General features: G+C 40.2%; 4 protein-coding genes across 9 annotated transcripts; 1 reads left to right on the forward strand and 3 right to left on the reverse strand.

The window, feature by feature from the left end:
- Positions 1 to 18,912: 18,912 nt before the first annotated feature.
- LOC119730626 (P2X purinoceptor 4-like) lies at positions 18,913 to 40,613 on the reverse strand. Of its 2 annotated transcripts, none has more exons than XM_038203614.1 (12): positions 40,345 to 40,613; positions 37,309 to 37,499; positions 35,568 to 35,745; positions 33,674 to 33,745; positions 32,427 to 32,508; positions 31,277 to 31,382; positions 30,063 to 30,149; positions 28,632 to 28,773; positions 26,764 to 26,894; positions 25,031 to 25,190; positions 23,410 to 23,523; positions 18,913 to 19,938 (listed from the first exon to the last, which is right to left on the reverse strand). In XM_038203614.1, the coding sequence occupies exons 2-12, from the start codon at positions 37,461 to 37,463 to the stop codon at positions 19,927 to 19,929; spliced, it is 1,239 nt and encodes a 412-aa protein (XP_038059542.1). In that variant the 5' UTR covers positions 37,464 to 37,499; positions 40,345 to 40,613; the 3' UTR covers positions 18,913 to 19,926. The 2 variants fall into 2 exon arrangements, with proteins under 2 accessions (XP_038059542.1, XP_038059541.1); XM_038203613.1 differs by having other exon boundaries at positions 37,309 to 37,502.
- A 1,728-nt stretch (positions 40,614 to 42,341) lies between these two features.
- LOC119730882 (endoplasmic reticulum resident protein 29-like) lies at positions 42,342 to 46,204 on the reverse strand. The gene is made up of 3 exons (XM_038203946.1): positions 46,023 to 46,204; positions 43,851 to 43,989; positions 42,342 to 43,346 (listed from the first exon to the last, which is right to left on the reverse strand). The coding sequence occupies exons 1-3, from the start codon at positions 46,140 to 46,142 to the stop codon at positions 42,847 to 42,849; spliced, it is 759 nt and encodes a 252-aa protein (XP_038059874.1). The 5' UTR covers positions 46,143 to 46,204; the 3' UTR covers positions 42,342 to 42,846.
- A 360-nt stretch (positions 46,205 to 46,564) lies between these two features.
- Positions 46,565 to 121,649, forward strand: LOC119730484 (GATOR complex protein DEPDC5-like). Of its 3 annotated transcripts, XM_038203422.1 has the most exons (29): positions 46,565 to 46,628; positions 48,312 to 48,486; positions 51,116 to 51,203; positions 71,608 to 71,660; positions 72,991 to 73,163; positions 79,577 to 79,775; positions 92,214 to 92,345; positions 94,178 to 94,250; positions 95,304 to 95,410; positions 97,125 to 97,202; positions 98,282 to 98,416; positions 99,358 to 99,419; positions 99,909 to 100,067; positions 101,099 to 101,354; positions 102,563 to 102,712; positions 102,885 to 102,962; positions 103,339 to 103,443; positions 104,808 to 105,013; positions 106,886 to 106,978; positions 109,536 to 109,627; positions 110,230 to 110,410; positions 111,393 to 111,599; positions 113,120 to 113,427; positions 114,827 to 114,962; positions 115,447 to 115,561; positions 116,833 to 117,057; positions 117,785 to 117,978; positions 118,808 to 119,028; positions 119,860 to 121,649. In XM_038203422.1, exons 2-29 carry the CDS (start codon positions 48,453 to 48,455, stop codon positions 120,359 to 120,361), a joined length of 4,362 nt encoding a protein of 1,453 aa, XP_038059350.1. In that variant the 5' UTR covers positions 46,565 to 46,628; positions 48,312 to 48,452; the 3' UTR covers positions 120,362 to 121,649. The 3 variants fall into 3 exon arrangements, with proteins under 3 accessions (XP_038059350.1, XP_038059351.1, XP_038059352.1); XM_038203423.1 differs by lacking the exon at positions 102,885 to 102,962; XM_038203424.1 differs by lacking the exons at positions 46,565 to 46,628; positions 48,312 to 48,486; positions 51,116 to 51,203; positions 71,608 to 71,660; positions 72,991 to 73,163 and adding an exon at positions 73,273 to 73,283.
- On the reverse strand, positions 53,601 to 67,601 carry LOC119730488. Of its 3 annotated transcripts, XM_038203436.1 has the most exons (8): positions 67,496 to 67,601; positions 66,136 to 66,222; positions 61,878 to 61,977; positions 58,667 to 59,003; positions 58,033 to 58,209; positions 57,331 to 57,518; positions 55,760 to 56,018; positions 53,601 to 53,945 (listed from the first exon to the last, which is right to left on the reverse strand). In XM_038203436.1, exons 3-8 carry the CDS (start codon positions 61,935 to 61,937, stop codon positions 53,821 to 53,823), a joined length of 1,146 nt encoding a protein of 381 aa, XP_038059364.1. In that variant the 5' UTR covers positions 61,938 to 61,977; positions 66,136 to 66,222; positions 67,496 to 67,601; the 3' UTR covers positions 53,601 to 53,820. The 3 variants fall into 3 exon arrangements, with proteins under 3 accessions (XP_038059364.1, XP_038059365.1, XP_038059366.1); XM_038203437.1 differs by lacking the exon at positions 66,136 to 66,222 and having other exon boundaries at positions 67,496 to 67,555; XM_038203438.1 differs by lacking the exons at positions 66,136 to 66,222; positions 67,496 to 67,601 and adding an exon at positions 63,776 to 63,957.
- Positions 121,650 to 121,896: the final 247 nt, after the last annotated feature.

The raw sequence follows: 121,896 nt of genomic DNA on the forward strand, positions 1-121,896 counted from the left end.
GGGAGGCTTGTTTTACTACACCACTCGAAGCATTCAATATTTGTATACCATTCCCCATGGACGGATAGTACTTTTTGAGCCGCGGCGTGAGTGGGACCCATAGAGTTATATTAAAAAAACTAGAGAGCGCACTCATCACGTGACCCCGTGCTGGCAAGGACATTTTGCAAGTGGGCAAAGCACATGCGCACAACACATAACGTTAGGCAAAACAGCACGGTAAAACAAGGCATCGTCGGGGGGGGGGTTATAAGTGGAAAACCAACAGTAAAACAACAAGATACGCAGTGCAGTCAATCCTGAAGTGTGCACATCAGAGTATTTTTTGCCCACTTACAAAATGGCGGCGAGGTCTACAGGGTGGCACGTCTGCATTGTGCGTGCGGTATAGTGAATGCGCGCTCTAGATTTTATAATATAACTCTATGGTGGGACCAATAACGAATGTCACGTGATGTGAGTTCCACCAATCAAATGACAAGGATCGGTATGTCAGTTATATAAAGGTCTCAACCTCGTCCCCAGGGTGTCGAGCAGTACGCACCCACCACTACCTGCTCTCTCACCCTGGTATTGGATCATTTGCATGTGCAATATTTTTGAACACGTATGCAAATGAGGAATAGTATGGTGCCTGCCTGTGCGTTACATTAGTGTTGGTTTTTGTATGCGGGGTCTTGGGTAAAACAGAGTCTATCCGTCGCAGCGCGAGCATGGCGTGAGTTACAAAAACACGATTTATTTAATTAAACTGTTACGATCTTATCGAGACAACATGCAGTATCACATTTCATATTAATATGAACAAATTGGAAAGGAAATTAGTATTTTCGAGAAGGCGAAGACGAATGATCGTGAAAACACGTACTGCACGTTGTGAATAACAACACGATAAAAATCCATTACTAATCAATTGCGGTATCGAATCAGGATGCAGGTAGAAAGTTTTTTTATCCAGGGCTTACTATTGGAAACAAGGTTGGAAATAAAGTAAGCACTGAGGACAAGGTTGATAAAGGTCTATGATTCAGACTCAGATCCGTGACTTTAATCAAAACAATAATTTTGGGTAATTATGCAAAACCTATACATAATTCGAGTTTGAATTAGAATATAGCTTCACTGGAACTAAGAAATAAAATGCTGCTGGAAAATATTCACCTAACAAAAATTGTAAAATTAGAGGGCTGGACGTTTAGATCCTATTGTTTTGCAGGGATGATCTTTGGAGTTTTTTCAAGATTTAAACACATTTTTTCTCCTGTGTAGTTGTTCTTCTCACTCACCCAATGATGTAGCCTATGATGACGAACTGGATCAGCCTGTTTAGTGTCCCGAGCCACTTGTTTTTGAAGGTGAAAAACTTCTGAGTGTTGTATTCACAGAGGAAGTAACATTCAGACAGGCACCATTCTTCGTTTTGAATGGTCGACATTGTTGGCGTGGAGTCTTCTTAGTGTGGTCAATCTGTCTTCTTCTTGAGCAAACCAGGGCACTGTCGGAACATCATTTTTGGGGGTATAAACAGATTAAAGGTTATTAGACTTTTTTTTACAAATTACTACAGCCCTCACCAAATACAATCCAAGGTAATGTTGGAGAATTGGTAGGCATAGAGGCATAGTCATGGTTGAGTGTTTGGGATGGTACAGACATGGAAATAGATAAGGGGCACCCCAATTACTTGCGAAGCCATTGTCAAGGAGGATGCGTGGATGGCATGGATCGTACGACACGTCGCTAGTCACTGTGCTGCAGTGGTGTATTCAAAGCGCTTCGTGAAATCTGGTAGGGCTATATGAGGCCTACTACATGTACTCAGTATAATGTAGGCAGTTCCAAGCGTTAGGGAGTGGCAAATACAATCCCTTTTAATTCATGTTTCAAAAAATATTTAATAAACACTTGATTCTCAACAAACAAATCATACATTATGACATATGCAGTATTATATAACTTACACACAGATCCTAGTCATTTGATTGGTGGAACTCACACCACGTGACATTCGTTTTTGCTCCCATTCACGCCGCGGCTCAAAAGTACTATCCGCCCATGGGGAATGGGAAATACTACTCAACAGTTACGATCATGACGCGGTATTTGTTTGCAAATGCATGCTGGTGTGCGCGTTCAGCGTTGCGCGTAGCGTGTATTGTTCCAAAGAGCCAGGGTTACAGCGTTCGGTTCAAACATTTTCGTGAAAGGGTGGTTTGGAAGAGACAAATACATTTTCCTCCAGTTTTGTATTGAAAAAAAAATGTAAATATATCAAATGACAAGGATCTTTATGTCAGTTATATAAAACAAATATTGAGTGGCTTTAAATTGCGAAATGGGAGGAATATTATCGCTCGGTAAAATTTTGACTTTTCCAGTTCACTCGGCTTCGCCTCGTGAAATGGAAAAGTCCAGATTTTACCTTGCGATAATATTCCTCCCATTCCACGCTGATCCACTCAATATTTGTATACTAACTTCCTTTATACAACACCTGAATAAATCCCCGTCATCTGATTGGTGAATTGTAGATCACGTGACATATTATTATTCGGTATAATGCACGGTGCGACCATGCGGTATACCCATGCGTTATACCGTTTCACTTTGCGCTTGTTCCATGACGCGGTATTTGCGTGCAAAATGCATGCTGGTGTGCGCGTTCAGCGTAGCGCGTATAGTTCCAAAGAGCCAGCGCTACAAGGTTGGGTTCAAACATTTTCGTGAAGGGGTAGTTCAGCATCTTTAAAATCAAAATAAATTGTAGTTTATAATTTAGCAATCACATGACGAGAATTTATTCAGGTTTTGTATAAAACAAATAACGAATGTTTTACGTTCGTGCGATGGAAAGAATAATTTCATTCGGTGACAGATTGAATGTTCTATTCCACTCGGCTTCGCCTCGTGGAATAGAACATTCAATCTGTCACCTCATGAAATTATTCTTACCATCGCACTCACAAACATTCGTTATTTGTATACTAACACTAAGATTTCTATCTTTTGATTCATCATTTTTATGAAATGTGAATTTTCATAATTGCCGCTACTGAGTACGAGTGACGCGAATGGACATGAATTTTGGTCCATTACAGTAAGTTAGTACGGGCTCGGTGACAACTCTTTTGATCTATGATATCTAAAGAAGGCCTTGCTAAAGCTGAAATATCAGACCACTTTAATGTTTTGATCTATGATGTCATCACTCATTTACACGTAGGCAATTATGGCGCGCATTGGGAAGTAATGAATAATCATTTCGCGATCACGCGGTGACCTGATTTGCCCGCATGCGTGCATGCAAAATGTACTCATGACGACCGTTTTAGCCGATTTTTGGCTAACTTTGGCCGTTTTCTGTTAGAAAAAAACGAGTTTGACAGGACATTTGACGGGATGGATTTTTTGAGCAGATTTCTGGCAGAATTCTGCAAAAATGGTTGTTTGACAGAAAAACAAAGCAATTAAAAAAAAAAAAAAAAACGTTTAAAAGAGGTTGCCTGGTCTAGGTGCTGAGGTTCACACAATTATACTGAGGTTGCACAAAGGTTTACACAACTTCATAACATCTTTATGTGACGATAGCAATACTGCAACATCTGCATGTGATTTCAAGTGTTTATTGTGTATTTCGAGTAATTGTGGGGAATTTGGCATTTAGCAGAATTTGGCTATGACTTTATAAACGGAGAGCTGGATAGTGTTTAATCAAAATTTCGGGAAAAAAATCCCCTGATTGTCTTAAAGCATAGTATCATCGACCCTGATCATAGAATGACCATTCTTAAGTTTCGCTAGATAGATCAGACTAAGGCCCATTGGCGCCATGCCAAATCGGGCCAATTTTACATTTAATAAAAGTTTTAAGAACAAGAACGAAACCAGTATCATTTGATAGCTTGGAATTTGTAGATTATGGAAATATAACTTAAGAATGATTTTAGATCAAACTATTTAACTTAAAGGGAATGTACATCATTGGGTTTTGCTGTTATTTTCAGAAATGAATTATTTGAGGGGTTAGTATAATAGATCAAATATTGTTACACTGACATGTTTGTAGTTTTGTGTTCGAAAGTGCTGGAAAAATCAAGAAAAACAAAAATGTTCAAGTAGTCTGGTTCCCTGACTCCACTAAAGATGAAATGTATCAATTTATAGATGCCGGAAAATTGTAAGGTGAGGGAACCAGTCTAGTTGGCCTGCACCCGTTCATGAACATGTAACCAATAGCAAACAAAATTTTGTCTGAAAAAATGGTAAATTTGGCTCAGTAGTTAAAAAATAGTTAGGTTTTTCCAACAGTGGTCGGCCGACCACCGTTGGAAATGTATACAAAAATACCACTTTTCTTGAAAATGACTTCACACCAGGTGCCATAATTTTACAGGATGCTTTACACTGTCATTTACTAACATCCTAGTAAGGTATTTCGTAAAAACTGGGTAGTTATATTTTTCGATGTTTGCAAATGTTGTATATTCCCTTTAAGAACGGCCCGAAAAGCGCGGAGGGTGGGCGTGGCCGTAACCCCCTTCTTTTCCTTTTTGCTGCAACGCAACGGTAAAGGCGAGTAAGACCAGTGTGTATTGATGCCTTATCACCCATGGAATATAAAAATATAACTTAAAAGTGGTTGTAGGTCAGAGTAATTGCCTTAGAGGCAAAGGCAAATATAAAATCCTGCCAAGTTTCTATGATAGTTGTTCTGATGTCTTGCAGTTATTTTAAAACCAAGTTTATGAAAATAGGGCATATATTCGTTACATTAATGTCCATTTTCCAACACAGGTGGGCCTAATCGTTAACTTTCACCATTGAAAAGTACATGCACATGAAAGCATTGATGACGTCATCAAAAATGCAATTTTTGAAAACACATATAAGAGAAAGTCCGCTTGTCATAAAACTTGGTGGATAGCTAGATAATGGTACTAGTATGCAGAATCCAAAAATGACGTTACCATGACGTCATCGCAGATTTTTTTTATGATCTTTTTAATATTTACAATTTCATTCCGCTTCCAAAATTTGAAACTTCCCTTCATTAGATTGACTTCAATACAAAAATGTACATTGAAAAGTGTTATTGTCAGAAAGTAGTAGCTGTATTGTTGTGCTGACTAGCGCCATCTTGTGGTTTGAATATTCATTTGGCTTACTGCTGGATAGCATGTACGGCGCCCTCAATAATATCCTTATTTTCCAATCACATTTATGTCCGTAATTTCCGTTACAGCGTTTGATCCAAACTTGACCTGTTTTCCCATTTATAACAAACCAGGTTGCCTAAAATCCCATTCCTAGTTATCCCATAATCATCCAAGATAATTCCTGTGCGTGATTTTGAATAGTAAGTACATTTTTGATGCCTTTATGGGGGACCTTTCTGGGGTGATTTGTAACTGTTTTGATAATCATTTTAAGTACATGTGTATAGTGATAATACATGTACATGTTTACAGTGTTATAGGGTCAGTTTTACCCACTTAGTAATGTTAAAGTGCTATTAGTCTTAATTAAGGCTATAATTAGTTCCATAGCAATTAAGTGTTGAAGCTATTTACACCCTATACCCATTTGTTTAATATTATCCATGTGATTATTGTAACTCTAAAGACATGTAGGCCCATGTTCATGTACATGTAGATCACATGACCCCCTTTATTCATTATTACATGTAATTAGGACACAGGACGCACATGTATGGATGCACTGGGGATTTCCATTTATTTCCTTCCTTATTTTGTTCTTTATTTAGAACCACGGGAAAATCTCACAGGGATAACTTTAAACCTCACGTTTTTTTCAGTTATCAAGATGACGTCATCGTAAGGCGTGTGACGTCATCATAAACGTGCATTTCTAAAGTTTCATATTGAGAAAACTATCAGCCTGAATGGGTTAAAATTGCATATGAAGGTAGTCATATACGTCTGATTTAACATGGATTTATTTCTCTTTGACGATAATATATCTCACGGACGCTACATATCATTTTAGAAAATTCTTGTACTTTAAACTTTGAAACATTGTACTTGCATCCTCTGGGAAGTGTTCTTGATAAAAAAAAAAGGCACAATGCGGAAAAGCCCTATGTTCTGTTGCAAACAGACATGGATCTCTCGTTTCTTTTTTCAGTAATTTTTGCCCGTAGCATTTGTACACGTATTGTTTTTACTGGTACTTTGGCCTATAGAATTAATCGAATTGCCTTTATACTCGGCGCACACTTAGACCAGCATCTGAAGATGTGCCCCGAACGTTGACATTATCATGACATCATCATGTGACCCTTGACGTCACCTTATATGTGATTTTTCTGTTGTGACCATTTTCTAGCAGAATTCGGCTAGATCTGACAGTTTGGGCTATATCTCCAGAACTACAGTCCGATTGGGATGAAAGTTAATATGTACCTAGATTGGGATGTGCTACAGATGAAAATTGAAGTGACGTTATGATGACGTCATCACGTGACCTGTGACGTCACAAGAAAAACTGCATCTTTTATAGGCCTATATCTCCAGAACTACAGGTCTGATTGGGTTGAATGTTGGTATGTGACTAGATCGGGATGTGTTAAAGATGAGAATTAAAGTGACGTCATGATGACGTCATCACACAACATATGACGTCATCGTAAAATGCATATTTTATAGGCCTGTATTACAAGAAGTACAGGTCCGATTGGGTTCAAAGTTGGAATATACCTAGACTGGGATATCTTATAAATAAAAAAAAAAATGATGTCATGATGACGTCATCACGTGACATATGAAGTAATAATCAAGAAACATATTTTGATGGCATATATCTCCTGAAAAACGACTGATTGGGCTAAAAAGTCGGTATGTACCTAGACGGGGATGCGTTATAGATGAACATTATAATGACGTTATCACGTGACATATGACGTCATAGTAAAGTTGCATATTTTAGAGGCTAAATACCTATGATTGGAAAAATAGTTTCGCAAAATTGTGCACAATTTCTGTTGATATGACTTCATGCAACAAGTTCCATTCGGTTGACAAATATAGTTTCTACCTAAACCTCAATATGATATCGATCACAATATCAGTTGTGTTATGATGACGTCATCAGATAGAAATAGACGTTCAATCAAATCTGCATTTTACGCATATGTCTTGTACCATTTGTCTTCATGATTTTGCAGTTTTCGACTTCACATCTATTATCTCCCGTTAGTCTATAACATGACATAAAAAACTCAATAGCGAAACAGCCATATGTTTGTCAACAAACATACATCTAGTGCTTCTTTCCCCCCCCCCTTTTTTTTTGGTGTGCTTTTCCAGAGGGGGGGGGGCGCCCCCTTGCCCCTCCTCGCGACGCCCATGTGAGAGGTCAGTGGTCATTTGTACCTCCATTTTCCACTATTACTTCAAAATAATACAGGATCTCATGAATTCAGACCCAAAGACGAGTTTGTTATTAAGGGCATCTGATCCCCAGCGACGCAGGCGCAACAGAACATACATGTATAAATTATAAGAGGCAAGCCGGACAAACATTACAACAATGCACCAGTGAGCTTGGTAAAAGGGTTTATACAAAATGTGGCTGGTTATCGCGAACTACAAATAATGTGTCATGGTTGGGTAAAGCGCTTTGGCTATGTTGATTCCGAGCAATGCACCTTTTTGTTCCATTTAATCTTATTTTCAATTTTTGTTTTGCCATGTTAAAGGGTATTTTGGTGCTTTTTTTTGGTTGTTTATGTTAATGCAATTTCCATATTCATGAGCTTAACTGATGTCATTCCTAGCAGAAACTTTAATGTTACACCTATTTCAGCACAAAAAGTACTAGAATATTGGATATTTCACTGTCGCAAATTTTCTTGGGTATTCGTTGTTGTGTAAGTACATGGGAGTAAGCCAATGAGCAAATTTTGCAAACACAATTGGAACAGAAATCCCCTTAACTTGAACTTCCTATAATGACGTCACAGCAACAGCGCCCTTAGTTGTCCTGAAAAACATGGATTTGTTTAATGTTTAAAGAAGTGCACTTTTCAATAAAATTAACCAAAAGCGATGTCAGATAGTTTCCATGGATATAAGAGGAGTAAAATGTTGAAGCATTTGATGGAAAGGATCATGCAAACAATCGAAGCCTTGAGAGGAAAGATTTGCCGAGCGGAAACATTTTAGCTTTTTCAAAATGTCTGTGAAGTTATGCAAAAAAAAACTACCTCGGAAGCGGTCGCAAGCAGCCAACATTATAGCTTGTCTCACTCCAATATCTCACCTTATTACACGTTTTTCCTTCATTTTTCAGATGTCAATAATTGCGTGAACTGTACTCAAATTTCCTAAAGAATCGAATACAGTTGGCTCTCGTTAATACCGTACTCGAATATTATGAGTTCATGGCAGACATTTTTAGGCTTGGTCCAACTGAGCCTGTTATTAATGCAGCCTGCCTGTATACACAACTGTTGATAACAGCCTCGATGCCTTCCTCAGAAAAGTTAAAATTATCTGATATTGAATATATATTGAGGACTTTCAGGCTGACATAAAACTGTGGGAAAAGGGAACTTAGGCGAGCATTTGAGCAATATTTGAATTAATCCCAGACTCTAGTCCTGTTTGGAACATTAATACGAGCTTTTGAAACCAAATTTAAAAGCAGGAAATATACGGATGGCAATCATGCCATGCTGATGTAAACATGGATTTGCGTGTTAATATTTGCTATGTGGTGTTTTTGGGATGCAGTTCAAGAACTTTAGACCATGTTTCTTGGCACTTGTCAAGTTGTAATGGCGGTGTTTTCACGTTATAACATGCCTCACAACCATTTTTGACAGTCTCTATCAATAACAAAAGGTGTTCCGTGTTTGACCAAGGTAAGTTCTAAAAATACTGAAGTATGGACCTTGGACCTTGGACCTGCAAATAGACCTTGGCCACATGAAGTATGCAGACTTGTTCAATACTGTGCTCTCCTATTACTCGCATGTTGTTGGGTGAGAAGAAGGGGGTATCGTGCACCCTCGGAAATCAACTTCTTATCAACTTCTCTAGATCAGAAAAAAATGTGTATAAAACGATTTGCTATGTTGAAAAATTCAAAAAAAATTTCCCACGTATTGTTTTTTTGCAAATTAGTGCCGCCATTACCGAAAAATCTCTCACTATATCTTAACCAATATTGCAGATAACTGAACGAATTAGGGTCAAGGTCAGAGATCACAATAAAACTATTCTGGAAGTGACCACCTGTGTCTGTGGCATAGGAATATGCAAATTAGTGTTGCTAATACCGGAAAATCATGTTTTTGGCAAATTCTAAAGTGCTGATATATCAGAACTTTGATATTTAGCCAATATCTCAGCCAATATTGCAGCTAATGTTGACAGATGGGTTTTTGATAAGCAGTAATGATCAAAGTTGATTTTTAAGCCATCATATTCAGAATATTATATAATCCGATATAATATTATATATTATATCAATCCATAAGCGTTACGGATCGAGTGACTGTTCGTAGTTCGATTCCAATGGCAGTTTTGTCAACCATTGTGAATAATGGCATGGATGTAGTTATATTACACATCAATGGCATAACCAGAAGGGGGAAAGGGGGAAGCTACCCCCCCCCCCCTCAGGTGAACCATCTCGGCCTCCCCTCCGCCAACCCCGGCATCCATGACCCTTTTGGATTCTGCTGGTCGCAATATTTGTTAGCCTTTTAAACATTTTTTTTATAAATTATATTTTTTATGATCTTTCCCATTTGATGGTGATTTGATGAAAATGGGCAAGAGTATGAAAAATGAATTTGTAAAAAAAAAGGTTGAAATCATCATTGTTCATAAAATGATTCAGATGTATAATACAAATGTAATAAGGGATACATGTACAATGCCGATATGAAGATGTGAATATTAAACATATATGTAAAAAGTGGCGTAGCCACCGGGGAGGCGTGGGGGGCAACCACCCCCCCCCCCATGAAACCTTGTCGCCCCCCAGTCGCCCCCCCCCCTCCCCCCACTGAGATTTTGAGTTTCTAAAAAAAATATATCATTGATCTACACGACGCCATGGGCCCAATTATGTACTACAATGTATCTTTTGCGTAGAAAATATTGGTTAAAGTGGTCAGAAATTGCCTCAGATAGCACCACAGAGCATTTAGAATCCAAAATTTTTCGGGGCCCTTAAGCGGGCCCCGAACCCCCCGCCTATAGCTCAGAATTCTGGTAGCTCATTCAATGACTCCAACCTCGAAAACAATGTTCACAAAATTTCCTTATGCCTTTAGCTGAGAAAACCTCGAAAATTATGTTTAAATTATTATCTTTTGTGCTAAGATAATTATTGGTTAAAGTGGTAAGAAATTGCCTCAGATCACACCACAGAGCATCGAAAATCCATTTTTTTGGGGGGGGGGCCCTTAAGCGGGCCCCGAACCCCACGCCAATAGCTCAGAATACCGATAACTGATTCAATGTCTCCAACCTCGAAAAAGATGTTCAAATAATTATCTTTTGCCAAGAAAATATTAGTAAAAGCATGGAGGAAAGTCGTAAGAAATTGCTTTAAATCACACCACAGAACATCTAGAATCCAATTTTTTTCGGGGCCCTTAAGCGGGCCCCGAACCCCACGCCGTAAAGGCTTCGCGCTTCGCGCTTGCATCAGTTATGATCAAGGTATGTCCCCCCCCCCCCACTTTTGAGAAGCGATTGACGCCCCTTCTTGACGCCCCCCATGAAATGATCCAGCCCCCCCCCCCCCCCCCCAGCGCCCCCCACTGAAAAATCCCTCCATGTTTAAATCAACTTTATCAAGAAATTGCACAGGGTTCATGGCATCTGAGTTTACTATAGTGACAGATTTTATGTTTGATGTATTCACAAATCGTAATTTTAAAAAAAATACTTAAGTGCATAATTCATGTGCGGTAAACCATAACAATTTGAAAACATACGCAATTTTAATTGGACCTAAAAACAGCAGTTCAAATAAACACACAGTAATTTGTATGCCTGGATTAAGTGGTGTTTTTTTCCAACTTAGCTACTTCATTACGGACACACTCTCGCAAAATTTTGTCCGGCAGCTTTCTATACACAAACCTCGTTGGCTCGGGGTTTTGTACGTAAACCTTATCAGTTACCAGCCGATCACGCTCAATTGACTTCGGCCAAACCGCAGTCCCATCATAAGAAATAAGTAAACAATGTTAACCGGACCATTTTTTACAAGAGTGTGTCTCTAATGGCTGATGGGCTTTAAAAAGAACTTTTGCAAATGGGAAAGACACTTTGGCAACATCCAATCAGTTTGAATATGCTTCATGAATTTCTGAATAAACGAGGACATTTTTAAGAGTATTTAACTACTATTATTTTTCGGTGTGGTGGTGGGGGGGGGGCTAGACAGAAGATATATCAGAATGGCGCAATAAGACCGACAGCGGGCACAATAATTTTGATTAGGGTTTAAAAATTTCTACGCGAGTCGTTAATTTGCATAAAAAGTGCCCCCACATTTTTTTGTAAAAAACGAGACCGTCTAGTTTAAAAATCGGTGGAATCGTGCAAATATAGCCGAGGATCATCTCCCTAGATTTTGGGCTATTATCTAAGAGCAGATTTGATAAAATTAAGGTCCAAAAATGGGTCCTATTTGCACGAGAAAATGTAGGGATGCCACTGGTAACTTCGGCAGTATGCAGGCTCAGCATTACCGGCAGGCTTCAAGGATTACGGACACACTCTCGTTAAATGTGGTCCGGCAGCTTTCTATACAAAAACCTCGTTGGCTCGGGGTTTTGTACGTAAACCTTATCAGTCAGCCGATCACGCTCAATTGACTTCGGCAAAACCGCAGTCCCATCATAAGAAATAAGTTAACAATGTTAACCGGACCATGTTTTTTCCAAGAGTGTGTCTCTAATGTTAAAGACTTTTTGGTATGAAATTAATAAACTGATTTGAAACACACTTGCCTAAACATTTTCCACAATACGCAAGTATGTACTGGATGTGAAAACATGTCCATGAATGTATCAATAAGCAGCGCTGATATTCCACAGTCTTGTAATTCCACAAATTGTGGGTTATCCCTTGTCAGATTGAAAAAACAATACTCATTCTGAGACACTACCCTACATACAGGGCGAGTCAAAAAAAAGCGGAACCCAAAACCCAAAATTATATTTCGTACTTAAAAAAAAATATGTAGCACCAAAAATAATAATGACTGTAAAGCCAAATTCATAAGCTACGTTTAGATGAAAAAATACTAAAATTGGTCAATCCGTTCAAACATTATCACCATTTAAACACAATGACCCTAAAACCTGTCTCGTCCAAAAAAAATGCGATTTCAATGATCGTCGTCACAATTATCTTCAAACATCACCAGCGATGAAATCTTAGTTTAAACGTTAACAGTATGCAACAAGTCCTTTTGAAGGCCCGTCTTTTAAAAAAGTAGATTTTATAAACCATATTGCTTGCCTAACCATGGTTGTTAATCAAAATATTGTGTACTACAGTTGGTGACAGTTGTTGAAATAAGTATTCTGTTGCATTTCCTTTGTTGTTCCAAACAAACACACAATAAATTGTTGGGTTTTTTTGGACGAGACAGGTTTTAGGGTCATTGCGTTTAGATGGTGATAATCTTTGAACGGATTGAGCAATTTCAGTACTTTTTCATCTAAAACTAGCTTTTGAAATTGGCTTTCCAGTCATTATTACTTTTAGTATTACATTGTTTTTAAATATAAAATATATTTTTGGGGGTTTGGGTTCCGCTTTTTTTGACTCACCCTGTATTTAAGAACACTGAGCTGAGAGCACTGAAATATGTGTGTAATTCAATGGGATGTCCTTCTGTAATATCACTCAATAATAATAATAATAATAATAATAATCGGCATTTAAGAACGCTCTTATTAGTAAACTAAATCACAGTGATACAGTATTATTATTATTACCCCTGATCATTGGGCCAATTAAACATTCCAAATACCATCTCAACATGGAGTGTCATAATTTAATTAATCACAGTTCATTGATGAGCTTGATTTTCAAAAGAACGTTTTAGTGGATATAGACTCGCTCTTTAATAAATAATTATAAAATATGCATTTTTTCCGCTATGGAGGGATGAGGTAAGAGGGAAAATGCTTGAGGTCACTGATGCATAACGAAGTAGGCCCTACGCTATACGAAACTTTGTAAGTTTCTTGTGCTCTTCTAATGTATTTTTCTTTTCCTTGAACTTTAATAATTAATGCTATGAGGGATTAAAAGCGTACTAATTGAATACGCACATTTTGAGAATCAATTGATGCAGACTGATATCTGAATGTTCATGCAAATCATGACAATTCAGACTTTTAGCTTTGATTTGACACCAAATTTGTTAGGATTAGATGAATTAATTATAAATTTGGAGGGTTATTTCCTAATTTGCTTTGGATGGGACTGTCCCCCGCTAGCCCCATTTTATGGCCACGCACTGGAGTAATCGAGGCCATAGAGCCTACATACCGTCACCGTTTTTACGAAGAGCCACATAATTATGTCAAAAAGTACCATTTTTCGATTTCGATTTTTTTTCACTATTTTCCTTTAAAACATTGTACTTAACTATTTTGACAAGTTTCTGTAAGCAAACTATCGTTGATTTCCAAATTACATTAATGATGCATGGGGCAGAAACCTAGATAATTGCATTTGGCGTTTTCACGAAGAGCCACATACATCGTGCCCCTTGAACGCGTACAAAACCTATTGTAGGTCAACTTACGCTCGTCCCCCCGTCCTGCAAACAGGACGCTGTAATACTCTGATGAGCTTCACAGAATCTTGTGAAGGAAGTGGCCTATGACCTTTGTATAAAGCATCTAGCTGCAGCTGTTCAAGACCGCAGTTAGACAATGTGCGTAAATGCTATCCGAAAACTTCCCATAGAATTGCGCACTTTCCATACCGGATGTGATTTCTGTGTCATTGCGGACCATGTGGACAAAATTTTGAGCGTCGCACATTGAAATCCGACCGTTCGTGATTCGAAAGAGAGCCTGAGCGAGTGATCACGAGACGGGAATTGTAAATTTACAACACAGATAAGTTTTACAGAACTTATAATGCTTTTCAACGAAAAAAAAACACATCTCTGTAAAACTGGAATAAAAGAGTAATGAATCAGTCTTAACGGCCGTTTCAAACCTTGCAGAGTCATGACCTTAATGACGCGCAGGTCACTGGTCACGCAAAATCCAACCAATCAGAGCGTGAATTCATCAGAGTATCCCAGCGTCCTGTTTGCAGGGCGGGGGGTACGAACAAAAGGTCAACTGAGATTTTCGTTTTCACGAAGAGGCCACATTATCTTTGTTACATTCTCAGCTGCGCGCGCGTACACACGCGCGCACGTTGAATAGAAAGGGCCAAAATGTTGGAAACTTTATTTTTCGTTTTCACTTAGAGACACATATCTTTACTAATTAATTTTCATTAATTAACTACCATATTAATTCTAATTACTGGGTTCACGTAAAAATTCAGCTTTCATAGAATCATGTGAAGGTTCCCTTACTGCACAAAATTGTTGCAAAGTAGTATTTTTTGCAGTTAAAACGGTGACGTTTTACATGAGCTCGGAAAGATGGGAAAATAATGGTATTTTCTTTTGATGATCATTAGTCTTGATACTCGACATGCGGGTTTCACTTACCCAAGCATCCCATTTTGTTCTACCAAAATTAGGACTTTCTCCTGGTCTCTTATGGTGAAATTTGTCTCGTTTATTCGCCACCCGAATGTAGGTCAATGCATAAATTAAAAGACATATTTCACAAGAAGGAACCACGGGGAAGTCCTTATTTTGGTGAAAACGTGGGATGCTTGGGTAAGTGAACCTGCATGCCGAGTTTCAGGCCGAATGATTCCCAGAAAATAAAAGCCATCATTTTCACAATTTTTTGATCTCATTTCGATATGGCCTAGTTTACTCCAGTGCGTGGTCATGCATATATTGGCGCTACCCTCCGCCCCAACCCCTGCAAGCATTTTTGTGCTTTTTAATCTTTTCAGTCAGTCTACTAGTAGTACTACTTCACTACAACTACTTTACAAGACAGTTCAATCTCCTTTTCTTTCACTTCAGGCCTACCAGGCTCCGCCCCCAACCTCACCTTATTCATTACCCCACAGTATTTCCGCAAGCACTGACTGAGCTGCGCCGGCGGCCACACTCGGTCATGAGCTGCAACTGCGACTGTACAATTGTCCAGGCGTTGGAACTTATTTTAACCACGTCCCCATCAATCATGCAGAGTACTAAATCCAATAATATACATACCTGTTTAAGGCTTAACAATGAAAATTGTTTGCAAAATTTAGCTGTCTGCCGTCTTGTTCCGGTTCTTTGCAGACTTGTATTCGAGTCACCAAACAACGGGTACGAGTCACGAGTCACACAAGTCTGCTTCTTTGATGAAACGAAAATCATTATCACGAGTTCATGCACCAATATTATTTCCTTTCAAAAATGTCATAGCCGGCGTGGCGTTTGAGCGCCCTCAATATATTTCTAAGGATCGACTTTCCAAATTTGAACTTCCTTAGATTGGATTCCCAGAAATGTTCTTATCTAAGTTTTTTGGATTTTCCCGGTTAAGTAATTGAAACTTACAAGTCACCTGGTAATAACAAAAAAAATTATATCTAACAGATTTAGTTTCTAACAAATTTAGTTTCTGCATAACGCAGAGGAGAGCGCCCTCTTTTGATATTGTCTTATCTAGTTGTCCGAGTTGCAGCTTCGACCCCTCAGTATGGTCCGTAGAGGCCCCAACAATGCTTACTGTGTTCGTCCCAGTGTGTGCAATATTTTTGTGACTTTTTCCGTTTCGCCTCATTTTCCAGTTTTCACTAATTTGGACAATGACAGTGCCAAGTATAAATTTTCCACTTTGACTGTAAAACTATTCACAAATGACTTAGCCTAAAACGGGACAACAGAATGTTCTGCTCGAGTTCAGAAATCTTCGGCAGGGGCGGCGGAACGCTTTTTAAACCCGGTGGGGGGGGGGGGGGGGGCAACACCAAAAAGGGGCACCTTCCGTCGGTGTGAAAGTGGAGGAAAAGAATATGGTCCCGTTCATTTCGGTATAAAGCTACATGACAGGGAACAAATTACGACTGTGTCCATCCTTTTATAGCTCCATGCTCAGGCCATGCTCGCGTGGCGACGATTGACTCAGTGTTTTTACCCCATACACCGCATACAAAAACAAGCGCCAATGTAACGCACATGCAGGCACCAGACTATTCCTCATTTGCATACGTGTTCAAAAATCTTGCACATGCAAATGATCCAATACCAGGGTGAGAGAGCAAGTAGTGATGGGCGCGTACTGCTCGACACCCTGGGGACGAGGTTGTGCATGCTGGGAATCCAACATGACTGTCACATGTACAAGAAAATAAAGCCGCATTTAATTTTCACAAATGCCCTTTTTTGGCCACTGATAGGGATTAATACTAATAGACAATTTGTACAGGATTTGTATCACTGAAGTGTTTCAACTTGTATTTCTGAGTAATTTGGTATGAAATTGAACACAAACGTCGCTCTGGTTTTTTTTTTCAAAATGGAGATGGGTTTTTATCGGGACTACTTTTACTATAGGGATGCAGGCCAGCAAATAAGCCCGAAATTGCCTTCGCCGGCCGCGCCAAATAACGATTTGCATGCACTTAATATTGTTTTTGCTATTATTTAGAGCATATGGGTCGGTTTGTAAAAAGAAGGGTGGAAGCCGTAGACAGCACTGCAAACTCGTATTTCTGTGAAATTCGGATGGAATTAGGCCCTAAATTTGCTCTGTTTTGCAACTTAGCGTAGGCGTCATTTTTTCAAAGGGGCGAAGGGCATCAGGACCACTTTTTTTTTTTCCTAGGAGAGTTGCGAGTACTTTTCCTGAATTTCGGAAGTGGGAGATTTACCACTGGGGTCTATGGTGGTTTATTTACTGGTCTGCAACCCTAGGTGATTATCTTCGGAAGGAAAAATCGTCTTAAATCATAGTTAACCCAGCCTCGTTCCCAGGATCTACTTTGAACCTTGGGAATTGACACACTCGTACCCTACATTCTCGTCTCGTAAAAATCACAAGATCTCTTTAACATCGCATTGGCAATTGGGAATAAAATGATCACGGGAGAAATTCATTTGTTCGAAAATCAAACCGATCTCCAATTAAAACCCCGAGAATGCGTCGACTCCTTTATTTAAAAATATCTTGGAGTTTTATTCCTCCTTCAATTAATGTGATGAAAATCTGCAAACCAAAGTTTCACCTAAATCATTAACTCTGTTTAAATTAAGAAAGCAGCATAGTTTTACTGTGCAGGTAGAACTCCTGGGTCAGATTGACCCAGAATCTGAATCTACATTTGCTCAATTCTTTTCTGGGTCAAAAATGTCACTTTTTTAGGTCAAAATGACCAATATAAATTTCATTTTTGACCCGGAAAAGTGTCGTGTTTGACCCGGACAAAGAAGAGCAAATATAGATTCAGATTCTCGGTCAAACAGACCCGGGATCTTTTAGAGTGTACAATTAACTGAGGAATTTACCGTCGTTTGAGTTGGTAGACACTTTACAGAATTTATAAATCTTTTTTTTTTTTATAAAGTTCAGCACGGTTCATTATATGATGTTCTGTTTTACATTAAACAGTATAAATCTAAACAACTGCTGGCACGAGAACACAATCATTTCTACATGATTTCTGAAAGCCCTCCCTTTTTGCGTACTACACAAGTAGACGGACTAATTGAAGGAATTTAACTGTTAAATTAGTCGGGCGAGTCAGAAAAAAAACAAATTTGAAGGACAACTTTCGCTTTTGAGAGGCCAGCCAATTACAGCCAAAATACAGAATTCATCAATCACTTTTTCTTGATCAATCAGCTTTTCTTGATCAATCAGCTTTTCTTAGCTCGGCACCACGGTTACTTTGCAAATATTACAGCATGCATCTGCATTTCATTATGGTATTTAAAATCTTAACAAATACTGGAACCCAAAGGTTTTCCCCCTTGAATTTATGGAACTACTAGAACTATTCATAAGCACCCACTGAAATGATTCCGTCTGGCTTGATGTCATTTACATGTACAAGAAATGTAGGTGATTTTAAACGATTAGTCAATTGACTGATTTTTGGAAACAAAGAGTGCTATTGTCAAAACAGTTTTGTGTGATCTAAAGGTTGTGCATGGTTTTTCAATGTTTTCTCGAAAAGTGTAATCTCCACTGAGCTGAAACTGCTGTGGGTTAGGTTTTGAACATTCTTCATTGGGTTTGGAGTGTTTGTATTAAAGGGAGGATACAACATTTGCAACCATCACAAAACGAAATGATCAAATTATCACGAAATATCTCACTGGGTTGTTAGGGAATGACAGCCTAAAGCATCCTTTAAAGTTACGGCTCCTGGTGTGCTGACATTTTCAAGAAAAAGTGTATTTTTCCAACGCTGGTCGGCCGACCAGCGATAGAAAACACTGGCTTTTTTCAAAAAGTGCTCATAATTTTTCATATTTAGTTTGTCTGCGTTTTTCTTTGCAATTGATTACACACCTGTGAAGACTACAAGCCTGCTAGACTGATCCTCATGATCCTACAATTCCCCAAAGTCTATAAATTGCTCCGGTTCATCTTAAGTGGCGTCAGGGAACCAGACTACAAGAATAAGATTGGTTTTCTTGGTTTTTCTACTTTCCAGCATCTACGAACCCAAAACGTGAAACAAGCCAGTTTTAACAATATTTGCTATAACATACTGATCCTCCATATCAATGTATTTCTGAAAATTGCAGCAAAAGCAAATGTTGTACATTCCCTTTAATGGAGACGAACAAAATGCATAAAAGCAAATGATTCTATATGCCTTTAAGTACCTATGCCTTATCTCTACAGCTACACGATAAAAAAAGCAAAAGCTTAACAGGTGCATTTTTTTGTTGGATGGGATGCAAGGAGCATTGTTATAATTACAAAAATGCACCATTTTAACACAACCCTTCAAGGCACATCGTAAGTAACTCATCCCCACAAAGTGCCGTTGGGAAAGAAGTCATACAAAAGGTAATGCAGCAATACACAGATCTGCATCACGATAATCGAAAATATAACATCTAGTAGGATTTGTAAAATATACATTATCAATTTCACAAAATGGGTTGCCATAAAAATGTGTTTTTTATACTCACTGAATTCGCAACAAACTGCAATATCAGTGACACTACTCAAAATTATGGATTATAGATCTATACGCTGGCATTCAAAAATATATTCCTCCATCATAATAATGAACCAATCATCAAAAATACAAACAAACAAAAACAGAAAGTACCAGAAGAAAATAGTACTTTTCATTTCTTATTGCTCTTTACATAATACATGCAAAAGTCCATGATATTAAGATAACAAAGACAATCTGAACATTAAATTTTACCATTTGACATACAAAAAAAAATCAAATTCATAGAGAAATATACAGTGAAAAGTTGTCAAGAGTTTATTTTGGTGTTTATAAAAGCTGCATAAAAAGGCTCACATCAAAATCTAACCTGCAACTTCATACAATACAAAGAAATGATTGAAAAATTATTGTTGCATAAACCAATTTGGAATGGAAACTTCTACATAGTTACAAAATATTTCAGACAAAATCATCCTGATTACTGCAACATTTACTTAATTTCAGAGCATCATCTCACAATTTCAAGTATCATGATTGTGTTTTTTCAATTCTGTGATAAAAAAATGGTCTGTCTATATAAAGGCACTTCCTTTTCATCTGATGGGTCTCCTAAGATGCTTGTGATACTTTGCACACCGACTCACGAAAAATTCTGAAAAGACAAAAATTTAAAACTTGAAATTTGAGGGGGTCCAGATGAGAAATGGCAACTTCTGTAAGCCATGTTCCATGAAAATCCATGATCCAATGGGTCACTATACATGTATCTCTTGACGTATAGCTGAAAAAAGTGTCTCCAGAATCCAGATAAAGCAAAGTTGCAAACTATGGTATCAGCAGAGTTGTGGTGAATCACAAGTCAAATCACAAGTCAAATCACCCATCAATTCACACGTCAAATCACAAATAAGTCAAATCACCAGTCAAATCACAATTAAGTCAATCACCAGTCAAATCACAATTAAGTCAATCACCAATCAAATCACAATTAAGTCAATCACCAGTCAAATCACACGTCAATTCACAAGTCAAATCACAAGTCAAATCACAAGTTAAATCACAGGTCAAATCACCAGTCAAATCAAAAGTCAAATCAAAAGTCATCTCACAAGTCAAATTACAAGTCAAATCACAAGTCATTCACAAGTCGAATCACCAGTCAAATCACCAGTCAAATCACAAGTCAAATCACAAGTCAAATCACCAGTCAAATCACAAGTTAAATCACAAGTCAAATCACCAGTCAATCACAAGTTAAATCACAAGTCAAACCACAAGTCAAATCACAAGCCAAATCATTAGTCAAATAACAAGTCAATCACCACTAAAATCACCAGTCAATTCACAAGTCAAATCACTAGTCAATCCCCAGTCAAGTCACAAGTGATGGGGACAAATAATGACAATGGACTGTCGTTGTCACAGTTCACTTGAAAAGCTTGTGACTTGACTCTGCATAAGTTGTGATGGTTTTGTGGAAACTTAGCGATTCAGTGAACAATGTTGATCTGCATGGTTTTTTTTTTTTTCTACATGTATTTGAAAATAGCCGGATGACACATGTACAACAAAAGAAACAAAAGATTACAAAAACTGTTACTAAAAAAATAAAACTTCTGACATAGAGAAGTGTATACTCTACAAGGAAGCTCATGTAAAATGGACAAGCAAGCTTAAGTTTCATGTGCACAATTTATGAACACTATGGCAGACGCGAAAGAGGTGGGGGTGGGAGGGGGACTGCAACCTCCACCCACCCCCGACTCCCAGCTGTAACTCAACTAGCGCCTCCTAAGCACCCCCCCCCCTCCTCCATTGGCCCCCGCCAAAATCCCAATGAGTAAAATTTGATTTTTTTTCTGCCTTCAACTCCATTCTCATCACAGTTGAGGCTTGAGTTACGAATGGGAAAAGCAAACAAATCATTTCACGAAAGGAATAATGCAAAAGAGAATGTGCTGAAGAGTTAGTTCCACATACATGATACCCTACATGACACCTTTGCTAAAAATGATCAAGATATGCATGGCATTTTTTTAGGACACTCAGAAAGACGCGTTTAGAAATATAGAGACCAGTTGCAAATAAGAATTCTTTCGATGCGACCAATGGTTTTCAGCAGCAGTGGTGGTTTGTAGTTTAAAATTACAACAGACGAAAGAGTTTAGAAATATATATCCAGTAGAATGGAAAATGTATATGTTTCTAAAAAGCATGGCAGTTCCATTTGATGAGGCATATATCAATTTGGGATGCTTACAATTTGGGCCTCTTAATCATGTAATAGTTTCTAAGTTGCTCCATGTATTTCTGTCAACAAGCCCTGTGTTTCACCCTACAAAAACAGGAAACAATTACAAAAACCATGATTCTTTGAGCCCTCGTTTCCAGTATCCTGTAAAACTGAGCGGACCTGTTGAAGAATTTGACAGTTGAAAAGGGGGAAGGGGGTAATTAGGTGCCTGAAGCCACCTTCTATGGGCTCCGTGCGTGACCAAGAGAGGGGGTGCAATTTGCCTAGCAATGGTGCCTTCTTTGTAGGGACATGCACTTTGCTGGTTCACGCACGCACTGCACGCAGTGTGTGAATAGCGATACCAGTACGGTCGCAAAGCAAGATGGCGCCCTCTCTTTTCAACCAGTGAGGGGGTACTTCTACACGAGGCGGATATACAAGTTTGTGTGTTACTGTCTTTAATTTCCAATACCTTGAATCATATGAGTGGACAGCAGTCTATAGACTAATTTGGCGACAGCCATTTGCTGCGGTGGCACCAGGCTGACAAGAGTCGTACTCAGGTAGTATGCACGCACTTCGGGCTCCTTCAACCAATACGGTTAGCAAAATGCGCACATGCCCCATCTTTAGGAAAGCGTGCAGAATGCACGTGAGTGTGAGACTTGTCCCCCCCCCCCCTTTTTAAAGTGAGGGATATCATATTGTTTGTTGCCCCCACTTCTAATCCCTGAATAAAAATTGTAGCCTTAATTTGATTCTATAGCTCAGAATTGCTGATTCCATGAGAACAAACTCAAAAATGATATTTAAATATTTACCTTTTGCTCATAGAAAATTTGTTAAAGTGGTCAGACGTTGCCTCAGATTGCACAACAGAGCATCTAGAATCCAGAATTTTTCTAGTATCCAAAATATTTCCTGACCCCATGTCGTTAGGGGTTCTCGCTTGCATTTAATAGTTCTGATAAAGGTCCCCCCCAACTCTTTTGAGAAGCGATTGCCGCCCTTGACTGGAACTCTCATGGATAGTTCTGAAGTGCCATTTAATGCACAGGGATCATAGGCATAGCAAGGTGATTATTTGAGGGGGGTTACAAAAGTTTGTGGAAAGGGCACTTGCAAATCCGTGCTGAAATGTAGACAGTTTTTCTCCGGACACTTGGCCTCCGTAAAATCCAAAAGTAGGGGGTCGGGGGAGGCAGGTAGCGTAATTTTTATTCCTAGGAGGGTTAGGGGCAATGTCATGAATAATTCATGTGTATCCATGAGAACGGACAATGACATCAACAGCATTGTTGTTAGTTACTCAACTATAGTTACAATACATTAAAGCATTTTAAAGAACGGTTGTCGTCGAGCTACCACACAGTAGCCTAGTGGATAGCGAGATGAGCTATGAATACAAAGATCCCTGGTTCGAATCCACGTCGTCGCTGCTCATTTTCATCAGCTATTTTTCTTCTCCAAATTTATCACTGAGATAATTTTAAATTAAGGGGAAAATAGAACGAGAACCTAAGTCTTGCAATGATTCAAAGGAAAAACTGAATTATTCATGACATTGCCCCTAACCCTCCTAGGAAAAGAAATTACGCAGGCAGGTACCATTTTTCAATGGGCGCTGTTCAAATTGGACGTTCATGGAGACTTTCGGACAATGGGTGGCGTTTTTCAGGCTGACACAATTGTCCACGGTCACTCAAAGTATTAAAGAGGGGCAATCGTTCAAGGTCGCTGGTAAAAAAAAAAGGGCGCTTGTTTAAAAAGGGCAGTCTTTACAAAATATTGGGGGTAAAAACCCTTCCTCCTCCCCCCCCCATTCAAAAATTTGGAGAGAACTACAAGGTGAATAAAAAAAATTACAAATTAAAACAAAGCACTTACCTCGTAATCAGGGTCGTTATCAGCTCCAGATTGCACATTGAGATATTTCTTCTTTTTGTAGTAAGCATGCCCCTTCATGACGTAACACACAATGATGTCGCAGGCAGATGTGGCCTGTGCAGAGAAAGAAAGGAGGTCCAAATTTGGTTCATATTAAGTTGCACTAGATGTTATTTTACTTACTGCGAGAAGCACTAAACGTTCTTACATTTGAAACGATTCCTACAAGCATTTCATTTTATATATTGATTTACATGTATTCCTCTTTGTGTTTCACATAAGTCTTGGCACTTGATGGAACCAAAATAAATGAGAAAAAAATTAAGGAGAAAAAAACAGTATCTCTACACTAACTGCTTCTGGTTTGATATACTTTTGAATGTTAGGCAGTTTCTATTTGAAAGCATTTCCTTCAGGAACTTGTGAAATTTAATACATTTAGTGTTAGCGTATTCACTGATTATTTACCAGTATGCAGACGAATATATTTCATGAAGGGTAAATGAAGCAAAGAAGGTGGTTACTTCAAACCACAGCTTCCACTTCCAAATCCCCTACATGACCATTATTTATGTATATTCCTCGCTTGCCTATGCCCAGTCCCTAACTCCCAACACAACTTTCCCTTACTAAGCTATCCATCCAACCTGTACCATACCTTAACCCTCTCCTACTCCAACCCCATCCTTTTTCCTTTCCTTACCATTCCCTACCTTTTACCTACTTTTCCTTACTCCTAAGCTATCCATCCAACCTCTACCACACCTTCACCCTCTCCTAGCTACTCCAGCCCCATCCTGTTCCCTTTCCTTACCATGCCCTACCCTTTACCTACCTTCCCCTACTCCTAAGCTATCCATCCAACCTCTACCATACCTTACCCTCTCCTACTCCATCCCAGTCCTTTTTCCTTTCCTTACCATTCCCTACCTTTTACCTACTTTTCCTTACTCCTAAGCTATCCATCCAACCTGTACCATACCTTCACCCTCTCCTACTCCATCCCCATCCTTTTCTCTTGCCTTACCATGCCCTACCCTTTACCTACCTTCCCTTACTCCCAAGCTATCCATCCAACCTCTACCACACCTTAACCCTCTCCTACTCCGTCCCAATCCTGTTCCCTTTCCATTCCCTACCCTTTACGTACCGTCCCTTACTCCTAAGCTACCCACTTCACCTCTACCATACCTTAACCCTCTCCTACTCCATCCCCATCATTTTCCCTTTCCTCACCAATCCCTATATACCCTTTTCCACCATTCCCTTAACCCCTTCCCATCCCATCCCTACCGTTCAAACTATTCCGTAACCCTTTCCCAATCCCGCCCCACTCTTTCCGTACCTTTTTCACCCTTGCCCTACTCTACCCCACCCCATCTCCTCTTTACCTTGCTCATCCTTTGCCCAAGACTTACCCTAAGCTACCCTTTCCCACCCCATCCTCCTATACCCAATCCTACCCTTACTCCATCACTACCCCTTCTCTATGCCATCCCGACCTATCCCCCCCCCCCCTCCTCATCACCCCTACCCAACTCCAGCCTATCCCTACCCCTACCCTTCACTAAGCACCCCAGCCCATCCCCTACCCTACCCCGCCACTCCCCTAGTAACTTACTATGGTCAGGAGAGCCAAGCCCGATCCAATATTCAGCATCAGCGGCACGAAGTCAAACTTGCCAGCCGTTCCGGTCACTATCACCTTGAACATGATCCCGTAGGCTTTGAACAGTGTCCGCGTGTCTGTGCCATTTGCATCTTGGTAAAAGTTGGAGAACCTGCAGAGGAAACATGTCAGGAAATCGGAACTAAGTTCTGCTGAATATTAATATGTGACCTACTGCGGCAAAATGAGGAATGTCCCCCAAAACCATGTTTTGAGTACAAAACCATGTTTTGAGTAATCAACGCCCAAAGTTGAATACTCTAAAAAAATTGTGTCAAAATGAATATCGTTTTTTTTTCTTCTTATTTTGGAGTAACCAAACATTTTAACATAATGCACTTAACTTGAAGGGTCAACAGTGGGGGTTATTCCTCATTATGATATGGCAGGTCACATATACATGTACATACATACATGTATATATCAACTTCTCATTTCGTGCACAATGCAAACTGGCCACGAACCTTGTGCAAAAAAACAACAACTTATGCCGAAAACTGATTTGAATAACACTGCCATCGATATTGATGACAGTGATGTGCCTGCTGTCCTTCTGCATATTATGCAGCGTATTCTCAGGCAGGGCCTCTCAAAAGGATTGTTTAATATCAAAACTGTGGACCAGTTTAAGCCCAGTCCATCACAAGTCCTTCAGAAGTAAATCACAAGTCCATTCACAAGTCCAGTCTCCAGTAACACACTCAGACTGAAATTTGTATCCTTGTGGAGACATTTCTATGTTCTCGTGTAGTAAAGTTTTCGAGTTTGAAAGTGTAGTTTCAAAATGCTCTTATTTTAACAAGGATTAATTTCCTTGGCTGAAATTCGGACTTAATATCCCTTTTCTAAAAGTAAAACTCTTTCATTTGTGACAGATCAACCCACCATGGACATTCCTTGTTTTTTAGTAAACTCCATATTCGTGAAAACCTTGTGGAGACATATTAATCTATAGAAATTGCCCTGTGGAGACGTATACAATCTTTTGTTCCCTATTGTGTGCATGTCTCCAGAGGGCACGGTGTATCAGATCACGATAAACAGTGACAAGGGAATGTACTGCTTACTGTTTATAACAGCTTGTGAATTGACTTGACACTGGATGAGGGATTGGATATCTCCAAACCTGCGGGTAGCCGGGTAACCACCGGTTCCCAACGGTTTATTCCCCTGATCTAAAATGAGCTCTTTATCTACGGGTCACCACACACCTCAGCCTACATCAGATGTTTATTTAGTTGGCTCTGCCTGACAGTAAAACATGGCAAACGGAACTTCAAAGGCTTTTGGGTAATGTAATTCATTATATGGTGGCCTGCAGCAGAGGGTGGTTCCTATGCTGGCACTCTGGAGCTGACTGGATTGTTAATGAGCCATGGAATGTTAATGAACCGGTTACCCGCTGGTTACCCACCAGTTACCCACCGGTTACCCACCGGTTACCCGCCGGTTACCTGCCGGTTACCCGCCAGTTACCCGCCAGTTACCCGACAGTTGGATATATATCTGATCCCTAACTTGGGATTGACTTGTGAGAACTTGTGTTGGATTCAACTGCAACACCGCAGTAGACTATGATTTAACTGTTCCTTTTATCTCTACTTTGCTGGCCTTTAAAAAAATCCTGTCATTCTACACTCTCTACTATGCTACTGCACTCCTTATAAAATCTTTGGTACCCCTACCTGAAGTTGTACCCCTTTGCCAACTTTGCGTTTTTGTTGTCCAGCCTTGCGAAAGTGTAAACGGGCGTGCAGTCATCCCAGTTGTAGTCCAGATTACAATCCCAGTTGATAGAGATGGCAATGACACCACCCTGATGCCGCAACACAGAACGACAGAATTGGATCCAAAGAAAAGCCGTGAGAATAAGGATTTAGTGATAAGCAAAATTCAACATTAAAGAGGTTGTGGAATGCTCGAAGACATTTCCGTCATTTTTCGGGTATATGTAGCCTAAGGTGTGATGAAATAAAAATGACTATTGTGTCTGTCATGAAATGAGTACAAAAGGTACTTTTGAGAGCTGTTTTTCAGGTCCTGTTTCGACCCGAATGTGCAATTTGTGTAAAATTCGTCGTTGGGGGCAGCAAACAAAACAAAGTAAATCGTGACGTGATAAACAGGACTCGTTTATACTACGCTGCATCAGGAGTCCTGTTTATAACGTCACGATTTACTATGTTTTATTTGCTGCGCCCAACGACAACATTTACGGAAAAATGACGGAAATGTCTTCGAGCATTCCACAACCTCTTTAATGGTACACAGGATCATTGGTTTCTTCAGGAATTTTTTTTTTTTTTTTTAAGGCAAATTGCTCAAAATCTTATATAGGGTTCGTAACAACAACCCTATTGACGTTTCAGCTTATTAGTGAATGCTACATACATTTGAAACAGATAAAACCTAGCACAATTTTTGGTCTTGAATGTGGATTCTGTTGCTCAGGCCCCAATTCAAAAGTTGCAGTGTCTTATTTCGAAATACAGCCCCCTGTGAAAAATCCCTAAAACAGGGACAAGAGTCTCAAGTAAGATTTGAGGCTTTGCATGGTGGAGATACTAAATAATGAAAGGTTTGCGGAAACACCATGTGCGAATAATTTCTCAACTAAGAGAATGGTTCTGAAAAGAACCAGAGGTACCAATGGTTCTGAACCTCTGGTTCTTTTCAGAACCATTCTCTTAGTTGAGAAATTATTCGCATATGGTGTTTCCGCAAACCTTTCATTATTAAGAGTCTCATTTTTAGTTGGTTAGTGTATGTGACGTCTAGGTCCCAGTGCCCGGGACTATTAAATACAGTGAAATCTTGATAAGTCACAACCTGTTCACTCAAAAACCCTTCTAACTCAAAGTAAAAACTTATTCCCGTCAATTTTTGTTGAATATAAAATCCATTGGATAACTTGAAACTCTGCTTAACTCAAAATGTGAGCCAATTCCCCTGAGGTTTGACTTATTGAAATTCCACTGTACTGTCAATTTTTAATTTTTTTTTTAGTATTGGCCCGGCACACTTTAATATATTTTTTTCAAAACAATACCATTTCAGGTGGGATTAACTCACTGGTAGCATTGCCAGAAAAGAATGGGTCGGTAGGTAGGGTATTATTTTGTTCACATATGTACAAAGTGCATAGATGTAAATGAACATATTAGAGAAAGTATTCTGAAGTTGAAGATTTTTATTTCACTTTCAAAAAATATTTATGTATATGAATAAAATCTAAAATTAGGAACTTTAAAATAAAATAGAAAATGAAGTCTGGAATAAGATTGTCATTCTCATTTCAAAATATGTTGGATGTTTTTTTTTTTGTGGGGGGGGGGGGTCCATTCTTTCAATTCCTTCAACAAAGTTAGCTTACATGCATGACATGTACACTGTAGTTTTCCAACATCGCATAATGGCACCCTAATGTACATGTACAATGTACAATGGCACCCTAATGTACATGTAACTCACAAACTACACACAGAAAATATGTTGTCAATTCAGTTTCATAATCAATTTTCTAGAATGCGATAAAAGGGACGGCTGAACTCACGCTGTAAGCTAAGGCATTGTAGTCTTCGCCGGTCGCATCGATGATGTCGCCGAGTTTGAAGATCGGACAGAATCGATCCAAATGGTTGTTGTACATGCAGCCTTTAAGGTAACTGGTGTTGGAACTCTCCAATATATTACGCCTGAAAAGAAAACACAAATACAAACGAAAATTACCAGTAAAGTTGGAATCACAGATATTTTTACAGTGTGAACTTTATGTATAGGGCTGTTCATCAGAACCGGGTACCCGAGTACCCAACTGTTGATGTCAGGAACTGGTTCCAGATTATGGGATCAGGTACCTGGAACCAACTATACAAATTACTTAGTAACTTCTCAGACAATGAAAAAGCAATGTTTGAATGTCATTTGTGAGGAGTTTTCAAAATGAAAGCCAAGCTACATGGGAACACAAAACAAATTTCACATTTGTGACGCTCGCGAAAGTTGCAATTTACACACCGTCAAGCTATCAAGCTCACTGTACACGCTTGCATCTTGCTGTATTGACGCATCGATATGGTAGTGTTATCGTGCGGACCTTTATGAACAATCTCAATGGCAACTTTTGAGATTTGAATTTTGGGATTGGGTTTCTTTAAAGGGTATCCGGATACCCTTTTTTTCAATCGGGTACCCAGTTCCCATACTTCTCGTAAATGCACACTCCTACTTTGTGTATTTTTTTCGCACCAATTCGGGCGATTCACAATGCAGTGCGCCCCCAAGAGTTTGCCACGGAGAGTTCATTTTTCCCAGTGCATTGTGGGAGATGGTCGACAAATTCGCAGCGCGGGACATTTGAAATTGTTCGTTTTTCCCGTCAACTGTTTCGTAAGCGTATGAATTGAGTATTCTGTTTACCCCTTTCTTTTCTTTTTATCCATATGGTGATTTTTGTAAGGCGGCAGAATGCCATGCCCCAATGTATGACAAATTAGCTCAAGTTGTCTACTGATACTCATTCAAATGGGCCATGTCTTGTCGACCGTAAACTTAAAAAATGGACTCTCCGTGGCAAACTCTTGGTGGCGCACTGCATTGTGAATCGCCCCAATGGCGAAAAAACAAAAGTCTCCTAAAACCTTCAGCCTTTAGAACACAATCCAGTAATCTTCTTTAATACTGAGCTCCTGGACTCTACGTTGACCGTCTCCCAATTTGTCAATTTCTCAGGTCTTGTTCACTTTTTTGGTGTGATTGTTTGTCACATTTATTGCTAACATTGCATCTGCACCATTACTTTCTAAAGCAGAAAATTAACTGAAATGCTCAATTTTTCCAAAATGTTAAACTTCATTCGTATTATTTTTGCAAACAACATAATAATGGAATATATAAAATGAAATGCAAAACAGGTGTTTGTCGTAAAACTGTCCAAGCTCATATTTCTAAAAATCTGCTGCGATAACTGAGAATTTTCACCTACTTGGAGAAGTGAAACTTGGAGTAGGTAGCAGTGTTCTTGATCAGCACGGTGAACCGCTCAGATTCATTCAAGACTGCTGTAACATTCCTGTTAAGTCGTGTTTAGAGGGATGGAAACAAATGCCAAAGTGGAGGTGAAAATTGGATGGGTGGGTGAGGCTTGGTCCAATTTAGATAATTTCATCATTCGTTAAGCGATTCCGACCCTGGGGGCCCCTCCCAGGGGGTTCTTTCTCTTACGAGTGTATGTACGTACAGCGTGTGTCCCTGTATACATTCACATTCAGCCAGTTGTGTTTTACTATACTCTCGAGGACAATGCTTTGTGTTTCCCTTTGTCCCTGTAATATAACACTCTCCCATAAACTAAGCACATAACTGTATGATAGAGAACCGTTTTCAACAAAAGACTCAATGCCCGAGGACTGAAAGGATCTGTTGTTCTCCCTTTGTGTGTCGGTCCTCGGGGGTTATGTAGAACACGTACATGTACGCGTACACATACACACGCTGCGATTGCATCTGAAACGGGAACTCCCAAGCTACACGCCAATATGACTATAGAGGTCGCTGTTCATATGGGTAGACCTGTGAGTGCGTTTGATTACTTCCCCTACGCTTACTCGTGCAAGCGCGACAGCGTTCGATAAACTTCGATTTACCTCTCACGTGACTTCTCGCGCTTACTCGAGCCTGGCCCAAGTAACCGACTCGCCGAGCCGGTTACTTGGGTAAGTATCCCATAAGGCCATGCAATAAACATGGCTGCCAACGTGACGTCCGGCGGGCGCCTCAGGCCGTGTCCGAAACGGGATTCCAGAGCTACGGCTATGGGTCTATTGTGAGCGCGTCCCCGCATATTTTCAATGGGCGTGGACCTAGACCTAGACAGTTGATTCAGATGCAGGTGTGTTATGTCAAAGTTCAACTTTCGATCCAGCTCTTCTTGCACGAAACTTTACCCGAAACCGTTCGTTTAGTTAGCTCCACTGCGCATGTCTGTCATCACGTGAGGAGCCAGGCGCGAGTAAGCTGGGGTATATACAGCATGACAAAAACAGCACCGATTTTGGGCGCAAAAGGTTTACAGAAGGGGAACAACTTCTCATGATAATCAATCGCTACATCCAGGGGGTAACTGCCTAGTACAAATCAATGTTGTAATATGACTCGAAATCATAATGGTTAAAATTAAAACAGGAAAACAGGACTTACGTTGGGTTCATGTCATACTCCACTGGGCACCAAGCATCAATTTCACATGTGTCAGTTGTAGTTCCATTAGGAAAATGGTAAGGCACGCATTTACCAGTCCGAACACCTACAAGAAAATAAATGGTGGCAACTGTCTTGAAAATATGCTCAAGTTTAGAAAACAAAACGCAGTTCAAATGAACAAAGGCAATAAAATTAAACACCTCCATCAGATTTCTGCCATTAGAGATGAAATACTTACAGTTGCCCTCAAAATGTACTAATCTTATTAAAGTCAAATCTATCAATAAATGTTCAACTTGTATGTTATATTTCGACCAAAACAAAAATCTTTTTCCCCTTTTTATTTGAATGTCTGCGACACTTTAAAAAAAAAGGTTTTGTTTTTGGCACAAACAGGTCCACTGGCTTCTGTTCCGTAAATTATTTTGATTATTTTTTTTTTTTGGGGGGGGGGAATATTTTGATGTTGGTGGCACCACTTACACCCCTATTATACTACTCAAAAAATAGGCCACATACATGTACATATCACCAAGGTCAAATTGTGGGACAAAAAAATACCAAAAAACAAAGAGACCTGAATTATCGTCTGGCAGCCAATAATTAGAAACTAAACCTGGGCCAATTTTTTTTTTTTTTGGGGGGGGGTCGATGTCTCATTCAATCATGAATAACTTTTGTTTGGCTAGTCAAATAGCAATTCACAAACGGAATCTATTTCGGGATGGGATTTGAACGAAGTGTCCAACTTTCTGCAGCATGCCACAATGACAAAGATTTTTTTTTTGATATTGATGTCAATTTGATCAGTCTGATACACCTGATCAGTATTTTCAAACGGACACTTTTTAACTTCTACACTGATTAATAAAATCATGACCTCAGAAAAAAGGTGAGTTTTTTGTACAGGTTGAGTCAAAAAAGCGGAACCCAAAACCCCCAAAATTATATTTCATATTTTAAAAAATATGTAGCACCAAACATAATAATGACTGGAAAGCTGATTTCATCAGCTACTTTTTTTTTAAAATATGAAATATAATTTCTGGGGTTTGGGTTCCGCTTTTTTGACTCATCCTGTATCACTTTGATCAAAATAGAAATTTCCTTTAAATGCTGTCCCCCAAAATGCTAGGATGTACGTTACCATTTCCATTGATGACTCGTTCGCCCTTTTTACAATCTGACGGCACTTTTGGATCACAGGCAACATTGGCAATTTTGGGATCCTAAAAGTGTAAAGAGAAAAACCATGAAAGGCTTTAATTATTCTTAGACTTCAAACTCCTTGGTGTCGGTTATAAACCCGCTAAAAAAGCAATGCTTTAACCCTTTTACTGTTTGAACAGTCGCAGACAGCCAAAAATTCCATCCACTTCCTCTGCCATGCCTTTTACACAGGCTAGTTTACAAATATTGAATGCTTCGAGTGGTGTAGTAAAACTAGCCTCCCTCGGTGATCCATGGACCATTCTATTTTCCCTCGGCGAAACTAGCCTCCCGAGGTGATCCATGGACCATTCTATTTTCCCGAGGCGAAGCCGAGGGAAAATAGAATGGTCCATGGATCACCGAGGGAGGCTAGTTTTACTTCACCACGAGATAAAGCATTCAATATTTGTTTTATAACACTTCACCAGCAGATTCTGCTTGATTTTAATATTTTACATTATTTAAATCTGAACACAGTTGAAATAAACTTCAATTTCAATACAAAATTGGTGGAAAATGTATTTCTCTCTTAAAAACTAACCCTTCACGAAATGTTTGAACCCAAGTCTGCGGCGCGCTCTCTTTGGAATAATAAGCGCTACGCACAACGCGCAAACCAGCATGCATTTGCACACAAATACCGCGCTGTGGAAATAGTACTTTGGTTGCTAATGGTATAGTACTTTGGTTGCAATGCGCATAGTACTTTTGGCCGTGCACAGAAAGATAGCAAAATTAGAAAGTAACATGTGACTCGCTCTCGGCCGATCAAGACACAGAATCTGTGGGTGAGGTGTTATAATCACCAACAGTCAGATTACATTTAAGGCAAGCACTACGACCAGTCAAATTCAGTCAACAGACAAAAGCAGGCAACTGGTAGGCACAGCTGTCTTATCAATCATGTACAGTCAAAGCATAGCTGTATCAAGTTACATAATACAGTCACAGCCAGTCAATCCTGCTTTATGTGGGCTGGGAGCACTTAACTGTTGAAAATTAGTCACCTGATTGATTTTGACTGAAAGGACAATTTGGCACAGTATGTTTGCATAGGAAGGTCAAAGCAACATTTTTTACATTTTTCAGCATGTGTGTTTGTTTGAACTATGAAGGGGTGTTGAACCCCGTCCCCCAAAACCTACAGAAGGTTGAATTATATCCAGACTGCATTCCTCTTACCTCAGGACACTGCCCTCTCTGTTGGTCGGGGGTAATGATCATGTTGGTCATGACAAAAAAGGCGTCGGATTCCTGCATGGAAAATCAAGAGTATATATCAGATTTGAACCAGCCAGCCGACCCTGGCTAGCTCAGTGGTCGAGTGGTAAGACATCTGCACTAGTAAGCAGGCGGTTGTGGGTTCGAGTCCCACCCGAGTAGAACATGATTTTTTTTCTCACAATCACTTGACACAATACCGAGTATATACAACATTTATAAAATACGTCGGTGAAGGGCAAAACCCCATATTGAATTCATCATATCCCAATGCAAATTCCATCTTATGAATAAGTTTGGTTGCGGTACCCCCTGCTAAGGTATAGGCCCTATCAGATATGAACCAGCCAGCCGACAAAAAAAAGTTCTGCTTCCGCTTTCCCTACCTACCCAAAAAAAAAATTATTGGAAAAATAAAAAAAAAAAACCACCCAAAACCATCAATTTGACCTTTTACCCTTGATTACACGCAGACGCCTCCATGGCCATATGATTAACAAATTTTGCACCAAAAAAGTTTCCCTACCTACCTACCCTGTTTTCAAATGCCATGTAATCGGAAGCAGAACTAATTTTTTTTGGCCTAAGATGTCTGCACTAGTAAACAGGAAATAGTGGGTTTAATTCCCAATTCGCTCGTACCCCCGCCCTGCAAACAGGACGCTGGTAAGGGCTGACGTTATTGGAGCTCTCATTGGATAGATTTGCGTGACCTGTGACGTAGAATGCGTCACACAAACTAGCTTCCGGTGCCCAACATGCGTAGCACGCGCTAGCTGCATGCGAAGGTCAATCTGTACTTCCTTCACAAGATTCTGTGAAGCTCATGAGCCCTTACCAGCGCCCAGTTTGCAGGGCGGGGGGTACGAGCGAAGATTCCCAACTGAGTAGTTTCCAAATATTTTCTCACAATCACTAGGGACAACACTGAGTATGTACTGTCTTCATAAAATACATGTACATCGGTGACGGGCAAAACCCTGTACTGAATAGCACGGGGTGAGTTTAAAAAAGGAAAACCCAAGTGGTGCTACCTATTTTGTAAAGAGGTTCGACATGTTGCGCATTCAAGATCTAGGATGTGAAAGCCCAAATAATAAACTTTATTTTAGCACAAGAATCATTCATATCGCCCATCAGTATCGATAGTGATCGGACCGGCAACCAGTCTGCTCACAAGGCCAATCATTTTGTAAGCAACATAAAAGGTTTTTTTCAGACGGTTGCAGTTGGGTTGGAGTAAAAAAAAAAGTTGAAAATTTATTAAGAGAAAAATCGATCACGTGTGATGCATCTTTAGTTGTGGTGGGAGAAATCAGAAATTTCAAAATCGGATTATTCTACTTATTTTCAAACCGAATAACGGTTATCTGATTTCACTGGAAGTTCCCATCCAGCTCACAGTCATGCCAACAAAAAGTGACGAGTGAGCAGTGAGGTGCCGCATAAATTGCCCTCCCAATGACTTGGTATAGTTTGCAGGATTCAACGACCACTGGGCCTTCACAAAAACACTCCACAGCTTTAATGTTGAAACAAATGGATGGGAGCTCTCTGATAAGTCGAATGGGCAGGCTATTCATATCCCAAGATAACCACTAGCAAGTGAATGCAGTTACAATCAGAGACCATGGAGCAAATTGGGGAATGTTCCAGTTATTTTCTTTAGCCTGTGTTGCACACAAAAAAGGAAGGCTTATTTTTTTTTTTACAGTTTGTTTTGAATATCCAGCTTCAAAATTGAAATAGAAGGAACTCAGAAGGAACAGTGGAACTCAAACAAATGTTTAAAAATGTGGATTTAAATACATTGTAGCTATATCATTTCTTTCTTTTTTAAATCTGGCCCCAATACCTGTGGAGGAATGACATAGTCAGAGACATCCCAGATCCTGTTGTATGGCGTTGTGTCCGTGATTAGGAGATCTGGCCAGTCAGTAATGTTTGTGTAGATCACGCCTTTCACTTTGGTAGTCACGGAGCTGATGACATCATCTGTAGACTGGTAACCTTTCTTGTATATAATAGCATATCTAAGAGAGATATTGGACAAAAAGTTCTTCATGTCATAAATTTGTTTTAAGGAAATCAAACCTTACAGGACGATTCAAGAAAAAAAGAAACCCAAATGGCGCCCCCTATTTTTAAAAAAAAAAAGTTCTTCATGTAGCACTTTTCAGATCTAGAATGTGAAAGCCTATTAATATAAGCTTAAATGTTTTAGTAAAAGAATCCTTCATATCGCTCATTTTCTTTTCCAGTTATGGACTTTCAAACACAAATACAAATTTAAAATTTTGTCCACAGATCACAGTAACAGTAAGTGATAGGCCTATTTCAGCAAAACGAAAACAATTCACATAAAAAAAAACATCGGAACACTCTCATAACCATGATAACTGGCACTTATCAAAACCTTTAGCTAAACACCTTCTGCTTCCAATGTTAAAGCAACATGCTTTATAATGTCAAGAGTTTATAGTCTTGCCCTGCCTTCTACTTGGCTATCCCAGAGACTTATGTGATTATTCTGAGATCGTTTTTCATGATGCCACATGGTTTCACTTTCATACTGAAATACCACCTACCTTAAATGTGATGCCGCGGACAAAATAGTAAAACTGTGTTTGTGTTAAAAATAACTTGAAAAGTACATGATTGATTTGAATGATTCTTTTATTAAAAGAAAGCTTATTAGGTGAAGTAAAAAAACAACATGTTTCTCGTCCCCGCCCGCTTCCTTTTTGGAGGCCGCCTGGATATTTTGAGTATGTCATTTTTGAAAAATGCAGTTAAACACCGAAAAAGTCCACCAGTTCATCGGAAAATAAATACTTGCGAAATATGTGACCAATACAACTCTAAATGACACTGTAAATATGTTCAGTTTTCTTGTCCAACTCGTCTTTCATTTTAAAAGTGTCTTTGAACAGTGGAAACACCAACGGTTGCGGGAAATTTTAAAATGGCAACCATCTTGAAAAAAATAAAAAATAAAAAATAAAAGCCCCTCTTCCTCATTTCTTATCAAACATGTTTTTTTTTTTATTCGGCCTAAATTGGGCTTTTACATCCTAGATCTGAGAAGTGCTGCATGAAGAAGTTCGTTTTTGGGGGGTTACCTTTGGTTTTCCTTCCATTTGAGGTTTTGACTTTCGAACCAAAAACTTTTGATTTTTTGACCGATAATAAGGTATTTATAAATGCTGATAATTACCCTCGCCCTCGGCTTGGGTAATTATCAGCATCCAGACTCAAACTGGTCTTAAACATAGTGTTTAACACCTCCCAAGCACACATTTATTCACTTATTAACTCTCGCCATTTTGGTCACTCAAATTACATTGTTACCATTGGCATACTACATGGAAATACACTAGTGCGCCCCACGTATGTGTCGGGGATTGTCACTTAAATTTTGCCTGATGAGGGGTGAGGATTTTGTCACTTCAAAAGTGACAATTCCCACGTCTTTGGTGGGGCAGCTGGGGGGGGGGGGGGGGGGAACAATTGATAGGCGCATTATCTTCAATTCGTTATAGGAGCGATTTTCAAGATTAAGATCAAGTTTTTTCTTTCCAGTTCTTTTCACTCACCCGATGATGTAGCCGATGATGGCCAACTGAATCAGCCTGTTCAGTAGCCCGATGGTCTTATTCTTGATGTGGACAATCTTCTGCGTGTCGTATTCCAGGGCCCAGTTGATGAGCAGCGTACCTACGCCGGGCCCGCTTTCTTCTTGGCTTGACATTGTCAGCACGGAGTTCTGGCAGATTCAATAAGTCTTCTCCTTGTAAGGCAATTTGAGAATAAACTTAGGAACTTTAGCATTCCATTTGTAATTCTTGGCTCCATTTTACTAACTAGTACAAAAGCAGTCGGTGTAGTTTCTAAAATGTGAACTTGCAAATTATTTATTTCAATTTTTTTTTTCGTTATGCAAGTAGCAGACAAGATCTTGAATTTGAATTTTTTTGGGGGGGGGACGGGACAGAACTACGCCGGCTTCTATTCATCCTATGGTCTAAAAGTGATACACATCGTTGTTTTTGTTTGTGACAATGTGTTAGATTCAGGAACACCTTTTTTTATACAAACAAACCCCAAAAATACACCTTTTTCATGAGAATCACCATTTTTTTTTAGTGCTAGGCCCACTGTTCAAAGTGTAGCCCTACAGTTGACCAAGATTTTCAAACCAATATGAAATGACAAATGTTGAACCTAACCATAGTCTAAAGAAAGTCATTCTTAGTGCTCTGACAAGTGGCCAAAATTGGCCTAGAACGGCCAAAATGCATAATGGTGCGTTACCTACATGACCTAGGCAACAGACCAGGGGCCAATTTCATAGAGCTGCTTAAGCACAAAATTTGCTTAAGCACAAAAACGTCTTGCTTAATAAAATCAGGTTACCAGCCAAAACTCCATGCGATTGTTATGCTAAGTAAACAACCGCTAAATACCAGTCACAAGCAATGTACATCGCATGGAGTTTTGGCCGGTAACCCAATTTTACTAAGCAATGTTTTTTCGTGCTTAAGCAAATTTTGTGCTTAAGCAGCTCTATGAAATTGAGCCCTGCTATGGATTTCACAAGAGCTCTCCCAAAGTCCTTTTATCCTACAAAGTTCAATAAAAAAAACAATTTTTGAACCGTGGATGTGTGGCACGTTTGACATGTTTGATGGATGTTCGCCATCGGTCAAACGCGTCGATCATTGGTCTTTTCTTTCTAATTTACAACTCTGAAGGAAATTTTTTTTAAAAAAGGTAAGTAAGGCCAAAAAAAAAAGTCTCCGGTTTCTGGTATGGAGCTTGCCCAAAAAGTGGTGCGGCGACGCGGCTTTTTTTTTTTTTTTTTACCTGTTTTTTTGTTTTGTTTTGGCTTCAAATGTCGGCTGATGACTGCAAATGGCGCCCGACTAAACTTAGTGCAAATATATGGGAGTCCAGAGAGGCCACATAAATCTTATTCTCGATCATAACCCCATCTAAAAACACGTTAAAATTGTGCAGCAGCAGAATTCCAGTCAAACCAGTGAGTTTGGCAGTTTTGAAACATCATCTTGTATTGAAAAAAAAACTTTTTCATTTTGCCGACGCGCATGGCTACAGCGACGCGCGCGCATACCAGAAACCGGAGACTTTTTGGGGGGGCCTAAACGAGATATCCTACAGAATTGACCCATTGCGCAACAGGATCGACCGATCGCGAAGTTCGACCAATTGCGCCCAACATGCACGGATACTTATTGTGAAGTATTTACACGAAATGACTCCTAACTTCGCGACACTTAATGACTCTTACAGCGACAATGTAGTGTCCTAATAGTACACCATACAATGTATGCACACAAGGTAAGCACTTTCGTGGCTTCTCTGTAAGTTCCAAGTACCTTAGGCCAAAAAAAAAAAGTCTCCAGTTTCTGGTATGCGTGCGCGTCGCCGTAGCCATGCGCATCAGCAAAATGAAAAAGTTTTTTTTCAATGAAAGATGATGTCTCAAAACCGCCAAACTCACTGGTTTGACTGGAATCCTGCTGCTGCACAATTTTAACGTGTTTTTAGATTGGGTTATGATCGAGAATAAGCTTTATGTGGCCTCTCTGGACTCCAATATATTTGCACTAAGTTTAGTCGGGCACCATTTGCAGTCATCAGCCGACATTTGAAGCAAAAAAAATCAGGTTAAAAAAAAAAAAAGCCACGTCGCTGCACCACTTTTTGGGCAAGCTCCATACCAGAAATCGGAGACTTTTTTTGTGTGGCCTTAACCACTCTTACTTAGTTAAAGTGGAAATTTGAAATATAGGGGCCTACACTAGCTGGAGTTACCCAGCCCTGAGTTTTATCATTGGGTTGTCATTTAGGGCTGGAGCTAGTTTTTCACGTAACCGAGCAGCGTAGGCAGGTCCCAAAAAAAATTGCGAAACAGGCATCGGGTGTTACGCTTCCGCGTGACGTCATGCGCCAACAGCCAGCGCAGCCGGCGAAAACGACTAGTTGACAGCCTGGTAACCGACCGCCATTCATTGTACACAATTTTTTTTGTGCACAAACCAATTGCGGTCCTGGCCATGCCTGCAAGGTTGTCAGGTTAGCGGTTATTCCTCCTTCTTTCACTGCTGCAATTGTAGGCTGAATCTTCATCGTGGATCGTTTTTTACTTCAAGGACCTGTGTAATGGTTATTCCAGGCAAGTTTTTTTGGGACCTGCCTACGCTGCTCGGTTACGTGAAAAACTAGCTCCAGCCCTAAATGACAACCCAATGATAAAACTCAGGGCTGGGTAACTCCAGCTAGGCCTACACAATGTATCTCGTAAAAACAAACTTGAAAAAATATATCTCTTAAAAAAACGAATTTAGAAAAATGTACTTCACTGTTTGAAAATGTATACTTCATGGCACTAGGCTTTCGTAATAACAGGCAGCAGTACAGTACACACTCAATATTTAAAGTTAAAATGATAAAGTTAGCAATGCTGGGCGGCGGCCGAACTGCGACTGTTGATCAAGTTCCGGGTGTTAATTTGAAACTTAAACTATTAAAGCTAATTGTTTAAGTTTTAACCGCGCCTGAGCAAGCAACCAGCACAGCAATAAATCAAGACCCCGTAAGTGACATACCTGTTATAAAATTTGCCGTCAAGTAAAGTGTTGTCCGAGACTTTGATCGTTGTTTAGCTGCAAACGCCAGTGTACTCAGAATCACGAGTTAAGTTTCGTACACACATGCGGGATATGCATGTCACGTACAGAGTACCAAGATCGTGTTGCACACACAGCAGGTGTTTCTGTTTTAGCGCCCTCAATATTTTTCAAGGGATCTGCTCATCAATCACCTTTTATACAAGCACTAGTTGCGTTATGTAACCCTGGAACACGTGGGCCATCTCGCCCCCCCCCCCTCCCAATACACCATTTTGTCTTAAAGTTTCGAAAAATAAATAAAAACATTGTGTATCTCCCTCGCAAGCCGTTAATAAGGCAATATTTCCTTTCAAAGGCAATATTTACTTTCATGTTTCCAACAACAGTGACAGTCCAAGAGTATACATTGTGCACTTTTGGCTGTACATGTAAATGCTTGATAACACAGGTAAAGAAATGCATTTTGGAAACATTATTCAAATTTTGTGGAAATTATACAAATTTAATATTTCTTATAACAATTCAATGTATAATGAGAGCATCAGTTACATTAAAACGGATTGGACTGAAAGACAATTTCTCTGAATTAAAATATTGAAGTTTCATTTTTTACATTTCTTGACCAATTCTTTTTCCATTTTGTTCATATCTGCCTATTTCAGAATGTGTACATTAATTAACAATGTTAAGAAAATTATGTTAAACATCCAACATACAAACGTTTTAAAATATATTGAGTTGAGTTAACTTTGGGAGTTGTGAAGAACTATTTAAGGCCAAAAAAAAAAAGTCTCCGGTTTCTGGTATGGAGCTTGTCCAAAAAGTGGTGCGGCGACGCGGCTTTTTTTTTTTTTAACCGACTTTTTTGCTTCAAATTTGCTTCAAATGTCGGCTGATGACTGCAAATGGTGCCCGACTAAACTTAGTGCAAATATATGGGAGTCCAGAGAGGCCACATAAAGCTTATTCTCGATCATAGCCCCATCTAAAAACATGTTGAAATTGCTCAGCAGCAGAATTCCAGTCAAACCAGTGAGTTTGGCGGTTTTGAGACATCATCTTTCATTGAAAAAAAAACTTTTTCATTTTGCCGACGCGCATGGCTACGGCGACGCGCGCGCATACCAGAAACCGGAGACTTTTTTTTTTTGGGCCTAAAGGCCACTTTTTTTTTAACGAGAAAGAGTGCTAAATAAGCTGTTGAAAACTGAACATTGGTCAAACTTACACAAGTATTTGGTGCAAAACAAATAGTAAATGTGCAAATTCATTCCCACAATCCAAATACACCATTTGCTTTTGCTGTAATTTTCAGAAATGGATGGATTTTGGGGTTAGTATTCTATAGCAAATATTGTTACACTGACCTGATTAAAGTTTTGTGTTCATAGATATTGTAACTGATTGCAAACACAATGTGGACTAAATTGGGGCAGGACCGGGCAGTATTGAAGAAAGTCATTTTTTTTCCTAACGATGGTTGGCTGACCATCGTTGGAAATTGATACAAAAATTCCGCTTTTCTTAAAAAATGACAGCACACCAGGTGCCATGATTTCACAGGATGCTTGAGACCATTATTCACTTACAGTCAAGTAAGGTATTTCATACTATTAAATTTAATAGTTTTGTTTTTTGATGTTTGCAAATGTTGTGTATTAGGCCAAAAAAAAAATACTCAGTCTCTGGTCAGCACGCGCGTCGATTTTAATCATGCGCGTCAACCTTCTTTTTTTTCTTTCAAATTAACACGGAAGCTACAACAGCCCTCTATTGCTGCGCCTCCTCAAATGTTTGTACCAAGGAGCACCAAGGAATGGGGAAATTGCACCAAGGCAAATGATTATGGCAAATTATGGAGGACACCAATGTATAATGAGGACACAAAAAAGGAAAATAGTACCCACCTTGTCTGTACAATACAAGCTTGAAAAAAAAAAAGCCACCAAAAAAAACCACCACCGCGTCGCCGCATCAATTCCGGAACTTTGGTCTGACCAGAGACCGACTATTTTTTTTTGGCCTTACCTTAAGATGTAAATTGCAACACCCTATCATTTAAAAAAGATCAAGTTGTAGGAATACACCAAGAATATGCAAATATAAACTGAATCTTAGTAGAATCTTACAATAATATAATTTATCAATTAATTTGACTGATAGGGCCAGATATTGGAATGTCATACAGGTATTTGATTATTAATGGGTGCTGGAATAAATTGAAAACTTTCACTGCAAATTAATTTTTTGTTTGCCACCAAACTAGTATTTATCTTATGATTTGATTTATTGATTCCAATATTGATGTAACTCTACGGCTAATTTTGTTTGTCATACATTACAAAAATGTAAATAAAACGACCAAATTTTCTTATCAACGAAACAAAATATGATTATCACTCTGGCCAGATGTATTGCTGAAAACTCAAGGAATAATTTTGTTATTGGTTAAAAAAAAACGACAATAACATTTAAATATCAAAGTTCTTCCTTTCGGTTCACAAATGACTTAAAAGACAAGAGAATGTTCTGTTTGACTTCAAAAAGCTTCTTCTTGGCCGCTGTCAGTTTCTCCTTGAGGAGTTTCTGGACTCGTTCGACCTCCGTCGCAGCGAAGCCCTTGCCTTTCTCCAACATCTTCTCCATCATCTTGACGTAGACATTGGCCGATTTCTTCTCTTCGTCTGTCGACAGTTTTTCCTGCCCATCTTTGGCTGCCTCCAAAACTCGCCTCTGCTCTTTTTCGTCTCCTTTCACAAACTTCTCGACCAGCTTGTCATAGTTTTCGAGACAGCCCTCTAGGCCGATCCAGAGTCCCGAGCGTTCCCTGACAAACTCCAAGATGCTGCTGCTTTTGATCTCTCCCGTGTAGTCAATGGGGTCAGTCTGGCCCTGGAGGAAGAGCTTGTAGACTGGCCTGTCGTCTTTTGCAATACCGAACCTTTCTGCTAGCTCCTTGCTTCCATTATCTGTGTAATCTGGATTTTGAATAAAAAAAGACTGACCATTACAAACTTGCACAACACAAGAGATTTTGTACATGTGATAGCGCAGACTAGTACAGGGATATAGATGGTCTCCGATTTGTTAGCAAATTTAATAAAAATTAAAAACAGGAAATTTGCAAGACTTACATAACTGAAAGAAAATATCAAAATTGAATATTTCACCCAAAAGTCCAAACTTTGAAAAGATCTAAATACAGCATCAGTTTTTTATTCTTATTCTACTAATATGCAAAAAAAAAATTGTATAAATGTACAAATTAATAGCATCATGCTGGTAAAAAAACTAACCAAAAATTAGAGTTGACATCCAAAAATAGTATGTGCCTATCAAATGTACACCCCCCTGAAAATCCAATCCACGTGTTGGCCGCAGCGGGATTCGAACCGGGTCCCAGTGGTGAAAGGTGATGAAATTACCGCTAAGGCACTACGCCAACCTGACGCCATTTAAATGATACCAGTTTGACTTTCTACCTGAAATTCCAACCTCGGCGATGATCAAATCTGGCTGGGAGCTGCCCCTTGCAACAACGACCTTGTATTCTTCCTGCTTCTCTCCATACGGATACGACTCATCAAACTTGACCAAGACAGCTTTGAAGCGACTGATGACCTGAGTAAAAAAAAGAAGACAAAAAAAGAAGGCACACTTGCGCTCCTCTGCAAATTGACCATTCTTGCTTGCTTGCTTGCATGCAAATAGGCCAGTGACTGTATCTATATCTGTATACAGTCGAGTCTCGTTAATACAAACTCGTTCGGACGTAGCCAAATTGTTTGTTATATCAGAATTTTGTATTAAGAGGAACATCAGTCCCATTCCTTGTGCACATAAATGCACAGTCGGGACGAAAGTTTTATGTTTGTTATAACCGGAATTTTCTATTAACAGAGTTTGTACTAACGAGAGTCGACTGTAGTATACAACTGTATTATAGTCGGTATAGCATCCCAGGGGAAACATCACACCAACTTAGAGAGAAGACAATGAGAAGAAATTACAATTTTAGAGGTGGGAGGAAAAGCCCAGAAGATATTCTGGGGAAAACCCACGGAATCAGGTAGGGACTGAAAACCCAATCCACATATTGACCCAGAAAGGATTCGAACCCGGGTCACAGCGGTGGAAGGCGAGGAAAGTACCACTACGGCAACCTGACTCCTCAAAAATTTCAAAATTTTTTACTTGTGCGTTACCTTTTTCCTGCAAAATGTTGCTTTTGTCAACAGTCCCGTGTTACTGTGCATTTCAACTATGAATTTTTTAATTGAAATGGCCATTGTGGAAAGAATTCCATTCCTGGACATCACCTGATACTCAGTGCACAAACCCTAGTAAAGTAGTATAAGACTGGTCTGAAACATTCTAACGTTAAGTCATTTCTCAGTATTGCTTCAATTTTTCCCTGCTAAATTTGACTTTTTACTATAGGACAGACATCGCTTTTTGATGGCTGATACTATAGCTCACTGCAGGGAAGAATTTGTGATAACCATGTATGGAATTCTTTCCTTTTGGTATTAGGCAAAATAAAAAAAAAACATGTTTAGCGTCCTGCCTCTTTGACAAAAAGGAAGGAGGAGGCCCTTTTTTTTTTTTTTTTTTTTCAAAATGGCCGCCCGACACATTTTTCAAGACAACGCGGCCGGGCCATTTTTCAAGATGGTTACCAGCTTTTTTCAAAATGGCCGCCACTTGGACTCATTGACTATTTCCACAGCTTTATACACAGTATAAAAGTCTAAAAATAAGATTTCTTTCATCAGAGATTGTTAAAATTTATCAATTTTTGTCTTTAAAAAAAAAAAAAAAAAAAAAAGGAGGCGGCCTCTAAAAGGAAGCGGGCGGGGACGCTAAACATGTTTTTTTTTTTACTTCGCCTTAAACTGGGTATATATTGAATACCCCCTATACGCACTCGCAAAAAGCCTTATGGAGGGTCGAGGATATATAAAAAGAGTTTTCCAACTCCAAACAGCGCCCTCCTATTTCATTGTGTCCACGATAGGTCTACCAGGACATACCACTTATGTTTGTAGCATGGTGTACTCATTTTATAACAGCATTACAGTGTATTATTTTCCTCCTAGCCCCACTGCGCTGTACATTAGGCCACACGTCTGGTTTCCCAATTTACTGAGGAGTTTATTCCGAAACTGGTGCATGAACTCCAGAAAGATGTCTTAATTTCTCGAAAATTTTGAAGAAAGATTACCTAATCTACCTACAATATTAACAGCTCTAATTAAAAAAATTCAAATCATCGTAGTTCAATGGGTATAGAAGCATAGCTCATTTTCTTTTCTCGTCATACGATTATTTCCTCTTAGCCTTAGGGCCTGCCAGGAAAACGTTTAATTTAACATAATTAATAATGCCGTGCAGTGTTTGTTAAGATTGCGCAAAATTCATAAATTGCGCAAGTAATAAAAAACTAATATTCCCACGCAATTTTAAGAATGAGCGCTCATTCCTCAGATTTCGTGCTCATTCTTAAGAATGCGCGCTCGTTTTGAAGAATTCGCGCTCATTCTTAAGATTGCGCAAATTGCAAGAAAGCGCACAACAGGGCTATTTTCCTCCAGTGACGTGAGTGAGTTTAAAAATCTCACACAACTTTTTTCAATAGGCCTAGGCCTACCTACCTTATCAAAAGTCAGAGAGTCCAACTGAAGCGATCCCTGTACTGGTAGAGTATTCACCCCCTCAGATAGAACTACAATTATCACAAGAAAATTGAAAATGAAGCGAAATTTGTGAGCCATTATTAGTATTTTTTAGAGATTCCGCTGGAAAGTTTCCAGAAAAGCCGCCTCGATCAGGTGCTTATCGTCTTCCACAAATTCATCACGCTGAGTATTGCAGCGTCTGGGTTTCAGACTGTACTAGCAGGCCATTTATTCAACGGCTGTTCGCTGTTGTTTTCTCAACGGCTGTTGCCTACCATACAACTATACGCACTTCTTTAAAGTTTCTTTAATTTCAAAAGCCAGATTCTTTTTTCTATTTTCATCTTGCCAAAAGCACGTTGATTGGTAAAAGTAGAATTTGAGATACCTTTTAATGCCCGACCTTCATTCTGGTTAAATTTATTGTCAATTTCTATCTAATGACTGTCGAGGCGGTCCCTGCCGGGTTCACGACCTTCGCGCAATCGCGGGCAGCAGCTTGCCAGACCACAACATTGCATTGACCATGGACTTGATATTTTGATGCCATGAATTATGTTAACAAATACCGTTTTCCCAAAGGTAATGATTTCCAGAGTTTTCGTCATTAAGAGATTGTGAATGACTGTACTTGAAGGTTTCATCATGGAGCTATAGCTCCATGGTTTCATATTGCATGGTTATGAAAACTTAGTTGCAGTGCAGTGCCAACATTTGATGATATTCCAAGCGAGTGACCGACCGCTCCTTCCACTCACTCAGTCACTGTGTATCGTACGGGGTACGTGTCACCGTCATTGACCGTTTTGACGAAGTGACGAATATGCATACTTTTGCCTGCAAAACTGAGTTTTGAGAAAATCACGTTTGAAGTTGGTCGATTTTTTCGGAAAGAATGTTGCAACCTGACGCCACTTTTTTCTTCATATCATCTCAATAAGCAGTCATTGTAAAAATGTTGATAAGACATGAATCTGGGACTGAGTCAGACTCAGAAACATTTTTTGTTAAGAATTTTCTTGATTCTCCATATCAGACATAGGGGTGCTACCTCCATAGCTTGAGTAACTCTAGCTGGAGTTACCCAGCCCTGAGTTTTATCATTGGGTTGTCTATTAGACAACCCAATGATAAAACTCAGGGCTGGGTAACTCCAGCTAGAGTAACTCCAGCTTAACAAGCTCATCAGGAATTGCTTAAGCTGGAGTTACTCAAGCTAAGGGATGCATACCTACATGTATGTTCCCCAATACCTATGTTCCCCAATTACCGATGTTCCCTGAAATGCCTAACCCTTATCCTAAGGATTTCGGGGAACATCAGTATTGGGAAACATAGGTATTGGGGAACATCGGGTAGACCCCCTCCATAGCCTTTGTACACAAACGCTGAAGTGGCGTCAGGTTGCAACATTCTTTCCAACATGTTCCAAGTTGTTCTTCACTTCATTGTCCAAACGGAAATTCTACTTTGTCACAATATACTTTAAATAGCATATGCATGTACACAGCGCGCGCGTATTTATTCATTTTACATTTTTAGAAGACAGATTCGTCACTTTGTCAAAACACAAATCGTGGAGGCTAAAACATTTTTCCAATCTAAATATAGCACACATCATATTAAAGCAATGAGACTATAAGTAATGTGACGAATAGCTTTGTCAAAAAGAAAACTGAGTGTGTCGCACTTTTATAACTTTGTGTAATTAGCATAATTAACGAAGGATGGAATTTTGTGTGTCGAAATTTGGTAATCATGTTACTGTGTAAACGATATAATGTTAGAATTTCCAAAAATCTCAGATAGCTTAAAATCTCAGATTCCGCACTTTGTCAAAACGGTGATTGTATGTGACCAGTGGCAGTTAGGGCTGTTCAAATATACCAAATATTCGAATATTCGATTATCAACCGAATATTCAAAGAGCTTTTTGTCGGTTTGACTATTCGAAAAAGAGAAAACTACTGGTATGCATTAAACTCGACTGTTGTGTCATTTAGGGCCTAATCGTAAAAGTGTGTTTCTACATCGTAAAAGTGTGTCAGATGATACTTTTTTGGCAACAGTCACTTTCTTGTCGACACAGCATTGGATTCATGCATTGAATTGATGACTACACAATTGTACAAATGTTGACGTATGCAAGTTACAATAATGTAATGAGTGGCACTTCCTATAAAATGACAAATGATGTCCAAAGCACTACAGATTTGACATCAATTTTTGATTTGTTGTATTTCTTTGTGTTTGAAAATTGTGCAGACCTGAGACACTCTTACTCACAGTGACATCACCATAATGATGAATCAACGCCAACAGATTACTCAAAGTGGATAGAGCGCACTGTCAGCGTGTCGTTCATGTCGGCAATTGTTTCGTTTATCAAGGAGAATTGTCTGCAGGATGAAGCTGTGGGTTCACCAGAAGAGCTTCTGTGGTGAGTATTGCCGTCACTGGTTTGGTAAAACCCAGACTGGGACCTCGAGTGCAGAAAAACATGCGAAACTAAATCAGGCCAGCGTTACTCACTCTTTAGCCGACAAAATTCTCCAAAATGTTCACGAGGCAAAAATTAAGTTATCACCTCCTTCTTATACCTTGTTTAACCCTACGTGTATGTATGTTCCAATTCCACTGAAAAAAAATTGAAGTTTCTGTCATCATATACCTTGATTTGTTGAGAACTTACGGGCTGTCCTGATATACTGAATATTAAAATATTCAATCATAAAAAAAAAATCAATTTTCAAATATTTGAAACTCGTTGATCAAGTTTATACATTTGCCAGCCGCAACAGCGAGCCGGCGCAGCTCGCTGTTGCGGCTGGCAAATGTATAAACTTGATCAACGAGTTTCAAATATTTAAATATTCATTCATAAATACCTCAGACAGTTTAGCCATTCCTATTGGTCGAGAGCCCGTCACGTGGCTGGTCTTAAACGGATGATAAAGACATGGCTAGCTGGTCTTAAACACTTTTCCAGTGTCACATAAAATGTGGACTCCTAAAAATCCAGTGCCTCTTACCGTTTCATTGGTTGAACGTTCACAATCCTCACGTAGGCATGCGCAACACTACCAGTGAGTCAGAATTTTATAGTTCTAAATTCAAAACGCAACGCCCGAGGTGCATTCTGCACGACATCGCGTAGAACGTGCCACGCGCGCGTCAATCTCCATAAAAGGGTTGTTTACATCTTACTCGCCAGCTGAACACTCCATTATTTTGCTAGAGGGATGTTTCAAAAAGCTGGAGTGCACTTGTTGAACAAAATCGGGATTTTTTGAAGGAATTGCTTGAATTTTTTTTACCGAAAAGGTATTTATGAATGGGAATAAATATGTGCTCGGTCGGTATTAATCACTCTGTTTAAGACTGCTTAGAGTCTGGGTGCTGATAATTACCCTCGCCTCCGGCTCGGGTAATTATCAGCACCCAGACTCTAAGCAGTCTTAAACAGAGTGATTAGAACCTCTCGAGCACACATTTATTCCCTTAGTCAAATGCAGTTTCGAATAATCAAATACTAATTTATTTGGAAATGGACAGCCCCAGAGAACTTGAGGGGATAAGATAATTTTCTGGGGAAGAAAAGAACTGAACATTGAAACAACAGAATTCACAAAATAGACTGTTTTTATTATCATTGTCGCAGTACATGAAATATAAATCATCCATTGTAAACCTTTTTCTTCAAAGACAAACCTTCTTTAGAAACATTTTATTTTTACGTTTTATGAACCAAAACTGTAAAGAGAAACAAAATAACAAACACCATACAAAAATTAAGCTTTTTTATGAAAGCTTACGTAAAAATACCAACATATAAAAGGTATGAAACAGTAAGAGTGGTTGCTGCAATATTGCATGCCAAGTTCAAAGCTTAATTCTTTTAAACTAGTCATCAAATTTAGACGTAATGTGCACATCTACTGGTATGAACAGTAAAGTCCAGTTGAAAAAAAGTCTTGTTTCAAAGCAGCTTTACTGGACCGTTTACTAATAAAGTCACATTTGTGCGTATAAACGGTTTGGCAGCAAAAAAGCGAAAGGGGTCCATTGAAAATGTACAGGGGTTCAACATTCTAGTCATATTTTCTCAAATTAATCCAGATTTGTCGCTTTTTTTCTTGAGAAAAATCTCTAATATTGTTGTAGGTACATACATGTATTATTTATCAGGCCAAAGCGTTTTTTTTGTGGTGCACAAATGGAAAGGATCCCTGCTGATTTCCTTCAACCTCGTGCACACGGGACGAAATCAATTTTTAAAGTATTTATTTTGTTCACCAAAAAAAACACTTAGGTCTGATAATAATACAGTGTACAACAATATCAGAGGCTTTTTCTCAAGAAAAAAAAACAAATCTGGGAAAATTTTAGAAAAATTTACCAGAATATTTGCACCCCTGTTCATTTTCAATGGACCGCTTTCGCTTCTTGCCCCCAGGCCCATATAATCGCATGCGCGTATAAATCTGAATTTGTTACTAACAAGGTTCATTATTAGTTGATAGCTGACACGGATACCAGTAGACTATGCTCACATAATATCCCAAGGTGTTACCCACATACCAAATTGTTATCCAAAATTCCCAATCAGTATAACGTAAAAGTCACATGCACAAAGTATAATTGAATTTACAGCAGAAAAACAAAAAATGTACATACTGTACACATGTATACAGTTCAGCAGCATTGTTGTAATTGGCACTTTGAATTTGAAAAATTTACACTGAGAGTGTATTGCATTTTTAACATGTTTAAAAAAGATTTAGTACTAAAAGTAGTAAATACTTTAACTGATTACTTTCGTTGATGCCAGAAGAAAGTCATGTACATGGGTACCTTTGCATTTAATTAAATGTCCTTATCTCAAACCAAAGTGCAGTGATATAGTAAAAAACACATGAATCATGAACATCGCTGAATCAGTGATTATTTAAACACTCAAAGATTCTGTAAATCAAGTGCAATACGGCTGCCAGTTTGTTGCTATAAAAAGTAATATAGTTACCTGTACCTGTTGATTTACAAAGCTTTTTGCCTCCTTATTTCTTTAGAGGAGGAGCTGATTCTTAACCCTAAGGAGTTCCCCGGCATCCAAGTCGGTGACATCTTAGAAATTTATCATCCTGACGAGGACAACAGGTAAAAGTGTAACTTCTGAAAATTGGAGACTTTCTTACTCATTTGTACTTTTTCTTACATTGTACATTGTATTTATTCCTTGATGAATGTACAAAACCGTACAGTGCTGGGGCAATTTTGGGCGGTTTAGGTAGTAACAGGCAGGACGGTTTGAGGCAGCAAGAAACCAATCGGTTAACTTCTTTTTCTCAGATTAATTTTTTTTTAAAAAGGAACAACATTTAGGCCTACCTGTAACTATAATAATAATAAAAAATATGTTATTAAAAAAAGTAGAAAATTTTTAGGAAAATGACGTACAAAGATGATGCACATTTAGGGCAGTGCTGTAGTGAAGTCCTCCTAAGTCATCTTAGATTGAAGTCACAAGCCACATGAAGACAATGAAATGTGACAACGGCATACATACAGGGTGAGTAAAAACAAACCGAAACCCAAATGTGGGGACCATTGTTTTAGTGAAGTTCTGCATGTAGCACTTTCAAAATCTAGGATATAAAAGCCCAATTCATAAGCTTTCTTTTTAATAGTACAAGAATCATTCAAATCACTCATGTACTTTTCAAGTTACGGAGTTTTAAACACAACATCTGTTTTAAGGTTCTGTCCGCGGATCACAAAAAGTTCAGTGTTCTTTCAGGAAAACGAAAACAATTCACATAAGGATGTGTGTGAATTGTTTTCATTTTGCTGAAAGAACGCACACATTTTTTGTGATCCGTGGACAGAACTTTAAAACGGTGGTTGGGTTTAAAACTCCCGCAACTTGAAAAGTACATGAGTGATTTGAATGATTCTTGTACTAAAAGAAAGCTTATGAATTGGGCTTTCATATCCTAGATTTTGAAAGTGCTACATGCAGAACTTCACTAAAACAATGGTCCCGATATTTGGGTTTCGTTTATTTTACTCACCCTGTACATGTCCACGTGTACCTTTGTCATTGCTTTGTAAGCTGTGACTTTACTTGTGATTTGTGGGATTTGCCTTTAGTTATGGCCCTGACTGCAATTCTGCAGGTTAATCAGTAGCAGGCTTTCAAGTATTCCTACTTTTCCTACATTTCCGTAGTTTTTTGTTGTTTTACGTTGCTCCTACGATTTCCCATGGCAGGTGTGAAACACGCTGTGGGCTTGAGCTGCTTATGGTGGTTGGTTGGTGGGTGGGAGGGTGGTTTGGCTGGTGGACAGTTTGCTCGGCCATATATTGTATTCATGCAACTGGAGTATTACAGCTTTGCTTCCGAATGCCAATTATGATAACACTGATGTGCATGCGTCTAATTTGCATATTTTTGCATATTAGATCACGCCCCAATCGTTTTCGTTTTCTGTACTCTTGAGGTACCTGTACGGCCCGGGTGCGCGCACGGATGGTGCTGTAAGCCGTCTTCACACGTTACCCGGCCACCGTGGGTTGTACCACTTGGTACTTGTTTTCTAGAAATTCCTACTTTTTGGTCCCACAACTCTGGCAAAATTGAAACGCCATTGAATGTTTTTCATAACAGTGTTACACACTGTCCAGGTGCGGTTCTATGGGGGGGCTAGGGGGGGCTGTAGCCCCCCCCCCCAAAAAAATTTTTGTCTAGCCCCCCCAAAAAATAAATTCCGTAAATAAAAATTGCATTAGCAAAAAGAAGGATTGTGATGTACATGCGAACGGTCTCCCCCTAAAGAAATAGTCGTGACAAGGGTGCATTAGTTAATATAGTGTGAATGATTTTAGGATGTTATTGGCGCTCCCCATTGAAAATATGGCATGAGCCCCCCCCCCCCCCCCCCCCCCCCCCCCCCCCCCCCCCCCCCCTCCTCCTATTGATTTTCGGAGGCCTAAGTGTCTGGAAAAAATAACCGGTCTACATTTCAGCACGCCTTCCTGAAAAAAATTCTGGATCCACCGTGCTAGCCCCCCAAAAATATTGGGTCTAGAAACGCGCCTGACACTGTCATGTAAATCACACAATGAAGGGCTTAGGCACAGGAGTACTGCAACTGTACTTCCAAGAGCTTAGTTGAGGATGGAGCACAAGTGTTGTGAGTACAGAACATGCCAAATGAGGCTTATGATGCTGTGGACATGGGCGAGTATCGACAAAAACTACTCCTGAAATCCTGCAAAAGTCCTACTTTTATCCTTTTTTTTGTACAGCAAAGTCCTACTTTTATCCTGTTTTTAAGAATATTTTGATCATTCTGTTCTACTTATTATTTTCACCTGGGTCTGCTTGAAAGCCTGCAGCTGTTTCCACATTGAAATATCATCTCAAAAGTTATCTCAGCTGCTTACTTCTGTAAAGTTGAAAAAGTTTTACAAATAATAGTGCCATGGTATCAGCAATGGGCTCCCTCGGCTTTGCCTAAGGCTCCATTTGCCAACCCCCCTCGAGTGTACAAAACTCTGTTGTACAAAACACATCACAGCATAAATTTACATAGTGAACCCGTCACTAACAAGTGTGTACTATGAAAAAGGCAGTCATCTGACTGTTGGTCACTCCCATGTAGTTCATGGCCATGTTCTGTAACACTCATGAATATGTGACTACATGTCACGCCAACTACATGTACATTGTAAAACGAGAGCATGGTGGCTTTAGTGTGACAAGGTGACTTGTTTATTTTACAAACTTGGCTGCCTGTGTCCTCTTTTTGATGGTGCCTCTGACGTCCACTAGCTTCTGGTTCATAGTCTGGGTGATCTGGTAAGGCTGGATGTCTGGGAACTGGCCGCTGACGAATGCTAACAATGGAAAAGGGGAAAACAAAACAAAATTGCTGCTTAGTTAGGGTCCATGCAATGAATGTGTCTCAGGAACATATTCTGTGCAACTATTTGACATCCATTTGTGAGAAATTTTATTGAAAAGTGCACTTCTTGAAACATGCACAATTTTCCATGCTTTTCTCTGCACAACTGAGGCAGCTGTTGCTGTGATGTCATTTCAGGAAGACACTGTTCAGTTCAGGGGTTTTGTGCTTAAATTGTGAACTCAAACATTTGCTCATTGAAAACATTTGTGAGAAAAGTTTGCTCATTGGCTTACTGTCAAGTCATGTACACGTTACAAAACAACGAATCACCAAAGAAAGGAAAATTTACAACAGCAAAATATCAAAAATTCTGGCAACTTGTGGTGCTGAAATAACTGTAACATTGAGGTTTCTGCCTGAAATGACGTCACAGTTTTGCTCATGAATATGGAAATTTTCATTAGCATAAAAACCAAAAAGGTACCAAAATACCCCTGAAAATGGCAAAACAAAAATCCGAAATAAGGTTAAATGGGATACAAAGGTGCATATTCAAGGATTCCAATAAAAATATTACATTGCATGGGCCCTGTAAGGCTTTCTCACTGAAACAGATATTGACACATAGACTAATCAATTCATTAAAAGCCATTGGTGCTGTGGCACCATGCTGGAGCACATGTTTCCCAGGCACACTTAATACTCTTTGGACCAAAATGCAATTGGTGCACCAATGAAATACTACCTTAGTAATGGCTAACGATTGCGGTTGTTAAATTATTAGTCCATAGGGAATGGAGTGACTGAGGGAGGGCATCAAAGCAGGACTAATAGTGTGTAGAAGGCGTGCCTTAAATTAATGTCTAAACTCAAGACATCAAACTAGAATGCGCTATTGCCAAACCAGTCACATGTATGCATGACAACTGTGTATTAAAATTACTGTTATTCCTTGAAATCATTTCATTTTTATTAATTAAGGGAATAAAATATGTGCTTGGCCAGTTTTAAGCAAGTTCCTTTTAAAACTGGCTAGGGGCCTGAACCCTGATTTTCAGCTCTGGCCATTATCCACGACCAGGCCCCCAGCTGGTTTTAAACGTGCTTGTTTAGTACTGGCCAAGAATATACTTACTCCCATTCATATACCTTTTTGTAAAAAACCCGAAAGTCAAAAATTCACAATTTTCAAACGATTTTGTTTAATAATTTTACCTCATAATTTGTGAACACCCCTCTTGTTATTTCGATGATACATGTATGTGCCTCGTGCGCGTAGCACTTAACATCTCCTTTTATGGCAACTGGCACGTGCACAGCGCGCACTCTGTACATAGTTCTCCCCAATGTGAAAAATAATAGTTTCCTGTAGCAGTGAGTTTGTCTTACATTCACTATGTGGACTTGTGAACAAAAGATGTCCACATAATGCAGGTTGTGTTGACGTTATGTGGACTAAGCCGTGTCCACATAACGTTTCGCCCTCTCTCGAAAACAGGTTTAGAGGCATTTTTGGGTTAGGTTTAGCCGTGGCAAAATGAAGAGAAACACTAAAGGGAATCATAGAAAATAATTGGGTTGAAAGAGTTTTCACAGTTAAAGTAAAGCTATCTTTTGTACTGAATTTTCTTAACTACACGAAAACAAAGGAATGTCCACATAGCGTATGTAAAACAAACATGGGTGTGTTGTCATGAGTGTTTTGGGAATTGGATAACACATTGCCACAAATGTTGGGTACCTGCATACAATGTAACTGCAGTGTATGGTGTACATAAGTTCTCGTATGAGACCCATACTCACTGATGATCGCTTGCACTTTGGCCTGGTCCAGCGCCGGCCTGGCTGGGGAGTTCAGGGACCCCTTGCCCGTGGCTCTCTCCCCTCGGACGCAGCTGCTCTCCATCTCCTGTGTGTTGAAGACCATGGGCATCAGGCTACGGGTCAGTAAGGTGTAGCTCCAGCCCTTCTTGAAGGCAATGGAACTCAGCCTGTTGGAGTCGACATAGATGCCACTGGAAGGGACCAGTTCTACCTGGGTGGCGGGGCAGGCAGCCGTGTTCTGTTAGAGAAAATAGAAAAGCCAAAATAAAAGAAAGAACAAACAAATAAACACAAAAACTAAAGAAAACAAAACAAACCTAAAAACTTAAAGGCATATAGTATCAGTTGCATTTATCCCAAAAGTAACCTACATGTACCAAATTATTATCAAAAAGCTTACTAATTGGATTAAATATCGTATTGGTACTACATGTAAACACCTTGTGAAATTATTCCATCTGGCGTGCTGTCATTTCGAAGAAATCAAGAAATGTAGGTGATTTCCAATGATCAGTCCATTCATGCATTGATGTCTGATTTATGGAATTTGGAATTAAGAGTGCCATTGACGAAATTGTGTTTTTTGATCTAAATGTTGTGCATTTTTTTTTCACTGTTTTCTCGAAAACTGTAATATCCACCGAGCTGAAACTTCAACGGGTTAGGTTCGAACAATCTTCTTTGGATTTTGAGTGGTTTTATTATTGGCAAGGAACACAATGCATGAAAAGAAATTGACACCGCCTTTCACAGCCGATTTCAATATTGAATTTTGCCACTTTATATTCAGTGCTGTCTGAGGGCTTGTGACAAAGAAATCACAAGCTTATGCTTGGGTGGGATTCGAACCCACAACCTCCCACTTACAAGTACAGCTGGTGTTTTGCCACTCCCCCACCGGTTTGCCAGGGTGCAGCAACTTATCACTACATGTACACGTATTTTGATGGAATTTTGCATCAACAAAATTTGTGTATAAATAAGCACGCATACTGAAATTTGTATCCTTGTGGAGAACTTAAGTTTTCGAGTTTGAAAGTACAGTTTCAAAATGCTCTTATTTTAACCAGAATTAATTTCCTTGGCTGAAATTCGGACTTACATGTAATATCCCTTTTCTAAAACTCTACCATTTGCGACAGATCAACATACCTTGGAAATTCTTAGTTTTTCGAGTAAAATCCATATACGTAATTCGTGAAAGCCTTGTGGAGACGTATTCAGATAGAAATTGCCCTGTGGAGACAATCTTTTGTTCCCTACTGTGTGCATGTCTCCAGAGGGCACGGTGTATCAGATCACGGGATTTGTATCATAAACATGTACTTGACGATTTTAATTTTCAACATGTGTGTTTTCATGTTAGTTTTGAATATCCCACCCTTTTATCACTCCTCAAAAACGAATATCCTTTTAGATTCTTTATGTACCATTTTAAGTGTGACCCTGTGTTGCCATCAACTGTAAACCAAAGCCATTGTGGACACCAGTCTGCCAGTAGTAGGAGGGTTTTTGTAATAGACTCAGTCTGAAAACACATTAAAACTAACCCTGGGAAAACGTTGAAAGTCTTGTCGAGCCCTGCCACTATTTGCTTGGTACAAGGTGCTTGGGTTTGGGTTGGGATGTTGTGATTGGGGCTGGGGCTGCAGCTGTGGCTGCGGCTGTGGCTGCACTGCTGTCTGATACAGTCTCGGTTTTGTAGCCAGTGACTGGGAAGGAATGGCTCTCTGGAACTCTGTCAAAACAAAGGAAAGGATGGTGGGGTCAAACAGTTCGTTATCCAACAGAATCAATTGTTTGATTTTGTTTGGATTTGTGAGAGTTAGTGCTAATCACGGTGTACTCAGGTGTAGCTACATGTTCCACATTAACCCTAGGCCAAACCCCTAGGCCTTTTTGCTAGGATGCATCCTCAATCCTGCAAAATCCTCCAACTGCCACCATGTTAAAACTGGATACAGCTTCAATCCTCCAAAATCATCGGTTATTTCTTGATTTCTTTCCTTGGAAGGGTGGATACTGCCTCAATCCTTTCATGAGCCTCCAACAATCGCAGTGTCAGTACATTTGGCAGTTTTAGACCAATGACATAACAGTTCCCAAGACACAATACAAGAAGTACTTTTCTACCAAACATGCAACCACTACACAGGAGACAATTTTGAAGGAATTAATCAGTTGATGCAGTTTTTTTCATGGAGTGGGTTTAGGTTTGAAATGAAAGTCCTTTTTTAATGACAATTTCTTACCTGTTACTTCTTCCTCCTCTTCTTCACTGCTCGAGTATATCTGTTGAAACTCCGGTTCTGTTTGCCATGGCGACTCGTAACTATGACTACATGGGCAGGCCTCCCTTGGGGACTTGGGTGTCGGCACCCCAAAGCTTTGCAGGGTCATTCTCAATGTTTTCTCCAATTCTCTCAAATCTGAGTAAAAGAAGAATGTAAAAAAAAACTCTTATAATGTTAGCATTGTCAGTCAGAGGGGGATTCCGAGTGGGGCAGTAATTAAAAAAAATAAAAAATACTAGCAAATATGCAAACAAAACAAAGAAAAACTTGTTAAAATGCTGTACAAAATTGTTTATAACATCTGAACAAAGAATTTTTTAAAAGCCTACAAAGATGCAAATTTTGCAAATTATAAAAAGAAAGGATTCAGTAATGGAATTGCACTTTAAAGGTTCAAAAAATTACATTAAATTGTTCCTCTCTTTCCCCAAAAATGATGGAACAGAATGATCTTTTTAAAAAGTTCAAAGGCTTTGTTTTAAATTATATCCATGCCCTTTTGCCTGCCAATGCCTTTTTCACAACAATAGAGGGCACTCCAGCTGTTTTCATCAGTAGGCATGGTAGGGAATGTACATGTAGCTTGACTTACTGAGAAGTTCTGCTAGTCTGGCCCTCAGCTCCCTGTTCTCTTGCTTGTATTGCTCCAGCTCTGCTCGGAGCTGGACCATGGCGTTGGACTCCCTCTGGGCCAGAGTTTCCCCGCCCCTGCTGCTGACAAAGTTCCTTGATGCAGGAGAATGGTCCCCGGCGAATCCCTGGTAGTCCAGAGAATTTGATGAGTCCGCTGAACTCAGGAGTTCCTCGATGCTTGGGTATCGTCGTGCCGGGAGAGTGTGTCCATTGGTGTTGCGGTTGGTCATCTTCCGTGTCTGGGAAGTGAACTTGCGTCGCTTTGCTCCCGCTCTGGTGACAATTAGCCCACGGTTCTGTGGAAGAAGTATCAAACAATGAAGAATTATCAGAGGGGGCAATGTATTTTTCTCTTTTCATAAAGGGATTGCTTGTGCAATGAAATCAAGCCTCGAATTCAACTCTTTTTTTTCCCACTTACCCAGCACTTACTCACTTCCAGATTTTAACTAAGCCTTTTTCAAATCTGATTTTCCAGATTTTTATCATCAGTCAGACAATGATTAGATTGTAGCATACATTTTCCCCACTATACATGAACTACATGCACGTGTAAAATCGTAGTACACACTTGTCCTGACTACAACCAAATGAAAACAGAAAATATTTTTTGCATGTCGTGGTGACAAATTGTGTTTACAAATTTGTACTTATTTTGCAATACCGACGTAATTTGCATTCTTTTTTCTCCATATTGTTTGAAGTGTATCAGTAATTGTCATTTTTTTAGTGAATAAAAAATGTAAAGTATATTCTAGAACCCTTAAAAATAAAAGGTTCCTAATGATCAAAAGAATTCTTTCCCCCAAACTTTGTCAGTAAATAACCCACATCATTGTACCAATTCTAACTCTAAAGTTGGGAGAATGGGTTTAAAGAAACAAGTTGTACATTTGGTCAGAGGAAAAAAAGTCTTGAATATCACAAATGTGCAAACTTTGATGCACAGGCAGCTTTAGTTTAGGAGGACAGTACTTTAAAAAAAAAGTTATAGAAGTTGGATGAAGTAAATTCCACTTTGAAACTCATTTTTTTTTTTTAAGGGTGTTTCTTTTTTGTGTGCCTTAAAATTAGATTTTAAGTTTTAATCACCTTTTAAGTTCAACATAAAGCTTTTCAAAAACTGCATTACATGTATTTTAAATATGGTTGTACGCATCAATGCCAATTAGATTTGATACACACAATGAGGGTTTTACACAGATCCTTTCTGTCCATGCACACACAAAGCAACTATCATTTGGCAAAACGAAACAACATTTTATTCCCAGTTTACATGAAGCACATTATCATTATCGCTGGGCGAGTTACTTGAGTACTCGCGAGTGGTTTATGCTACTCGTTCTACTCGTGGTTTTTCATCTATTTGAGTACTCGTCCTGGCGCGAGTAGAAGCAGCTACTCGTGAGTAGCAATTTAGGGTTTAGGGTTCAATGCTTAATACGTCCCCTGCAAACAGGGAATTACTCCCTCCACCTCTCTCTCCCTAGGATTCCATTCGTCAAAAAAAATTAATCAAGTAAATGACCCAAGACGTGGCATAGTAAGGATACCTCAGTGCTGTAGATTGCGGTGTGACTTGCACGCTATTTGCTTGTAGGTTACTTTACGTCATACTTACAAATAAGTCATTTTTCAGTTTTTATGGGAATTCGGTTAACTACTTGCGAATTTCTTTGCGAGTTCTCGAGTAGAAAAAAATCCACTACTCGCCTAATTGACATGATGAAACACGTGCGTTGCCTGCTGCCCAAAAGTAAGTTGGATTTTAAAGACCAAAACACCCCCAAAATATCACCAATTGAAAATGTCATCTTAGTCAAGAATATTTTGGTTTAAGTAAGTCCACTGTTAGCCGTAGTAGTTGGCCGTGACAATTTTTAACCGCGCGCAGCAAAGACAAAAGGCAACACGCAATCATTAGTTAAAGCCCCACTGCACTGCCAACATCATGGTGACAAGTTTCCGTAATCCTGATCAAGATACAGAATATAATGAACGAACATCCACCATTTCATCAAAACAAAATTCACACATTTACTTGTACGTCACAAAGAGTTACAAAATGTTTGAATTGTCAAAAGGGGGGAAAAAACCAATCATGTGGTTGATTTCAGCCTGTGTCAGGTTGGTGAGCTGGACTCCCAACCACTGATTAAAAAAAGGGACTTTGTTTATTACTTTTTCATTTATTAAATCATTTTGCATAAATTTTAGTAATGCCTGGTGCCATTTAAGATAATGGCTGTATTATATTCACAAATAAAATGGAAACTGCGAAAACCAAAGGGGTAGCATTCATTTGTTTGACTCCCTGCAAAAACTGGCATCTATTTTTTTGTGTAAAAATGTAGCCATCCTGAAAACAGAATGTTTTGTTTGATAGTTTTTGCAATGCACACACAAAACAAAAATTATCAACCAGCTTGAAACTGCCGTCACAGGCCCAGTTGCCTGAGGACCAGAATGCATATTCCAGAAGTTACTGTTTCAAAATCTGTTTCAATTGATTTTATGCATGAGAAAGAAAATGTGCAAACATTTGTTACATCCTTTGAAAACCTGTTTAAGCATGGAAAAAAGTTATTGGAATTTAAGCCAGAACAAACAAAGTGGCTCCTCCATGGACCTTTAAAGGTAATATACAACATTTGCTTTTGCTGTAATTTCCAGAAATAGTTTGATTTGGGGTTCAGTATTTTATAATAAGTTTTGATACACTAACCTGTTTAAAGTTTTGTGTTCATGGATATTAGAAAAAGAAATGCTGTTTTCGCAGTCTGGTTCCCTGACCCTACTTCAGACGAAACTGAGCAATTTATATACAATGTTCCTCAGGGAATTGTCAGGTCAGGGAACCAGACTAGCTGGCTTGTACCTGTTCACAGATGTGTAAGCGATTGCAAACAGAATGTGGACTAACTAAATTTGGTTAAAGTTGTTTTTGAAAAAAAGGCATTTTTTTCCAATGATGGTCGGCCGACTATCATTGGAAATTGATACAAAAATTCCACTTTTCTTCAAAATGATAGCACACCAGGTGCCATGATTTCACAGGATACTTGAGACTATTACTCACTTTCAAATGGTCAAGCAAGGTATCATATAATTTGGTAGTTTTGTTTTTTTGATGTTTGCAAATGTTGTATATTGCCTTTGTTGGTCTGTACCTGTGTTGTTTTGCCATTGGCCGTTTCCAGTGCCTCCTGTTTCATTTGTGTATCCGCCATGTTTGAAGGGTTCGTCTGTTAACTTTTAGTCAACGTAAATCTGTGGAGAAATGGAAAAAAATATGGTTTTAACAAAAACCTTAAATTGAAGCTACATGTGTTCTCCTATTGTAATTTGAAACAAATAAATAATTAATTAAATCCAGAACTTATCGAAGATTATAGGCTTTTAAAGTACATTATTAATACATTTTTTTCACTCTCTTTTCCCTTGGTGGGGGTTTGAGGTATAGGTTGGGTGCATTTGTATAGATTGCACGTAAATAAATTCTGTAGAAAATATAAGTGTTATTTCTAATCTTAAAATGTAACTGCAAACATAACAATCATGTTGATGCCCCTGTTGCACCCCCCCCCCCTCGGCTCCCCTTCTCACCCCACCGAAAAAAAATACCAGTGTTGGGTGGTAGTGTAAAACTAGTAACTGCCAACATGGGCATGGTTGATCGAAAGAAAGTTTTATTGAGTTTGAGTAATATAAAGTGAGGCCCAACCATAAAGTGAGGCCCAGCCATAACTGAAAAAGAAGGCCAAATTCATAGAGTAAATCCATAACAGTCTGCATTAAAGTGAGCAAAAATGCTTGGTGCGATTCTGAACAATATGTACCTGAATTACCTGCAGATGTATACTCACTTTTTTAAAAGAGAGGTACAGCGCCAGTCGGTTTTAAAAAAAAAATCCTTCAAACTGCATACCAGTAAAATCTTTAACAATAACTTTGTACCCTAAAAGTTACTCACAGTTGATCCATATACAGTGAGTCAAAAAAGCGAAACCCAAATGTCGGGACTACTGTGTTAGTGAAGTTGTGCATACACTTTGAAAATCTAGGATATGAAAGCCCAATTCATAAGCTTTCTGTCGTACAAGAACCATTCAAATCACTCATGTACTTTTCAAGTTCTGTCCACGGATCACACAAAAGTGTGCGTTCTTTCAGAAAAACGAAAACAGTTCACACACACATCCCTATGCGATTTGTTTTTGTTTTGCTGAAAGAACACTAATACCTTCTTGTGATCCGTGGACAGAACTTTAAAACAGTGGTTGTGTACGTGTATATTTAGAATTCTGTAACTTGAAAGGTATATGAGTGATTTGAATGATTCTTGTACTAAAAGAAAGCCTATATGGGCTTTCGTATCCTAGATTTTGCAAGGGCTAAAACAATAGTCCCGACATTTTGGTTTTGCTTTTTTTGACTCACCCTGTATAGCTTGAGAACTTCCTTCAAAAACCCAAAGTGCCATGTAGGCCCCAAAGTGGGAGTGCACACAGTACACCAGTGAAAAAAGGCCCACGGAACCCCCCAAATTGGGGCCAACCCTATACAAAACATGTACATGAAGCTGACCCTAATTTGAAAAAAGCAACCCTTTCATTCTCTTTAGTTACTGAAGGTAGCCATGTCATAGGATGATTTTCAGTGGGCCATCATTAAAATATATATACAGGATTAAAATACATTGAGAAAGAATAATTAACAGGGGGGGGAGCACTTAAAAATCCAGACAAAATGTAAGTTGCAATTATAAATTTAAAACAAATATAAAAAGCTACATTACAATTACCAGATTGACTTAAATGTACACCATATTGACTCAAATGTACACCAGATTGACTCGAATGTACTGATAATACAGTGGTCAATGGTCATGGTGGGGTGAACACATTTTGACTGCTTGTGCTTAAGTAAAAGGTACAGACAGCTCAGGTATGAAAGTCAGATTATATGTGGATGAGTTCTTTTTGGTCAAATAACTTTTAAAACAGCATCCCACCACAAGACCCTGCATTCCTAGTCCAACAGTACCCCCTAATTTACAGATACTTACAGTTGTTCAGAAAGCTGAGAGGGTTATGCATATGCAGAGAGTTTTGAAGTTCTGCACCACCAAAATGGTATGCAGCTATGATATAGCCCCATATAGGTGTGTGCATGAATGCATATGGTTGTTGTGGTGGTTTTTGTACAGAGTGCATAGTGCATATTATGTAGCTATCCTATAAAGAGCATATACCCATTCATATAGACCCGTCTGTATGTGGTAACAATGTACGTGAACCCATTCATGTGTGATATGTGCTGTGCAGACAGGCAGGGCACTATCATGATGACTGCATGTGTACGTAATTGTATATGCTCATTTCCATATAAAATGATAATGCGCCAGACTTTGATCATGTATTTACACATGTACGCGCATGAAGTGGCTTTGAACTCCGTTTTGAAGGTCACCTTTGCCCTATCATAGTTCATGCAAGAAGTACACAATTACAGTATCTATAGCAAGGTTATGAAACAGTAATATAAATGCAACATGTCTATTAATGTGTGCAAAACTCAACGCCTAGACTATATACACATTATACTGTACATACTTGTATTTTCAGTTTTTGGGGTAAATGTTTGAATACAATGTGGTTTTTTTTTTCCAGTGATATTTTTCCTTTTGTAAAAAAAAGTTTTTCTTCCTTTTACTTTCCAATTGTTCTTCAATATCCTCTGTCACACTCTCGCACTATTACCAGTATTACAATCATCAATTCTTTTTTAATTTCAATTTCATTTTTGAGTTTTTCTTCTCAAATTGCCTCAATGCCTCAACTGCATTATCCCTCCTTACATGTAGTTTTGACCACTTGCCAAATTGTCCCTGCCTAGAATTGAAAACCTTTAAAAAAGTATCAAGGGTTGAGAACAATTTGGCTCATATGTTGAGATTGTCGTGTTGCATGAGACGAGCATCATTTTGTACACTGCTCCATTTTTTGGAAACATCAATCTGACCTTATGTAGAGTAGCTGTACTGGTTCCCAGTATTGTACAAATCAACCGTACCGTGACAGTTATTGTGAACAAAAAGTTGGCACAGCGCTTCAACCATTGTGACTATGTACATCATCAGTTCAGTGTTACTTACCAACCATGACCCCCCCCCCAACCCCCCCCCCCCAACCCATGGGCGTCAATCCTGGGGGGGGGGTCCCCCCCCCCTCCACTTTTTGAAGGGTGGGGGACACAATATCAAATGTCCCCCCCCCCAGATTTTTGAACTCGTGCCTCATTTACAGGGCCCTATTATGTACTACAATGTATCTTTTGCTAAGAAAATATTGGTTAAGGTGGTCAGAAATTGCCTCAGATATTTCCCTCAGACCCCGAACCCCACGCCTTTAGCTTAGAATATAATAGCTTATTCAATGACTTCAACCTCGAAAATGGTGTTCAAATTAGTATCTTTTGCTTGGAAAATATTGGTTAAAGTGATCAGAAATTGCCTCAGATCGCACCACAGAGCATCTAGAATCAATTTTTTCGGGGCCCTTAAGCGGGCCCCGAACCCCACGCCTTTAGCGGAGAATATAATAGCTTATTCAATGACTTCAACCTCGAAAATGATGTTTAAATCATTATCTTTTGCTTGGAAAATATTGGTTAAAGTGGTCAGAAATTGCCTCAGATCACACCACATGAGCATCTAGAATCCGAATTTTTTCGGGGCCCTTAAGCGGTATACTGCTACAGTTGTGCCATAGTGCCATTGTGGGATAGTAACTTGCCCCCTGAAAGTACTCTGATTAGATCCTGCAAAAAGAAGTTATGTAAATGTATGTTATATCTTGGTGGCTTTAATTTCAACTTGTTTACTTGGGGTGTACATATTTTGATTAAAACTGTGAATATTATTATTAAGTCAATTTCACTCACAGGAATATGCCTTTTCCATCTTGCTTATTATCATTATAGTAATAGTGCAGGTTGGATTGTGTGATCATCACTTTGCAACTTTGAAAAAGATTTGCTTTCTGATACAGTTGCCTCAAAGAATTGCTTCAGTTTGTGCCCTAGATACCACATTTAATAAAATAACCGCTGACATTTCCAGTATTGGCCAGACTTTTCCAAACCTTATTAGAATATCTAAGATTTGTTGGAATATGTGCAAATATTCCAACACCATGGTAAAGAGAGCAGCTACTGCTCGACACAATGGGGCTAAGGTTACCAAAGTTACTTTTAACTTACCAAAGGTTACCAAACTTACTTTTAACTTACCCATTTTCAAATTACTAACAACTTTCTCGATAATTATACATTTTAACCAAGCCTCGAATTTAATTTTTGTTACCCACTTACCCAGTATTTACCCACTCCCAGATTTTAACTTACCCATTTTCAAATCTGACTTACCAGATCATCAGATCAAATGATGATTAGATTGTTGCATAAATTTGCCCCACTAAGCATGATTACAAAATCACTTGTCCCGACTACCATCTGAAATCAAAACAGAAAATATTTTTGCATGTTGTGGTGACAAAGTATGTTTGCAAATATGTATTACTTTGAAATACCAATATAATTTGCATTCATTGCTCTCACGAAACAAATATTGTTGGAAGTGCATCAGTAATTGTCATTTTTTAATGAATAAAAAAAGTCGTCTTGAATATCACAGATGTTCACATTTTGATGAATAGGCAGCTTTAATTTAGGGGACAGTATTTTTAAAATCTTGTAAAAGTTGTAGGAGCTGAATGGCATTAAAACCCATGTTAAGACTAATTTTTTTAAGAGTGTCAAGTAGTTACCAGCAGGAAAAGTAACTTTATATTTTTAGTTCGCTCAAATACAGTGGCGTAGCCACGGGGGGGCGACAACCCCCCCATGAAACCTTGTCGCCCCCCAGTGGCCCCCCCCCCCCCCCCCCACTGAGATTTTGAGTTTTTTTAAAATTATCATTGATCCACATGGCGCCCGGCCCCCCCCCCATGAAATGTTGCAGCCCCCCAGCGCCCCCCCCCCCCCCCCCCCCCCCCCCCCCCCACTGAAAAATTCCTGGCTACGCCACTGCTCAAATACCATATTGAATATCACTTTATCAGCAGGCTTAATTTTGTATATAAAGAGGACAGGGTTTTTATTTTTGAGGAAAATTTTGGGGTAACATGATGACAGCGCCTGAACTGCTGTGACTCGTTCTAGTATAAAAGTGCTAAATCAGATAAAAAAAAATTAAAAAACTAGACTTAATCTATTTAAAAAGGTCTGCTTTGGCCTGAAAACATAATTTTGGAAAATTTGACAGTCATTTACAAAAATCATTTTTGAACTGAACAAGTAATAAAAAAGGGAGGTGTCCTAAACCATTGCCATATTTTTTTTACATGATGAAACATGCACAATGCGTGCTGCCCAATTGAAGAAATTTGGATTTTAAAAGACCAAAAACAACAAAATATATCACCAATTGCAAATCGCATGGGTCAGTCAAGATTATTTTGGCCACTGTAATATAAAGTGTAATCACTCTTGGCTATGACAATTTTTAAGACGAAAGGCAACACGCAGTCATTAACCATGTGCCAACAGTCACCATACATGCCATATGCATGGTGGAAATTTCCTTAATCCTGATCAAGGTACAGATTATAATGGCCAAAACATCTACCATTTCAACAAAACAATATTCACACATTTACTTGTATGTCTCAAAAAGTTACAAAATATCTTAAATGTCATAAAAAGAGCGATAGAAACTAGACCTTACTTTTCGTTTCACAGCTAACTTTACAATCACAACGTTCTGAACAAGGTGGTACTTATTTAGAACGTGTAGTTCATGACAAAATTCCTGTCATGCTCTAGTGCATTACTACACAGATTTTTTCGACATCACCTACACGAAGTGATGGCTAAGAAGGGGTTGCTCCATTATGTTTTGTAGGGGGTTTAAAAGATTAAAAACGTAATTAAGGGAGAAAATATTATGATTTTGTTTTGTAGTAAACATTGTTCATGTATTTAAATTTTGCTTTTATTTACAAAACAATCCTAAATGTGCTATTTCTCAAATCCAAGTTAAAGAAAACTGTGCAACATTACTGTTCAGAATTGACTTACCAAGCAACTTACCCATTTTTGTAAATCACTTACCTCCCCAAAAACCACTTACTAGCGGTAAGTGGGTAAGCGTGCATTAAAGGGGCACTAGGTCCTGAAATCTCCGAAAATGTTATGTTTTGGAATGTTTACTTAGCCTATTTCAAACATCTGGTTGAAAGGAAACCCACCTAATGTCTTACTGTTCCAGGACCTAGTGTCCCTTTAAGCCGGCCTCAGGTCGACCTGCGATTTGCTTGCGCCACGACGGAACCGTCGCCAGCATGCAGCAAGCAGAAAAATATTAATGCTCAGGTCACAAAACTGAGAAATCGTGTGATTTGCTTGAAACAGGCGGCATCCCGACGCAAAATAATCTCAACCATGCTCATGTCACCCAAGACGCGACGATCCACCATGATTCCACATAGACAGTCATGTGGCTTCTTTGACAATAAGGGAATAATTATGTGCTTGGTCGGTTCGGCTCGAGTCAGCACGCGTTCCCCTGATCCGGTCTTAAATGTACTTGTATTCACATTCACAAATACAACAAATACACAAAGTCAACCCGAGTCAAAATTATACATTTCCAAAGATTTTGTTGAACAGTTTTACTTCATTGCTTTTTTTAAACACCCCTCTAGCCATGGTATGGAATATCCTCTCGCGAGTAGTAGTAAACAATCTCCTTATATGGTGATTGACGCGTGTGTGGTGCGTGATGTTGCACGGAACGCGGAGCGCTGGTGTGTAGTGTGCTGATTGGCTACCAGTGTTGTAGGTCTCGAGACCAGTCTCGGTCTCAGTCTCGGTCTCGAGACCACTTTTTGCCGGTCTCGGTCTCGGTCTCGGGAGCTGTGGTCTCGGTCTTGGTCTCGGTCTCGGTCCCCTTTGGTCTCGATATTTTGGCTGGTCACAAGTCGAGACCAGCCAAAAAGTGAGGGGGGCGGATTCCACCCCCGGCCCTTTTAGGGTTAAGTAAAGTATCAGTTTAGGGCAAATGTGACTGCAGTGTGATGCTAATGGACATGTCTCTCTTCACTTTCTAGTGAGTGAGGCATAGTCCAATAACCATTGCTCCTCTTCTTATTTCTCGTTTTTATTGTGGGATGATTCGTTGAAACAAGTACTTTATAGCCATCCTCATTGATTCCAAATACAACTGAGATTTAAATCTTATGAATCAAGACTGAAACATTATTTTTACCGTCAGATTTTGTATTTTGAATATGGGAACAATTCAACTCTTTTTCCCTAGAATTTTTCCTTTATTAGTGGAGGCGGAAAAACGTTTTTTTTTCATTATATTTATTAATAGATATTTATCAATTCGTAGACTGTTAAATTGGTATTAGTGGTGGACAGCTGAATTTTGTGATCTCTTTATTAAAATAGACACGACTTGGGAATAGAGTATGCAAATTACGTGAAATGTTCACAGTTACTACTCAATACTGACATGTTCTTTATCCCAATTATATTTTTTACGAAATGGAGCATGTCATTTTTTTTTATCATACGGTCACTTTCTTTTTGACTCGCCATGTATTCATCTTTTCATCTGTCATAAACACAAATTGAGCTACTGCCATAGTCACACAAAAATAGAGTAATTGCCTGCCTCGTCTCCTTCCTAAATGTCAATTGCATTTGCATGAGTCGAAAAGAACTGTGTTCCATAATCGCTATATGCTGTTTACGGCCATCACAATAAACTATTAATATATTGGGGTCATTCCATGTCAGACCAACGCACTTTTTTACCTCATGTCTTCCAATTTTGATATTCATTGCTCATTAGGACCTACAAGCACAGCAATTTTTATTAAAATCGGAAGACATGAGGTAAAAAAGTGCGTTGGTCTGACATGGAATGACCCATTGGCAATATGTCGTACTTGTTTATCACTAAAATATTCAAGTAAATTGCCCAGCAAAGTAGCTGATGCGGGCGATACGATGGCACGGTACAAAACACAGAGAGGCGTGCGCACTGAGCCATGAATCCTAAAAGTACATCTCGCCCACCACATTCTATTGTGTCGGCCATATTCTCAATTAGGCTAATGACGATGATGACGGCGGGCAGATAAACAGAAGATAGATCAGGCAAATAGGGTTCATCAATCTTCTATAGTATATGTAACGTTATTGACATTACACAAATATAAAGTGGCATTACATTTCAGCCTTAGCCAGGCCTTCTTCAGAGGTAAATGACGATGATGACGGCGGGCAGATAAACAGAAGATAGATCAGGCAAATAGGGTTCATCAATCTTCTATAGTATATGTAACGTTATTGACATTACACAAATATAAAGTGGCATTACATTTCAGCCTTAGCCAGGCCTTCTTCAGAGGTAAATGACAGAGGAACAAGAAACAAACATGTAGGGGACACACAAACATGCAGGGTTGGAAGGAGAATCACAAAGAGGGATGGGGGGGGGGGGCAGACCAATCCATATCTGGCTACCATGTTCAAGTTTTGCAAAAACTAGTACAAATTGTCGTACTCCTAAGTTGGAGTTTCTTCATCAGATTTACACTTTATAGTAGTTAAACAATTTAAAAAAAAAAAATTTTTTTAAAGTGGCAAACATATATGGAGTTCATCAAATAAGGTTTTCCCCTTCTTTAAATTAGGTTGTTTCCAATTTTTTTAATTGATTGTGACAATAACAAATTCTGTTGCCATGTTGTAATTTATGGCATGAAGCAAACACGAAGAGCACTCGCATGACACAATTAAGCAGGTACAAGTGATTCCTAACTTTCAATCACTTCCTTCACATCCCCATGAACATCAACATCTCAAGGACAGACTGTTCAGCTGTAATTAGTGTCTTGTTGTTTATTTAGATTATTGTTATTTATTATCCGCGGTCTCGGTCTCGGTCTCGGACCATTTCGGTCTCGGTCTCGGTCCGCCTTGAAGGGGCAGGTCTCGGTCTCGCAACTTCGGGTCTCGGTCTTGGTCTCGGTCTCGGACTATCCGGTCTCGACTACAACACTGTTGGCTACACAATTGAAAAGGATACTTTGATGCGCGCACGATCGCGACGTCGTCGTAGAAGTTGAAATTTTTCTACTCTTGCGACTATTGTTTTTGTTGAGCGCCGACTACTTCCGATCGTCTTAATATCGTCACAGTTACACTCAGGTCGCAAAAAATCAGCGACTGAAATGTTCCCGACGGTGGTAGCTCAGACGCAGCTGGACCCTGAAAAGTCAGTCACCGACTGATCTGTGTCGTCGCAAGGTCGACCTGATGGCTGGCTTTAATTTCGAGCCTTGATTTTAACCCTTCTATGCAAACAAACTGTACATTCTGTGCTAAGTTGTCACCGTTCAGTCAAAATCAGTCAAGTGACTGTTTTTAACAGTTGAGTGCTCCCTGCCTATGATAAAGCAGGATTGACAGGCTGTGATTGTTTATGTAACTTGATATAGCTATGCTTTGACTGTAGCCAGCTGTGCCTACCAGTTGCCTGCTTTTGTCTGTTGACTCAATTTGACTAGTCACAGTGCTCGCTTGAAATATGATCTGACTGTTGGTGACTAGCCTGTGTAAAAGGCATGGAAGAGGATTGTTTGTTTTTTTCGACTGTATGCGACTGTTCAGACAGCAGGAAGGCTAATGTAAAGAAATAAGGGGCTATGAAGATAATTGTAAGGTTTGTTGTGTGTTTTTTTTTTTGGGGGGGGGGCAATTTAATTATATGCCTTCTATACCAAAGTGGTTTTTCAGTGTGTTTTATTTGCATCATTTCAGCCATCTCCTACTTCAAGTTAAGACACTGAAGAATGTGGAGTTACCTCAGAAAGGTGAGTAGCCGGACAGATAGGTAGTCTATGTAATAGAGCCATGGTCAATGATATATGAGCAGATTCGCTGATTAATTAGGCAAGACCCTGCCTCTTGACCTCCTAGATTTTGACGAATCAGTGGGCGCTTTCTATATTGTGTCGGGTCATTCATCCATTGCGCGTCATAGACAATGGATTTAAAAAAAAACCTGTGTCACGCGTTCTGTATCATGTTACACCATATGCGCATATATGGCTGTTGTTGCATTACAAAACACTGCATTCGAATTGACCAATCAAACCATTTAGTCCTGATTTGGGAATGAAATGACGTCATGATTTAGTAAAGTCAACTCCCATTGGCTGGTGCGCGGCTTGCATATCTGCATATATAGACATAATCGGACGTTGAACAGGACTTGGCTTCGTGGATAACAGGTGATACTCAGACTGGATAACGGGTGATACTCGGACTCATAACAGACCAGTAGCTTTGGGGGGGGGGGGAGGGCAGTAGGACATTTTGAGGTGCTTATTCAACCTTGGAAAGGCTTGCACCAGTACTTTTCTTATAGTAATTGAGATTTCAGAGAAAATGCAGTTAGCAAGGCTATGGAGGTACATACCCAATCAGAGAAAAGTGAACATAATTGTTGCTTTAGTGCATTAGTTACGAATGAAAACAAATTGTGTTCAAGTTGCATACCCCCTGCTCTTCGAAAAGTGTTTTTTTGTCTCCTGACGAAATTTCAATTTGTATGTTTTGTTTTTAACAAAAAACAACGACTTTAGTCTGATTTTGGGTACCTGTAACCCCTCTTAAAAAGGGCTTTCATTTTGTGCACAAATTAATTCGCCCTGCGAGGTCCGCATTATTGTCGACAGGTAATATTTTGAATTATTTTGAAGAAATAATCCAGTAACCTAAACAGCAGTGGAATTTTTTTTCGTTTGATGTCTCATTCAGAGTTAATTCAAAAACAAATGACAGTGGCGGATCTAGAGGGGGGTTTGGGGGTTGCACACCCCCTACCCCCCCCCCCCCCTTTCATCAGCTGACTGATGTTATGATACTGATAAAATGGGGCCAAAATATTAAATGAAATGCTCAAGTTCCTCAATTTTGTTTTCAAATTGCCTTAGAATGCAGGAGAAAGCATCAAAGATTTCAACATTTTCCAGGGGCATTCCCTGGATGGCACGCGTTCACTCAGCCATCTCCCCTCCCTTTATTTCAAATCCCTGTTTCCTGAAAGTTAGATCTGCCGCTCCCTAATGAAGTTGTCATGATGTCACAGTTAATGTGCTCACCCAAAGACCAGGTACTAAGTTTCTATCTCCCTTACAGATATCATCAGCGTTGAGCAGACCATCGCTAACCTCTTCCAGCTGAGGGCTTACAAGGATGTCGCGGTCATTCCGGTCACTTCCGTTCAGGATGTGGGTCTGGACCTTGTGGAGCTGGTCTTCAAGGACCAGTACATCAGCCGCAGCGACATGTGGCGGCTCAAGAATAACCTGGTAAGGTCAAGGGTCGTTGCTATGCTGACCTCATATCAGACAAATATATAGTGCCCTCAGTGATTTTGAAATCTTAAGAATAACCTCTTATCAGACCTCTTATGGCTCAAGAATAACCTGGTAAGGTCAAGGGTCGTTGCTATGCTGACCTCATATCAGACAAATATGTAGTGCCCTCAGTGATTTTGAAATCTTATTGGTTGCTATGCACCTTGAAGTTGCTCCTCGCTAGGGATGCGTTCCACTTATGCGAGCAACGCAAACGGTGACAACAATTTCTCTCCATGCACAAAAAGATTGTTTGAGTGGAACACACCGGTAAAGTCGGATTGACCAACTTCTCCAGCACACTCTCGTGTCATGCTGAACTGCAGTGCCCCATTAGTATTTCTGTAACTTTGGAATAAGCCTCTGTACTGATCACACTTTGTTTAGGTGTGCGCTTTTCTATGGGGCTACGAAACCGTCGTCCCCACCAGGCTCCCATAAGAAAGAACACATGTAAACAAAGCATGACATCATCAGTAAAGAGGCTTATTATTTACCATCTAAAATTCATCTCAAAGACGAGGTTGTTAAAAGGCAAAATAGACCAACTTGCTCTGTTTTAGACCACATTCCAGAAAACTCACGTATTGCTCATCTTTGAACTCATGTTAGAAGCCGTCACTGATTTGGCACCACGCTAGAGTGCATGTTGCCCTTGTTCTTTAAGTCAAGGCGTGTGCATTTTGGTAACCCTTTTGGTCGATGGAGTATTGAGTGCTTGCATACCACCTGCATGTGAGCATGGTTCTATTGATAGTAATGACTTCTAATTTAAGGTAGAGTCCATCATTTGTAATTTCTGCATTTTTTGGTTTGAAGAAACCAAAAGTGTTCAAAATCTAAAGAAGGGTGCTGAACAACTAACCTGATGAAGTTTTAGCTTAGTGAATGCTGTAAATTCCGAGAAAACAATATTCTAGGATATTGATTTTAATTCAAGAGTTGCCGAGTCATGTTTTGAGTGGCGCCCGAAATCAGCGTCTGTGACACGTTCTCATTCAGCCGATTGCAGCTATACACAATGTCCTGCGCTGAACCGACAACTTGTAGTAATCGTGTGTGCGTGTGCGTCGTGTCAATGCTTGAGCACACCAGTTGCCGAATTAAAAGCGAATTACTGAAAGAATATAAATTTCCAAAAATGCGTCTGTAGACGCGTCTTTGTCTATTATTGTTTTCTTCTAAATGACAGCATGCCAGAAAGAATAAGTTCACAGGGAGTTTAGTGCCATTACTATCTTTAAACCAAGTAAGCTTTTTAACAATAATATTGTCAGTTACTTTTTGGATAGCTTTAAATGATGTACTCTACCTTTAAATGTCACTGAATTAGTCTATTGTCATGCCTTGCCTGTAATCGACTTCTAAGGAACTAAAGTTAGCTACTAAACAATGTTCCTTCCTCAAAGAGTGGAACAGTTATTTTGATTCCTAGATTAAAATCAATGCTTTTTAATTCCTGCACAGATTTGTGCCCAAGCCTAACTTGTGCATTTCATAACAGATTAATTTTTCTTCAGCCAGACATACGGAGATGTCGTAACAGCTTGCAGTAGATTACTCATGTAGACTTCTTTCGACTTTTTCTTCTTCCGCCCCCTCTTTAACACGTAACGTCTCCCACCGCCTTCCTTCTTTCTATCTAATCCATTCCGTTTGTCGGCACGTCAGCTGCCCGAGTCTCCCTTCCAAAACTTGCCTCTCCCCAAACAGCCAAACAACCCAACTGGGAATTCCCTGGTTCTGTCTGCCGCTATGCATCATGGGTAAGATTCAGGTGTCGGGAATGAGCTTAAGCCTCCCTCCCCCCCCCCCCCCCAACAAAAAAAATGTTCGTTTGTATACTGCAGAGATGCCACTTTTCAGGTTTTAACCTGAATTCAGGGTTTTTTTCAAAAAGTGTGACAAATTAAAAGTGCTGGATTTGGTCTGAAACATCCAGAAAACACATTTTTGAAAGGGGGTAATGGTAGTTTCAGCTTTTGTAGTAGTGTTTCAGGCTTTTCATTGATATATTGGTGGCATCTCTGATACTGTAACGCTTGAGTGTCCATATGGGTAGGTAGGAAAACAATTTTAGATTGTAACTTTTTATAGCCCTAACAGTCCTGAATCCTCCAATTTCAATCATGTCAATACGATTTTGCACACCCCCTAGGGAGTTAGGGTTGTTTGTCTGTCTTCTATACTTACTTGTAGTGGTGGTTAATTAATATCCAAATTTTTTAACATTCAGCTCGGTTTGGATTTACAAAACCTTACAAAATTAAGCCTTCCATTTTTTTGTGATGCAGGCTAAAGAACACAACTTGAACATCTCCCAATTTGCTTTTGTCTCTGATTGTGACCGCATTCACTCGCTAATAATGGTCTTCTTGGTTCACCAATAGCCTGCCCATTTGACTGTTCAGAGAGTTCCCACCCATTTTTTTCACCATTGCAGCTCTGGAGCAAACATATTGTTCTAACCTTATTAAAGCACTATTTCATGGCATGGTTGTGCTAATGGTTGCCCGCACATGGAGATTTCTATTCTTATGTCACTGATTTAAGCAACTTTTTCTTCTGGGGTTAGGCATGCTTTTTGCCATGCCTACTGCTGCTTGAGATCTCCATGAAATAGATGGAGGCTCTGTTAGCAGAAAAATTGTGTGCTTATAGCAGCGCCATGAAATGGAACCCAGCTGAGAACACAAATGACATTCAAAAGTTACTAGGTAATGTGTAAAGTTGGTTACGGGTACTTGATTCCATAATCTGGAAACGGTTCCTGACATCAACGGTCGGGTACTTGGGTAACCGTTTCCAAGAACCGGGAAGTGTAGTGCAAACGAATGGAGTACGCGCGCGTGTTGGTTCATGGGCCGAATCACGCGCTAATGTCTTTTACACACATAATTGTGCGCGTGATGTATTCACTTCGGTACTCTATAGGTTTGGCATTTAAGTATGCGTGGTTTGTGTTTACTCATATGCAAGTAAACTACATACATGTATGGAGTTGATGGGTTGTTTTCAGAGCTTTGCAGGAGGGGATGGGGTTGTCAATTTCTGACTGACTTGAATTTTATTGTACACTTTGGATGAGTTTGTGTTACATTTACTATGTGGACTTGTGAACAAAAGATGTCCACATAATGCAGGTTGTGTTGGCGTTATGTGGACTAAGCCGTGTCCACATAATGTTTCGCTCTCTCTGGAAAACAGGTTTAGAGGCATTTTTGGGTTAGGTTTATCCGTGGCAAAATGAACAGAAACACTAAAGGGAATCATAGAAAAAAAATTGGGTTGAAAGAGTTTTCACAGTTGAAGTAAAGTTATTTTTTGTACCGAGTTTTCTTAACTACACAAAAACAAAGGAATGTCCACATAGCGTATGTAAAAAATGAGATTTCATTTCGATACAAAGTGGGATATAATACTGCATAAAATCTGTGTAAATAAGTTCTGCAGTTGATGTCGCCATTGTATTTTCCCACTAGCATGCTATGTGCATCGTTGGTAGAGTTGGTTTTCAGTTGCTACTGTTTATTTTGTGATTACAAAGCATTAGAATAACAAAATTGAAAGCCATAGAATGTTGTTATGTTACAAATTTATACCTGATGATGCGTAACATATGCTGTGGGCAGTGTTCCAGTTTGCATTCCAGTTTACTGTACTTTCTCTTTATGCATCACATGCTATTTGAACTTTTTGCCTATTCAATGCACCATTCTGATGTTTTGCGGTCTTTTGTCGAACTGGAAGCCTGAAAGGGAGTGTTGTCATTAGAGCAACATGTATATAACTCAGCAAAGGAATTGATCATGGAAAGCCCCAGGCTAATGTTGCCCTAGAAAGTCACAGAAGTTCATTTACAGATTTCTTTGGGAACCCTGCGCTTTTAAGTTAAGGGCCTTTAAAAAAAATATTGCTTAAGGCCAAAAAAAAAGTTTCAGGTTTCTGGTATGGAGCTTGCCCAAAAAGTGGTGCGGCGACGCGGCTTTTTTTTTTTTTTACCTGATTTTTTTGCTTCAAATGTCGGCTGATGACTGCAAATGGCGCCTGACTAAACTTAGTGCAAATATATGGGAGTCCAGAGAGGCCACATAAAGCTTATTCTCGACCATAACCCAATCTAAAAACACGTTAAAATTGTGCAGCAGCAGGATTCCAGTCAAACCAGTGAGTTTGGCAGTTTTGAGACATCATCTTTCATTGAAAAATTGTTTTTTTCATTTTGCCGACGCGCATGGCTACGGCGACGCGCGCGCATACCAGAAACCGGGGACTTTGGGGGGGGGGGGCTAATGGAAAGCAATAGGAACTAGGCCTGGGCCTACTCGAGAACCCGCAGAGAAATTACTTGCAAGTAGTCGAGTACTCGCGAGTAATTGACTGGATTCCCATAAATACCGAAAATATGGCATAAACATTAGTAAGAAGGAAGTTACTATTAGAGACACACCACATTCGTCAGCACTGAGATATCCTTACTATGCAAAAGTTTGGCTCATTTTACTTGTAACTTTATTTGTTGTGAGCGCTAGTGGAATCCCAAGGCAACAGACGGAGATAGTGATTCCTTTATTGCGGGGGATGTGTTAAGACAAAAGACAAGTGTGGCGCAGAAACCGCAAAGTGGTTACTTTTTTCTAAGTCCGCACTTGTAAAAACAAAATTGCTTCTCGCGAGTACCTACTTGTACTCATGCCAGAATGAGTACTCGAGTAGATTAAAAAAACCTGAGTAGAACAATGAGTAGCAAACATGACTCACGAGTACTCGGGTTACTCGCCCAGCACTGATGAGAACTGCCAAATTTTTTCCCCACATAACATTTTTATTCATCAAAATGTTAAACTGAGTAAGGCCAACCAAAAAAAAATTGTGTGCTTATGGTAACCCGACCTACCTGGAATTTTTGTGGCCAATTTGCCGACCTAAAACTTTTTATTGCTATTTTGCAAAAAAATTTAGTACACGTACATGGTTAATGAGTCTCAAACATTGCAAAAGAACACGTGAATGCATGAACTGGGATGAACGAAAAGACAAAATAAAATTATTTACCTACCTATACCTACCTGGATTTTTTCCAGGCAGTTACCGTAAACACACCATTTATTTTGTTTGGCCCTCATATATCAATATGAAGAGATGCCTCTGCTCTTTCTTTAATGCATAGCCTTTAATGCATAGCCTATGGAAAATGAATATAAATTTTTTTAAAGTCATAATTGCTCAAATGATATCCCATTAGCTCCTGTACTACATTGTATTACATTGTGTTTATTCACTGAAAAGTCACAAAAGTGGAACCCAAACCCTGAAAATTACATTTCATATTTCAAAAAATATATAGCACCAAAAATAATAATGATTGGAAAGCCAATTGCATAAGTTACTTTGAAAAAAATACTGAAATTACTCGATCCGTTTAAAGAATATTACCATTTAAACACAATGATCCTGAAACCTGTCTCGTCCCCAAAAAAGTGCGAATTCAAGAATCGTCACCGCAATTGTCTTCAAACATCACCAGCGATAAAATCTCAGTTAAAACGTCAGAAGGTTTCAACAGAATCCCTTTGGAAGCCTGTCCTTTAAAAAAGTAGATTTTATGAATCATATTGTTTGCCTAACCAGGGTAGTTAATAAAGATATTGTGTACTACAGTTGGTGACAGTTGTTGAGACAAGTATTCTGTGTCATTTTCTTTGTTGTTCCAAACAGTCAAAACACACAATGAATTGCTTTATTTTGGACGAGACAGGTTTCAGGGTCTTTGTGTTTAAATGGTGATATTCTTTGATTGGATTGAGCAATTTCAGTCATGTCAGTGTTTGTTTTCATTTAAAAGTAGCTTATGAAATTGGCTTTCCAGTCATTATTTTTGGTGCTACGTATTTTTAAAATATGAAATATATTTTATAGGCTTTGAGTCCCCCTTATTTGACTCACCCTGTATTACTATGTCATTCATTGCTTCAGTTAGCACTTCAGTTTCTGTGAATAAACCATAGAATGCTTGCCTACAAACATGACAAAATTTTGCCCATAAAAAAATATCAGTTTGCAAGGCATGTTGTATGAAAATTTGTCCATAGTGCAACCAGTATTTTTTTCAAATTCTTTTAATTTCCAAATGAAATCAATCAAAACATAATAATATCTCAAAACATAATTAGAATGCTTGCCTACAAAATTTTGCCCATAAAAAAAAGTTGCAAAGCATATTGCATGAAAATTTGTCCATAGTGCAGCAGTGTTTGTTTCAAATTCTTTTAATTTCCAACTGAAATAAGTCAAAACATAATCAAATCTCAAAACATAATCAAACGGTTCTTTTTGCTCCGACCCCAATTGACTATTTTTCTTAGGTTAGATCGTGTATCCACCTCCAGCAGAAGATTGAATTCACAGGCATCCGGGCCCAGGTCAACGAACTCTGGGCGCGGGGTGAAAAGGTCATGTGCGGGGCCGTTACCGAGGATACGCGGGTGGCGTTTCGATCCTCCACTGCCATGGTCTACATGTTTGTACAGATGAGCTCTGAGATGTGGGACTTTGACACGTGTGGTGAGATTTTTCTCTTTTTTCCACCTATATTTTGCATGAGGTGGTTTTCACCCGAGGCCCAGTTTTGTAGCTCTGCCAACTACAGAATTTTGCGATTTTGATCACCATTAAATTAATGTTCATGAATACCTAAGACAGTATACCCATTCCTATTGGTCTGGAGCCTGTCACGTGAGTGGTTTTAAATGTTGATTAAACACCAACTGGTTTTAAACACTTTATTCCTGCACCACTGCGTTCCGCGCCTCATCGCACAGTACGTGCCATGCGCGCCAATCTCCATAATTGAGGGTTTTTAACACTATGTGCGAGGCAAGTACCATAGTCAAGGCAAGAGGGGTGTTTCACAAAATTTGAGGTAGAATTGTGCTCAATCAAATATCAGCGTCCAGGCACCTACTGTAACCAGTTTTAAGCGTACTTGTCTAAAACCAGCCAAGCACGTATTTCCTAAATATCTCGATTTTTAGCATGCATTTTAATAAGATTCAATGCAGGACTAAGGACAGCGGTACACATGGTACAATACAGAACAGTTATTGGGCATATCCGCTCCAATCACAAGTACCCCCTCACTGGCAAAGAAAGTACAGTTGGGGATGACCGACCAGTGCCATCTTGCCTGATTGCAGTTTTGCTGCGATGCACGGCCACCACTAGCACTGTGTGTAGGGCCAATGATTTTCCGTTTCAGAGAAGTGCAAATTCCGTTTTCAAAACTCCTGCATTCCGTTTCAGGCTGAAAAATTCCGTTTCACATTTATTCAATACATAAAGAGGCATTTAAACATATACAATGTACACAGTAAATAATTCCAAGACTATAATGAAATAGTCGTTTGGTTGGAGCGCGGGAAAACTGCCCCAAAAAGATTTCTATTTTATCAACGGCCGATCAATGTACAGAAATAGTATTTAACTTCACCACAGTCAAGTCGTATACTGCACTGCCACTGCCACACACACAAGAAACATGCAATAGCCGTACAGGCCAATCCCATGACGTCACACACATCAGCTGGCCGAAGCGAAATTCATGTTCGCAATTTTGTTTTCGGCTAATGTTAGCGACAAAATAGGATAGTTTACGCATGGAGGAATAAGAACACACGGTAGATTTTGGACCTAAGCACAACATGCATTTCAATAGAGCCAAAGTTAGATGTTATACGAATGGTTGATTGATTGAACAGAGAAAAATAAACCTGCCGATGGAGCAAAAGAGACCCGCGAGAGCGTGCCGTGAGTGTATGATTTTCACCGTTGCGCTGATGCGTGCTGACCGACAGCTACGGCATGCGTCGGGACTGTCACTCCCGTGACTACGCGTACTACGGTAATGATCTCGCAACATTTATTGCTCTAATCTTGAACGTTTTTGTCCCCCCAAAAATTGTGATATAAACACTGCTCACTTGTTGTATGGCTCGTCTGTTCAATCAATCATCAATAATTCGTTTTGTACATGTACTCAATAAATTTAACGAAATTATGTTTTTTATCAATAAAATTGCAGAAATTATTTTCTTCAGATTCCAATTCCGTTTTCCATTTCGAGGAGCAGATTCCGCGAATTCCGTCCGTTTTACATACAAGCCCGCGGGAACGAGGGGTGCTGTGGGTGCTGCAGCACCTCCAACTATTTGCATTGGGGTGGTGGAATATGCTTCAGCACCCCCTACTCCCGGGCAAAAAGTCTAGCACAAACACTGTAAAATATTAAGAGGAGGTATTTTCTAAATCTTCAGGCAGTGCAGAATCGATATTTCTCTCAAGGTATCTAAAATCATGACATGTCTATGATATTTCCACCATGATGGAAGCTTTAATTGACCTGCAAGTAATAACCTCAGCCATGATGATGGTGGCAAAGTTGATTATGCTTTCCAGGATTTTTTTTTTTTCATTCGATCTTTCTGAAGGTTTTTCTTTTCATTTGAAAGTTTCATTGACGTTGCAAGCATTCTGTACTCAACCTTGACAAATAGCAAGGTGAATTGAAACCAGTCATGCTTCAATTCCAGTGTACATGTAGTTTTCTTTTAATGGAAAACTATTCATGTTTTACCCTATGCAAGTTTTTCCTCATAAAAACTCTGTATACTACCAGTAAATTTCACCACAGTGCATTCAGAATCCAATATGTTCTGGGGCCTCAAGTTAAAACGGGCCCCTGGCCCTGTGGCCCCAAGCCATAAGGGCTCGAAAAATAAAACAAATCATACACAACAGAATTTCCAATAATATTTACATGCGATGTCTTGCGTAATGATACAATTCTTTTCCAAAATTAAATGGAACCAAAAATGGAGAGAAAAAATACAGGGTTCTCCACTTTTCAGTACAATTAAACGTTTAAGAGCAACAGTATATTCTAAACAAAATAATGAAATAAATTATCTTTATAATCTCAAAAAACATTTGCTAAAAAAGTCAAATGAATGTGGCCAGGAATCGCCTCAGATTGCACCACAGAGCATCCGTATTCCAAATTGAGCCACGACGTAAGGGCTTTGCGCTCCGCTTTCGTATTAATTTTGTCCGTCCTTTAGAAATTCCTGCACCCCCTGACAAAAGTTTGTTCCAGTGGCAATGTGTACATTCTGGTACAACTGAATCCCCTGGTGTACGTGCGTCACACACAAGGAACAATGCGCATCAACCAGCGAAATGTCCCGCCCATGGGACGTCGTTGCTGGGCAAAATGGCGCCCTCTTTCCTTGGCGCATGGAGCCCATGGCGAGAACAGATGAGTTTTTATTTTACCCAATAATTGTTAAGAGAATTGATGTAGTGTAAGCAAAGAAATTCTTTGAGCAAAACAAATCCTTCACTATCCTTGTTGTGCACAGTTCTCAGTAATGGGAGGTACAGCCTATCATTTGTGAGGAGCTCGGTGGCCAAGGCGCTCCTATACCGCACTCCTTGAAATTTTTTTTTTTCAGGGAGGGCCAAAAATAAGGGCTTGAGGACTTTTCAAAATTGGACTGAACCAAGACTTTGCCAATAAGGACATTTTTTTTTTTTGGTAATAAAACTGGCATTGATGCCTCCAGAAAAAAAAGCCACGATATCTTAATTACATGTAAGCCATGCAGAAACAAAACCCATCTAGCATGTATACTTGTATACAAAGTAAATTGTCATAGCGGTGCAGCACATGCAGCATGTATATGCTGTACTGGGAACCAGTTCCAGCTGCATGCTGTAGGAGAGAACTCTAAAAGCCAGATCCGTAAAGGGAAAAACTACAGCAAAGGGCTTTGGGGGGGGGGAGTGGCTTAGCATGCATGTACGTTTGCTTGCCATGGCAATAGATGTATTTTCTGCATAAAGTGTGCACACTTTACCACTGGGCACGTGCCATATTCATTGGTTCCTGAGAGTGGTTCCATCCATCCGTTCATAGTCTGTCTGTCCCCGAACTCAAGGGTTGGACTCAATGATGATCGTGTCCTCTTGGTTGGATAGCTTTCCTCCACTCCGCTCGGTTCAATGCCAGACTGGCATTGATCTGCAGGCACCTCGGGTCATTGTTGATGTTGTCGCTCCACCTCTCCTTTGGACGGCCACGTGGATATTTGCCAGGGTTTATACAGCACCATCTACAATTCCTGTCCGTGGATGGGAAGTGGTCGGCTCTTTCACACAGGGGTGTCAGTAATGCGCATGGGGTTGTCGGCATTTCTGTTGGTTGCAGTGCTCATTGTATTAAGTGAGGAGTTGGTAGGATCTTGGTCACGACATTTGCATCGGCACGCTTCCATCAAAGCTGCACGGTATTGCGGGTTCATGGCGTTGTAGATCAATGGATTGATTGCTGAGTTGATGTGCAGCAGAAGGGCCGTCACAAAATACTGAACAAGGCTGTACGTGCTGGGAACATTGATTAACCTACAAAATAAACGATAGAATGTTAAGCAACTATAAGGGGTCTGACACACAAAAAATACTACTCCATTGACCACCACCATCCTGGCAATCCGGTTGCCAGTTTGCATTGCATCTTGGCTGCTACTTATTCTGCTGTCGGATCTCCTGAGCTTGTATAATACACAAATGATGCGGGTGTACATGTAGGTGTTGGCAGCTAAGGCAGCGAACCACGGAACAATGTCTACAAACAGGCTGAAAATGTACTCGGAACCCGCTACCCAATCGACCGATCCACAGTACATGTATGTTACTCTCGATGGAAATTCACTGTACATGTCCTTGTCAGGCCAGCGCAGGCAATGAAATGCTACCACTTGGGCGATAATAGGCACGCTCACGCCGGCAAATACCAAGCCTACCAGCCAGCCGAGTGCAATCAGTTTGTAAGTCCGTTGCCGACTGCGGATGCGACAAAATCTGAGCGGATGACAGAGGGACAGGAATCTCTCATAGGACACCATGGTCAAGAGTGCAATGGAGGAGTAGTACCCGAGGTGTACGAGAGAGGAAAAAACAACACACTGAGCTGAGTTTACAAATGGTTCGGTGTCCACCAGCGGCGACGAATATTTCATCCAGATTTTAACCGGCGCGGATGTACCGAGATAGAGAAGATCGGCCAGGGCCATGTTCGCCAGGTACAGAGTGGTGTGAGATTTCTTTTTGGGGTTCGAATCACGGCAAAGAGAAAACTGGAGTTGGCGATAACGCCGAAGCACAGAACGATTGGCATGGCAACAGCAGCGATGAAGGTTGTCGTGGGGTTGTGCACAAGCTCCATAACTTCCCACTCCTCAACGACGTAGACATGGTGCGTGCAGTTTCCCTCTGTCGTCGAGATGTTGGACGCCATCTTGTGATTAACAGTTCCGTACACTTCAATGTCTTGAATACCTCTCGTTTTATGCAATAACAATTGACTTAGATGCTGCGTCAACTGAAGACTTGTTGATGGAACACTGCAGTTAGAACACAAGTGTTTGTCCTTCAGCTGAGTGACTTCAAGTGATCTGCTGCTTGACCCAGAAGTTCAACAATAACTCTAGCCTCTCCTACCAGCACTTTTATAAAGGCATTTTATTTTTGAATTTCATATTTTTTTTATTCAGAAACAGATGGCATGTGAAACTAATACGTGATCCACGGATAATATTGCACGAAAGTAGACGTTTTAGATATCCAATAATTCACAGCTCTACGTGGGATTGGAGACAGATAAATGCAGAGGGTGTCATGATATATGCAGTGACTCATGTAAAGTGGTTTCTCATTAAAAAAAAAAATGGGTGAATAAATCAAGTTTGTCAGAGGCGAAGCCATTATCTTACCAAGTTTTATATAAAGTCATGTGCCAAGGAAAAGGACGTTATCAGCCCAGGCACGCAAGAAAACACCCTTTTGGGATTAATCAAGTTGAAAGGTTGTGTGCCCCCATTTCTAAATTAAAAATCACGTAAGACTGAAATTTTGACTCGTGAAATTTGTTAATAATTGAAACAATATCGTGCATTTTAGTTTCAAAGTATGACTTGATTTTGAAATTATTTACATTTATATGCTATCGACCTTTTAACAGGAACTCCCCGTGCATTAAAGGTGCTCTTAAGCAGCATGTTAAATCATAACGTCCCTTTGCCGAGAGCAAAATTGGCTAAGTGCTTACCCACTTCAGTGGGACGTTTGTGCGCTAATTATATAAGAACATATTTTGTTACAATTAGTTATACTACTTAAAGGGAAAGTACAACATTTGCAAACATCAAAAAAAATAAAACTACCAAATCATTTTGAAATACCTTGCTGGACTGTTAGTGAATGACAGTGTAAAGCATCCTGTAAAATCATGGCACCTGGTATACTGTCATTTTCAAGAAAAGTGGTATTTTTGTATCAATTTCCAATTTCTTAAATGGAGTCAGGGAGCCAGACTACAGGAAAATGATTGTTTTTCTTGGTTTTTATAGCATTTTCGAACCCAAAACCTCAAAAAGTCAGTGTAACTATATTTGCTATGTATTTCCAACCCCCCCAATTCCATCCATTTCTGAAAATTACAGCAAAAGCAAATGATGTACATGTATATTCCATTTAACATCCTTTTGCTGGGGAAAAATAATAAAAAAACCTCTTCCGTCTTCTTCATCGTGTTAATAATGTCTGTGACGTAGCCCCTTGAGACAAAATGTGTATCAAATGAAAGATATTTCCATGCTCTATCGATTACTGGAAAAATCCGATTCGACCTTTTGGCCCATTTTCGCCCTAACGGCCTTCTTCCATGCACTTGACCCTATGCATGTAAATGGTAAATGGAAAATGACATAGCTGTTCTATTAGTGATGGTGTCAGAAAAACAATGTTCAGCCTGTGTTGTTAAAGGAACATAGGAACAAGTTTGTTTTTTGTATATTTTTTTAAATTGAAGCAACAAAATTGCTCAAAATGTGAAGAAGAGTGCATAACAACTGACGGGTTGAAGTTTCAGCTCAGTGGATACTATCCGCTCCGTTCACAAGTACCCCCTCACCGGCAAGTAGAGTACAGTTGGGGGTGACCGACCAATGCCATCTTGCCTGACTGCAATTCGTTTGCCGCAAAGCGCGGCCACACTGCGTGTAAATAGTACAAATCCCTTGGTATACATGCGTCACACACAAGGAACGGTGCGCGTCAACCACCGAAATGTCCTGCCCATGGGACGTCATTGCTAGGTAAAAGGGCGCCCTCTTTCTTCTGCGCACGGAGCCCATACACTTTGAGAAAACGTATGCCCAATTTCTGGGGTCTCGTAATGGATTCCGTTGCTAACACGTAAAAATCTGTGCCCGCCGGCACATTTTCTAAAACCAACTTCAAAGATTGCTTTCTTCGGAATGATACCATTTCAGGGGGAATAATTTCACAGGGTATTTGGTACCGGTCCTATCTTCACTTTGAGCAGGGATTTTCTCTGCTTGATTTGACTTTTTGACCGAAAGGTATTTATAAACGGGAATAAATATGTGCTCGAACAAATATCAGCATCCAGGTCCAGGTTTTAAACGTACTTGTTTAAAAACCAGCCAAGCACATGCATGTATTTATTGCGTTAATAACTCGCTTTGTCAGATTCAATGCACAACTAAGGACAGCTGTACAAGACACAACAGTTATTGTGTACATGGAGAGAACAGTTTTTATTTTACCCTAAAAAAGGTTCAGAGAATTGATGTTGTGTAAACAAAGACATTTTTTAAGCAAAGCAAATACTGCACCATCCTTGTTGTACACAGTTCTCAATAATGGGAGGTACAGACCATCATTTGTGAAGAGCTTGGTTGCAAAGGCGCTCCTACCGCACTCCTTGATTTGTTTTTCAGGGAGCGTAAAACATAAGCGCTCCCAAAAAAATTGAAGAGGACTTTTCAAAATTGGACTGAACGACAATCGGAGCTGAAGACTTTGCCAATAAGGACAAGGCTTTGTTTGTCATAAAACTGGCATTGAATTGCATTCAGAAAAAAAACACGATATCTTAATTAAGCTGTGCACAAACGAAACCCATAGGCATGTATGTACAAAGTAAATTGTCATGTACAAATGTACAGCAGTGAGGCACATGCAGCATGTATGCTGCACTGGGCAACAGTTTCCCGCTGCATGCTGTAAAGATGACACGCCAGAACCATACAGAGAACAGTTAAGCTACAGCAAAGGGCTTTTTTTTGGGGGGGGGGGTGTTTCGGCTTAGAATACATGTACGTTTGCTTAGCAAATAGCAATACATGTATCTTCATTGGTTCCTGTGAGTGGTTCCATCCATCCATCCATCCGTTCACAGTCTGTCTGTCCCCGAACTCAAGGGTTGGACTCCATGATGATCGTGTCCTCTTGGTTGGATAGCCTCCCTCCACTCTGCTCGGTTCAGTGCCAGACTGGCATTGATCTGCAGGCACCTCAGGTCATTGTTGATGTTGTCGCTCCACCTCTTCTTTGGACGGCCACGTGGATATTTGCCAGGGTTCATACAGCACCATCTACAGTTCCTGTCCGTGGATGGGAAGTGGTCGGCTCTTTCACACAGGGGTGTCAGTATTGCGCATGGGGTTGTCGGCATTTCTGTTGGTTGCAGTGCTCATTGTATTAAGTGAGGAGTTGGTAGGATCTTGGTCACGACATTTGCATCGGCACGCTTCCATCAAAGCTGCACGGTATTGCGGGTTCATGGCGTTGTAGATCAACGGATTGATTGCTGAGTTGATGTGCAGCAGAAGGGCCGTCACAAAATACTGAACAAGGCTGTACGTGCTGGGAACGTTGATTAACTTACAAAACAAACGATAGAATGTTAAGCAACTATAAGGGGTCTGACACACAAAAAATACTACTCCATTGACCACCACCATCCTGGCAATCCGGTTGCCAGTTTGCATTGCATCTTGGTTACTGCTAATTCTGCTGTCGGAACTCCTGAGCTTGTATAATACACAGATGATGCGGGTGTACATGTAGGTGTTTGCAGCTAAGGCAGCGAACCACGGAACAATGTCTACAAACAGGCTGAAAATGTACTCGGAACCCGCTACCCAATCGACCGATCCACAGTACATGTATGTTACTCTCGATGGAAATTCACTGTACATGTCATTGTCAGGCCAGAGCAGGCAATGAAATGCTACCACTTGGGCGATAACAGGCACGCACACGCCGGCAAATACCAAGCCTACCAGCCAGCCGAGTGCAATCAGTTTGTAAGTCCGTTGCCGACTGCGGATGCGACAAAATCTGAGCGGATGACAGAGGGACAGGAATCTCTCATAGGACACCATGGTCAAGAGTGCAATGGAGGAGTAGTACCCGAGGTGTACGAGAGAGGAAAAAACAACACACTGAGCTGAGTTTACAAATGGTTCGGTGTCCACCAGCGGCGACGAATATTTCATCCAGATTTTAACCGGCGCGGATGTACCGAGGTACAGAAGATCGGCCAGGGCCATGTTCGCCAGGTACAGAGTGGTGTGAGATTTCTTTTTGGGGGTTCGAATCACGGCAAAGAGAAAACTGGAGTTGGCGATAACGCCGAAGCACAGAACGATTGGCATGGCAACAGCAGCGATGAAGGTTGTCGTGGGGTTGTGCACAAGCTCCATAACTTCCCACTCCTCAACGACGTAGACATGGTGCGTGCAGTTTCCCTCTGTCGTCGAGATGTTGGATGCCATCTTGTGATTAACAGTTCCGCACACTTCAATGTCTTGAATAGTTCTCTTGAATGTCTTGAGTAGCTTGCTATATGCACTTACAATTGACTTGCTGCGTCAAATGTAGACTTGTTGATGGAACACTACAGTAAAAACACAAGTGTTTTTCCTTCAGCTGAGTGACTTCAAGTGATCTGCTGCTTGACCCAGAAGTTCAACAATAACTCCAGACTTTCCTACCAGCACTTTTATAAAGGCATTTTTTTGAATTTCATTATTATTATTTTTTTTATTCAAAAAACAGATGGCATGTGAAAGTAATGCGTGATCCACAGATAAAATTACACGAAAGTAGACGTTTTAAATATCCAATAATTCACAGCTCTACGTGGGATTGGAGACAGATAATGCAGAGGGTGTCATGATATATGCAGTGACTCATGTGTGAAGTGATTTTACTCATTAAAAAAAAAAATGGGTGAATAAATCAAGTTTGTCAGAGGCGAAGCCATTATCTTACCGAGTTTCACATAAAGTCGCGTGCCAAGGAAAAGGACGTTATCAGCCCAGGCACGCAAAAAAAACAAAAAAAAACACACTTTTGGGGATAATCAAGTTGGAAGGTTGTGTGCCCCCATTTCTAAATTAAAAATCACGTGAGACTGAAATTTTGACTCATGAAATTTGTTAATAATTGAAACAATATTGTTACCTATATATAGAAAATAATGTTCAGCCTGTGTTGTTAAAGGGACATGGGAACAAGTTTGCTTTTTGTTTATTTTTTTTTCACTTGAAACAACAAAATTGCTCAAAATGTGAAGAAGAGTGCACAACCACTGACGTGTTGAAGTTTCAGCTCAGTCATGTCAGTGGATACTATACACTTTGAGAAAACAGAGAAAACGTATGCCCAATTTTTGGGGTCTCGTGATGGATTCCGTTGCTAACACACGTAAAAATCTATGCCCGTCGGCACATTTTCTAAACCAACTTCAAAGATTGTTTTCTTCCGAGTGATATCATTTCAGGTGGAATAATTTTGCAGGGTATTTGGTACCGGTCCTATCTTCACTTTGAGCAGGGATTTTCTCATTAAATTGGTAGATATGTTTCAGAGTAATTGCAAATGTCCCCATTAGTGCCTTTAAGTGCCCGTGTGGTTGTCAGCAAGAGATTTCTAGTCAGGTACAACAAACTCTCATTCATGATAAATGAGAAAACCTCTGACAGTTTGGAGGTGGCAGGTCTGTGATTGATAGCTTTGCACAGGCTTTGATAATACAGGTAATTTGGAATTGAATGTCTTCAATTTCACACGTAAAAGTAGCTCGATACATGTAGGTGTCATTTAAACTCTTGGCACTGTGCCATCTTATAGAATTTTTGATAATCATGTACACACCTGTTGACAATATACGTACCACCCATTGCCCACATAAAACCAGGCTGAAATATAAGTTTAGCGATAGGCGAAATGCACGTGTATTACGTTTCCATAGAGAGGGCCAATGAGAGCTCACCTGTACTAAGGAAGCATCCATTTTTAGAGTGGGGATATCCTTCTCTATCTTGATCAGTATTCATTTCACTCTTTTCATAAGATTTTCATTGGAAGTTAAACTCAAGGGTATAATAACAATAAAATTAGAAAATATATGTCAAATTATTGTTTTCCAAGTAAGAAAATAATAAGATGAAATACCGAACAGCACAGAAATTAGTTTTTGACCCTTTAAGGAATGGAACTTCGTATGATACAAATATTCATATTCTCCTGAGCAAATGATGTATATTCCCTTTAAGAAATCCAATAACTGATAGTTGTATGTGTTGTTGACGACAAATACATTGTAAATTGCAGAGGTTTTAGTGTGTGCAGTTGCCTGGAACTTGGTTAAGCACTCATTGATATGATGTGAATCATAAAAACGGGTGAACCATAAAAAGCCATTACCGTAGTGAATTGCATGTATAATGGGATTGATACATACATGTATGTAGCTGCTTGAGTGATCATGCGCAGTATGTAATATCCATGGCTTTGTCAGAGAAAAGCAAAAGTGCACAGGACATTGCCAATGTGGCTTACTGCATTGCATGGGCGCTTTTGCAGACATCACCCACACAAAATGGTTTCACTTTGTTCCATTGCACCACCTGCTTGAGGTGGACTGTGTTTTCAGAATTACTATAAGCCATTCTTTAATTTTAGTGTCCAAAGTGGGACATTTTTCCTGTCCCTGTTACCGTGGTATTTTGAAATTTGCCTTTCAAATTTCATTCAAATTGCCGAACTTGTTATTGTTTACTCGTCCTATTTCAAAGGGCTGGTTGAAAGGAAACTGACCTAATGTCGCACTGTTCCCGAGAAAAGACCAAAAAACAGCCACGGTTGTTTACTTCTGAGTGGCGGACATTTTGGGACATAGGCATACATATTTCGAGCCATAAATAGGACTCCTTCTTGGACGAGGAATTTGCTCACAGCTTCTGTGTCCATGATTTTAGACGATTGAATATACGGTACGCGTCATGTTGACACACGGCACCAATACACTCGTGTTGTTTCCCGAAAATCTGCAGCATGTGATGCACTGGGGAGCCATGTGCAATTGTGCAAGTAGAATCATCGTGACTCCCATTTTAGGTAGTCAGGTTGGCGCAGAAGTACTTTCCTCGCCTCCCACCGCTGTGACCCGGGTTCGAATCCCGCCCAGGCCAATATGTGGATTGAGTTTTCAGTCCCTGCCTAATTCCGTAGGTTTTTCCCCAGAATATTCTTCTGGGCTTTTCCTCCCACCACAAAAACTGTAATTTCTTCTCATTGTCTTCTCTCTACAGGTTTCTTCAGGCTTGCGAGCTACAGTGCCTTGGGCGTTTTTGAGGAATTCTTGGTTTCATTACCAGAAAATGATTAAAATAATAATAATGACTATCACCCAAACGGCTCGATTTTGAGAGTCAAAGTTTTGAACCCCCAAATTTTTCTTGGTAGAATATCACAAAAACGGCCAATTTTTAAAGGATTTAAATGCTCTTTCCAATTTACATCATTTCATTTAATATGCGTTTTGTAGCCCAATTGGGCGCTTTCCAGGATGTAGTGCCCCTTTTGATAAGAATGACTACAAACAATTGTTTATTTGTTGGGTAAAAAGTAGTTTGCTATTCGTTATCATTCTTGGAGGATGACAGCATTAAGGAGTGCATCGGAATTATAGATGTCAGATGTAACAGGGACGGGAAAAAAAGTGGTATTTATAGAATGACCCATATACCATACTTATGAATTTGTTGTACTTTTGTTGGATATTTGCAGGTGATCTTTACCTTGAGAAGGCCGTCAACGGTTTCTTGACGGAACTCTTCTGCCAGTGGAAGCGCTCCAACATCAACAGCGAGCTTACCTTGGTCCTCTTCTCAAGAACTATCTATGAAGCCAAGACAATAAGTAAGGTTCTGTCGGAAGGTCAAGTTCTCAACGTCCAAGGCAGTTTTATGGTGGTTCTAAAGGGCCAGCTGAGTGTCCTCTCTGTACCTGTCACTACAATGTAATACAAGTACTAAAGGGTTACGAATCTTGACCGTAAGCAAACCACTAGGAATTGTCAATGTTCTCACCCAGATAATGAGGTCTCTTTCTACTGTGTGGGTACAGCTAGGCAGTAGAAATATCACGTTAAACCCCACCCCCTTCAATGGGTTAAACCCCACCCCCTTCAATGGGTTAAACCCCACCCCCTTCAATGGGTTAAACCCCACCCCCTTCAATGGGTTAAACCCCACCCCCTTCAATGCGTTAAACCCCACCCCCTTTAATGGGTTAAACCCACCCCCTTCAGTGGGTTGAGCCCCACCCTCTTCAGTGGGTTAAACCCCACCCCCTTCAATGCGTTAAACCCCACCCCCTTTAATGGGTTAAACCCACCCCCCCTTCAATGGGTTGAACCCCCCCCCCTTCAATGCGTTAAACCCCACCCCCTTCAGTGGGTTAAGCCCCACCCCCTTCAGTGGGTTAAACCCCACCCCCTTCAATGGGTTAAACCCCACCCCCTTCAATGGGTTAAACCCCAACCCCCTTCAATGGGTTAAACCCCAACCCCCTTCAAATTGGTTCATATTTAGTGTATGGGGTAATTTTGGCTGAAAAATCTTAAGTTTTAGCGCCATCAGACCAACGGTTTTTGCGCTACCGCCTGCCACTTTTTGGTGATTTTGGCCAAAATGGGCATGGGAATCTTGACCGTAAGCAAACCCTAGGAACTGTCAATGTTCTCACACAGATAATGAGGGCTCTTTCTACTGTCTGGGTACAGGCAGTAGAAATATCACGTTTATTGCAGCAATTAGCAGCTTTGCTCCAATCTGAAAATTAAAGATTGTAAAAACGTAATTAATAAATGATAGGGTCATTCCGTGTCAAATCACCCAATGGGTTAAACCCCATCTTCAATGGGTTAAATCCACACCCTTCAATGGGTTAAGCCCCACCCCCTTCAGTGGGTTAAACCCCACCCCCTTCAATGGGTTAAAAAAAAACCTTTCAATGGGTTTAACCCCACCCCTTCAATGGGTTAAGCCCCACCCCTTTCAATGGGTTGAACCCCATCCCCTTCAATGGGTTAAGCCCCTCCCCCTTCAATGGGTTAAGCCCCACCCCCTTCATGGGTTAAACCCCATCCCTTTCAATGGGTTGAACCCAACCCCGTCAATGGGTTAAACCCCACCCTATTCAATGGGTTGAACCCACTCCCTTCAAATTGGTTCACATCTAGTGTATGGGGTAATTTTGGCTGAAACATCATAAGTTCTAGCGCCATCAGACCAATGGTTTCTGCGCTATACCGCCTGCCATTTTTTTGGTGATTTTGGCCAAAATGGGCATGGCCGCCAATTTTCAAATGACCAAATCTCCATGCTTTGGAAAGATTACATCATAAGGAATCCAAAATTACCAACATTTTTCACGTCAGAGTAATTTGAAGTATGATGACCTTTTGACCTTTACTGTGACCTTAAATTTGAACTTGTGGATCACGTGACCTTGAGACGAAGTTGGATGAAAATTATACCCCAAAAATTCAACAAACAATTCAACAGTAGGGGGTTTAATCAAGTTTGTTACTTTGTTTGGTTTCTAGCTCATCTCAAAGTTGGTGTATTTGTTGCACAATGTGATATTCCTATGCAATAGTTAATTAAATTTCCGTTGTAAGACCAACTTTTGCCTTTCTTTTGTTTTGTTTTTTGTAACATTTTTTCTCCATTTTTATTTGTTTCCAGATGAGTTTCCTGAGAGTATGCATGGTGCATTACATGTGGACTCTGCTGGCAGGATTTACGAGGACTTCTACAGGTACATGTACAGCAACTTCATTAAGTTATCTTTAAGCAAACCGTATTTCGTTTCCGTATTTTTTCCTGCAGTTTGTTTTGTTGACCCGTATTCAAGGTGGATCTTATGGGGTCTACGTATAAAAAACTGTTTTGGCATTTGTTTTACTGCTCGTATACAAAGTAATTTTGGCCTCCAAACATGAACAAAAGAGGGCGCTGTGGAAGCGAGAGGCTGTGAAAGACACGTAGCGATAGTCTTTCCACACATAATCCACATGGAATGCTGTATGAGGCATTATGATACTTGGTGGTCCTTCTTGGTAGCATGCCATGGTCCAGTGGTTACGGTGTTTGACTCATGTACGATGGTGCGTGGGTTCGAACCCGGCCAGGAACATGGTGTTTGTGCCCTTGGGCAAGACACTGAACTACAATTGCCTCTCTCCACCCAGGATATCGGCTGCCGCATGGTCTCGTGGCCTGAAGAATGGGAATAATTGTAAAGCGCTTTTAGATTGTTGATACGATGGAAAGCGCTATATAAGCATTACAATTTATTTATTTATATTCAGGTTTGATGCTGTTATTTTCATTGTCATCATTGAAGAAATACATGTACTTGCACAAGTACATGTGGTCTGTATCTGTCCCATTCATTTGTTTTGTATGAAACCATTGCATTAGATTTGACAGTTTGCATGGTTGAGTCTGCAATGTGACAATGTGACAGTCGATAGCTTTTGTGTATACGAAAAGAACCTGTGCAAACTCAACATTTGGAACAGTGTGCTCTGTTCATTGTCAAGGGACACAAAAAACAGAGATTCATCTGCATAGTATTGCCGCAAACTTCCTTCAACTGGTATAATGCAATTTTGCATCCATAAGATGTAAATTTTAATATTGTTTTTTTTCGTTCTTGTTTCTTTAGCTTTCAGGCAGCACTGAGTGTACAGTGCTTGTAAATTTGCATAAATTGTAATGCTTAAATTGTAATGTTTTGTTGGAAGGGCAAAATTTGCCTTCGAAATTCACAAAGTTCCTCTTGGTTCAAACACTGAATCTCACACAGGGTTGTGGTGCACAATGAAAGGAGGGACGACTGGATGCAGATGCTGTCAACTCTCAAGCAGATCATGTGGGAATACAATGATGCAGTAGCGTCTAGCCACCGAGGAGGTACATGAATGTCTCTGAAGGGCGGGGTATGGGTAAGGGGTAGGGTACAGGAGAGGGGTAGGGCATGGGGAGGGACAGGGCACAGTGAATGGAGGGACGACTCGATGCAGATCATGTGGGAATACAAACGAGGCAGTAGTGTCTAGCCATCAAAGATAATAACTGAGGGGGCAGGAACAACAGGGAAGGGTGGGCCACTCAAATAGAATACAATGAGGCAGTGGCGTCAAGGCGGTAATTGAATGTCTGAGAGGGGTGGTAGGGGTATGGGTGAGGGTTAGGGAGCAGGGTATGGGGAGGGATGCGGCCACTCAAGTAGAGCCAGTGACATACAGCCATCAAGGAGGTGTGAAGTGAGGGGGCAGGGCAGGCAACTTAAGCAAATGGGGCAGTGGTGTCAAGCTTTCAAGGAAATTGGGGACGGAGGAAGGGAGGGGGAGAGACCACTCCAACAATTCATGGGAGTATATCAAGCCACAAAGTGTTATCTGCTTATCTAAGTGGTCAAGGAAGTGGTTGGTTCACTCAAGTCAATTATGTGAGAATAAATCAAGGTAATGTAGTTCACGGAGAAGGCAAACGGTTTGGTAAGGAGAAAGCTGCATTCACCCACCTTGAAGTTGAAACGACCACAAGTCCATCACAAGTTCGGTCACAAGTTAATCACAAGTCCAGTCACAATGAATAACAATACCCGACGCAAAATTCCATCTTATGAATAGTTAATGCGGTACCCGCTGCTATGTACATCAGATTCGAACCAGCCAACCAATCTTGTTAGCTCGGTGGTCGAGTGGTAAGACATCTGCACTAGAAAGCAGGAAGTCGAGGGCTCGAGTCCCACCAAAATGATTTTTTTCCAACTTTTACTCGGGAGGTAACACACTGAGTATACAGTGTTTATACGTCGGTGAAGGGCAAAAGCTAATTTGATTAACAATACCTTTGTCACAGGTACGTGAAAAGCTTGTCGCTTGATTTGGGACTAGACGACATTTGATTGACTTGTGATAGAATCTTTGAGGACTAGTGATGGACTTGACCACAGCACTGGAATTGACTCAAGCCAATCATGTAGATATGCAACAAAACAATAATATCCTGCTTGCAAGGAGGTAAAACTTCAGTAACAGATTATAATGAAACAATTGCAACCATGGCCTTAAAGGGAATATACAACATTTGCAAACATCGAAAAATAAAACTACCAAGTTTTTGCGAAATACCTTAATAGGATGTTGGTAAATGACAGTCTAAAGCATCCTGTAAAATTATGGCACCTGGTATACTGTCATTTTCAAGAAAAGTGGTATTTTTGTATCAATTTCCAACGCTGATCGGCCGATCAGCGTTGGAAACAACTGGCTTTTTTTCAAATACTGGCCCCAATTGACCATTGTACTTGTTTGCAATCGATTACAAACCTATGAACGGGTACGAGCCAGCTAGACTGGTTCCCTGACCTTACAATTCCCCAATGTATGTAAACTGCTCTGTTTCTTCTTATATGGAGTCAGGGAACCAGACTACAGGAAAATGATCGTTTTTCTTGGTTTTTATAGCATTTTCGAACCCAAAACCTCCAAAAAGTCAGTGTAACTATATTTGCTTTATATTTCCAACCCCCCAATTCCATCCATTTCTGAAAATTACAGCAAAAGCAAATGATGTATATTCCCTTTAAGCTTCTGCATTTTTTTATTTTGATTTACAGATGGTTCGATTCCCAAGGGTTACAACTGCAAGGCAGCGGATGGTAACCTGCTAGAGGCCATGAATATGTCACTCAATGGTGAGTTGAGTTGAGCAGGGCACAGGCAACACTTGATGAATTTTAGAAAGAAAAAGGCTACTTGATATTAAGGCATGGTTCGAAATATTAACAAATGTAACTAGAAAAATTTGCCAGGACAAATAGATTAGAAAAAAAGTAATTATTTTCTTGGATCTTTGTCCATCAGGAAAGAAGAAAATTAAATTTTACTAAGCGTAAAGAGTTCCTTTAACCACTTCGCGCCGGAATTATTTTTGTCAAAAAATTCAATTTTTCGCAAAAGGCAAAATATTCCAGCCAACTTCTGACATACAGCCAAATGCCACAAATACTGATTTGCAAGAGTCATTTCAACAGAATTTGTACAATATTTCTTGCCGAAACCTCATATGTTTCAATACTTAGGGGTGTGCGCTGGAGCTTAAATTGTTGAACAATAGGCCGTGCACAACTGTCAATTCAAGATCAACACACGGTCCGCCACCACAGACTTCACGGACTTTGTGTGTGTGTACAAAAGGCACGAGGGATTAGCGTGTTTAGACGTCATCCGGAGGCGAGTCGAGGCAATCTTAACAGCCTAACCCGTCAGCCGTGCCTGTGTATAAAAACAGCCAGTACATGTTACCACGTCCTCCGACGCAAACTGGTTAATAATTTGTTAATAATTTGTTGAGAAAGTTTGAATAGACATGAATCGTGAAGACAACACGCTATGTTTGTGCTTTCTCATTGGAGCCAGGTGAGGATGAGAGCAACAAGATCCCACCCGTGACGTCATTATGTTTCAGGTGTATTTTTGATGCTTGCTCTTGCTTTTTCATCACCAACGTAATATTTTAAACGTTGTTTATGCTCAGTGCTTTCAGGGAAACTAGGGGGAGAAAACTGCATGGACGGGACTTGAACCCAAACCTCCTGCTTACTAGTGCAGAGGTCTTACCACACGACCACTGATCTTGCCTGGGTCATTTGGCTTGTCATATCCAATGTACATGTACCAGCAATAGTTGGACCACAATCAGTGAAGCTTTGGTTTTTGCTAGATATACTTTAAATTTTACTACAATTTAAGTTTTGTTTCTTCTCCTTGGCAGTGTTTGACAATCACTACATCAACAGGAACTTTGATCGGACCGGCCAAGTGGTTGAGATCGTTACGCCGGGGGCAGGGGTGTTCCACGTGGACAGAACGCTGTGCGACATCACCAAACACAGAATGATTGATTATGGTCAGTATCGATACACTAATCACCCATCACCATTGCTATAGAAGAATCTTTGTTGTCACATATTTTTTGGAATGATTACCTTACCAGAAAAGCGAAGTGATACATTTTACAGGTTTTGTGTCACTTTGCCTCTTCTGCATGATGCATAGATTTGGAACAATGTTCAAAATGTAAAGAAGAATACAAATTAATAATCTCGGGCTTAGGTTTTCACTCAGCGAAAATATCAGTCAGTTCATTTAAAAAGTCAATTTTGTGGACTTCAAATTAAATTACAAATATATCTTTCTTGTCGGTCAATTCATGATTTCAGATAAAAAAAAAAGTGGTTGACCTTAATTACGAAAGATTTGTATAAAAGACTAATTACTTCATTAAAAGAAAATAGAGTGAATGGAACATAATCACAAGTTTTCTTTATATCTGTCTGTATTACTTGTCGGTATGTCTCTCTGTCTGTCTGTCTGTCGTACCGTTCTGACCAGACCACCCTTGTGGGGTGATGTTCCTTTCAGAACACATCACCCCACTTTTTACACAATGGAAAAACATCACCCCAGAAGGGAATCTTTAGAAAAAGGGATAATGGGAACACAATGCTATCACCCCACTATTCCGTCTGGCTAGAACGTCCGTCCGTCCGTCCGTTGTGTCAGCTTTTCGTCCATCTGCATTCGCCTTTGATTTTATTTCATTTCACTTTACAAGTATTGTACTGTTGACTACTTTTGTTTTAATATATGCTTATTGTACTATTTAATTCTTCTGAATGTAGTGTATGTATATCAAGGCCTTCCGTAACAAGCTATTGCTGTCTGTGAATTGGCCTCCATACATTTGTTTAATTATCTTACCTATTATTATTCCTTGTCTATTTTCCCTGTAATGTATGGAAATAAATGTCTATTGAATTGAATTGAATTGAATTAAAATTTATTCAGGTATTGGGAGTGATCTTGTTTGTCTGGCCGAGCAGCCTCCTCATCCAGTTCCACTTCTACTGGTAAGAATCTGCATCTGCTCTTTTTTTTTTCTTTGAAATTTTCTGAAATTTTTGAGAAGCAGGTGTCTGTAAAAACTGTTCAGGCTGAATAAAGAAAAAAAATGTTGAGAAAAAGTTCAGAGTACAAACAAAGGAAGCAAAAGAAGAGAATCTTTCCAAAGTGGGTATGAATCATCAACACAGAGTCCGTGCCAAATCTTTTAAAATTCAATCTCTTTGTGAAAGTAATGATTGCTTTGAAAATTGTAATATATTTTGATAATGGATTTGATTCGAAGGTTTGCATGGTGGAAAGATACTAAGACAAGATAAGTTTGCGGTAGCACCATGTGAATAAATCTCTTCTGTGAGTATGTGTGGTTCTGAAAAGAACCAGAGGGACTCTAGGGTTAGGGTTTTTTCATAACCACACATACTCACAAAAGAGATTTATTCACATGGTGCTACTGCAAACTTATCTTGTCTTGATAATGGATTTGTATTTTGCAGTTCAATGATGACATAGCGAAGAGTCCTGGCTCCACAGACACTCATCACATCCCCTACTGGCTGAATTACAGCTTCTACCTGTCGCCCAGCCAGAGACACCGAAACTTCTCCTCCTCTCAGTCACACTTCATACCCAGAATCAGACTGCCCACTAGAAACGTAAGTCCCTGTGACAACCAAAAGCCAAATTTTGGAGGGAATAGTCTGGGCAGAATATGTGTTTAAAGGTATAGTTCATCATTTGTAATTTGTGCATTTTGTTCGTTTGAAGCAACAAAAGTGCTCAAAATCTAAAGAAGGGTGCTGAACAGCTAACTTGATGAAGTTTCAGCTCAGCTTCCGCTGTATATTTCGAGAAAAACAACATTCTAGGATCTCGATTTCAAATCAAAAGTTGCTGAATCATTTTTTGAATTAGGCCTGAATTCAGCGTCCGAGACATGTTCTCACTGAGACGATTGCAGCTATGCGATGTCGCGCACTGATCCGATGAATTATAGCAACTGCGCACGCGTGTGCGTCGTGTTAATGCTTGTGCACGCTTCACCGAATAAAAAACAAACTACTAACGGAAATTTCCAACAGTGCTTCTTAAGACGCACCGTTGGAAAGGCCCTCTTTCATTGATTTCTTCAAAATGACAGCTTGCCAGAAAGAATAATTTCACAGGGAGTTTAGTCCCCTTACTATCTTTCAACCAAGTATGTTTTTCAACAATAATTACACCAGTTACTTTTGGGATAGCTGCAAATGATGGACTCTGGCTAAAATCTGTCAAATAAACCACGAAAGGAAACCAACTTGGTACAGTGAAGGATTGTTCGTACTTGACATGAGTGCGAATGCAGAGTGAGTTTGACGTCGGGAAACGTTCGCTGCGAAATTCGTCGGAGTTGAGATGTGTTCAACTTTTGCAATTTCGCAGCGTGAATACTTGCCTTGACGACTCATCCAATGTAACTCCACCACAGTTACGTCTTACAATTGTGGTTGCCAGTTAAATCTGGGAGTGACGCAAAAATACAAATGCAATCTCAATATCTTCTAGATTTTCAGGGGAAAAGGTATTTTATTTGGCATAATGAACTCAGAGTTTCTGCCAAGTCTGATCAATTGTTTTGTATGTGATTGTGACTGATTGGGAATTGTAATTGTAATCTTCATTGCGAATGTCATCCAATCTTCTACAGGCCCCAGATAGACCATCTGCCGGCCTCAATGCCCTACCCAAGCTACCTCCAAGAACAGCCAATGAAATGCACAGCTCGGGGTCACATGCTGCCGGTTACACCGATGAGGAGTGGGACGAGTTCTCACAGTTTGACCGGACCATCTTCAAATCCCACCCTGCCCGGGTCAAAAAGTGCAATAACCCCTTCGTGCCGGCCTCCCTGACGACAAAGCTCACTCCAGACAGACGGAGGTGGACGCATACTTTCCCGCACGGTGAGCTGCGATGGACAAAGATTTTCATTTCAGACATTTTTCAGACTTAAGTCTGCTTTCAGACTATTTGAATCAGAGAGAAAGACATTATCAGTATAGAAAGAAATGCATCTTTCAGACCTTTCATCAAATTTTTTGAAATTGATAATATCTCTGAAAACTCTGAGCAAGTAAAAAGCCGCATTTCCGTGGTATTAACATTCCTAAGTAAGGTCTCAATATCAAAAGGAGCATTCCTTCAGAAGAGGCTCCACAGTCATAATAACCTTGAAAATTATCCCATACATTTATATTTATTTATTTATAACATTTATTTACCCAGGGTATGCCCAAACAGATTAAAGCTGGTTTCCATTGGGGCCCTGCATACACTACAAATATAATACATTACAAATACAATACAGCACAATGAAATAAAATAAAAGCATGTGTGATTACTGCATAACTACAAAAGACTATACACGTACAAATACAATACATTACAAATACAATACAACACAATAAAATAAAATAAAAGCATATGGGATTACTGCATGATTGTAAAGCAACTATTATAAATATTGTACAACATTGCAAAGAAACACATACAGTTTTAAACGACATCGCTAAAGTGAATAGGTAAAGGTAAAATAGGAGGAAGATACTTTTGCCGTTTTGTCTTCATTTTCACAAGCAGATGATTTACAATATAAAAATGCCTGTGCAGTAATTTCTGTAACTAATAAATCAACTGGACGAGACATACAGTTATGTTTAAGCAGTTTTCTTGTGCTGTTGTGAGGAGTAAAATCTACTTACCATTCAGCAACACTATGAAATTTGGCCCAGTTATGTACTTATTAGGGACTGTTTAGAGTGCTGTGTTGCAAACCACAATTGTCGTAGACACTAAAAATTGAGAAAAATGCTCCTAACTCTCCAAGATGTTCAAGTCACACATCAAATTGAAGCTTGATTTACCAAAATGTGGCATTTTGCTGAGTTGCAGATAGCAATTCGGTGTCATTTTTCATTGGTCCCGCAAGTTATACAAGTGTGCAAATTATGAAGGAAATTGATAAATTAGGACCAAGAGCCATGTGAAGTCATTCTGTCTGGCACGCGATAATCTGGAAATAATCGGTTGGGTTTAAAATTACTCAAGCGATAGATGGACTGGATTTTAGATTTACAAAATTGACCAGTCAAATGGCTTGTTTCAATGGCAGGTCCCCATGGCGACGTGATTCAACTTCATCACAGGTCCAGCTCCCAGAGCCTGATGGAGTCTAGCGGGGGCAGTGGCAGTGAACTCAGCTCCTCCTCCAGCGCCTCCAGTCTGTGCAATGAGTTCGCTGTGGAGGAAACTACAGCAGAGGGTAAGGTCAAAGTCACGTAGAGCAAGGCCAATTCCAAAACCTTGGTTTTTTTGTCTGGCATTGGCTTTAGGCTCTCCCTGAGTTTGGAGCCCTGATTTTAGAGATGCTGAAAGGTACAGAAATACCCAATTATGCACAGCCAGAGTTTTGAACTATTTTATTTGGTTTACAGGCCTAAAGATTGTTCTGCATGATGCTAGACATGAAGCCACTGTGGCCAATAAGGAGCAGCCACCGTTTGCACAAAAAGGTTGATTTTGTTTTGACTAGGCTCGCACAGAGTCGTGTGTTGTCGACAGAGTTGTAGTTGAGATGATCTTAAAAATGTGCCCTTCTTTGGGAGGGTCGGGGGTTGTACAAAATACTCGCTTTCTTAATGGTTTTTTAAGAAATTCTAGGTGATTTTATTTGGTTTATTTTACAAGACAGTTCCTTACAGATGAAAAGTCTGTACAATTCTTCATTTTGATATTGAGGGCTGTTGTCATTTAAAGATATTCCTCTGAAATTTGCCAATTTTTCCAACAAAGTTATGGAGTTCATTGGTTTTGACAAGGAAGTTGGCTTGAAAGTGTTACTTGTAGTGTAAGTGCAATTATGTTTGTTTTCTTTTAAAATAAAACAAGAATCACCCAGCAGAATTGGCAGCTTGATGGTCAACTTGAAGCGTCGGATTGGCTGTGGATGGGGCATTACTGGAGAGCAGGCATGGACACCATTCCTCCAAACAGGTGCGACGATTAACGACCCCAAATCTTTACAGTCTTTTAGTGTTTATAGCAGTTTTGTAGCTGAGTTCTTTTGCAATCCAAAAAGTGTACTGAAATATTGTGTGGTACATAGGAATTAAAGCCGGAAGAACTACAAATTGAGGTCAGAGTAGTTAGGCTTTCGATTGTGAATAAGATTCAGAGTATCAGAGTATTTGTACAAAAAAAGGATATTGAACATTTTTATGTATAGTGGTAAAAGCTTTAGTAGTTTGATGATGACGTACTGGCCCCTTTATCGCATTTTGTATCAGATAGTCAGTGCTAAAAGTAGCCCTAAAATTGGCCAACTTTTAAACATATTTCACTGCACGGCTTCATGTTTTAGTGGAAATCTCTTTGGTATTTTTTATTATTTTTATTTTAATATAATGTTTCTGCACAGTAAGTCTGCCATTAGTCTGCTGTTAGTGTGATCATGCTTTAACGGCCAACAATCTCCATGAAAATTGGCAGCATTTCCAGTATAAAAAATAATGTGCTGATGTCAATGTCTTCAAAAATATTAGATTCAGACTGGCCAGCTGACTCTGGCAATCACATAGGTTGAGTGGTTAAAGACTTTATAAAATCTTATAAAATCTTATAGAATCTTGCTCCATGAACTCTGGGATTGAAATACACAGGGCCCGATTTCACGAAATGCTATGACACATCGTAACCCAAGTTACGACGTGTAAACGTCGCAACTCACAACGCGTTATACGATCCATTTCACGAAACTTGTGATGTGTTAAATGCGTTGTGCTAAAACACGTCGCCAGTAATGACATGTCTAATTGTCATCACAAAATAAGAAGCGTCCTTTTCTTAGCCAATTTTATGCCATAAAAATTACAATACCGAGACAATGTGTGTAAAGTTGTAAAAAAAAAATGAATTGAAGTGATTAATAATTACCCTGGAATATTGCAGTTGAAATTCCAAAGTAGGTATTAGTCCACCGCAAGCTTGTTTTCCATTAAAACTGCATCACACGTTCGCCATTTTTTTTCACGTTTTATAAACCTATCGGAGAGGAGATCCAACGACTCTTTGTTGAATATCAGACGACTGTTTACTGTACGCTAAATAAATACATACAACAGTCAACATGTTGTGCTATAAATACACCTACGACGCATCGCACTAATGATGCCTTTTTGTGAAATGAACGTAGGGATACAATGAGTCGCAGTGCGGCAATGCATCGTAAGTTGCGATGAGTTTCGTGAAAGCGGGTGCAGTGCTTATAACAATGTACTATTAATAGATTAACTCCCCATGCAGAAAAGTTCATATGTAGCCTTCCAAAAAGGAACATGATTATGTCTTATAATCTTCAGGTGTGGACTGGAAGTCCCTGACTGCGACGGCATGTTTCCCAATCACGACAGACTTCTACCCTGACAAGAAGACCTTAGAGATGGACTATCTAGAGAGTCCTCACACCCTGGATATTATCCCTGACGATGGGGACGAGGCCTTCTCCCCGTCTGGTAAAACCATCCAGAGTGCGTTTGAGGAGCTGGTCTCCCAGCGTCTCATCCAGGTATGGCTACGGCTAAATGAGTGACTACGGCTGGCCATAACACATGCGTCTATGACAGCGGCTGAATCCACTTCCCATAGATTGTGTATTACTGTTAGCCATAGCCAGTGACTACGGCTGGCCATAACACATGCGTCTATGACAGCGGCTGAATCCACTGCCCATAGATTGTGTGTTATTGTTAGCCATAGCCAGTGACTACGGCTGGCCTTAACTTATGCGTCTATGACAGCGGCTGAATCCACTTCCCTTAGATTGTGTATTACTGTTAGCCATAGCCAGTGACTACGGCTGGCCATATCACATGCATCTATGACAGCGGCTGAATCCACTGCCCATAGATTGTGTGTTACTGTTAGCCATAGCCAGTGACTACGGCTGGCCATATCACATGCGTCTATGACAGCGGCTGAATCCACTGCCCATAGATTGTGTGTTACTGTTAGCCATAGCCAGTGACTATGGCTGGCCATAACACATGCGTCTATGACAGCGGCTGAATCCACTTCCCTTAGATTGTGTGTTACTGTTAGCCATAGCCAGTGACTACGGCTGGCCATAACACATGCGTCTATGACAGCGGCTGAATCCACTTCCCATAGATTGTGTGTTGTTGTTAGCCATAGCCAGTGACTACGGCTGGCCATAACACATGCGTCTATGACAGCGGCTGAATCCACTGCCCATAGATTGTGTGTTACTGTTAGCCATAGCCAGTGACTACGGCTGGCCATAACACATGCGTCTATGACAGCGGCTGAATCCACTTCCCTTAGATTGTGTATTACCGTTAGCCATAGCCATTTTATTTGGCCCAAGACCATTCTCCTTTATAGTCGGGTATTGGAAACCTTCCCTTGAAATGGTCCTTTCTTCCTTGCATCCTTAATAGCAAGCAAATATACAGCGCTTTTAAACGGGGTATCAAAGTGTTTTACAATTATTATTACCTCTGTTCAACGGGCAAACACTCCTGAAGCCTTCTCAACTCCCTATGGGGCATACACGGTCGGTAAGCAGCCATTTCGGTGCTCTTGGCAGTAATCAACCTCTCACAGTAACCAACTCTGTCCTCACAGGTACCCATCCACTCCTGGGTGGAGAGAAGCAATGAGTGACAAAGTGCCTTGCTCAGGGGCATACGCACCATAACCCCAGGCTGAACTCAAACCCACAGCCTGCAGAATTACCCGCAGACCACAAATGCAATGCTCCAGACCACTAGGCCACGGCACTTCTTACAAAGAAATTAAAAGAATTCTTCAAATAAAGGTTTTCCCGTCCAATTTCACAACTCGTTTATTCAATCAGACAGAATTTTTATTCAAATAAATATAAAAATGTGCAAACATTTTCACACTTAGTTCAAATTAACGAAAGTTCAAAATATTTCCGGGTATCTTTGTTCGTAAAAAATGCAGGCAGCAAATTACGTGACTTCTGCATTGAATTTCATGAGCTTTGGATTTTGGGCTCGGGAATTCAAGTCGGTGCACACATTTACAAATGTAGCACATACTCAATGAAACCGCATTCGTACCAGATTTTTGAAACCTCGCGAATTGGAATGAACGTTCTGTCTGATTGAAGGAACAAGTTGGGGAATAGGACGGGAAAACCTATATTTAAGGCAATATTCGCAGAATATGGTTTGCAATATTTCAAAATTTCAAATTTGAATTTAACAAAGTCATTGTGTAGATTGAAAGAAATGTCTTGTGTGATAACTACAACATGTGACGGGTGCTTTTAAAAAATAAGAAGAAGAAGAGGCAAAATTCCAACTCCCTTTCAATACTTGATTTCTTTCTTTTAGGAAATAAATTTACAGAGAAGATGATAAAATTGTTGTTTTGATGTTTTTGCTGTCAGAATTATCAACTGATAGTCCTGCCCCGGTCTGAGATTGCAAGCCTGGCACACAAAGGAAGCAGCCATCTTCCCCTGGTCACTAACCCAAGCAAGGTGAGTGTTGCCTGGCATTAGTTTCTTTCCTTTTCCTGGCACACAAAGGAAGCAGCCATCTTCCTCTGGTCACTAACCCAAGCAAGGTGAGCGTTGTCTGGCATTAGTTTCTTTCCTTTTCCTGGCACACAAAGGAAGCAGCCATCTTCCTCTGGTCACTAACCCAAGCAAGGTGAGTGTTGCCTGGCATTAGTTTCTTTCCCTTTCCTGGCACACAAAGGAAGCAGCCATCTTCCCCTGGTCACTAACCCAAACAAGGTGAGCGTTGTCTGGCATTAGTTTCTTTCCTTTTCCTGGCACACAAAGGAAGCAGCCACCTTCCCCTGGTCACTAACCCAAGCAAGGTGAGTGTTGTCTGGCATTAGTTTCTTTCCTTTTCCTGGCATACAAAGGAAGCAGCCATCTTCCTCTGGTCACTAACCCAAGCAATGTGAGTGTTGCCTGGCATTAGTTTCTTTCCTTTTCCTGGCACACAAAGGAAGCAGCCATCTTCCTCTGGTCACTAACCCAAGCAATGTGAGTGTTGCCTGGCATTAGTTTCTTTCCCTTTCCTGGCACACAAAGGAAGCAGCCATCTTCCTCTGGTCACTAACCCAAGCAAGGTGAGCGTTGCCTGGCATTAGTTTCTTTCCCTTTCCTGGCACACAAAGGAAGCAGCCATCTTCCTCTGGTCACTAACCCAAGCAAGGTGAGCGTTGTCTGGTATTAGTTTCTTTCCCTTTCCTGGCACACAAAGGAAGCAGCCATCTTCCCCTGGTCACTAACCCAAGCAAGGTGAGCGTTGTCTGGCATTAGTTTCTTTCCTTTTCCTGGCACACAAAGGAAGCAGCCATCTTCCTCTGGTCACTAACCCAAGCAAGGTGAGCGTTGTCTGGTATTAGTTTCTTTCCCTTTCCTGGCACACAAAGGAAGCAGCCATCTTCCTCTGGTCACTAACCCAAGCAAGGTGAGCGTTGTCTGGTAATAGTTTCTTTCCCTTTCCTGGCACACAAAGGAAGCAGCCATCTTCCTCTGGTCACTAACCCAAGCAAGGTGAGCGTTGCCTGGCATTAGTTTCTTTCCTTTTCCTGGCACACAAAGGAAGCAGCCATCTTCCTCTGGTCACTAACCCAAGCAAGGTGAGCGTTGCCTGGCATTAGTTTCTTTCCTTTTCCTGGCACACAAAGGAAGCAGCCATCTTCCCCTGGTCACTAACCCAAGCAAGGTGAGTGTTGCCAAGCGTTAGTTTCTTTCCTTTTCCTGGCACACAAAGGAAGCAGCCATCTTCCCCTGGTCACTAACCCAAGCAAGGTGAGTGTTGCCAAGCGTTAGTTTCTTTCCTTTTCCTGGCACACAAAGGAAGCAGCCATCTTCCTCTGGTCACTAACCCAAGCAAGGTGAGCGTTGCCAAGCGTTAGTTTCTTTCCTTTTCCTGGCACACAAAGGAAGCAGCCATCTTCCTCTGGTCACTAACCCAAGCAAGGTGAGCGTTGCCAAGCGTTAGATTCTTTCCTTTTCCTGGCACACAAAGGAAGCAGCCATCTTCCTCTGGTCACTAACCCAAGCAAGGTGAGTGTTGCCAAGCGTTAGATTCTTTCCTTTTCCTGGCACACAAAGGAAGCAGCCATCTTCCTCTGGTCACTAACCCAAGCAAGGTGAGCGTTGTCTGGCATTAGTTTCTTTCCTTTTCCTGGCACACAAAGGAAGCAGCCATCTTCCTCTGGTCACTAACCCAAGCAAGGTGAGTGTTGCCTGGCATTAGTTTCTTTCCTTTTCCTGGCACACAAAGGAAGCAGCCATCTTCCTCTGGTCACTACCCCAAGCAAGGTGAGCGTTGTCTGGCATTAGTTTCTTTCCTTTTCCTGAATGTGTCCCAAGGGAACCAAAACAGTATCAGTCTTTTAGGCCTGAGAGGTAAAAGAATTCTTCACTACCTCTGTGTAGGTGTGGAAATGATTGCCAAATACGACGGAGTAAAACAGCATGCCTCGATATTTGAACCAAACTGCCGACACTCTGACTGTCATTATTGTGCTATTCATAAATACCTGAGACAGTTTACCCATTCCTATTGGTCAAGAGCCTGTCACATGGGTGGTTTGAAACCGCTGATAAAACACTGGCTGGTTTTAAACATAATTGCTCTGTACTGTGCCGCATCCCACAGTACGTGCCGTCCGCATACCAATTTCCATATAAGGAGATATTAACCCAACGTGTGCGAGGCACATACCATAGACATTGCCAGAGGGATGTTTCACAAAAAATGAAGTAAGTTGTTGAACAAAATTGTTGAAAATGTGTGCATTTTTTACTTGTTTTGACTCTTTGACCGAAAGGTATTTATGAATGGGAATAAATATGTGCTTGGCCAGGCCCCTACTTGGTTTTAAATGTACTTGTATAAAACCGGCAAAGCACATAATTCCCTTAATATATAAGCTTGTCAATTGCAAAATGTTAATCAATATTAAAAGGTACATAGGATCATTTGCTTTTTGTACCTTTTTTGATCGCAGGTTCAAATCTCACTCGCGTCAATTTCTTTGTTTAACTTTCTGATTTTTTTTGTATACAGCATGAGTACATATTGAGCTACGGCCAAACCTACCACAAGATTATCCTCAAACCAGACATGAAAAGTGTGGAGATAGTCCGGTACAATGCAAGGTAAGTGCTTTAAAAAACAAACAGCTTGAAAATAACACAAACAGATAATTAAAATAATTCTGACCAAAAAAAAGTTGTGTTTTTTTCACATTGTCTTTATTCCTAAGTCCAGTATTATTTTCTCCAGTTTCCTGCAGTTTATAATCCTTTATTCTTTTTTAATCTCTCAAAGCTTTAAAAAAAAATTTGCTTCATTTCCTTTTCGTCCCCTATTCTGTAGCAAACTTCTTGAGTGACATTTGGACATGTGGTGCCTTGTATTTACTTTAAAAACCCTCGGGGAGTCAGGTTGGCGTTGGTGTAACGGTACTTTCCTCGCCTTCCACCGTTTGTGCCCCGGGTTCGAATCCCACCTTGGCCAATATGTGGATTGGGTTTTTCAGTTCCTGCCTGATTCCATGGGTTTATCTCAGAATATTCTTCTGGGCTTTTCCTCCCACCTCTAAAACTGTAATTTCTTCTCATTGTCTTCTCTCCACAGGTTTCTTCAGGCTTGCGAGCTACAGTGCCTAGGGCGCTTTTGAGGAATCCTTGGTTTCATTACCAGAAATGATTAATAATAATAATAATAACAATATGTCTTCCTTTTTTATTTTTCCTAGAAAACCGAGAACAAGTCCCAAGCTGGGTTACTCCTACCGTCTCTGGGCGATACGTAAATCTGGCTACGAGACTGCCCACACCAGAGTCTACCACAAGCCTGTGGACAACAAGTGGAATCATCGGGATAACTACATCTGCCTCGGTGGCGAGGCCACCAGGGAAGGATTTGACCTTCAAGAGGTGAGAGGTTAAAGGTCATAGGAGGTTTGTTGCAATCGTGGTTTTGTCTCCATCTTCACTAGCTAGGGTACTGTTACTCACGTATGTCGTAAGACGGCACCATGGCAAACCGAGTCCGTATCTTTCTCATTTTGACCTTTGTCATATTCAGTAAACGTAACACAACATATGTATGGCCACATTCCTGTTTTCCCATTGACTATTTGGAACAATACGCTCACAGTTGATTGGTTAAGGTCTTTGTAAATATGTTGTATATAAGGCGTAAAAGCAAGAATAAAGTTGTTGAAGTCGTTTCGGGGTTCATGTGCCGTTATTCATTTCTGCGTCCCTTTCTACCTTGTGGGACTAATTATTCATGAGATTAATCATTCATATCCCCAAATATGGACTGACATGATTTCTGACCAATCAGATTGCTTGTTACAAATGCTCACCCAGACCTCGCCTGCCAATAAAATGGCAGCAAGTTGTGCTGTCCTGAAAAGCAGTCTCCCATTGGTAAACAAACTTTACCCTGTCATTCCGTACGTGAATACTCCGTGCATAGGAAAATATCCCAAAGTCTACGCGGATCGTCTGATTGGCTGACGATGAGTGTCATAATAGTACCGATTCTGACTCGGTTTGCCAGGGTGTCTTACGGCGTGAGACTGGCCTGGCTAACGAGGCTGCTTTGTCTCCAGCATATGCTTCAGGAGATAACACTCCCTGTACTTGGTGATCTCCGGTTCAATGTCGATCCTTGTTTTGCAGCAGGAACATCAAATCCTTTCATATGAGGCCGAAGTTTAGATTGCTTCTGCTTGGTTTGAAAATTGAAGGCTTTTGAATTATTCTGAAGCAAGGGATGAAGTCGGTTCTGGAGATAAAGCTGGCTTTGTGTTTGTTAAATTTCTACCACATTATTTTTCTTTTTTCTAAAAAAATTTATTTTTGTAATTTTTACACACATCTCATTTTCTGATCATTACATCCACAGTCCTTGAAGTTCTGGCGTAGTCGTTTCATCCTCCTCCCCTCCGCCTCCTCCCTGGTCCGTAAGCTCTCAGACCAGGGCTACCAGGGCCCAGTGGATGTCTTTGAGGAGCGTAGCATGTCTCAGAGATTGACACTCCTGGATGGGTTTCTGAGGTTTGTGGAGGGGTGGAACCGCAAGAGGAGGGCCCCTAGTAGACCTCCAAGTCAGGTGAGTTAGTGCTGACCAACCTTCAGTACACACAAGTCCATCACTAGTCCATCTCTAGTTCATCACAAGTCAATCACAAGTTGGTCACAAGTCAATAAAAAGTCCATCACTGGTCAATCACAAGCCCATCACAAGTCCATCACAGGTCAATCACAAGTCAACCACAAGCCCATCACTAGTCCATCACTAGTCCATCACAAGTCAATCACAAGTCAATAAAAAGTCCATCACTGGTCAATCACAAGTCCATCACAAGTCCATCACAAGTCAATCACAAGTCAATCCCAAGTCAATCACAAGTCTAATCGCAATCCTTAACTAGTTAATCACAGGTCTATCACAAGCCAAACACAAGGCAATCAGAAGGCAATCACAAGTCCAATCACAAGTCCATCTCCAGTCAATAGCAATTCCATCACAAGTCAATCACAAGGTAGTCACAAGTCGGGGTACAAGTTTAATCACAAGTCAAGTCAAAAGTCCAATCAAAAGTCTAATCACAAGTCAATCACAAGTCAAGTCAATCACAAGTCAAGCCAATCCCAAGTCAATCACAAGTCGGTCACAATCCATCACAAGTCAGTTGCAAGTCTAATCACAAGTCCATTCCACAAATCAAATCCCAAGGCAGGTCCTTAGTAGCAGGATGAAACAATGAGTTCATTTTAAGAGCTTGTCTCTCGACTTGAGACTATGGGCTTAAAATGACTACAACTTTTAACAAGTGCTTGGACATCTGCACAAGTAGCAGGAGGTCATGGGCTCATGTCTTTTGCCCTTACATTGGCTTTTTAAGTAGACAAATTTTGCCCACAATTAATATCGTGCATACTCCAAGATAATAGCACAAGTACCCCTCAAATTTGTAGTACGCCTGGCAGCAATTTTTAATGCTGCCGTATGCCTGGCACTGCATGAAGACAGTACAGGTTTGTGCACACGCAGAAGAAATCTCGTCATGTTTACTTGGCGCCATACCCACACACGCACCACGCATACTGAAATTTGTATCCGTGTACTTAGGTTTTCGAGTTTGAAAGTACAGTTTCAAAATGCTCTTATTTTAACCAGAATTAATTTCCTTGGCTGAAATTCGGATATCCCTTTTCTAAAACTCTACCATTTGCGACACATCAACATACCTTGGAAATTCCTAGTTTTTGAGTAAAATCCATATATCTATTTTGTGAAAACCTTGTGGAGACGTATTCATCTATAGAAATTGCCCTGTGGAGATGTATACAATCTTTTGTTCCCTATTGTGTGCATGTCTCCAGAGGGCACGGTGTATCAGATCTTTGGGATGGGGTTTATAGGGTACTTGTAGTGTCCACGTCTTATCCCTATTCTTCAGAATTTCTCTTCCGGGGTACCGTGTTACAAAGACCGAATTACGGGGTACCATTTGTTCCGCAATTGTGCGAGTACCCAAAAAGGGAGCTCTTGAAAAAACAGTGTGTCCTGCAAACTGTGATTTTAAGCATTTCTAATAAGTTTTTTCTTGTTGGTGTTTTTTCCAGAGGCCTTCGGTGGTAGGAGACCCCACCCAAACCACCACACCCCGTCGCCTGAAGTCCCGCAGCGGGCCCACCAGCGGGCCCACCAGCGGTGACAGCACCCCGACCACCTTCCAGCCCAACCCTATGTTGTCCACGGCCAGCATCAACAGCGCCCTCGCTAGCATCGGGATCATTGGAGGGGGAGGGGCCAAGGGAAAGGAAGAAGGAGGCGGAGTGTTCCTTCCAAAGAGCCCGGGATCACCGGAGCCGGACAAGCTGTCTCTGCTGACACCTGCGTCGCATGTCGCTTCCATCATGAGAAGTCCAATGTGAGTTGAATTTCGAGTGATTCGCAGTAGAACAAAGTCTTGAAGCAGTGTTGTAGTCATGGCACTTGAGTCAAGTCGGAATCTAAGTCTTGAGTCACTTTTGTCAAATCCGTGTCTGAGTCTCGATCACTTGATTCAGTCCAAGTTCTAATCAGAAGCCACATTTGTACGCAATGGATGTGCATGGACATGGACACAAATGTCAGTGATGCACTGTCACAGGAAATAGGAGTGGCACATTTCATAACAAACATTGTTATTTGCAACAACACCTGAAGGGTTGTGTGTTACGGTTTGTGTGCTTAAAGGGAATATACATCATTTGCTTTTGCTGTAATTTTCAGAAATGGATGGAATTGGGGGGTTGGAAATATAAAGCAAATATAGTTACACTGACTTTTTGGAGGTTTTGGGTTCGAAAATGCTATAAAAACCAAGAAAAATGATCATTTTCCTGTAGTCGGGTTCCCTGACTCCATATAAGAAGAAACAGAGCAGTTTACATACATTGGGGAATTGTAAGGTCAGGGAACCAGTCTAGCTGGCTCGTACCCGTTCATAGGTTTGTAATCGATTGCAAACAAGTGCAATGGTCAATTGGGGCCAGTATTTGAAAAAAAAAGCCAGTTGTTTCCAACGCTGATCGGCCGATCAGCGTTGGAAATTGATACAAAAATACCACTTTTCTTGAAAATGACAGTATACCAGGCGCCATAATTTACAGGATGCTTTAGACTGTCATTTACCAACATCCTATTAAGGTATTTCGCAAAAACTTGGTAGTTTTATTTTTCGATGTTTGCAAATGTTGTATATTCCCTTTAATGTTCTTTAGCGTTGCTTTAACATTACTTTCGGGGAATAAAAACATCAGAACTGTATTTTAAAAGGTAAATTTTTTGGTCAAACAATACATAACTTGCAAGTCAAGAGTCATCAGCATGATGGGTGAGTCCGAGTCTGTTTTGGAGTCTTTTGCTTATGTGACTCAAGTTGAGTCTGAGTCAACAAAATTGAGACTGGAGACAAACTCGAGTCCAAGTCCTGGACTCAAGTCCTACAACACTATCTTGTAGTCAGGCCCATCACAAGTCCTCACAAGTCGAGTCGGAGTCGGAGTCATTTGCTTATATTGAAATAGTCCATCGCAGGCTACTCCCAAGCTAATGCCAATACCCATTTATACTCCTGGGTGGAGAGAGGCAAGCAGAAGTGAAGTGGCTTGCCCATGGACACAATATATAACCAGCAGCTGGATTTGAACCCCTGATCATGAGTCACGAACCCTAACCACAATACCACACTCTTCATATAACCACCTTACCACTAACCTAATTATTCAACTTTTTTTCTCCAGAATGATCTTTAACTCTCATCGTTTTTTCCATTTTTCTTCCAGTGAGGGGGTCAGTTTGATGACCGGGGATGTCAAGGGCCTAACAGGGGACTGTTTCGTCTCGGCAGATGCCGTCGCCTGGATACGGAAAAATTTGATTGGCAGCGTCAGCCATGATGAGGCTTTAAGCCTTATGCAGGTAAGAAGGGTACACCTATTTTATTTGGGGGGGTGGATATTGAGAAGACGAACTCACTTCCAAGTCATTGCAAAAGAGGGATTATATTACTTTTACTTTTTGGTGAGTGTGCAGCTCGCCCAAAAATCTTGCTTGAGATTTGATATTTGCTGTGGATCCTTTTTTTTCTTCTATATTTTGGCTGAACCAGATTATAATATAAAGATTTTATTATCTCCCACCTATCCCAAATAAAGTATGTCCTACCAACTTGCTAGATGAGGCCATGTTCAGATTAGGCATGTTGCGTCTGTGGCTTTAGTATTGTCTTTGGTGTGTTACAGTGATTAGCCCTAGCCCTAGACAAGAATGCCCATTTTGACACGGCATTAGATACATGTTAATCTTTTTTCCAGAATAAAAAAAAAACATAAGAAACCGAGTATGAAGACGGCATTTCTGATCTGATTGTTGTGGTCATTTTTTCTTCTTTTTTGGGGCTTAGATGATTCTGGAGGAGGGTCACATCCGATCTGTTTTCAGTGCAACGGCCAACAAGACATTCCTGTATGGCTACTACATCTATTGCTTCGTACCACAGTCAGAAGTCACCAGCCCAGGTAAGATGCTTGCTGGAAAACCATGATGCTTCACAGCTCACGTGGAGCAAGGCTAATCATGAACTAGGGTTAATTATACAACGCCTGAATAAATCCCTGTCATCTGATTGGTGGGTCGTTGATCACGTGTCATTGAAATATTCGTCCCAATGCAAGGGCCAGCCGCACCGCAAAAATAGAACTCCCATTCCATGGTCACACCTTTGGCGACTCTGACCAATCAGATGCCGAGGATTTAGTCAGGTGTTGTGCAAAACAAATAATGAATGCTTCACATTCGTGCAATGAAAAGAATAATTTCATTCCGTGACGGATGGAATGTTCCATTTTTTGCCTTGTGGAAGGGAACATTCCATCTGTCACCTCATGAAATTATTCTTACCAATGCACTCATAAACATTTAATATTGATATAACATACATGTAGTTTGAATGACTTACATCAAATGCATGCTGGGTGATAATGGTTGGAATATTCTAGTCCACTATTTAGATGCATTGCAGTGTACAAGACTTAGCCAAGAATGCAAAGTTTTGTGATGAATTAAGATACAAAAGAGTCTTTGATTTATAAGTGCAGCCTTTATTTAACCCCAAATTGTTAGCGCAGAATTTGTCTGCTAGCGCGGTTAGGCGAGCCATCAGATAACAGACCGTTCGGGTACCGGGTCCGGTATGCTAATTTCTTTCACCCCAATCGGTACGAAGCCAGAAGCCACCCGGTCACTGAAGCGTGACGCCCCAATCGGTCCAAACTGGTGACTCAGGGTTTCGCAATAGGCAACATAAATTGAAGTCTGGCCATTGTTGGAGGATTATTCGGCCCACTGGGATTACCAGCGGCAACTTCTATGAAGCTCATCACAGTCATTGTTGCCTACTGGAGGATTAGCGCGTCGCAAATTGGTTCCTTTGTGATGAGCCAGAGCCATGGTGCAGAAGCCTGGTGGAGTTAATCCAGGCCGATCGGTTCCATGCAAGGTCCCGATCCCTTCAACATACTGGGCGGGCTCAACCCCGAACGGTCCGGGGAGGGATTCTAATTTGAGGGCTCGCCTTAGCACAAAATTTGTGGTCGTAAGTGCAGAATTCTGTGATTAGCAAATTGGCCCCTGGTACAGATCCAGCAGCTGTATCATGACCATAGATACATGTAGTCCTGTCCAAGTTCAGTGTCATGATTTCAATAGGTACTGTGGCCATTCACAATGACTGTTGTTCATTGACCAGCATGTTCTAAAACTCGTGGCCCATTTTTCCTTTGTCCTCTAGACTCCAGAAGGCCTTCAGGAATTCCAGCTACCCGATCCCCTTTGACCTTGACCTTTGACACAACCTCTCGCAACCCGTGGTTCGAGGTGTCCTGCTCGCACCCAGAAGGAGGGAATTATGGGAAGCTATCCCATCAGCCCTCGGAGGAGAGCTCAGAAAATAGGGACGAGACGGCAGCTGAAAATCAGGAGGGAGTCGATTCCGCTGAAGTTGAGAAAGACAATGGTAAATTGGATTATTTATAAACCCTCCCCCCCCCCTTTGATTTGTAACCACTAGTTCTCACTGTGATGTTGACGGAGTTGGTTGGGATGCCCATTTAAGAATAATTTAATATTTGATTATTTGAAACTGCGTTTCGCCAAACTTTCAAATATTGGAAACTCTCTGATCAAGTTTTACACACGCCAGCTGCAGCTGCGTGCCGCGCCGGTCAAAAGTTGCCCTCAAAGCACGCCGGTAAAAATGTGCATGCGGCGATCGATATTATGGACCGCTGGAGTGTTTTACAGCAAGTATTTTATAAGTGTCAAGGGTTTTAACCTGCTAAAAGGATGGGAACACGGTCGACAAAAAAAGTGGCACTTGACAATAAAGCGGCGCAACTTTACAATTATAGTAAAATTACAGTCGTGTGTACAGCGAGTATTTCTTTTTCTCGAATATTCAAACGGGCAAAAAGCTATTTGAATATTCGGTTCAGCACTATGAGTTCGACCGAGCTACCGTGGTCACCAGACCCAAAGTCGTGATTTAATTGGTTGGTGCATACTGTTTGATTGACTGGTAACCGGCAGAAATATCATGAGATGCCTAATGCTGGTGACTGGTTCCCATCCCATTTTTGCTAAGCGCGTAAGGTTCCTAAGCCAAATTATGTGCTTGGCAGCTGCATAATATCAGATCTAGACTATTTGGTCCAACTACCTCACCGTAATATCCATCTCACCAGGTATCGGCAGTGAACCAGAGACCAGCTTCCAACAGCCGGCCTACAAGTCACTCTTCCTGGAGATCGACAGCAGCAAGCTCAAGGATCGCGTGGAGTGGTGCCATGTTGGTTACCATAGCAACTACAACCCCGTCTCGGCCTTTGAGATTGAGCTGCAGTGGCTGACCTCTACGCCGAGTCTGCTGCAGGAGCTCGTAAGTTTTATGTCATTTAATTTTTTTTAATTATTTTAGAAACAATTGAATTGAATTTGATCTTCCTCAACTTGCTCCTTGTAAGGACCAGTTTCAGACCAGTTTTAGAGTATGCCAGCCAAGTCTGGCATACCTCGATAAGTAAACAACTGGCTTATAGAATTGAAAATGTACAAAAACGTGCTTGTCGCATTATGTTAGGCTCTCATCAGTATCACAGTTACTCCAATGCTTTGGTGCTCTAGGTATTTCAAGCCTTGAAACTAGGAGGGACACCTTACTGTATAACTTTGGCACAGAACTATTACATTCCCCCAGATTTAGAAATATGCTCCCCCTTTTAAATTGAATAACACCACTACCAGAATACTCAGAGACAGTTTCACATCTACGCTAGTTGTACCTAAGTGCAAAACTGATAGATACATGAAGTCTACAATTCCTGTCTTAGCTAAACTTTTGTAATTCTTAATTGTTTACAATGTAGGTGCAAGTGAGTACTTTTTATTAGACCAACTTCCCTGAATGACCTGTCTTCAAGTTTGATTTTTTTTTAAATTTTATAAATCAGGTTTTTTTTAATATTGTGCTGTTTTGTGCTGTATATATATGATCCTATACTTTGTTGTAATTTTATGCTTCTATTCCTTTAAACTGCTATGTAACAATTTTTAATTCTTGTAAAGTGTAAACGTGGTTATATCAGCAACTCTTTTGTGGCTGCCTACCTCGTGTTTTTATATGAATAAACCAGAATAATAATAACCGTTGAGGGGGTACTTTTGATCTGAGTCCATTGTGAATCCCTTCTCTATTGGTTATGAAACAGATCACCAACTGGGCGAGGCGTGCGGTTACCAGCGGCTTCCACCTGGTACCCACCCACGTAGACCCCTTTGGCTTCAACTGGGACACCTCGGATTCCCTGCACAGTCCTCTTTTCATTGAGCTACGGCTGCCTGGGGATTGCCTGGGGGAGGTGAAGGGGTCAGGTGAGGATAGCACAGCGATGGAAGTAGGAAGGAGAATACAACAGGCTATCCTTACAAGGTAAAAGTAGGAACGGACCTTTTCCGTTGTCTTTTTTGTTTGCTTATCAAGTAACAGTGAAAGCTCATTGTCTTTGTATTAATTACCTTTAATATGAACAAAGAAATTAGAGTGGCCTGATATTTCATCCTTAGCAAGGACTTCTTCACAGGCAAGTGACAGAGGAACAAGAAACAAACATGTAGGGGAGACACGAGCATGTGTGTTTAATATGATTTGATGTCTATGTTTCGGGCATTATTAAGTTTTTTCCTGAATTTCTTTTTCTTAGCAACACTGGTGTGTTTTGATCAAGGAGTTAATTTGTCTTTCATGCTTTGATTTGATCTTTGTGTAAAATTGTCACTGTATAGAATTTTGGATGGCAATCACATCTCAAAAGAATCATCAAGTTAACAAAAGATACAATGAACTCTTTGCATGCAGTGAACCAGTATAAGAGCTTGCAGTGGCACCTACTATGGGTTCCATGCACCAACGAAAGAGGGTGCCTTTTTACCTAGCAACGACGTCCCATGGGCGGGACATTTAGCTGGTTGACGAGCACCGTTCCTTGTGTGTGACGCACTTACACCAAGGGATTTGTACTATGTACACGCAGTGGTACGGCCGCGCACCGCGGCAAAATTGCAGTCAGGCAAGATGGCATCGGTCGGTCACCCCCAACTGTTCCTCCTTTGCCGGTGAGGGGGTACTTGTGAACGGAGCAGATAAATGAGCTGATATACCTTCAAGGCAATTTCATTGTCCGAGCTCATTCCACAAAAAATGCAGATCTCTAAAAAGCCCCATAGGGACAGAAATTTAAACAATCCTCTCTTTTTTATGCAGGTTTGGTTTCCTTAGCAACCAGACGTCATACCACAGCCCGTTAGCCAGCAACACACAATCAGATCACAGCGCTCTCCCCATTCACAGCCAGTACGTTCACGTCACAGGCTGCGCGTTTCTCCTTACATTACCTTTCAGCCAACCGCCCCCCTCGACCCTTCAAACCCAACACCTGCCATGTCTGTGCAAGCTTGGGGCTGGCCACACCAACAGCAGTTGCCCTACTTCCGCTAGCAGAACGCAGAGCAACGGTATGGGGTTCGAATCCCCGATCCCGGAGCGCTATGGCGGGAAGTTTGGCTTCCTGTACGTCCACAACTACCTCCTGAGCAAGAAATGGCGATCGTCGGCCACTGGGGACGAGAAATTCCACGAGGCACTGCTGGCGGACTTCAGCCGGTTCTGTCAGGGGGAGGACGGGAGGTTAGTGCAACTCTTAGAGACGATGAGGAGCTGTAAGGAAGAGACATCTGCAGGTGCCGATGATGACCAACTCGGATAGGTCTTGTTCTCCTCACAGTCAGTCACTGACATGAGTACGTTTAGTCGAGGGCCATTAGTCAACTTACCATTGATTTGTGATTTAACTTAAGCCTATACACAAATGGCAACGTTTTACTAGAATGTCTCTAGTGAATAACAAAGGTTGGAGGTCAGTTTGGAAAGGAAATTTTGATCGTTTGTAAGAAACATAGCAAAGTGGTTTCTAGTGTTGTGGTATTCTACTGTATATTTTTATGTGTATGTTTCATCTTCTATGCAGTATCTTTCACTGTAATATGAATCGTGTATAACAAAAATGTATTTTAAACAAAGATTCCTATATTTGTCATTAACTTTCTATATTGAGCAACCGCTATCTATGTGTGAAAACAGTGGTTAGGGATATGTGAACCAAATTCACTTGAATGCAGGACTGATTTGAAATACAACCACTCAACTACAGACTGGTAGCAAATCACCTTACTGATCTTATCTATGCTTAGATATGTCTTCCATCAGGGTACCAGACCAAGATGGCACTTGCAGCATGCGCAGAGCGACAAATGTTAAACTATACAATAACGTAAATAAAAATTAACAATGCAAATGGTTGGCGATCTATGAAGGTTTGCAATTACAAGTCAAGTGACTTAACTCTCAGTACTTCCAGGTGATGATTTTTAAAAAAATTCAGGTCCCAAATTTAATCAATACGAGTCACTGGAATATCTTGTGTTTAAACAGTTTTCTTTTAAACTTGCCATAGAGGTGACAACAAAGTCATTCTGAATTCACTTGAAATATTAAGTATGCAGCTTGTTTTAAACCACTTTCATTTTTGCTGAAACAACCGTCCATTTCTCTGTAGAGTATTATCTGAAACTGGAAACTTCTTAACTGAAATTTAAAAACTTGTAAGATATGTCCCTGGAATGTTTTGCCCCCATACTCTCCTTAAAATGTCAAAAGCTAGCTTATATTTTGTAATACAACTATCTACAGTGCTTGCAGTAAAGTTGGTATAAGTATATCTGCCATTGAAATCGTTTCTAAATATTGTTTTCTGCTTCATTTTTTGAGGGGAAGGGTGATCTTTTCTGTAAATCATTACACATGGGATAATAGTAGGTGAATCAATGCACAAATAAGATACTTTTTGTGGGGAAGAATAATTTATAAATCAGTTTATATTTAGAACATATAAAAATGTGTTAACTATTAAGGGGGAGGGAGTCAGGCAGTGTAAGAAACTTGTCTTTGAAGGAAGCAAACAAAATGACAAGAATATGCACCTATCTATTTTTTTAGTATAGGTCAATCTGTTAGTTCTGAAGATGCATTATCTGTTATACTTTAATACAGTTTGTGTATATTTTTACTTGTAAAGTTCCCAAACTGTGTACACTGTACTTTATATTTTTCCTACCTTGTAAAGCAGCATCATCTTTTAAGAATTCTTTTGTTGCACGATTGTGTAATTAATCACTGAGAAAATTTTATATATATTTTTTGTTTGAGGTGGGGGGGGGGGGTAGTGGGTGGGTGGGCTAGTGT

This window comes from Patiria miniata, unplaced genomic scaffold (assembly GCF_015706575.1).
Source record: "Patiria miniata isolate m_02_andy unplaced genomic scaffold, ASM1570657v1 HiC_scaffold_22, whole genome shotgun sequence".
Classification (NCBI taxonomy): domain Eukaryota; kingdom Metazoa; phylum Echinodermata; class Asteroidea; order Valvatida; family Asterinidae; genus Patiria; species Patiria miniata.

Bases quoted from the DNA above. Each gene is read 5' to 3' on its own strand.
- LOC119730626 (XM_038203614.1), bottom strand. From the start codon at position 37,463: ATGTCAAGCCAAGAAGAAAGCGGGCCCGGCGTAGGTACGCTGCTCATC. The intron at 30,150-31,276 runs GTAAGTCCTGTT...ACGACTTAACAG, and splicing joins GAGTATGACATGAACCCAAC to GAATGTTACAGCAGTCTTGA. The intron at 26,895-28,631 runs GTGAGTTCAGCC...TTGCGGCATCAG, and splicing joins ACAATGCCTTAGCTTACAGC to GGTGGTGTCATTGCCATCTC.
- LOC119730882 (XM_038203946.1), bottom strand. From the start codon at position 46,142: ATGGCTCACAAATTTCGCTTCATTTTCAATTTTCTTGTGATAATTGTA. The intron at 43,990-46,022 runs GTAGGTAGGCCT...TTTTTTACTCAG, and splicing joins ACTCTCTGACTTTTGATAAG to GTCATCAGTCGCTTCAAAGC. The intron at 43,347-43,850 runs GTAGAAAGTCAA...TTCAAAATCCAG, and splicing joins CGCCGAGGTTGGAATTTCAG to ATTACACAGATAATGGAAGC.
- LOC119730484 (XM_038203422.1), top strand. From the start codon at position 48,453: ATGAAGCTGTGGGTTCACCAGAAGAGCTTCTGTG. The intron at 95,411-97,124 runs GTACATGAATGT...TTTGATTTACAG, and splicing joins AGCGTCTAGCCACCGAGGAG to ATGGTTCGATTCCCAAGGGT. The intron at 97,203-98,281 runs GTGAGTTGAGTT...TCTCCTTGGCAG, and splicing joins CATGAATATGTCACTCAATG to TGTTTGACAATCACTACATC.
- LOC119730488 (XM_038203436.1), bottom strand. From the start codon at position 61,937: ATGGCGGATACACAAATGAAACAGGAGGCACTGGAAACGGCCAATGGC. The intron at 57,519-58,032 runs GTAAGAAATTGT...TTGTTTTGACAG, and splicing joins AGAGGAGGAAGAAGTAACAG to AGTTCCAGAGAGCCATTCCT. The intron at 56,019-57,330 runs GTTAGTTTTAAT...TTTCTCTAACAG, and splicing joins ACTTTCAACGTTTTCCCAGG to AACACGGCTGCCTGCCCCGC.